Genomic DNA, 121,896 nt, shown 5'->3' with positions numbered 1-121,896 from the left:
ATGTTATGCCATAAATTAATACTTGATTAACTAACTGTATTTTTCTATGTACATTTCCGAAATGCAATTTCTGTAAAGCTGCTTTGAGACAATGTGTATTGTGAAAAGCGCTATACAAATAAATTTGAATTGAATTGAATTAGTGTAATAACTGCAGCATCTGAATCAAGACAAGCGTTCAATTCTAAAACTGATATTGAGAAAAAAAACTAAACAGCTTGCCAATTGTTATGCAAATACATGCATATATGTGGATATCTGCTCACATAAACATTACAACAGACAGACAGGATATAATTAAGACATGGAGGATCTTTATTGTTAAATTACATGAAGTGTGAAAGAAAATACTGAATTATTATCCAATCCAGATGATACTTAAATCTAGTACATATTCTTCAAGAGAAGCAAGAGCATGACAAGGCTTTACAATGACAGTGTCTTTCACTTTGCTTTGACCACAATATCAGCGAATCCGTGCACCTGAGTGAGCTGACGGCAGTCCATCGATGCCAGGAGCTTCTGAGAGCCGGAGACGGTGGGAACAAACTTCTCCATCAGTGTAACCGTCGCAAGCTTCTCCACATCACTGACAGACACAAAGACAATATCAACTCTCTGGAAGCTTTTCCCTCTTTAGATAACATATTTAATGAAGTACAATTTATGTTTTGAAGCATAGGCCTATCTACTGTGCATGAACACGTCACAGCTGAAATGAAACTGCTGTTAAACATTGAAAGTCTTACCCTTTCGGGATCTTTCTGGCGCTCTGCATTCCCATTCCCTTTATCTGGAACAAAACGTTCTTCAACACTTGTGACAGCGGGTTCTGGAACGTGATCTTGACCGTCAACTCTTTACCCACCACAGCGTCCCCTAGAGGCTGAAACAGTACAAACACAAACAGATGTAGATTATTTTTGTGATGAACTGAATTTGCCTGTAGTGTTTGTATTTAAGTAAAAGTAAAAAAAATCACAAAAAATGATGTGCATGTTACACGTCACAACTAGAGTCTCATTGGCGTACAGTGATAATGAGGTCTGGAGTGCGCAGTCTGAAGTTGAACTGTGTGGCCAGAATCTGTTTGGTCTGATTGACCCGTCCGGTGACCGTGAGCATCAGAGCGCCCTGATCCACCAGATGATTCATGTACTCCTTATACAGCAAAGTCCAGGGAATAGTCTTGGCTGAAGGGAGACAAGGGAACATGGCATTAATGACAATGATAAAACAACTGTGTGTAATTAAAATATTTATAAAATGCCTCATATATATATCCTCATATTCCTCCGATTCCATCCTACATCAAAAATGAGGAACAAACTGGGATTATAAAAGGCAGAAAATGTAGTGTAAATGTTAATAGGCCTATGCGTGTTCAACTGAAGAGCTTCCATGCAACGTTTTTGTGCTCATATTCCAGTAATTAATCAAGCATAATTGGTTAATGACTAACTGGTGTTGTGGGGGGTGGGGGTGGGGGCTGAACATTTATAAGGCAAACAATGCATTTTGGGCCATTATATTTTTGCGCTCTAAAAAATTAATGCAAATTTATGTTGTCATTAGCAGTTTTTAGGGGTTTTTGTTCCTCTAAAATTTCTCAATTGTCACCCAGAATGTTAATAGTTGGATTTGTTAAAAAACACTTAATGATGAGGCCTGATTTGCAGTCGGTGTTCAAATTCATCACAAAAAGGTTCAGTGGGGTTTAGTTCAGACCATATAAAGCTTACTTATGAATAGAATTTTAAATAGATATTTCTGTACATGAACAGCATCTTGATCACTCACTCTCTAGCGGTTTGAGGTCGACAGGAATCTGGTCCTTCTTCACGGTGGTTTTCAGCACTCCAGTGTAGTACATGACCAGCGCCTCATACAGCAGGCTGGCCGTGCGCTGCTTTGAGCTCTTGTTCTTCAGGACGATGGAGAGTTTGGCGTCTCCACCGATACGAGGTCCTTCCCCGTCCATGACTATCACAATGCTCACGTCGTTTTCGGTGGATGATGGGTACAGAATCGGCTTGGAGCCGAAGCGACTGGCTGTTTCCACAGCAATGCGTTCCTCCTCCGAACCTGAGAGACAGGAAGATAAGGGGAGAGAATGAGGAGTGTGAGTTGCTGCATTTTATTTAAGAGTTGGAGTATTAGCTTGGTTCCAAATACTAGAGGATTAAGGAAAATAGTTCAAAGCTGTGGTATGATGAGCACACTCGCGCATTTGAAACTATCAACCACAACATTCTTGTGAATAGACTGGAAATTATGTTGACATTAGTGGAGTTGCACTGGTATGGTTCAAATTCACAAGTTCAGTATGGAGTACCACAAGGCTCAGTACTAGGACCGTTGTTGTTCACCCTGTACATGCTACCCTTGAAGATTTCATTAGGAAGCATGGCATTAGTTTTCACTGTTACGCTAATGATACTCAGCTCTATATTTCTTTGCGCCCTGACGAAACATACCAATTCACAAAATTAACGGAATTCATACAAATTTGGATGACTTGTAATTTCCTGCTACTTAATTCAGAAAAAAACAGCAATAAAATGTTTTGGACAAAAAAACTCTTAATAAACTAGAACACTGTTTAGCACTTGATGGCTGCTCTGTCAAGTCTTTGTCGTCAGTTAGGAACCTGGGTGTGCTCTTTGATAACAATCTTTCCCTTGAAAGCCATATTTCTGGCATCTGTAAAAACACATTCTTCCATCTTAAAATATATATCTAAACTACGACATATGCTCTCAATTACAAATGCAGAAAAGTTAGTTCATGTGTTCATGACATCAAGGCAAGCTTATTCCAATGCTCTACTGGGTGGTTGCCCTGCACGCTTAATACACAAACTTCATCTGGTCCAAAATGCAGCCGCTAGAGTTCTTACTAGAACCAGGAAGTATGACCATATTAGCCCGGTTCTGTCAACACTGCTTTCGCTACCTATTAAACATGACATACATTTTAAAATCTTGCTAATTATTTACAAAGCACCAAATAGTTTAACTTCCCAGTACTTGAGCGAGCTCTCAATGCATTACAGTCCTTCACGTCTATTGCAATCTCTTTAACCTGGCATTAACATACCACATAATCAATTTCTATTAATCAAATCAGTTTAATGATGGTTAGGCTGCATATTAACTGAAACCGGGAACACTTCCTAAAACACCCAACATACTTGTTACATTGTAAGAAGAATGACATCTATGCTAATATTAGTCTGTCTGTCTTATCCCGAGGTTACTGTAGTCAGCCGGCAGATGGTGGACCTGCACCTAGACACAACCAAAGCACATCCCTGAATGTCAGCAGAGAACGTGTCTACTAGACAATCCCTGTGAAGATCCTCAGCAGAGACCACAAGAACCAGACAGGTCCTCCCTACAGACCCTATGGGCAGCTTCAGCTCCATACAAGCGTGATGAATCGATCTTCAAGTAAAAGGAACTGGGTGAATATTTGAAAGCAACCGATCCTGATCTGAACTCTGACTTGTGATGTTGCCTGAATCATAATGATACCATGCTTGTTCGTTGGCCAGATGAGGACAGGCCCCCTCGACTGAGCCTGGTTTCTCCCAAGGTTTTTTCTCCATTCTGTCACCTGATGGAGATTGGTTTCCTTGCCAATTCTGGCTTGCTTAGTTGGGGACACTAAATGTTCAACAATATTATTAATCTGAATGTACTGACAATGTTGTATGAGAACTAAACTGAGCTGGACGATTACATCATTTTTTGCAGAAATGCTTTTAGGATAAATTTAAATAATGTAATAATTGATGATCTTTTCAATGGAACTGAATTAACACTAAACTGACTTTAGCTAAACAACAGCCAAAATGCATAATTTCCCTTTTATCACTGTAAAGCGGCTTTGAAACATTCTGTATTGTGTAAAGCGTTATATAAATAAAGATGACTTGACTAGTGTGCTGCCAACATAGGGATCCAAGTGAACCTGATATGGGAATGCAACCAGTGACTGATTTGAACGCAGAACTGCATTTCTTACTAAGTACTTTTGTCTCGTTTTCCATTGCATATCTAAAAATCCTTAAATTAAGATATGTTTATTTGAGAAAGAATCTAGCTATAAGTCTAGTTTTCTGAAATAATATCAAAATTAAGTGAGTTTACGCTTGAAACAAGATCTGCCCGTGTGGTCAGAAAAATGATCTTGTTTTCACTTTTAATTAGGTATTTTTCTGACCCCACTGACAGATATTTTTCTTGTTTTAAGCATAAACTTACTTAATTAACTCAGATAATTTTTTAAGAAATCAAGACTTAACTAATTGTCCTTCTCCAGTAAACGTATCTAGATTTAATAATTGTTAGATGTTTGTACTGGAAAACAAGACAAAAATGCTGAGAAAGGAAATATTTTGTATGTAATTGTATTTTTTTTGTGTTTATTTTATTATGACTTATAATTTCAATCTTTTGTTATGCATTCTCATTTTAATTTGATATTTTTTATTGTTATTATAAAGTGAGTCTCATCTTCAATGCTGCTTGTCAATGTTTTTTGTATTGTAAAGCACTTTGAGCTGCATTGCTTGAATGAAAGGTGCTACTGTATACAAATTAAGATTATTATTATTACAGTAATTAAATATGCATAGTTATGCATGTGTATGAATATAAATATGCATGGAAATGGGTTATTATTTTAGAGTTTACTACTATTAAAGATGCATGATAATAATGAAACATGCGTCTATGATTCCTTAAAATGCTTTACAGGAAATAGATTGAGGTTTTGGACAAAGATGCATTAGTTTTGTTACCCTCTGGGTATTTGTAGAGGTGTGTGATGTCCATGCGCGCCTCCGATCCCACAGCTTTGGTACTGATGCGCTGGCCGATGGTGTTCTTCTCCACGCTGACCTGACTGAAACTTCCATCGGGTTTCTTCTGCCAGTAGATCCTGTCACTGTTCACCTGAGACACAGTGAAGCGAGTTCAGTAGATGTTTTGACTCAAATTGAATACAATGCTCAAAATGAGCAAATGAGGGTAAAAAAAGGCAAAGGCTTCACCTCGGCAAAGACGAACGGCGCGTCGAATTTCAGGCTGACTTGTCCGTTGCGGACGGCGGAGACGGGAGTGGGGCCGCAGCGGTACGAACCCTGGCTGGGCTCCTGAGGGGTCGCGTCCACCACCTGCCATCCACCGTAACCCATCGGCAGGTCCGGCCGGGTCATCCACGACTCGTTCCACACGTGGAAGTTCCTACACAGGAACAGAGTTTATTGGCAGTCGGCAATTTACACAAATAAAGTCGAATAAAATAGGCCATAAAATAAGTCAGTATTTGAAAGTTAAATGTGATGCATAAGAATATTTATCATCAGCCAACGGAGGTCAAACTAAATATTATATGAGCGGTTTTATTTTCTGGTTTGAATCTCATTGAATCATTATTAAAACTTTGGAGAACCCTAAATACAGTAAAAACCCTACATTTAATACACTAAATAAACAACGAAGTAAATGCACAAAAAATATTTAAAAAATAAATATTTTTAATTTACATTAAATGGAAACTCAGGTAAAGTTTCGTTCCCCATAAATCACAACTAGTTATTTTTAATTCTAAAGGGTTAAAGATTAAATCTAGGTTTTATATTAGATACTTGTTCATATAAATATAAATCTGTATTTCTTTGGGACACCTCTAAATACAGTTCAAAACCCCTGGTTTTATATTGATAAACACTAAATAAACGACAATATTAATCCAATATATATGAAATTGAACTTTTTCAATTGAATTTAAATTAAATCTTTTTTTTTTAAACTAAATTTGATTTTAAAAAGAAACTCAAGTAAACAAATAGCTATTTTTCATTCTATAGTTTATATATTAGATATAGGTTTTAGTAGATAATTGTTAATTTAAAATATCTATTATTTCTCACAATAATAATTTAAAAAAGCAATTTTTGCTTCTAATGTTTAACATAAAAGTCATGGGATGCAGAAATGTCTGATATTCATGGATATGTCAGTAATGATCACTTCTATATAAGAAAACCAAAAAAACATAACCTAAAAAATGTTTTTAAAAATGTACACACAGTAATTATAAAGTGACACTGATGAAATTAATGCCAATCATGAAAGGACCATGTGATATTGATTGATGGATGGTTGTTTTTATCGTACCAGACAGAATCAGTGGTCTTGTCTTTAATTATTTCCATCTTTTCATCAATGTAAATGTCAGTGGTCATTGAGAGATCCGTGTCGTGGGCTGAGCTGAAGTTGGTCACACACCGAGTCGGAATACCGAGACATCTCAACACTGAGAGAGAAACAGAAAGAGAAGCGCATTACAAACACATTTATACACTTTATGAAAGGAGAACAAGTTGCTGACACAATGGTGAAGTTCTCTTAAACTTTCCCAGGTTTTTTATATTTATAGCGCCCCCTTGAGGACTGACGGTTATCACAACAATCACGCGCTGGCCAATCATTCTCGTCTGATTTGCATACACATTAGCGTAGGTTTTGGCAGACTGCTTAATTACATTCAGTCTTTTAGAAGATGTTTTTATGCATTAATGCATTGCATATTATCAATGCAAATGATTTATGACACAAACACAACCGAGGTTATGCTCGTACCAGAGGTCGTGACTCCAGCGTAGACCCAGCACTGGCCGAACTTCACGGGTTTTCCTGCACTCTTGTAATACTGTTTCAGAATGTCCCCGCTCCCGGTCCAGGCGGTGGGAGAAGTCCCGCCTTCATAGCTGTCCGACCAATTACCCATCAGCACTCCTCGATCGTCATTAGAGTTCACCTGTCATAGAGAAGAGGAGGAAACCTTTTCAAAACAGGTGCTTTTTAGTTGTGGAATCGGACATCTTAAAGAGGTTTCTGAGAAACGCTGTTGAAAGTGGATCGGACCGAGCGCCACAACAAACTTCTAGCCAATCAGCAGTGAGGGGGGCGTGTCCTTTCATGACGGGGAGGTGCCAGTGCTTGATAGAGTGTTTGTGAATTTAGGGGCGGAGCTATCATGATAGGCCACGTTTGTTTTTGGTGATTTCAAATATTAACAATGTTTCTGTTTTTAAAAAAAAATGTATACTTATATTCAGCAAGGACATATTAAATTGATCAAAAGTGACAGTAAATACATTTATAATGTTAAAAAAGCTTCTATTTCAAATAAATGCTGTTCTTTTGAGCAGTCTATTCATCAAAGAATCCTGAAAAATAAAATGCATCACTGTATCCACAGAAATTTGATCAGTTTTCAACATTGATGATAATCATAAATGTTTCTTGATCATCAAATCATCATATTAGAATGATTTACAATACAATACAATACAATACAATACAATTTTATTTGTATAGCACATTTAAAAACAACTGACGTTGACCAAAGTGCTTAAAAAGCAATAAAAAAGGGTAGACAATACATGCACGAAACCAACAATTACACGTCAGAGAAAAGACGGACACATCAAGGTGCATTGAAAGCTAATGAAAAAAGGTGCGTTTTCAGAGAAGTTTTAAAAAGTGTCAGAGTTTGGGCAGATCTGATATTTGAGGGTAGGCTATTCCATAGCTTGGGTCCATAAACTGCGAAAGCACGATCACCCCTATTTTTTAATCTGGTCCTAGGGACAGAGAGTAAGTTTGAATCCCCCGATCTTAGGGATCTTGACTTATGATCTGGGTGAAGCAGTTCAGATAGGTACTGGGGAGCTAAATTCTGTAAAGATTTAAAAACAAAAAGCAAGACTTTAAAATCTATTCGAAATTTAATCGGTAGCCAGTGAAGCGAGATCAGAACCGGAGTAATACGTTCAAATTTACGATTTCCTTTGAGGAGGCGTGCAGCTGCATTTTGGACTAATTGGGGAACGCCGGACCCAAGTTTCATTTTGGATGAGCACTGAAGGATTTCTGAAGGATCATGTGACACTGAAGACTGGAGTAATGATGCTGAAAATTCAACTTTGATCACAGGAATAAATTACACTTTACTATATATTCACATAGAAAACAGTTATTCTAAATTGGAAAAATATTTTATAATTTTAACTGTATTTTCGATCAAATAAATCCAGCCTTGGTCAGAATAAAATACTTATTTCAAAAACATTAAAATAATGGTACCCACCCCGAAAGTTTTAACTATACTATATATTCATAAAATCACTGTAATATTTGTTTAAACCATAACTTGACTCAGTTGTTTAGACAGTTTATGAATGCATGATGTCCATGTCCTGTGAATGAGACTCACCAGAGCAGAAATCATCCTGGACACGATTATCGGATCTCTCCATTCGGTCATCGCGACCCGACCCCTCTCCATCAGGAACAGACACGCTTCCAGGACATCCTGCTCAAACTGACCAAACAATAACAACAGCAATAATGTCAGTAATAGTAATAATAATGTCAATAATAATGATAGCAATAGTAATATTAATAATAATAATGGAAATACTAATAATAATAATGTAAAGGAGAACTGGCCCTCCGACTGAGTCTGGTTTCAGACTGTGTGTGGAGTTAAACTGTGTGTGGAGTTAAACTGTGTGTGGAGTTAAACTGTGTGTGGAGTTTCTGTGTGTGGAGTTAAACTGTGTGTGGAGTTAAACTGTGTGTGGAGTTAAACTGTGTGTGGAGTTAAACTGTGTGTGGAGTTAAACTGTGTGTGGAGTTAAACTGTGTGTGGAGGTAAACTGTGTGTGGAGGTAAACTGTGTGTGGAGTTAAACTGTGTGTGGAGTTAAACTGTGTGTGGAGTTAAACTGTGTGTGGAGGTAAACTGTGTGTGGAGGTAAACTGTGTGTGGAGGTAAACTGTGTGTGGAGTTAAACTGTGTGTGGAGTTAAACTGTGTGTGGAGTTAAACTGTGTGTGGAGTTAAACTGTGTGTGGAGGTAAACTGTGTGTGGAGTTAAACTGTGTGTGGAGTTAAACTGTGTGTGGAGTTAAACTGTGTGTGGAGGTAAACTGTGTGTGGAGGTAAACTGTGTGTGGAGTTAAACTGTGTGTGGAGTTAAACTGTGTGTGGAGTTAAACTGTGTGTGGAGGTAAACTGTGTGTGGAGGTAAACTGTGTGTGGAGGTAAACTGTGTGTGGAGGTAAACTGTGTGTGGAGGTAAACTGTGTGTGGAGTTAAACTGTGTGTGGAGGTAAACTGTGTGTGGAGGTAAACTGTGTGTGGAGTTAAACTGTGTGTGGAGTTAAACTGTGTGTGGAGGTAAACTGTGTGTGGAGTTTCTGTGTGTGGAGTTAAACTGTGTGTGGAGTTAAACTGTGTGTGGAGTTAAACTGTGTGTGGAGGTAAACTGTGTGTGGAGGTAAACTGTGTGTGGAGTTAAACTGTGTGTGGAGTTAAACTGTGTGTGGAGGTAAACTGTGTGTGGAGTTAAACTGTGTGTGGAGGTAAACTGTGTGTGGAGTTAAACTGTGTGTGGAGTTAAACTGTGTGTGGAGGTAAACTGTGTGTGGAGTTAAACTGTGTGTGCAGTTAAACTGTGTGTGCAGTTAAACTGTGTGTGGAGGTAAACTGTGTGTGGAGGTAAACTGTGTGTGGAGTTAAACTGTGTGTGGAGGTAAACTGTGTGTGGAGTTAAACTGTGTGTGGAGGTAAACTGTGTGTGGAGGTAAACTGTGTGTGGAGTTAAACTGTGTGTGGAGGTAAACTGTGTGTGGAGTTAAACTGTGTGTGGAGTTAAACTGTGTGTGGAGTTAAACTGTGTGTGGAGTTAAACTGTGTGTGGAGGTAAACTGTGTGTGGAGTTAAACTGTGTGTGGAGTTAAACTGTGTGTGGAGGTAAACTGTGTGTGGAGGTAAACTGTGTGTGGAGTTAAACTGTGTGTGGGGTTAAACTGTGTGTGGAGGTAAACTGTGTGTGGAGTTAAACTGTGTGTGGAGGTAAACTGTGTGTGGAGTTAAACTGTGTGTGGAGTTAAACTGTGTGTGGAGTTAAACTGTGTGTGGAGGTAAACTGTGTGTGGAGGTAAACTGTGTGTGGAGGTAAACTGTGTGTGGAGTTAAACTGTGTGTGGAGGTAAACTGTGTGTGGAGTTAAACTGTGTGTGGAGGTAAACTGTGTGTGGAGTTAAGCTGTGTGTGGAGGTAAACTGTGTGTGGAGGTAAACTGTGTGTGGAGTTAAACTGTGTGTGGAGGTAAACTGTGTGTGGAGGTAAACTGTGTGTGGAGTTAAACTGTGTGTGGAGGTAAACTGTGTGTGGAGGTAAACTGTGTGTGGAGGTAAACTGTGTGTGGAGTTAAACTGTGTGTGGAGGTAAACTGTGTGTGGAGGTAAACTGTGTGTGGAGGTAAACTGTGTGTGGAGGTAAACTGTGTGTGGAGTTAAACTGTGTGTTGAGGTAAACTGTGTGTGGAGTTAAACTGTGTGTGGAGTTAAACTGTGTGTGGAGGTAAACTGTGTGTGGAGGTAAACTGTGTGTGGAGTTAAACTGTGTGTGGAGGTAAACTGTGTGTGGAGTTAAACTGTGTGTGGAGTTAAACTGTGTGTGGAGTTAAACTGTGTGTGGAGGTAAACTGTGTGTGGAGTTAAACTGTGTGTGGAGGTAAACTGTGTGTGGAGGTAAACTGTGTGTGGAGTTAAACTGTGTGTGGAGGTAAACTGTGTGTGGAGTTAAACTGTGTGTGGAGGTAAACTGTGTGTGGAGGTAAACTGTGTGTGGAGGTAAACTGTGTGTGGAGGTAAACTGTGTGTGGAGTTAAACTGTGTGTGGAGGTAAACTGTGTGTGGAGGTAAACTGTGTGTGGAGGTAAACTGTGTGTGGAGTTAAACTGTGTGTGGAGGTAAACTGTGTGTGGAGGTAAACTGTGTGTGGAGTTAAACTGTGTGTGGAGGTAAACTGTGTGTGGAGTTAAACTGTGTGTGGAGGTAAACTGTGTGTGGAGTTAAACTGTGTGTGGAGGTAAACTGTGTGTGGAGGTAAACTGTGTGTGGAGTTAAACTGTGTGTGGAGGTAAACTGTGTGTGGAGGTAAACTGTGTGTGGAGGTAAACTGTGTGTGGAGGTAAACTGTGTGTGGAGGTAAACTGTGTGTGGAGGTAAACTGTGTGTGGAGTTAAACTGTGTGTGGAGGTAAACTGTGTGTGGAGGTAAACTGTGTGTGGAGTTAAACTGTGTGTGGAGTTAAACTGTGTGTGGAGGTAAACTGTGTGTGGAGGTAAACTGTGTGTGGAGTTAAACTGTGTGTGGAGGTAAACTGTGTGTGGAGGTAAACTGTGTGTGGAGGTAAACTGTGTGTGGAGTTAAACTGTGTGTGGAGTTAAACTGTGTGTGGAGGTAAACTGTGTGTGGAGGTAAACTGTGTGTGGAGTTAAACTGTGTGTGGAGGTAAACTGTGTGTGGAGTTAAACTGTGTGTGGAGGTAAACTGTGTGTGGAGGTAAACTGTGTGTGGAGGTAAACTGTGTGTGGAGTTAAACTGTGTGTGGAGGTAAACTGTGTGTGGAGGTAAACTGTGTGTGGAGGTAAACTGTGTGTGGAGTTAAACTGTGTGTGGAGGTAAACTGTGTGTGGAGGTAAACTGTGTGTGGAGGTAAACTGTGTGTGGAGTTAAACTGTGTGTGGAGGTAAACTGTGTGTGGAGGTAAACTGTGTGTGGAGGTAAACTGTGTGTGGAGTTAAACTGTGTGTGGAGTTAAACTGTGTGTGGAGGTAAACTGTGTGTGGAGGTAAACTGTGTGTGGAGTTAAACTGTGTGTGGAGGTAAACTGTGTGTGGAGTTAAACTGTGTGTGGAGGTAAACTGTGTGTGGAGTTAAACTGTGTGTGGAGGTAAACTGTGTGTGGAGGTAAACTGTGTGTGGAGTTAAACTGCGTGTGGAGGTAAACTGCGTGTGGAGGTAAACTGCGTGTGGAGTAAACTGTGTGTGGAGTTAAACTGTGTGTGGAGTTAAACTGTGTGTGGAGTTAAACTGTGTATGGAGGTAAACTGTGTGTGGAGGTAAACTGTGTGTGGAGGTAAACTGTGTGTGGAGGTAAACTGTGTGTGGAGTAAACTGTGTGTGGAGTTAAACTGTGTGTGGAGTTAAACTGTGTGTGGAGTTAAACTGTGTATGGAGGTAAACTGTGTGTGGAGTTAAACTGTGTGTGGAGGTAAACTGTGTATGGAGGTAAACTGTGTGTGGAGTTAAACTGTGTGTGGAGGTAAACTGTGTGTGGAGGTAAACTGTGTGTGGAGGTAAACTGTGTGTGGAGTTAAACTGTGTGTGGAGGAAAACTGTGTGTGGAGGTAAACTGTGTGTGGAGTAAACTGTGTGTGGAGTTAAACTGTGTGTGGAGTTAAACTGTGTGTGGAGTTAAACTGTGTATGGAGGTAAACTGTGTGTGGAGTTAAACTGTGTGTGGAGGTAAACTGTGTGTGGAGGTAAACTGTGTATGGAGGTAAACTGTGTGTGGAGTTAAACTGTGTGTGGAGGTAAACTGTGTGTGGAGTTAAACTGTGTGTGGAGTTAAACTGTGTGTGGAGTTAAACTGTGTATGGAGGTAAACTGTGTGTGGAGTTAAACTGTGTGTGGAGGTAAACTGTGTGTGGAGTTAAACTGTGTGTGGAGTTAAACTGTGTGTGGAGTTAAACTGTGTGTGGAGGTAAACTGTGTGTGGAGTTAAACTGTGGAATAGTCTGAGGCTTGAACACAAACAATGTCAAAGCATTCATCCATTTAAAGCACTTTATAAACAGAAGGTCTTGTCAGAGTACAAGGAGGAAGGGGTATCATTGTGCGGTGTTGTATTTATGTATTTATAGGCTGTGTGATCTTACCTTGTTGATATTCTGATTGATTACCATTGTTAGTATCTCTATAATTGTATAGATGTATCTATGTATTCATAGGCTGTTATCTTACCTTGTAGGTATTCTGATTACCATTCTTGGTATTATTATAACTGTATATTCACACGCTGTGTATGTATTATGGTTACCACTGTTGATATAATTAAGGAAGCAGCTACCTTTGTTTTTCTTTTTTTCTTTTCCTTTTACCTGTAACTGACCGGGGTGTGTTTAAATAAGTCTGACTTCTGGCCACTCCGTTTCGAGCATTAGATGAATTTAAGTAATTAAAGTATGGCAAATTTAAATTGTCATACTGTTTAATCAGAAATGCTTCCTTATTGCCTTGTTATGTGTTATTATATTGCACCAAATAAAGAAAAATGCAAAAATAATAAAAATAATAATGTAAATAATAATTATATTATTAATAATAATAACATTGTAAATAATTAAAATAATAGCAATAAAAATGAAAATAATAATAATGTAAAAAGACTTTTTAAAAATGTTTAAAAAAAATAACAAGATAATCAAAGTAATAATAGTAAATAATAAAAAATAAATAAAAAATAATTATAATAATAATGTCAATACAAATAATAGCAATGGGAAAAAATTTAAATCACTTAAAAATATAATATTAATAATAGCAATATTACCACTACTACTACTAATAATAATAATAATAAATGTGGAACAATAAAAAAATATTAAAATATAATAATACTACTAATAATAATAATAATAAATGTGGAACAATAAAAAAATATTAAAATATAATAATACTACTACTAATAATAATAATAATAATAATAATAATAATAATAATATTAACAGCAGTAGTAATAGTAGTAATAATAATAACAGCAATAATAATAATACATGTCACTCTCTGTAATGGACTTGTGTGTTTTCACACCTGCGCATAATTCCATGTTCTGGCTCCAATTTGCTTCTCGGTTCCGTAATAAATTCTGCCCATGCTGTTGAGAACATACTCTTTTCTTTCCGCCTCGTTATCCAAGTACACGGGATCGTCTGAGGAAAGACAGATGTAGGTACAGTAGTGTTACTTCAGTGCTGTAAAAGAAGCCGGAGTGTGTGTGTTGGGCCCGTACCTTCACACCAGGGGTTGAAGAGCAGGACCAGGTCGTTCGGGGCGCAGGGGAACACCAGCTTCCTCCTATGAGAGAAGGACACCACGCTGATCATGTAGCGGCCGATGGAGGCGCTGGACAGGGTGTTCACCGACACACGCACACGCGTGTCCTTCTGCTCCACGATCTTCATCTCCCAGCCGTTGTCTTCCAGCTCGTCCACCAGCGGGACAGAGATGAGGATCCCAGTTGTGACCACAGAACCTGAGGAGGAGAAGTTACAGTTACAATAAAAGATTCTATTCAAATAGGATAAATGCTTCTTTTTTTTACTTTCTATTCAAAGAATCCCAAAAAAATAAAATGTGCAAAGATAAAAAAGTATCCAGTGAAAAAACTACTCTCAAGTAGTTACTAGATAATTCGGAACATATTTAGGCCTCTATGTATGTATATACACACACACACACACACATACATACATACATACATGCATGCATGCATACATACAGGTGAAACTTTGAAAATTACATACAGGTGAAAATTTGAATATCGTGCAAAAGTTCATGTGTTTCAGTAATTCAAATTAAAAAGCGAAACTAATACATTTAGTATATATAACTATAAACATATGCATGATTATACTTTTCAGAGGGCCGACATTTCTGTAATTAAAATCCTTTTTTTTAATTGATTTCATGTAATATTCAAATTTTCTGAGATTTTGAATTTGGGGTTTTCATAAGCTATAAGCCATAATCATCATAATTATAACAAATAAAGGTTTGGAATATCTCACTTTGCATGTAATGAGTCTCTATAATATATTAGTTATATATTACCTTCTAAGTTGAATTACTGAAATAAATGAACTGTTGCACGATATTTTTCGAGTTTCACCTGTACATGTTATTATTTAGATATTATTAATTTAAATGATTATTATTATAATAATAATTAGATATGCAACAAAAACAGAAGAGACAAGCATTTTTTCTGGCATCTGTAGCATGATCATTCCTTTGGTTTGTATAATAATAACTTCATACAACTACATTTGGATTTATTAAACAAGTATAAAACATAAAACAAAATAAAACATGAGTTTTGCATTCAAAGGCGTGTAAAGGGAAAGATTGACACAGAGAAGAAAGAGTTCAAACTCTTCACATGTGCTGATAACCGCTCCTGAACACCTGAACGCAAGATCTTCTTCTTCTGTTCTCCAACATGTGATCAAGTGTTTATTTCTGCAAGCGTTTAAACTGGTAAACGGTGTCTAATGCATTCCTTTTCAAGAGGAGTTCGCCCGCAACTGCGCCACACACACACACACACACACACACACACACACACACACACACACACACACACACACACACACTACTGCGGGATAGTGGGGGTTCAAAAGTGACAGTTAAGACATTTATAATGTTACAAAAGATTCTATTTCAAATAAATGCTGTTCTTTTAGAACTTTCTATTCATCAAAGAATCCTGGAAAATGAATGTATCGCGGTTTCCTCAAAAATATGAAGCAGCAGCACAACTGCTTTCAACATTGAAAATAATAATCATAAGTATCATGGATTAATAAAGAAGCAGCAGGATTGGATGACATCATAACTAGTCCTGGCCCGAAACCAAGCACTTCATGACTCACACCATCAGGATCCAGATTCAAGTGTGATGAATAGATTCATCCGTCAGCGGAATAAAGAGAAAGATAATTAAACTAACTGTCAGAATGTCTGGCCATCTTTCTCTCTTTGTTACACACTTATGTATCAAGCAATCCATGTTAACGCATCCGACTCCGGATGAAAACATGCTGTGGTTTCTGGTGTGTGTTTTATGAGTGACGGCTGAGTACACACAGACTTCACACACAAGAAACACAACGGCTTTAAATGCACAGCATTATCGGATTCTGACATCTAATATTTACTGACTCGGATTGAACTCGGATCAGATTCAGACTTTGATTGGGATTGTTCTTCTGATGCTGATTCTGGTTCTTCTGTTACTGGTTTTAAAGGTGTTTCTGACTCTAGGTGTGAGATAATTGTCGTTCAAGAACTCTTGTGATTCAATTATGCAAAGCCAGAAGTGCGTTCACTGAATGAGAATGAAATATTGCAGTAATGGAGAAAAAATGAACTTAAACTCAAAACAAACAGTGAGAGGGAATGCAGACAAGTCCGGGCGTGAGTCTGTTATGTGTGTGTGTGTGTGTGTGTGTGTGTGTGTGTGTGTGTGTGTGTGTGTGTGTGTGTGTGTGTGTGTGTGTGTGTGTGTGTGTGTGTGTGTGTGTGTGTGTGTGTGTGTGTGTGTGTTTAGCTTGTGTCAGATTAGGATAAACACAGATATTTAACGGGTGAAGTGAGATGGAACTGAAAATAATGACTGTTGTGAAACAGATTTATCCTTCCCTCACACTTTGTGACACATATCTAAATGGTAAATGGACTGCATTCATATAGCGCTTTCACAGACCCAATGGCCACCAAAGCGCTTTACATAATGCCTCTCATTCACCCATTCACTCACTCATTCATACACCGACGGCGGTGTCAGCCATGCAAGGCGCCATCAAGCTCGTCGGGAGCAGCTGGGGTTAGGTGTCTCACACACACACACACACACACACACAGCTGGGGTTCCCGGGGGTCTTGCTCATGGACACCTCGACACTTGGTCAAGTGGAACCGGGGATCGAAACACCAACCTTCTGGTTTGTAGAGAACCTAGATGAACCACTGAGCCACTGCCGCCCCAAGACACGCTTCTGATGGATCTAAGCCCTAACATTACACACACATTATTTTAAGCCCTAAAATTATACCTTTTTTTTTCCCAGAAAGCTTATTCTCTTTCATTTTGATAATACTTTTTTTTTACCTTTATAAATATTATAAATAATACAAACATTTCTCACATTCTTTCAACTTAAATTCAAAATAACTTACAATTTCATGCATAACCCTTTTAATTCAGCTCAAAATATCTTACATTGGGTGTATTCGCAGACCTTGTGTGAAAAAAGAATAATATAACATGATATTTCATGACTCTGGAAGGCCTTATAGCTCTATATGCAAATGAGCTGTTCCTCTGGGTCCATAAAGTCACTTCAGTCTGCATTCAGATGTAGACATTATAAAATGATTTTTTTGGTGAAGTTTTAGCATTTTGCATGAATTCGAAGTATTTTTAGGTTTTCTATGTGCATTCCGCGCATTCCATTCATTCCTAAGGAGCTCAAATTGACCCGCGAGGAAGGGATTTGCTACTTTTTTACATTTCAACCACAAATCATTTCTTTCTTTATTTGTGTATTGGTGGTTAAGTGCGTCAAACACTGAGGAACACTAAAGTGTGAGAATGCTCCTCAAACACTCACTCAGCTGCAGTTGCAGGTTGTCTGTTTTGCTGTTGAACGGTCTGGAGAGCTCGATCCACATCTGGAAGCTCTGTCCTCTGCGCACGATCAGGTTGTCGCTGAGGTAAGAGTCTGTGTGATGCTCGCGTCGGTTCGGCCCATCTCTGGACTTCAGGAGATCCACGGAGCGCACCGTCAGAAGCGTGTCTGAGGAACACAGAGGTTTAGATACAGTCAAATAACTGAAGTCTGAAATACTCCTCCTCATCCTCACCTAAAGCAGCCGGTCTAGCAGACGCAGACGCAGACGCAGACGATGCAGACGTTGCAGACGTTGGTGTGGTCGTAGGCACGTCTGCGACGGGACCGCTAGTAGTGGTGGGCACTGAGCTAGACATTTCTACGGGTTAGCTGAAAAATCAAGAGAAAACAAATACCTTAATATGTTAAATTCATTTTCATAAATAAATACACAAACAAACAAATAAATATATATTAAGACAATAAATATAAAGATATAATTTAATAAATACATAAACAAATAAAGAAATGCATTTATGAACAAATTTTAAAAAAAATCAATCAAATACATGCAATATAAATTAAAATTGTAATATATATATATCTCAAATAAAAGTTAAACAAAATATAAATAAATATGAACTAACATGGTAATAAATAAATAATTCCAATAAATAAAACATTAAATAAAATAAATACAATTCTAATGAATAAATAAATATTAAATGACATAACTTAATTCTAATAAATAAATGAAAGTCTAATAAATAAAATAAAAATATATTAAATAAATATAATAAAAATAAATAAATGTACTAAATTATTTCATATTGTTTAATTATTTATACACATGTATAAATGTATAAATAATTATGAAAACACATCGTTCTATTTAATTCCGGGTTTACATTATTTTGATCTTCAAATAGTTGTCACATAATAGACTAACAGAGGAAAATGTGGATGTACTAATGTCCAAATTGGTTTATCGAGATTTTAAAACTATTTTCTATGTCTGGCTTTCTGCGGTCGTCATGATGTGTTCTTTGTTAAGGATCTGAATGCCTTACAATAGAAATTAAACATTATTATTATTTTGATCCAAAGGCTTCTGCTTAAAAGCGGTTTAAGTTTAATTTAGTTGACAACATGAATATTTTGAGTCTTCATCACCATCTGCATGTGTGTGTGTGTGTGTGTGTGTGTGTGTGTGTGTGTGTGTGTGTGTGTGTGTGTGTGTGTGTGTGTGTGTGTGTGTGTGTGTGTGTGTGTGTGTGTGTGTGACGTCCAGAAGAAATGTAATTCCTGAAAATTTGTTAGAAAAGTTTGATTTAATAATAAAGCATTTCCAAAGTTCCTGTAATGTAATGAGCTTGTGGAAAAAACACTCCTGCATCTTTCATCAGTCCGTCATGTAATTATCCTCATTTTACTAATTAAACGTGTGGCTATTCATCTCTTTGGGATGTGAAACATCAGGTTTTCTGTGTGTGTGTGTGTGTGTGTGTGTGTGTGTGTGTGTGTGTGTGTGTGTGTGTGTGTGTGTGCCTGTGTGTGTGTGTGTGTGTGTGTGTGTGTGTGTGTGTGTGTGTGTGTGTGTGTGTGTGTGTGTGTGTGTGTGTGTGTGTGTGTGTGTGTGTGTGTGTGTGTGTGTGTGTGTGTGTGTGTGTGTGTGTGTGTGTGTGTGTGTGTGTGTGTGTGTGTTCAACTGTTCAATTACTAAAACAGATCAATATTTCTCCTAGTTTTCATTGAAATATCATGGCACTGTATATAGACCGACATATTTGTCGTCCTGTTTCTCTGTTAAATTCATGCAGGGATTAACGACGAGTTCTGTCATCAGTGACTATTTTAATAGTGCGATTATAAAATCATTATAGAGTTTATTGCTTGTCTGACAGCGTCACCTCCCACGTCAAGTCATTATCAAAGCTCTTCACAAAAGACTCGCAACAAAGACGCCACTTACACACACACTCACACACACTCACACCTGGATAACAACCCATTAAACATCATGACATCATCATCACGTCTAACATGTGCAAATACATGTTTTACAATATCTTTCATTCTTAAATCTCTCAAATTCATGCATATTTAAGTATAATGCATATATGAAAATATATAAATCAAAGATTAATTACAGGTGAAACTCGAAAAATTTGACTATCATGCAAAAGTTATAATTTTGATGATTATGGCTTATAGCTTATGAAAACCCCAAATTCAAAATCTCAGAAAATTAGAATATTACATGAAATCAAAAATTAAAAAAAGGATTTTAAATACAGAAATGTCGGTCCTCTGACAAGTATAATCATGCATATGTATATAGTTATATATAATAAATATATTAGTTTCACCTTTTAATCTTAATTACTGAAATACATGAACTTTTGCACGATATTCAAATTTTTCGAGTTTGACCTGTATATTTAGAATTATCCTGTTTTAAAGTTATAAAGCATGTTATAAAGACCCAAACAACTTTAAATGGCAACATGAATACATAATTTAATGCAATATTTTCAATTCTATCAAGCGTAACGTTTATCATCATAAAGTGTAGAAGTAATGTAGCAGTGTTACCTGTGTCTCTGACGGAGCGTCTGCGGTGTGTGTGTGTGTGTGTGTGTGTGTTGATGAACTCAGGGAAAGTTTGGCTCTTATTTAAACTCATCGCCACTCCTTCTTCTTCGTGACACTTACTGTCACACACAGCTGGAAATACAGGACATTTCTTCCTCCTCTTATTCAACGGGAAATATTCCAGAAAAATCAAATCATCGTGAATCACACATTTAGCAGCCCAAAATCTGTGAATCACCAAAGGCAATTCAAAACACATTCTCAATAAGTAAATATGATTCTAATAAATTAATCAAATTCAAATAAATAAAATATAATTTAATAAAATGAATAAACACATTAATCTAATAAATAAATAAAATTCAAATAAATAAAATGTAAAAAAAGTATTAAATAAAGTAAAATATAATTCAAATAAATAAAATATAAATAAATGCTAAATAATTTTAGTACAATTCAAATAAATAAATAAACATTAAATAAAATCAATAAACACATTATTCTAATAAATAAAATTCGAATTAAATTAAATTAAACAAATTAATCTAATAAATACAATTCAAATAAATGAAATGTAAAAAGTATTAAATAAAGTAAAATAAATATAATTATTATAAATAAAATATAAATGCTAAATAATTTTAGTACAATTCAAGTAAATAAATAAACATTAAATAAAATCAATAAACACATTATTCTAATAAATAAAATTCGGATTAAATTAAATTAATAAACGAATTAATCTAATAAATAAATAAAATTCAAATAAATGAAATGTAAAAAAGTATTAAATAAAGTAAAATAAATATAATTCTAATAAATAAAATATAAATGCTAAATCATTTTAGTACAATTCAAATAAATAAATAAACATTAAATAAAATCAATAAACACATTATTCTAATAAATCAAATTCGGATTAAATTAAATTAATAAACAAATTAATCTAATAAATAAATAAAATTCAAATAAATGAAATGTAAAAAAGTATTAAATAAAGTAAAATAAATATAATTCTAATAAATAAAATATAAATGCTAAATCATTTTAGTACAATTCAAATAAATAAATAAACATTAAATCAAATCAATAAACACATTATTCTAATAAATCAAATTCGGATTAAATTAAATTAATAAACAAATTAATCTAATAAATAAATAAAATTCAAATAAATGAAATGTAAAAAAGTATTAAATAAAGTAAAATAAATATAATTCTAATAAATAAAATATAAATGCTAAACCATTTTAGTACAATTCAAGTAAATAAATAAACATTAAATAAAATCAATAAACACATTATTCTAATAAATAAAATTCAAATAAATAAAACATAAATACATGTGGAATTGATTTTATCAAATAAAATGTAATAAAGATTAATCAATACATGCATTGAACATGCATTCGATTTAGATCTCGAGTCATCAAATACACACTTCACACACACTAACACAGCAAACTTTGGACATACTTGCTTCAAATTTGTTTAAAAACTGGGGCACGTTCACCAACAATCTGCAGTTTATGTTGAACAAATACATCATCCGCATAGTTCAATCTTTTTCACGTTTTGAGTGAAAAGTTACCGAACAAAACGACAAAAATTGTGTTGTAGCAAAACACAAAAAACACGAGGTGTGTCCCATTCCACATCCTCCTGCATTCTTCATCGTCCTGCAGAAAACACACGTCCTGCAAACATATCATCCTGCAAACACACGACACACTGAACGTCAAGTGTGCGGATAATGTGCTCGTTCAACCCAAACAACAAATCTCGCTGCATGTTTTGAAACATTTACACTTTATGTGCAAATGAAGAGGTTTTCTCGTATATCTATAGTGAGCATATCTAAACTTTTAAAGCTTCACACCTTGATAACTCATGCACACATATATTAAATAAACATGTTTCCATAAAGCCCTCTTATGTTTTCCATACTGTGACAGAAAAGGGAGAAACAGGTTTGAGTGTTCGAGAGAGAGAGAGAGAGAGAGAGAGTGAAAGGGAGGGAGAGAGGGATGAGATTAGATGAAGAAGGTGTGTGTCCTGTAATTTTCAGAAGAGTGTCATTATAGTCATCGGTTTGGAATAATAAGTGAGTGAAGGGTGCGTCAGTTACACACACTTTATTACACACTTTTGTCTGGTTCACTAATAACACCAGTTCCACCAAAGATGTTCCACCTTCTTCTGGATCGCAAATATTCGGCTTCAATTGATTGTTATTGTAAAAAAGAGCAAAAGTTTCTCCAGAATTATTAAATGCAAAATAAGATTCAAGAGTGAAACTCAAGTAAATATGAAGGACTTTTAGAAACTTTAGATCAAAACATGCTAAAACATCAAGAAATGTATTTAATAAATGGATTTATAATACATTCAATAAAAGTGTATGCTAAGTAAATACAAGTAGAATAACAATAAATTATTATAGACTCATATTTATATATATATATTCTAATAATAAATACATTTATAATCAATTTAAAAAAATGTATAAAGCACTTTTCATTTACATTTAATAATTGTCTGTTCAATAAATAAAAGTATAATAATAATAATAAAAATAACTATACTTATAATAAAAATACATTTATAATTAATTAAAATGTAAACATTTTATTTAATTAAAATTAAATTAATTTATAAAGCACTTTTCATTTTACATTTAATAAGTGTCTGCAAAATAAATACAAGTCTATTCAAATTATTATTATTATTTTTAATATAGTAGTAGTCGTATAGATTCGTAATAAATAAATACATTCATAATAAATTTTACTAAATGAACAAAAATATTATTTTATTATTTGAAAACTAAATAAATAGTTTACATTTAATAAAAGTGTCTGCTAAATAAATACAAGTATTATAATAATAATAAATTACTATATACTTATAATAATTAAAAAAAATTATAAAAAATATACAACTAAATACATTTATAATTAAATTAAAAATGTATTCATAAAGCACTTTTCATTTATAAAGCACAATACATTTAATAAGTGTTTGTTAAATAAATACAAGTATAATAATAATAATAAATTACTATATACTTATAATAATAAAAAAATAATAATAAATTAAAATGTAAAAAAAAAAAGAAAAAAAGTCTCAGATGAAATTAACCCTGTTTATGTCTGATGATTAAAAATAAAACCTGATGTTTTACATCCCAAAAGGTTTAATAGCCATTTAATTAGTAAAATGAGGATAATTACATGACGGACTGATGAAAGATGCAGGAGTGTTTTTTCCACAAGCTCTGAGTCAATACAGGAACTTTGGAAACGCTTTATTATTAAATCAAACTTCCTTGAATCAGGAATTACATTTCTTCTGGACGTCACACACACACACACACACACATGTCCGACCCTGCAGAATGATTCACGCCTCATCAACGGATTCAACTAGAAATTAAACTGAAGTCAGAAACGTGTCATGCAATTAAAGACGTCTCTTATTTTGAAGGAAAGATTCTATATGGAATCTTCAAGAGTTCCGTCAGGCGCTTCAGAACCTTTCAGGGGTTCCATCATTTTATGGATTTAGTTTTAATTCATTCATTTTGTTGGAATTCATTTTTTATTTTAATTAAATTATATGAATTAAAAAGCTTGTAAACAAAATTCATCACTAGAAAAATAAAGTTAAACATGAAAGCATGATGCAATCATTCAAGACATTTCCCCTTCTATAGAACATTTTTGGCATAAAGAACATCCGAATTCTATATAGAACCATTTTCTTTTTATGGAAGCTTATTTCCACCACAGAATAAGAAAATTAATTAAAAAAAATTATAAAACAATTAATAGTTGTGGTATTAACTGCAACTTTTTAATCACACAATTCTGATTTTGAACTTTTATCTCGCCATTCAGACTGTTTTTCTCGAAATCTTTTAATATAAATGAACAGTCTGGAGAAAAAGAGAAGACAGAATTCAGTTTTTAGGATATCATTTTGACATTTCGTGATCAGACAGACCCATTCATCCACCAAATATGCATGAGAATTCAGAGGAATGGAAGTCAGAGGTTAGACATAAGCCAATAATTGTGAGGAATTAAGTAAAAAAAAAAAACAGAAAAGGTCAAAATTGTGAAATAGAATTGTGTATTAAAATGTTGCAATTAACCTTTTCCTTTTCTCATTCAGTGCTGAAATGGGCTTTCATAGTTTTCACCTGCTGCTACTGTATGAGCAATAAAAACACACACACACACCTGATAACTGTAAATGATATTGGGTTTGGCTATTATGTTGCACAATTTATGTAAATTCTTCAATTGCAAAGAAGAGTAAAACCTTTTATTTCATCAGAGTGTGACAGATAATAAGTGGCATTTCCTCTTTCATCATCCTCACAGAATCAGATTGTCGGTGAAGTGTGTGTGTGTGTGTGTGTGTGTGTGTGTGTGTGTGTGTGTGTGTGTGTGTGTGTGTGTGTGTGTGTGTGTGTGTGTGTGTGTGTGTGTGTGTGTGTGTGTGTGTGTTGGGTGCTTTTATCAGACTCACACACACGACACACAGGTGTTTCAGACAGTAAAGCAAAGATGAGAAACGCTTGTGTTGAGATAAATAATAAATGAATCAAAGATGGCTTTTAAAGGAACGGGCCACCGTTATTTGAAATGGGCTTATTCCCCGTCTCCCCTAAATTACAATAGGTGGACAAACGCATTTTTGTCTCAGCGCATGCATTGTCTTAGTCTGGCAGCGCCGACGCTAGCTTAGCTTAGCATAATGAATGGAATCCTTTGTTGCCGGATAGCATGTCATGAGTAAAAGTGATAAAAAAAACAAAAAAACAACTTAATTGCTTCTTGTGGCCTCTGCGTATTCACAACGGGTACAAACAGCAGTGCAGATTAAGACCAGGCGATTTCCTAGGCAGAGATTGACTCTATATGGGGGGAGCACCCTCACAATTTCAGCCCCTCTTGTATTTTCTATTTTTATCAATGATTTAGGTCATGGAATAGATTCAGCTAAATTACATTTCTATGCAGATGATACAATTATTTATACAAGAGCATCTTCTTTAAATCAAGCCTTAAAGCAACTACAGAACGCTTTTCAAGTGCAGACTCACTGTCACAGTTAAAACTGGTTTTAAACTCAAAAAAGACAAAATACATGATCTTTAGTCGTGGACGCTCTAACGTAACTGATATGTCAATTACAACTTCAAATGGAATACTTCTAGAAAGAGTTAGTTCTTATAAATACTTAGATATGGATGGATGAAAGATTAGAATTTGACGTACTTGACAGTTTGTTGAAGAAGCTTAGACCAAAATTGGGTTTCTTCTATCGTTTAAAAAATCATTTTTCATATGAGGCCCGAAAGAAAATAGTAGCGAGTGCATTTTTATCTATAATTGATTACGGTGATCTGTTATATATATGCATGCAGACACATCTCTACTCAGAAAATCAGATTCTGTGCATCTTTACGCTTTGTTTCTGGTGCAGAGTCATCATTGCATTTTATATGATTCTTTAGCTTGCTTATCTTTACATCAAAGGAGAACGATACATATGTACTTATTTATTGCAAAAGCTCTTTTAGGTAAATTACCCTCTTATATATCAAATCTTTTAATTTATTACAAAAATAGTTATCGCACAGGTCTGGTTCTCATATTCGGCTAAAAGAATCTGGTAAATGTGCTTTTTCTTGTTATGCTCCTTGGTCTGGAATGAATTGCAAAATGCACTTAATCTAGATACAGCTCCAACGCTGAGCTCTTTTAAACGTCTCTTGCACAATGTTTTAAAGGACAATTGTAATTGTTTTTCTTGATTTGCTACTATATATTTAGTTCTTGAATGTGTAAATTGTGGTATTGTTCATTTTGTGATTCTCTTGTGTTGTGCTGCCGTCTTCACCAGGTCTCTGGAAGAACAGATAGTAATATCTCAATGTGATTCTACTGGTTAAATAAAGGAAATAATAATAATAATAATAATAAAACAAATTGTGTTTGCTTTTTCTTTCAGTAATGTCATTCAAAAATATATCATTACAAATATTTCAATGCAGTTACAATTGTATTTCAGTCAACAGAAAGTGAGATGCTGAAAACATTAAAACACATGAGTAAATGGCTTTTTATTACGATGATTATGACGGACGGACGGACGGACGGACGGACAGACAGACAGACAGACAGACAGACAGATAAATAGATAGAGACATAGATAGCTAGACACAGACAGACAGACAGACAGATAAATAGATAGAGACATAGATAGCTAGACACAGACAGACAGACAGACAGACAGACAGACAGACAGACAGACAGACAGACAGACAGACAGACAGACAGACAGACAGACAGACAGACAGACAGACAGACAGACAGACAGACAGACAGACAGACAGACAGACAGACAGACAGACAGACAGACAGACAGACAGACAGACAGATAGATAGATAGATAGATAGATAGATAGATAGATAGATAGATAGATAGATAGATAGATAGATAGATAGATAGATAGATAGATAGATAGATAGATAGATAGATAGATAGATAGATAGATAGATAGTAGGGGTGGAGCCGAACCCGAATACGGTATTCGGAAAGGCACAAATAACGTGTGCCTTGTAAAGACAGACACAGACAGACACAGACAGATAGATAGATCACTTGTCATAATGTCTGAAGTGTTGAACAAAAAGACAAAAAATAAATATTTTCTCAATTGAAATACAATAGTCTTAACTTTAGTTTGCATTTTCTTCCAGTAATGCCACTCAAAAATATATCAGTAAAAAAATGTCAATACAATTAGAAATCGACTTTTTTTTTTACCCAGTATTTGTGTTTAATGCTTATTTATTCGAGCATCAAACTCTGTAGAAAGTGTAAAATTGCTTAAATTTAAATCAAGTGGAACAATCTCTAAAAATAAGTCAGAACTTCTGACTCAGTTTTTCATCTCAGTTTGTTTAAAGCGACTGATGAAGTCTGAGATTCTCTGCTCTAGAACTGAAGCTCAGTCCTAAAATCTCCTCGTTTGAGAAGACTAATGAAGCTGGAGGTTTTCTGAGGAGAATCGGCCCTCAGGGGCCCGTGTGAGGCCTTGGCCCTCATCAGGACCGCAGCTGGAGCTTCATGTCCACCAGAGGGCAGCGTTTACCAGACAGAGGACAGACACAGTACAGCAGGATACAAGCTTCAAAAATAACCGAAATTCATCATATACAGTATATAGAGTAGACAAAGGCTGTGTCTATATATTGACTGAAATATCAAATATCTGTTAAGACTGATAATAAATATAAATATTGGCCAAAATGTAAAATATTTGCCAATACCAATAATCTTTTTTTTCTTTTTTAAATTGCCCAAAATATAAAATATCTGCGATACTGATTAAATAAATATTGTCAAAATAACAAACTCAGAACACCAAGAAATAAGTTGCAGAATTGCAAGTCAGAATTGTGTGATATAAAGTCCCAATTACCTTTCATATGTTTTAATCCCATGGCAGAAACAGGCTTCTAGTGTTTAACTGTGTATGTGCAAAAAAAAACAAATGCATGATGGGATATTTCATCTCAGACTGTAACCACAGGCGTAACTATTGGTAAGCAGGGTACGCGGTTGCTTACGGGCCCGGACCAATCAGGGGCCCGCGTGACTGGAAGATATTGATTGACAGCGGGGGCCCCCTATCGCATTTTACTACTTTTAGTCTGATTGCATTTTAATTTATCATGAATTTATTTGAATAAATAATGAAAACAACATGTTACTGAATACATGTGTGAAACGAACAATGATGGATTTTGGTGTAATTGGTGTCGAATTGGGACTGGGGGAATCCCCAGTGAACATGCATATTCTTATAGCCCGGAAAATGCAGCTATAATTTAAGTGAGCATCTTTTTTTTAATGTATTAGGACCCAGGCGTATGTGTGTGTGTGTGGTCATAGCAGTGAGTAACAATGTGTTATGGTGCGCCGTCACCAGCAGTGTTTTTTCATGTGTTTTGATGCGCATTGTTTCTCGTTAGTTTTTGTGGTGCGCGTATAGGCTACTCCTGATTTTGTCAGTCATCTCATCTCTTATATGTTGCGTCTCTATGATCCTATCCTGTCCTGTTCATGGTAGCCTACTCGACATTGCGTCATCACCATAGTGCGGGGCCCCGCCTTGATAATCCTGCATAAGGGCCCGCTGTTGGCTCATTACGCCACTGATTGTAACGCACTCAACTTGAGAGTGAATACTGCAGTAATAAGCTTCATGTAAACCAGATTTCTGAGAGGAATCCCTTTATCAAATCTGGAAAAGACACACAGCTAATGCTGATTCAGAGGAACGACGTCTCAGATACGAGAGAGAAAAGTGTGTGTTCACATCAACATACACAGACGGTCATTTACATGAACTCCTAAAAACACTCAGACAGTCTGAAAACACAGCGCCACATGCTTTTAATTCACTGTATTGATTCAACTTGATTCAAGGAGATAGGGAACACTGGGAAAAAATGTTTATAGTCATATGACTGCTTATCAGCTGAGAGAGGAAGAACATTCTCCTTCTAGAAAGCTTCTGATTGGACAGGAATCTGTGTAGGGCAGGATGATGTCATTGGTATTTTCTGTTATTTTCCAGCAGCAGCATAACATTATTAATAGAAAGAGTAAAAAAGCTTTTTTGGATACATGACTCTCATGTGATTGGAGATCGTTTAAAATAATAATAATAATAATAATAATAGTATTATTCAGATTTTCCAGGTGTAAAACTATTTTAAAAAGGAAAAAAATACTTGTATAGTATCGACATCAGAACAAAATATGGATGTTAGATGATAACCTATATCTTAAAACAGGCGGAAAATACCCCACAACATGTAAAATATCTGTAAATAAATAAATAAATAAATATTGTAAATCATTGTAAATTTTCAAAAATAATTTTAATCTGCCACTAATAAAATACATTTAAATAAATACATAAAAAATATTGGACAAAATATCAAATGTCTGTACATTAATTAATTAATTAATTAATTATTGCAAAAAATAGCAAATATCTGCCCCTACAAATGGAAATAAATATAAATTAATAAATATTGCCAAAAAACATGAAATATACAGAATAAAATAAATATAAAAAATAAATAAATCTTGCCTGAAATATGAAATATCTGCCAATATGATTTTAAAATTTCCCAAAATATAAAATGTCTGCCAATACTGATTAAAATAAATAAATAATGTAAATAAATAAATAAATAAAAATAAATAATTAATACTCAAAACATGAAATATACAGATAAAAAAAATGAATTTTGCCTGATATAGGAAATATCTGCTAATACAATTAAAAAAAATTAAATAAAAATAAAAATCACCAACATGGAGATTATAATGCAACATCCCTGATACATTTGATGTTTGCAGCAGAAAATGATGAGCAGAAATAATAAGAGCTTTTTCTAATCTTAATCTCATCTAAACACATCTGACAAATGCATTTCTTTACATGTAACACATGCATGTACACTCGACACCAGAACAAACAGACAGACCACGCACTTAGAAACGTCTCTAGACAAATTTATTACATATTTTCAACAATAAACACATTTGATTTCACTTGAAGAGCTTGAGGTGTGTATGAGTGACGTCTGAACACTGTAAACACATGTGCTGTTCAACAACCTGGAGTCATCACACACACACACACACACACACACACACATGCTGAACAGTCATTTACAGCTGGAGAACACACTCAACACGAGCTTGTGTCTCAGTGAATCTAACAGTGATCGAGTGTGTGTGTGTGTGTGTGTGTGTGTGTGTGTGTGTGTGTGTGTGTGTGTGTGTGTGTGTGTGTGTGTGTGTGTGTGTGTGTGTTTGTGTGTTTGTGTGTGTGTGTGTGTGGCCTGTTCACACAGTGGAGTATCAGTGAGGTTCTTCAGGTCAGTGAAACCAGTCCAGAAAAAGAAAAACACACTACAACAACTTACACACACGCCTGCTATGGCACAATGATGCACTCAAAATAACATTTCAGCCTAAATTTAAGATATGGAACTAATAAACTTATTAGTCAGTCATAAAACAGGTCAGATTTCTGTAATCGTACTGCATTTTAAATGCACAAATAATTCAAATGTTGGCTTTTTTATTATAAAAATGTAATCATTTGAAATATGCATTAGAATTGCACATCAAATTTCCATTCATTTCGATTTTGGATTACACAGTTTTAACAAACTAATAAATTTAATGTGATGTAAATGTGTCAGGCGTACACTGTAAATAAAAGCTCAGATTTCTATAATAGTACTAATAAACTGAAACTTTTTAACTAAAAAAAATTACAGGTTTGTGTTGCTTCCAACCAATTTGAATAAAAGCGTTTTGAAAATATGACTATTTAAATAAAATCAAGTAAATGCAAATATTTAAACTATTCCGTGAATTATTTTTTTTTTGAGTGCAGAAAACTGACCAGTTTAATTTATGTATGACTGACAAAAATGCATCACATTAAGTATAATAGTTTTTGTTAAAGAGGCTATACGTAAGAATGTTCATGTTTTAATCGCTTTAATTGGCAATGTAAAATAACAGCTTATAACGAAACTTAAAAAACGAAACCTTCGCTGAATTCCCATGTTGTCTACGAAAGCTTGTAGACTGATGTTTATATGAAGGACTCGGGTCGTTTTTCCCGGGAAAATCAGAAGCACGTGTGTTTTACGCTCCCGAGAGTCTCTCATCCGTTCAGTGACACACGAAACTAATGCTTATACAATGTTCAGGATAAGAGTAGTTCTGTGCTGTAATGTCCATGTGTCGTGATGAGAAAACAGATTCAGACTATAGTCTCACATTGTCAGATCTATATAGTTTATAGTCTATAATATACTTTATAATCAAATTATCATAACAGTGTGATTTCACTGAGCGACAGTGAAAAATCCACATCACATGATCAGATGTTTCTGAAATGCTGCTTTCTCAACACTGTTTATTTTGTTATTATGCAACATTTTTACTTCTAAGAGGAGAATATTATAGCATTGAATCACGTTCAGTGTGTTGTACGTTCAGTGTGTTGCGCGTTCAGTGTGTTGCGCGTTCAGTGTGTTGTGCGTTCAGTGTGTTGTACGTTCAGTGTGTTGTACGTTCAGTGTGTAGTACGTTCAGTGTGTTGTGCGTTCAGTGTGTTGTACGTTCAGTGTGTTGTGCGTTCAGTGTGTTGTGCGTTCAGTGTGTTGTGCGTTCAGTGTGTTGTGCGTTCAGTGTGTTGTGCGTTCAGTGTGTTGTACGTTCAGTGTGTTGTGCGTTCAGTGTGTTGTACGTTCAGTGTGTTGTACGTTCAGTGTGTAGTAGGTTCAGTGTGTTGTGCGTTCAGTGTGTTGTACGTTCAGTGTGTTGTACGTTCAGTGTGTTGTGCGTTCAGTGTGTTGTACGTTCAGTGTGTTGTAATTTCAGTGTGTAGTACGTTCAGTGTGTTGTACGTTCAGTGTGTTGTACGGTCAGTGTGTTGTACGTTCAGTGTGTTGCACGTTCAGTGTGTAGTACGTTCAGTGTGTTGTGCGTTCAGTGTGTTGTGCGTTCAGTGTGTTGTGCGTTCAGTGTGTTGTGCGTTCAGTGTGTTGTGCGTTCAGTGTGTTGTACGTTCAGTGTGTTGTACGTTCAGTGTGTTGTGCGTTCAGTGTGTTGTAATTTCAGTGTGTAGTACGTTCAGTGTGTTGTACGTTCAGTGTGTTGTACGGTCAGTGTGTTGTACGTTCAGTGTGTTGCACGTTCAGTGTGTTGTACGTTCAGTGTGTAGTACGTTCAGTGTGTTGTGCGTTCAGTGTGTTGTGCGTTCAGTGTGTTGTGCGTTCAGTGTGTTGTGCGTTCAGTGTGTTGTGCGTTCAGTGTGTTGTGCGTTCAGTGTGTTGTACGTTCAGTGTGTTGTGCGTTCAGTGTGTTGTGCGTTCAGTGTGTTGTACGTTCAGTGTGTAGTACGTTCAGTGTGTTGTGCGTTCAGTGTGTTGTGCGTTCAGTGTGTTGTGCGTTCAGTGTGTTGTACGATCAGTGTGTTGTGCGTTCAGTGTGTTGTGCGTTCAGTGTGTTGTGCGTTCAGTGTGTTGTACGTTCAGTGTGTTGTACGTTCAGTGTGTTGTGCGTTCAGTGTGTTGTGCGTTCAGTGTGTTGTGCGTTCAGTGTGTTGTACGTTCAGTGTGTTGTACGTTCAGTGTGTTGTGCGTTCAGTGTGTTGTGCGTTCAGTGTGTTGTACGTTCAGTGTGTTGTGCGTTCAGTGTGTTGTACGTTCAGTGTGTTGTACGTTCAGTCTGTAGTACGTTCAGTGTGTTGTACGTTCAGTGTGTTGTACGTTCAGTGTGTTGCACGTTCAGTGTGTTGTACGTTCAGTGTGTTGCACGCTCAGTGTGTTGCACGTTCAGTGTGTTGTACGTTCAGTGTGTTGCACGCTCAGTGTGTTGTACGTTCAGTGTGTTGTACGTTCAGTGTGTTGTACGTTCAGTGTGTTGTACGTTCAGTGTGTTGTACGTTCAGTGTGTTGTACGTTCAGTGTGTAGTACGTTCAGTGTGTTGTGCGTTCAGTGTGTTGCGCGTTCAGTGTGTTGCACGTTCAGTATGTTGCACGTTCAGTGTGTTGCACGTTCAGTGTGTTGTACGTTCAGTGTGTTGCACGCTCAGTGTGTTGCACGTTCAGTGTGTTGCACGCTCAGTGTGTTGCACGTTCAGTGTGTTGCACGCTCAGTGTGTTGTACGTTCAGTGTGTTGTACGTTCAGTGTGTTGCACGTTCAGTGTGTTGCACGTTCAGTGTGTTGCACGTTCAGTGTGTTGTACGATCAGTGTGTTGTACGATCAGTGTGTTGTGCGTTCAGTGTGTTGTGCGTTCAGTGTGTTGTACGTTCAGTGTGTTGTACGTTCAGTGTGTTGTGCGTTCAGTGTGTTGTGCGTTCAGTGTGTTGTGCGTTCAGTGTGTTGTGCGTTCAGTGTGTTGTACGTTCAGTGTGTTGTACGTTCAGTGTGTTGTGCGTTCAGTGTGTTGTACGTTCAGTGTGTAGTACGTTCAGTGTGTTGTACGTTCAGTGTGTTGTACGTTCAGTGTGTTGCACGTTCAGTGTGTTGTACGTTCAGTGTGTTGTACGATCAGTGTGTTGTACGTTCAGTGTGTTGTACGTTCAGTGTGTTGTGCGTTCAGTGTGTTGTGCGTTCAGTGTGTTGTGCGTTCAGTGTGTTGTGCGTTCAGTGTGTTGTGCGTTCAGTGTGTTGTACGTTCAGTGTGTTGTACGTTCAGCGTGTTGTGCGTTCAGTGTGTTGTACGTTCAGTGTGTTGTACGTTCAGTGTGTTGTGCGTTCAGTGTGTTGTGCGTTCAGTGTGTTGTACGTTCAGTGTGTTGTGCGTTCAGTGTGTTGTACGTTCAGTGTGTTGTGCGTTCAGTGTGTTGTGCGTTCAGTGTGTTGTACGTTCAGTGTGTTGTGCGTTCAGTGTGTTGTGCGAGCGACACGTTTCTGCTGCAGTTCCGCTAACGGCCACCGGTGTCGCTAATAGCGAGAGTTTCTGAATTCTACATATAACCTCTTTAAAACTGAGTAATTTTTGGAACATTATATGCAGTATAAATACATAAATTTAGGCCTCCATATCTGAGTGTAGAAGTGTTTGAGAACGTTAGGTATTTGTGCTGATGTTTACCACTATAAACTACAGTCTAACACACAAGAAAGCACTCTTTGGTTTTGTGAATGAATCCCTTTTTTGATTTTTTCTTTATTTTCTAAATTATTTAATGGCCCTTACGTCACATAATACTTTTCCAGTAACACTTTACAATAAGGTTCATTAGTTAACTACCCTAGTGGACATGAATTAAGAATGAACAATACTTCTACAGCATTTATTAATCTTAGTTAATATTAATTTAAACGTACTAATGCGTTATTAAAATGAAAGGTTGTATTATTTAACATTAGTTAATGCACTGTGAACTAACATGAACAGCTGGATTTTTATTAACTAACATTAACAAAGATTAATAAATACTGTAACAAATGCATTGCTCATTGTTAGTAATTGCATACATGTTAAATAATGAGCCTTATTGTAAAGTGTTAGCACTTTTCCAAGCACTGGTTTCCTGTGTAAAGCCAGTAGATTGAGTGTGTGTTGACGCAGACGGCGAGAGAAACACATATATTTGATGGTGTGTGTGTGTGTGTGTGTGTGTGTGTGTGTGTGTGTGTGTGTGTGTGTGTGTGTGTGTGTGTGTGTGTGTGTGTGTGTGTGTGTGTGTTTCACAGCAGATGTAAAGTAGGATGAGTCGTCCTGCGCTGACGACATTTGCACAAGTTCTTCTGAGCTCACAAACCAAGAACATGATCAACAAGGAAACATGGTGAAGTGTGTGTGTGTGTGTGTGTGTGTGTGTGTGTGTGCGCGTGTGTGTGTGTGTGTGTGTGTCTGTGTGTGTGTGTTTGCTACATCTTTAGGTGATCAGGCGCTCAGAGTGTGTGTGTGTGTGTGTGTGTGTGTGTGTGTGTGTGTGTGTGTGTGTGTGTGTGTGTGTGTGTGTGTGTGTGTGTGTGTGTGTGTGTGTGTTTGCTACATCTTTAGGTGGTCAGGCGCTCAGTGTGTGTGTGTGTGTGTGTGTGTGTGTGTGTGTGTGTGTGTGTGTGTGTGTGTGTGTGTGTGGTTTATGTGAGCCCGATCTCTTCTAGGACGCTGCGGGGAGTCTCTGCTTCCTGTGGGAGGAACATCAACACTTTCCCTGATCACACACTCACTGATAAACCAGCAAAATCACACAACACATGCAAACACCGACACACCAAATATACTCCAACAAACTACACGCATCCAAATACTGGCTTTTTCATAATAAAGAAATATTTCAAATATAATTCAAATGTATGAATACATTTCAAATATTATCTTGTAGTTGGTTTTGTAAATATTTTAAAAACTAAGATTTGAATTATTTAGTGTTTTTGGTAAATATTTGTTTTTATAACAAAAACAGTCAATATTTGAATTTTTAGTGTTTGTTTGATAAATATTTGTTTTATAACAAAAAGTTAACATTTGAATATTTACAGTTTGTTTGGGAAAAACTCGTTTTATAACAAAAACAGTCAACTTTTGTATTTGTGTTTTGTAAATATTTGGGATTTTATAACAAAACAAAGTCAACATTTGAACATTTAGAGTTTATTTTTGTTATAAAACACAAATATTTACCAAAATAAAGTCATATTTGTAATATTTAGTGTTTGTTTGGTAAATATTTGTGTTTTAACAAAAACAACCAACACTAAATATTCAAATGTAGACTATTTGTTATAAAAATATATATATACACTGAACAAATATTTACTGAACAAACACTAAATATTCAAATGTTGGCTTTGTTCTGAAATATGATGAGCAACTTTTTGAAGAGAATCTGGATTTACTTTGATTTTAAAATCTCAGATTTTTAACTTTTTATATTCTCCAATAAGTTTTTCTTTCGTGCATGTCTGAATGTATTGAACAACTATCGATAATTTACTCAAAAACAACCATTTTATTTTCAGGAACACAGCCAACAGAGATTATTAAATGTAAAACTTTTGAAAGGCAAAGCCCCTTTCAGAAGATATAACACTGACATCACACACACAGACACGAAGTTTGTGTTTTATGGGTTTTGTTCGCTGGCCAAGAGGTGTCATCCGAGAACAACTTTTGCCCATGCAAACATCCTGATGTAAACTTCTAGTATGAAATATCAGTCTTAATGATGTGAAAACTATGTGCTGAATATACATTTTGCAATTATTTGAAAGACTTTGCGCTGGCGTGTTGTTGGGTGCCACTCAGGTTTGTATTATATATTATGAAGCACGTGGAGATGAGCTGAGCTAAATTTATCCTCTGAGATCTGAAAATAATCAGCATGTGGGCTGCCGTGACTCACTGATGACACAAATACATTTACAACACACTGAGGCAAACACACACACACACACACAAGAACAATCTCAACTTACTTTGGCATCCTGAACATCAGTGGGCCAAAAAAGAGGAGAACATCAGGGTTTAAAAAGTGCATCAATTCATTCAGCCTGTTTTTTGCAATCTTAAAAGTTTCCAAAAAGGTTTTGAAAGTTTTGTGCCACACCAAAACCTTTTTAGAAAGAACTGGTATAATATCAATACATCAACTACTGTAGTAAACATTAATCAACCTACACGACAAAGACGCTTCAAAGGTGGAGCAAGTTGATGAAAGATTAAAAATATGTCCTTGAAATAACATGGACTGTGAAAAAGTATTACAGATAGTGTTGATTTTTAAAGGTGACCATTGAAGTTTACTTTTAATGAAGTGGTTTTATTCTTTTAGTCCTGTAGGATAGACAAGTCATTCTAGCATTTTCTAATTCAAAATTAACCACTGATTACATATATTTACACCCTTTGGAATTAAAAAAAATATATATATATATATAACATCTCTAAATCATGACATTAAATTATACCAACAAAACGTTTAGAAATTGTGTGAATTTAAATAAAAAAATATTATTTAGCATCACTGAATCTGAATCTCACTGGAATTTTGCAATGCACACTGAAAAGAAATTTAAATCCTAAAATTGGCTATGCAAAATATAATTTCTTTTTTTCGTGTGGAATATTATCTGGACACCAATAAAACCAACAAAACCAAAGTTTATGGGTTAATCAGGTAGAAATAAATTTTTCGAATTATTGGAGCATGTTTTACAAGAAAATACTATTTAGGGTTTTTTTAATTCACATTTAATTCAATGTTACACTTTTCTCATTTCTCTGTAATTGTTGTGAAATTTACAATCAATTTCAGTGTGAAAAGTGTTTGTATGGCAAATTGTATGGCAAGTTTGTATGGCAAATAAGTTAAAATAAAGTTATTTTAACTTAAAAACTTCAGTTCAGTTGCTGCCTTACATTTTTTAAGTACAGGTGAAACTCGAAAAATTAGAATATCGTACAACAGTTCATGTATTTCAGTAATTCAAATTAAAAGGTTAAACTAATACATTTAGTATATATAACTATAAGCATGATTATGCTTTTCAGAGGTCCGACATTTCTGTATTTAAAATTCTTTTTTTTTATTTTTTTTATTGATTTCATGTAATATTCAAATTATCTGAGATTTTCAATTTGGGGATTTCATAAGCTATAAGCCATAATCATCAAAATTATAACTTTTGCACGATATTCTAATTTTTCAAGTTTCACCTGTATAATCAAATTAGCTGTGCAAGTCATTTCAATTTTTATAAGTTAATGTAAAAACATGTTGCCACGACTTATCGATCAAGCATTTTTTACAGTGTAACAATTGCATGTTACCACGTTTTACAGTGTAAATTCTACACATTAAATATAAAACTTATTTGCAGAAACCCTTTTGTTCTCAAGGCAAGCTGTATTAATGTAGTTCATCAGATTGACTGAGTGTGAGTTTATCCCAGAGGATCTTTAACGTCCGCTTCTCTCCAGGAGTCTTCAATCATTCATGATTTCTGAGCTGAAAGATTCCCGTCGGGATTAAAACCCAATTATCCCTCAACCCTGCGGTGACGATCCAGGAGTTTTGTCACAGTGTCTGGTTTGTGTTCCCTGGGTTTTCACTAAAGGTTTCTTTCCCTGATCGTCACCCTTATCATGAACTGCATTTCCCATAACCCTTTGCCTGAACTCATCACTGATCATTGCACACAGCTGTTCCCACTCGCATTGTTTGCACCTGTCTATTTATACCCTGTCTGTGTTAGTTCATGTTACGGAGTCATTATTGTATGTCACTCGTCTACGCTAAGGTCTGGTTTCAAGTCTGTTCTCGTTTTTGTTCTTGCTTGTTTTGTTTATTTGTTCTCTGACTGATTAAATGGTTTTCGACACTGGCATGGATGACTACGATTCTGATTATTTGGACTGTGACTCTTGCATGGATGATGATTATTTGGATTGCCCTGATTACCATGTTGCTGCGTTTGGATCCACCCATTTCTCCGCTAGCGATCGTGACAAGTTTACACTGACGGCCAACAAGAACACAGATCAACTTATATCACATCACACCTTTCCGAAAACACAACATCAAATCAAAATGGACTATTTGCTTTTGTAAATTCATGTTATCGTTCATCAAACCTGCTCCACTTTTGAAATGACTTTCTGAGTCTGGTCGTACAGTTACCGGATCATTTTAACTCACAGAAAAACAGATATTTAGGGCACGTTTACACAACAACTATTTACTAAAAAAGTTTTTCGTTTGCAGTTGACAATGTTGCCAGAAGATCCCCATTCACACGGATCTGAGAAAATGATTAAAATCGCTGTATTCTGCTGCCAGGCCAGTAGATGGCGATGTCGCTCTGTAAAGAAACACCGTGTTTCCATTACCCTTCAAATTGCGCAAATTGAAATCGCGAATCGAAAATTTGCCCAATGGAAACACGTCTTTTAACACATTTATCGCAAAAGTTCTTATGTTCGCATGAGGTGGTTTATCAGGCAATTCGAAAAATAAATATTTCGCAAAACTGCATTGGAAACTGCACATTTACATTCACCTGACGTAGATGACGCGGTGTGTTGGGACTGAATACGATACAGAGTTCTTTATTCAATTCATATAAGACAAAAGAATTACAGGAATACTGGATTCTAAACCTCAAAGAAATGCCACAATCAAGACCTCGAAGCAGAAATGAGTGAGAAACACCCAGAAACTCCTCATATGAGCCGCTCACCACACTTCTCCTTCCATTAATAATAATGTCTAGTGCAGCGGCTGCGATATACATAAACCTACCAACATCCGTCGCCGTGATTTTTGGAATGACTTATCGCGAAAGGAAATAAAATACGTTTTAGTCGCATAACATCGGTTCATTTCGACTTCATTTCGCAATAGATTTTTTGTCGGCATTTAGAAAAAAACGCACAAGTTTAGTGTTGGGGAAAGTTACTTTAAAAGTAAATGCATAATGTTACTCCCTAAAAATGTAGCATTGCGTTACTTAGTTACTTTTTCATGGAAAGTACTACATTAATTATATTTGCGTTACTTTTTCTCATCTGGGCTGGGCTTGTTTGTTTTTTAATAACTAAAAAGTTGATTCAGTTTCTGGCAAATGGAAAGGCCCTTTCACACCATAAGTTACTGAATAAGCCTCGGGCTGAAGGAAATGCATGTTTACGTCTGTACAGTAGAGGGCGCCGCTCAAACAAGAAAGTTCAGCGCTCTTCAACAATAAAAACAAAAAATTAAACACAAATGTGACGTTTATCTAAAGGTATTTTGGTTAGTATGGCTGAATTGGATCATCGAAGGTGACATTGGTTAATAAAGTGAGATTAAATACATAAAGTATATTTGTGTTATTTAACATTTAGTCAGTGAAGTTTTGCACTTCACTGTTTTTATCCATTTTCAGGAATCCTGAATCTGTTGTGCAAGTGAGATTAGTAAATGCATGTTCACATTTAGACTAGAACATATTATATTCACACACAACTTACGATTCCTCTCAACATGAGGCATAGCTGTCAACCCTCCCGTTTTTCCGGGTTTCTCACGTATTTTAGCTCTTTTCCCGCTGTCTTCCCGTTTTAGTATTTTCCCGTAAAATATCCCGTATTTTTACTCTCTGACTGTGTGAGACGTACAAGCTCGGGCAGATTCGGCTTGAAGTCGTTCATCCTCGGATGCGGCGCCGTGCGCGCTGTTACAAAGAAAAGCCGTGCACACAGCAAAGCGAAATGGGGTCTTGCGGGTCTTGCGCACCCAACACATCATTTTTGCCGCGCTCGTGCAGACGCGTCGAGTATAAACCATGCTATAAACAAAGCTTGACCCTAACCTAAGCCTCCGAACTTCCGAAGCACCACTAACTTCGCATCTGTTTCCCTCGTAAGCTGATATTAGTAGTTAAACATTCTCTATGATAAAACATTTTTTGTAAAAAATATTTTAATAAAACGGTTTTGGCGGTTATAGAGTTCTAATTACGGTGTTCAACTATAACCGTCGGTCTCACGGTTACGGTCACACCCCTAACACACACACACACACACACACACAGACACACTCCTTCTCTCTCTACCTCTCTCTCTCTCTCTCTCTCTCTCTCACACACACACACACACACACTCTCTTTCTCTCTCTCTCTCATATATTCACACACACGTCTCTCTCTCACACTATATGTAGGCCTATGTAGTTATAAACTCTTTAGACTGTTAATGATTAGTGCTTTTTTTAAATAAGTTTGTGGGTAAGAATCGTGTAAAAGAATCCCTTATTTTGGGGATGGATTCCGGGAAATCTCCCTTATTTTCAATGTTCAATGTTGACAGCTATGCATGAGGACAGGAGAGCTGTCAGTCAATACATGAGAAAAGTAACTGTTACTTGTTCGAAAAAGTAACTCAGATATTTTCCAGTAAATTTTTAAGTAATGTGCTACTTTACTAGTTATTGGAAAACAGTTATCTGATTACGTAACTCGAATGAGGCCTAGCTGTAACCCCAACACTGCATGTACATGATGTCACCGTTTTCACAAATTCACGCATCATCTGAGACGATAACTGTATCATTTTCAAAAACTTGCACTTTGAATCGTGTTTTCAAAGGTTGTTATTTCAGGCCTCCAAACGCTGCTGTTGTGTGAATGAACGGCCAAAACGCATAAAATGGGTGAAATACAAATCATGTCCACGTCATATTTCATCCAATATCAAAAAAAATAAATTAATAATAATTATATATACATATATATTGCATAAAAGAAAATGCCGTCAAGATTCCTTTGCATAATGTAATGAGACTTTTTTTTCATATTACACTAATATCAACTAATATTAAATATCAAGGTTTCAATATCAGTATCAAGTTTATCAAATATGCATTGTACATAAAAGAAAATGGCATTAAGATTATTTTGCATAATATTATTTGTGTGTGTATGTGTGTGAGTATATATATATATATATAGATATATATAGATATAGATATATAGATATAATGTAAAGAAAATGTGGGTACTAAATGTTTAATTGTTATAAAAATAACCATGCAATGCACAATGAAAAGAAATTTAAATCCTAAAATAGGCTATGCAAAATATACTTTTTTTTTTTCGTGTGAAATATTATCTGGACAGATTTCATGTGCTCTACAATCCAAACTTAAGCTATAAACAAGCACACACTTCTTGAAATTCTCACATTTCATTTGTTTATTTCTACGGCGTTACATGAATTTACATCCACTCATATTCTCAGCGATTCAAAACACTCGTGAAAGAAACTGTACCTCCAAACATGAATCTGGTTACAAATCTAACTCTATAAACAACAAAACACATTCATTGTATCGAACACTGAAGTGCAAAAGTGTTTGTAGGAGTAAAACTATATATAGTGTATATATAAAACTATAATATAGTGACAGCAGAAATACAGCGGTTCAGTCACGCTTCGAAATATATAAACATCACAGAACTTCACTTTTCTTTATTTTTTGTAATTGCATAGAAATATCAGCATCTCCACCAAATTGCATATTTTTGCTCAATAAAACGGAGGGTTTATTTTCTCCATATTACTCACTATTACAGATTGTATGAGCCATAAAAGCCTGATGTATCAAATATGAAACTCAAAATAAAACAAACTTTTCCTTTCAGATTATTTAAAAAAAAAACATTTTTCTTAAAGCTTCAATAAACTTTCCCAAAATATTAGACTTTGACTATTTAATGTTAGGCTTTACAGGGTTAATAAATGACACTAATCTTATTATTTAATGCAGACATTCAAACATTTCTGTATGTTATACAAGCGTCCACATATTCTGAGTGTGAGTGTGTGTGTGTGTGTGTGTGTGAGTGTGTGTGCACATTAAAAATAACTGATAATTTGATATGACTTCTAAAAACCTATACCAAAATGTATTTAAAATACATTTATTTAATACAAAGTGCAGTACAAATACATTAACATATTTACTGGCATATCGCTCGAGACTTACTGATATGAATATTATAATTCAACTTTACGAGGAGTACTTATTTATTACACAATGCACATTTCTTAATATCAAGCTTAAAATGTGTTTGATATCACTATTATTCAGGATAGTATGAGCACTGTATAACATTCATCTTTAAATGCAAGATATTTAAAGTGTTCCTGAAGTTTACTTGCAATAGTTCCACTATTTAGTTGAACTTCAGCACTATTTATGGATAACTAAAGTGCATTAAATACAAAATAAGTTGTTCCAATTTAGCGGACTAAGTATATTAATTTAGTATACTAAAAATACAATTGCAGGATATTTAAATTAAGTACATAAATATTTAAATGTATTAGTATATTTAGCATAAAATAAATGTATTTTAATACATTTTAGTATATTTATTTTTCACTAGGGTTTTTACTAAATAAATCACGAAAGAAACTAAAGTTGCCACAAACTCACAATTTATAAATTACAACATTTACCAAGCGTAAACTTACAGCTGTTATTCTGATGATCGGTTTGCCTAAAACACACTGCAAAAAAAGGATGTTCTTCCTCAGTGTTTTTGTATTTTTTTCTGAGAAAAATAAATCAAAATTAAGTGAGTTTATGCATAACATAAAAAAAGGTCGGTGGGGTCAGGAAAATACATTGAATTTAAAGGGATTTAAAATTTATAATATAATATAATATAATATAATATAATATAATATAATAAGGAATACACAATTTAACGCCACCATATCGGTATCAGCCGATATACGTTCATTTATAATCTTATCGTTATCGGCCTCATAAAAGAATTTGGCCGATATATTAAAGCCGATAAATATTGTATTATTTCCATCAGCTGAGACACTTCAGATACACACTGTTCAACATTGTGTTTGAATTGATTTAAATATTATTTGAATCACTTTAAAAAAGAAAAATACAGTAAGGTAGAACAAGTCTGTCATATCGGCTACATAAAATTATCTTGAGAACATTATAATTGTGTGTTTGGGACATGGATTTTAATGGTGAGACTTTTTTTGTAATCAGGCTCTGAAAAATGATATAAAAACTTGGATTTAGATTTATCGGCCAATATATCGGTTATTGGCTTTCAAATATAAAGAATTATCGGTATCGGCCAAAATGTCCATATCGTTACATCCCAATCTAATAGAATAAAAGTAATGTAATAATATTTTCTGTCCCATTATTTGCAGATTTTTTTCCTTATGTTAAGCATAAACTTTTTTTTTCTGAAAACAAGACATAAATTATTAAATAATTTAGCTTCTCAAGTAAATGCATCTTGATTTAAAAATGTTTAGATATTTGTGCTGGAAAATGGAAAACAAGACAAAAATACTGAGGAAGAAGATAATTTTTTGCAGTGTAGCAATCATTAAAGCAAAATTAATTTTCCTAAAACATCTTAAAATATCCTTACATGGTATTTAAAACAGCTTTAAATATCACTAACCCGTTTTCTACAACTCTATTTAAGTCTATGTTACTCACTTTTGCTTTCAATTGTAAAACAAGTTGAAGACACCAATTAAAAATAGGATTTTTGCTCTGAAACAAAGACTGGAAAATCCATATGATTACACAGATGGACTCTTGTGAATTTCTCACTGTATTTTAAATGTCCATTGGGAGTGAAGAACCGGTGAAGTCCACCAATAACAGTTATTCAGGTATTTAAGCTGGACGAAGTTTGATTTCCTGAAGCTACATGAACGAGTGTCGCCTGAACAAGATACAGGAATAAAATCAATTCAGATAAAGGACCAGCATAAAGTAAAACACACAATGAAACATTTGACACTATCTGACAAAATCCACTATCTCCAGTGAAACTGGGTCCAAGATGCAGCTCTCTGATTGGACGGTGATGAGACAGAGGCGGAGTCAGGCGTGCAGTGGGAGTGGCTCAGCATGCAGCAGCCAATCAGTACACAGGCACGTTAAAGTACTCATGTCGGGGCTGAAGGAGAGACACACACACACACACACACACACACTGAAAATGGTGCAGACAAACACAACTGTGAAAGATGCAGACAGACACGTGCAGGACGACATGCAGTGAACACATTAAACTCAAGTGTGTTTACGTGCACAGTCTCACATTTTAAAAGATTTATTCAATTCTTATGTTTTTATACATTCATTTGATTTCCACTGTTTTTGTATTTAAAAAACAGTTGAAGCTAAACGGACAGATGTTTGTGCATTACCTCGCTTTCATTTTGCATGTAAACTCCCAGCGCAGCATTCAGTCATCTTATACTTATACCTCGACAGTATGAGCAGATTTTCAATAGTAATCAGCATTTTACTGTACATGTAAATGCACTCAATACACACTCTGCTCAGACTTTATACAACAGGATTATTTATTAATTAATCCAGTCAAGAGATTAAAATAAATGCAATTAATCTCAAGATCTTTTCTGCAGCAGATGTAATTATTATGAAGTTTTGAATGCAATATACTCTATTGTTTCAAAGTTTGCGGTCAGTAGGATATTTTAAAAGAAAATTAATACTTTTATTCAGCAAGGATGCATTAGAAATTGGACAAAAGTGACAGTTAAGAAATTAATAATGTTACTAAAGATTCTATTTCAAATAAATCCTGTTCTTTTGGACTTTCTATTCATCAAAGAATCCTGAATTAAAATGCATCACTGTCATAAATGTTTCTTGATCATCAAATCATCATATTATACTGATTTCTGAGTATCATGAGCTATATCATATTTTATATATATATATATTTAAGTATCCTATATATTAAGTATAAATAAATTATATATATATATATATATATATATATATAATTTATTTATACTTAATATATAGGATACTTAAATATAAAAAATATATATATATATATATATATATATAAATCACACACAAAATAGGTCCTTTTATATATATATATGAAGTATTAAATATTATTAATATAACATCTGAATATATAATAGTCCTGAAACCAGACCAGTTGAGAACTGCAGCTGTAAAGTACAGCATTGGTTTTCTATTAACGATGACATAAACCATAAACTCTGTGAGAAAGAGGACAATGAGAAACACGCAAACACAATGACTGAACTGCATTACACACACACACATATAAACACAAACAGCTCATGATGTGTGTGATAAACTGGTCATCTAGAGGCAGGACACAGACAGCAGAGACACGACTCTACGACTGCAGGAGAGCCACACCTGAAGCGTTCGCATCGAGCCGTCTAACTCTGGAAGAGAACGGAGGACTCGCAGGGCATGCTCGGACTCAGAACACCTGCAGGACATTCACACACACACACACACGGGATTTACAGCCAACTCAGCATCCAATCGATCCACAGACACACACATGAGCTGAATCCGAGATCGCCCCCTAAACCCTCATTCACTATTCCCTACGCAAGTCCCCTAATACTGTTCACTTGAAGGAGTGAATGAAAACGAGTGAGTGAATTCGGACAGCCGTTGAGCGTACATCGGTTGTACACTCGTTATTGCAGTGCATTGTGGGATTGAGTGAGTGCACTCGATAACGTCCATGTTTCGGACACCACTACAAATGCTGTCCCTTCAAATAACGCCCTATTTGAGGCTATAGGGGGCGCTTTCAGACACAGACAAGGACAGTCCTGTCTCACAGCGAAGTACACACAGTAAAACGTGATCAGTTGACTTAACTTAAAATAATTGAGGAAACCTGTTGCCTTAAAATTAAGTTAAGTAAATAAACTTCATGCTTAATCGAAAAAATTAAGTAATGTGGAATTGTCAAGTGAACTTAATTTTTTCAATTAAGCATTATGTTTATTTACTGAATGATAGTAAGTTATGTGAACATGACAATTCCACATTACTTAATTTTTTCTATTACGTAAATATAAGTTTATTTACTTAAAATTAAGGCAACAGGTTTTCTAATTTTTAAGTTTTCAATCAAGCATTACATTTATTTACATAATAATTGTAAGTTATGTGAACCTGACAATTCCACCTTACTTAATAATTTTATTTAGTCAATAATTTTAAGGCAACGGGTTTCCTCAATTTTTCTAAGTAAATAAAATTATTAAGTAAGGTTGAATTGTCAGGTTCACATAACTTAATTACTAATTAAATAAACGTAATGCTTAATTGAAAAAATTAAGGCAATGTGTTTCCTAAAATTTTCTAAGTAAATAAAATTATTAAGTAAGCCGGAATTGTCAGGTTCACATAACTTAAAATTATTAAGTAAATAAACATAATGATTAATTGAAAAAATTAAGTAATGTGAACCTGACTTAATTTTCTTGAGTTTATTTACTTAGAAAAATTGAGAAAAACCGTTGCCTTAATTTTTTCAATTAAACATTACGTTTATTTACTTAAAATTATTAAGTTATGTGAACCTGACAATTCCACCTTACTTAAAATTATTAAGTAAATAAAATTAAGTATTAATAAAATGATTAAGGCAACGGGTTTCCTCATTTTTACAGTGCTCCCACAGGTTTCTCATCAAACACTGATGTAACGGAGCTTAAGTCTCGATTTCAGCGTCTCTGTCCTCTAATTAAGTCGGAGCCGCTGGGCTTTGAGCTCGAGTCTGTGTGGGATTTCTTCTGTTCTTTCAGGAATGTTCCGGATTGACTTTCCCAGGTTTCATTAGCTAAGCTGACGGAGAACCGTGTGCTTTTAATTAAAAACACCTCAGCAAACAGAGGCAGGCGTATGTCACACAAAATTAAACCCATTTAATACCAATGAGAATGTAAAGAATGGTAATCAGATTATTAAAACTGACTAATATGAAATCAGTCTGGGAGAATAATATAGCCTTCCACAAAAACATGTGTTCATTTTCAACAAAAACTATGAGGAAAAATGTTTGTCAGCAAGCTTTTTTTTCCATGACAGACGACAATAAGGTCATTAAACGATAACTGTGATTATATGAACATGAAAAATCAGTGACGAAAACTTGACTAAACATAAACAGGACAAGGTTGACTAAGTACGATAAAAACAAATAAAAAAAAGACATGGGACAAAGACTAAATTAAAAAATAGCTGATAAAATTAACAATATCCTATCCAGGACACATTTCACCTGAATAAAATAAGAGAAAACATTTAGCAAATAAAATATATATATATATATATATATATATATATATATATATATATATATATATATATATATATATATATACACCAATGATATATAAACACACATATATATTTTTCCCTTCCGAAATTTTATAGTATTATACCTGATAAAAGTAACTCCAGAACATTCCTGAAAGAAGAAATATTGTATAATTGAGAAAAATATATATTTTTACAAAAATGAATTAAATGCATGTGTGTAGATCTCTCTGTAGCCTATATACTCCACACACACACACACGTACAAAAATGCTTAATTTTTAATCTTAATAGAATTTGCTCAACTAATAAACTAAATTCAATAGAATTTTAAGAACATTAGCAAAAGACAGAGAGAGAGAGAGAGAGAGAGAGAGAGAGAGAGAGAGAGAGAGAGAGAGAGAGAGAGAGAGAGAGAGAGAGAGAGAGAGAGAGAGAGAGAGAGAGAGAGAGAGAGAGAGAGAGAGAGAGAGAGAGAGAGAGAGAGAGAGAGAGACACAAACCCATCGCCGCATAATGTGATTTATTCTGATGCAGTGGGATATTTATGCAGTGGCGAAGCCCCAAAATGGAAAGGGACACACTCATTACTCATTCCACAGACACACACACACACACACACATCTTTATGCAGGCACAATTTACGGAGAGCATTAAAATGCAGTTAAAGCATTAGTTATCATCCAGTGCGAGTTAGTTCCCATCAGGCATCATCATGTCAGAGACCGACACACACATTCAGCGTCTGATCGTGGAGACGGGGTGTGTGTCTTTAAACGCAACACATTCATATTACATGCATGCATTCATAGAATGTGTTCAGTCGTTTGCTGAATATGCCATTATGATAATTAAATGCAAACCGATGACTGAAGACATGACAGGAATTACTATTACTGGCCCTTTAAGACTGATCCTGCAACACAATCTGTGTATTATTCATTTGATACAGAATGCCAGATTAGGATTCACTTTCAAATCTCTCCTTTATAAGTAAAAGATGCAGTTTGTTTGGCTTCATATACTGCCGAGTTTGTTATAACTAGTACGCTAATAATCCATTCTGAATTATTTCATGCATCATAATCTGCAACGGTAAACTAAATAAGGTTGCATGCTTAAGCTTATTTTTAATTCTTACATAATTAATTTTTCTGGATGCTGTTTTGCTCGAACTTAAGACTGATTATCCTTTCGCTAGAAATCTTGTGACCACATTTTGACCAGGTCAAAGGTCAAGAGTTAAGAAGTTTAAACCCGTCATGTCACCACGTCTCCTCCAATCAGAGCGAGCGAGAGCTTCATCATGCCCAATCAGCAATCGGCTCAGGCAAAGCACACCATTTACCAATCGGCTGACAGGGTGGGCGGGGCTCCGGGCCCTATAAGATCTCCTCATTGGCCAAACCTCCCCAGTCTTCAGTCTGGCTCTACGGACAGAAACACCAGCCAATCAAACAGCCCCGTTCTGCGAAATCACGCCAAATCCGTTTCACATGAGGCCAGGAACTCCAGGAATTGGGTTAAGATTGTGAATGAGAATCTGTTTAACCTCAGACTGAAGGTAAAATTGGTGGTTCAGAGACACGACACAGTCAACATGATGTAAGTTACATTAAATCTGATCATCATGATTGTGTTTATGCAACTGGCCAGAGAAATGAACATCGAGTGAAGAAACAAAACACGATCTATGGCTAATTTATAGTATCATGGGAAAATGTGATTTCTAGGCTGATTTTCATGCTCTTTTAACCACAAACATCTCTTAAAACTGCCCAACAACTGACTATTTAACTAGCCTGCAGAACTTACCCACAAATATAAATATGCCACATCATGAGTTTTTTGGTGTAAGGTAATATTTTTGATGCAATAGCTTATTAATTCACACATATTTGTAAATAATAACATTTTAGAGAAAAAAAAAGGGATTTTACAGAAATCCATGGGTTAAAACGCTATATAAATTTAACACGGATATAAAAAGTACTAAAATAGTTGTTTATCACCATTATTTGGCAATTGGACTAGTTTAATGTTTGGAAATCCAGGCCATACAGATGATTTTTCATAAAACTGTGCTAAATGTATGAACAATAGTCAAAATCTGCAGAAACGGAGCAGCAGCTCAAACTCATTAAACCAAACCAGATTCATTAAACATCAAACACATATCTGACCTCAAATCAGCAGATAAAGCACAAGCCCCAGGCGAGACTACGGCAGCCCCAGAGGCTCAAACCGCATGCTCTCGCTGATAATGCTTTTATTTCATATATTACTTATGCATATTCGTTTATTTCTTACATAAATATGCAAATTGGCATGGTTAATTGAACCAATACATCGATAAAGATGCAAAGCTAGTAGAAATGTCTCGGCGCTGCAGCGTGTTCGTGCTCAGCCGGTGAACTGCACATTTAGGTCATGTCTTGCTGCTAAAGCGTGGACAGCAAGTCTTTGTTCTCTTTTTGTCTGCCTGTAATTTGGCCCTCGGGACAAAGTCTGTCGTGGCGGCAGTCAGAGATGATAAACCACAGCTCTGCTCGGTAACTCGATGCTGATTGAACATTTCTATTTCATCTAGTGCCTAAATCAAACCTTAAAGTGGGAAAAATCATCCAATCACATCATTCATACATTCATTCATTCATAAACTCTTTTTACTGGGAGATAACGAGAAGAAATTCTTGGGTAAGACTTTTCTGACAATATACAGGAAACTAAACTGCGCAGTTTTATTAGTAACTAACTGGGTCAATCTCACAAAACCTGTATTCAACAACAAAAATCAAAAGAAAGAAAGAAAGAAAATAGCATTTTACATAAAGAAAATGAGGAAACCAGAAACATCGCGATGGGAAAAAAAACTTTAATGGTCAATGCAAAAAAAAGGCTTAGTATTTACTTAAAATAAGTAATGAAAATATAATGAAAACTTTTCATTCTCTTTCTTTTGAGTTTGGGATGCAATGTGTAGAAATGCGGATATCTATAAATTTAGTATGGAAAGGAAATGTATTGGTCAAAATGCTATTCACATTCACATTGTTTTTAAAAAGTTTGAAGAAATCATTTGTAAATCTTTTTTCCCATAGATTTTGGAGAGGAATGCAGAATTTCTTTTTTTCTTTTTTTTTTTACAAAATTACAATTTTTGAATGTGACAATCAATTTCCTTATTTCGTATTCTTTTTCTTTTGATTTTAGGTTTAAATGTGACCCATTTTTTTAGTGAGATTCACTCATTTAAACTATAGTAACTAAATTTCTCTAATCTTTTTATTCAGGAAAAACTCTGCATGTCATCAACTTCCTGTATCCAGAAGTTCATGGCATGTAGAATACAGTCCCGCTCCACTGGGATCAGATTAATAACTACAGCTACAGGGAGACTGAAAACTACAGACGCTAATCAATGATCCATAAATCATACCTGGAAGCAGACGGATCTGAAAATCTAGATTCTGTAAATCAAAACAGTTGGGTCGGGCGAAAGGAGGAAGAATACAGAAAGCAAGAGAGAGAAGAGAGACATTAAACTCGTGAAGCAAGTTCAAATGAATCTACAGCCAGGCTGGCATCAGCACACCTGAATTAAAGCGTGTGTGTTGAAGTGTGTCATTTCTGCTACAAACACAATGAATCCAATGCAGTTATCTCTGTTATATCTACAATCTTGTCTCATGTTTTGCTTTTAAAAGGACAGTTCATCCAAACATGAAAATTAGCCCATGATTTACTCACCCTGAAGTCATCCAAGGTGTATATGACTCTTCTTTCAGACGAATACCATCAGAGTTATATTAAAAAATGTCCTGACTCTTTCAAGCTTTATAATGACAGTGAATGGCTGTTTCTGTTTCTGAAGTCCATAAAAGAGCATCTGTCCATCATAAAAGTGCATCTATCCATCATAAGTGCATCTGTCCATCATAAAAGTGCATCCGTCCATCATAAGTGCATCCGTCCATCATAAAAGTGCATCCGTCCATCATAAAAGTGCATCTATCCATCATAAAAGTGCATCTATCCATCATAAAAGTGCATCTATCCATCATAAAAGTGCATCTATCCATCATAAAAGTGCATCTATCCATCATAAAAGCGTATCTATCCATCATAAAAGTGCATCTATCCATCATAAGTGCATCTGTCCATCATAAAAGTGCATCCGTCCATCATAAGTGCATCCGTCCATCATAAAAGTGCATCCGTCCATCATAAAAGTGCATCTATCCATCATAAAAGTGCATCTATCCATCATAAAAGTGCATCTATCCATCATAAAAGTGCATCTATCCATCATAAAAGTGCATCTATCCATCATAAAAGTGCATCCGTCCATCATAAAAGTGCATCTATCCATCATAAAAGTGCATCTATCCATCATAAAAGTGCATCTATCCATCATAAAAGTGCATCCGTCCATCATAAAAGTGCATCCGTCCTAGTGGTGGGGGAAAAAATCGATTCTGGTCAGTATCGCGATATTTTGCGCACGCAATTATATCGATCCAGTAGCGCAAAGTATTGCGATATTTAATTATAAAATTATCTGTTTTACTTTCCGGTTTTCTCAGAGTTTACTCTGATCATTTACATTTGCGTATTACATCCACAAGGTGGCGCTTGTTGCGGTGCTTTGTTGTCGTACATTCGACAGCAAATTCAAATGAAAATGGCTTCAGTATTACGGTTGTACACGACGCTCCGCATCTTTCAAATCGAAAGTGTGGGTAAATAACATAAACCTGAGAATAATCATAAAACCGATACTCTATTATGTCTGCTTTATGTTACTCTATTGTATTTAAATAATTTTAAGTTATGTGCTGGGAGCTCAGTGAGTTTTGTTTGTTTCATATTAAATATTACCTGCTCGGTCTTGTCTGTCAGCGCGTTGTCATTGTCCTCTATTTTTCACTGCTTGAGAACATGGGTTGAAATCGCCCTCTAAACCCTCATTCACTAAGTTAGGCCTATTCCCTAAGTTAACGTTAGTCCACTAATACTGTTCACTTGAAGGAGTGAATGAAAACGAGTAAGCGACAGGCGTTGAGCGTACATAAGCTGTACATTCGTTAATGCAATGCAATGTGGGATAGAGACGCGATCTGACACGCGTCCCATTTTACTACGTTTATTTAAATAATTCAAGATTGCTCTTATGAGAACACTCGACAAAACTGACATTTTGGCATAATTTGTGCGTGTTATGGTTTGTTCAAGCCCGAAAGAGAACTTGATACTGACGCGCGTCTTTTCTGTGGGTCGTGTGTGTGTGTGTGTGTAATACAGGCAGGATTTAACGGATATTGCGTAATTGCGTTAAACATTTTAACGCTTTAAACTTTTTTTTTGTTTTTGTTGCGGTGCCGCGGTGGGCAAGTGATGAAACCACTGTTGCAATGTGTCCCGAATGTTCAAGAACAAGTTTTTCAGTTTTTGCACTTCAGTTAATGTGTAGAAGATAATGTTTACAGAATTAAATGTGACATTTAAAGTGAGGTGAGCGGTCTTATTTTCCAAATTTTTTGTAATGCCTTTGAATAATATGGAGGACGTGAATCGCAATATCGCAGAATCGAATCGCAATACTTGCTGTATCGCAATATATTGAGAATCGCAATAATATTGAATTGTGGCCCAAATATCACAATACTATCGAATCGTCACATTTTTGCCAATTCCCACCCCTAATCCGTCCATCATAAAAGTGCATCCGTCCATCATAAAAGTGCATCCGTCCATCATAAAAGTGCATCTGTCCATCATAAAAGTGCATCCGTCCATCATAAAAGTGCATCCGTCCATCATAAAAGTGCATCCGTCCATCATAAAAGTGCATCTGTCCATCATAAAAGTGCATCTGTCCATCATAAAAGTGCATCCGTCCATCATAAAAGTGCATCTGTCCATCATAAAAGTGCATCCGTCCATCATAGCATCTATCCATCATAAAAGTGCATCTGTCCATCATAAAAGTGCATCCGTCCATCATAAAAGTGCATCTGTCCATCATAAAAGTGCATCTGTCCATCATAAAAGTGCATCTGTCCATCATAAAAGTGCATCCGTCCATCATAGCATCTATCCATCATAAAAGTGCATCTGTCCATCATAAAAGTGCATCTGTCCATCATAAAAGTGCATCTGTCCATCATAAAAGTGCATCCGTCCATCATAGCATCTATCCATCATAAAAGTGCATCTATCCATCATAAAAGTGCATCTGTCCATCATAAAAGTGCATCTGTCCATCATAAAAGTGCATCTATCCATCATAAAAGTGCATCTATCCATCATAAAAGTGCATCTGTCCATCATAAAAGTGCATCTATCCATCATAAAAGTGCATCTATCCATCATAAAAGTGCATCTATATATCATAAAAGTGCATCTATCCATCATAAAAGAGCATCTATCCATCATAAAAGTGCATCTGTCCATCATAAAAGTGCATCTGTCCATCATAAAAGTGCATCTGTCCATCATAAAAGTGCATCTGTCCATCATAAGTGCATCTGTCCATCATAAAAGTGCATCTATCCATCATAAAAGTGCATCTATCCATCATAAAAGTGCATCTGTCCATCATAAAAGTGCATCTATCCATCATAAAAGTGCATCTGTCCATCATAAAAGTGCATCTATCCATCATAAAAGTGCATCTATCCATCATAAAAGTGCATCTATATATCATAAAAGTGCATCTATCCATCATAAAAGAGCATCTATCCATCATAAAAGTGCATCTGTCCATCATAAAAGTGCATCTGTCCATCATAAAAGTGCATCTGTCCATCATAAAAGTGCATCTATCCATCATAAAAGTGCATCTATCCATCATAAAAGTGCATCTGTCCATCATAAAAGTGCATCTGTCCATCATAAAAGTGCATCTGTCCATCATAAAAGTGCATCTATCCATCATAAAAGTGCATCTATCCATCATAAAAGTGCATCTGTCCATCATAAAAGTGCATCTATCCATCATAAAAGTGCATCTGTCCATCATAAAAGAGCATCTATCCATCATAAAAGTACATCTGTCCATCATAAAAGTGCATCTATCCATCATAAAAGAGCATCTATCCATCATAAAAGAGCATCTATCCATCATAAAAGTGCATCTGTCCATCATAAAAGTGCATCTATCCATCATTAAAGTGCATCTGTCCATCATAAAAGTGCATCTGTCCATCATAAGTGCATCTGTCCATCATAAAAGTGCATCTGTCCATCATAAAATGGATAGACTTTTCTTATAGACTTCAAAACCGAAACGGCCATTCACTGCCATTATAAAGGTCAGAGAGTCAGGAAATGTTTTAATATAACTCTGATCGCATTCGTCTGAAAGAAGAGTGTCATATACACCGAGGATGACTTCAGGGTGAGTAAATCATGGGCTAATTTTCATTTTTGGTGAACTATCCCTTTAATGGTCTATTTATTAAAGCATTCTATCTCTTTAACCAGAACTATTGCTCTAATCACGACCGGAAGCAAAAAAAGCATTAATTCTTCTACAGCTCAAATGAAATGATACTAAACCATCAGTAGGTGGCGACAGATCAATGTCTTAACGAGTGAGTCATTGAATCATTCAGTCAAACGATTAGTTCAAAAATGAGGATCCTTAAATTTTTAACATGTTCTTATCCAGCTGTTGGATCGTAGCCAAAGGATTCTGGATGGTTGCGTTCATAGCAGCTCGCTATGCTGTACATGTGTCCTGAATGTTTTTTGTGTGTTGCTATAGTATGTGGTTGCTATAATGTTCTGGGCTGCGTTTCCCAAAAGCATCATGAGCCAAGTTGATGGTAGAGCCAATAGGTGACAATGGTTCAAAAATCTACTTAGGCTTACGATGCTTTTGGGAAACGCAGCCCTGGAGAGTTGCCAGGGTGTTGTGATGCGGTTCTGAGAAGTTGTTAGAGTGCTCTGACAGTGGTTACAGTTGCATTGCTATGCAGTTGAGTATTTTTAGTGTGTGTGTGTGTGTGTGTATATAATGTTCTGGAAGAACACCAAGCTGTTGCTAAGTGGTTGCCAATGGGTTCTGAGTGTTTTTGGTGTGCTGATCTAATGTTATGGATGGTTGCCAAGGAGTTGCTAAGTGGTTGGTGTTTTGAGTATTTTTTTATGTTTTAATGTGATTTGAGTGCGTGTGTTGCTACAGTATGTGGTTGCTGTAATGCTCTGAATGGTTGCCAGGGTGTTGCTATGCGGTTCTGAGGCAACTGTTAGTGGTTACTTTGACATTGCTGTGCAGTTGCCATAGTATTCTGAGTTCTTTTTAGTGGGTTGCTATAATGTTCTGTATGGTTGCCAAGGTGTTTTTATTGTGTTGCTACAGTATGTGGTTGCTATAATATTTTGAATGGTTGCCAGGGTGTTGCTATGCGGTTCTGAGGCAACTGTTAGTGGTTACTGTGACATTGCTGTGCAGTTGCCAAAGTATTCTGAGTTCTTTTTAGTGTGTTGCTATAATGTTCTGGATGGTTGCCAAGGTGTTTTTATTGTGTTGCTACAGTATGTGGTTGCTATAATATTTTGAATGGTTGCCAGGGTGTTGCTATGCAGTTCTGATGAAGTTGTTAGAGTGCTCTGAATGGTTACTGTGACGTTGCTATGATGATGCCAAGGAGTTCTGAGTGTTCTAATGCGTTGCAATAATGTCCTGGGTGGTTTCCAAGGTGTTGCTAAGTAGTTGCCAAGGTGTTTGAGTGTTTTTAGTGTGTTGCTACAGTATGTGGTTGCTATAATGCTCTGGGTGTTTCCTATGGTGTTGCTAGGGTTCTTTAGCCTAGAAATCTAGACGCACCCTAGCGGCAGCAACAAATATTTTGCAGCCAAGTGTGGTCCAGCAACTCTCTGTTGGCATTCGAGCTGGAAAAAACAAACTCTGGTCAGGCCAATCACATCGTGTATAGAGTTGGTGGGCGGGCTTAACATAATGACGGCAGAGTTGTGACGGTTCCACCGCATGATTTCCATAGGTCATTTGAATTCACTGCTACTTGAAAACAAAGATGATGCTGCTTGCGAACAGCGTTTTTTTCGAATCGGAAGATGTGTTGGGAGTTTTGACGACCGGATACGGCAAAAGTTTAATATTGGCCCGTCAACTAACGTTAGCTCCGCTGGTGGAAAAACGCATGGGACTCACTCAGCCACAGCCGTTCGTTGCTCTGGTTGGTTGTAGCGCTGTCCTATTGCGTGCAAAGTGAATTTGAAAGACAACCGTTTATCCCGCCCCTCGGATTGAGGTATGCCAATTGTGAGTTCCCAGACCTAACATCTTGATAGGTCTGGCTTGCCAGGCTAAGGGTTCTTCAGATTAGACTTGCACATAAAAAAAAATGGATATGAGAAAGCATTTCAATATCAAACCAGATACACTTCAGCTATAATCTGAAAGTCCAGCATCAGGACATCCTGCAGATCTGTGCTTCTGTACGCTAGAGCAAGACTCCATGAAGATGAAGAGATTGTGTGTGAAAGCTCAGTTCCTCTACACTGTAACGAACAAAGGAGTGTTTTGTTCTGCAAGCGCCGGGGAAGCTGGGTAATACACACATGAGAGCCGTCACTGTGAACCTGTAGCTCCTGAGGGATTTCTACATTTCAATTCAAAAGTCGGAGCGAGAGAGAGGCAGTGCGAAGGTCAAAAACACTATGCAATACGCAAACGATCCTGTTGCTGTGCCGTGGCGGTAATAATCCTCAGTATTCAAGGGGGGCAAGGGACCCATTAAACCAGATGTGGTGGTATTTTATGGTAACCAGGGTTTGAAATTAACTTTTTCACTCACCGGCCAATTTTGGCTACTACATTTTTAAGGGCGTTTTCACACCTGAAAATCCACATCAAGGTCCGAACCAAAGTTCATGTTTTGATACATTTTATACATTCGTTAAGTTTTGGTTTGGTTTCACATTGCAATTATGCAAGCGCACTAAAGAACTTTACGTGACATACGTGGCATATCATCTATGTGGGCTGCATCTCGACATTGATTGGTTTCTAAACGTCAGCGTGTTGTCAATTCGGCGGGTAACTTTGACAAGAATGACGCATATCGTTGTCTATGTAAGGGATAATCCACGGTTAGCCATGCATTAAAGGATTTTAATGCACGACGTAGAGGCGAAGAAGAGTAGAGGTGGTTGCCTCTACGTCGTGCATTAAAATCCTTTAATGCATGGCTAGCCGTGGATTATCCCACTTATACCACGGTTATTTGCCAAGTTAAAAATAAGTTAAAGCTGTAACTGATGTTTACAGATTTTTTAACAGATGTGTAAAAATGACGGTTATTTTCTTAAGTTAGTTCTAGCACGCTGTCCGCTTTAAATAAAGTAGAGCCATCGGATTGCTTTTATTTGAATGAATTATCACATTTATTTAAATTCATTATTAAATTAAATATTAAAAGAGAGAGGCGAAGAACTGAAAGAGTCCCCACGGTGCTTAAGCATATAGCTAACTTAATGATTATTTAATGGATTTATTAAAATTATTTATGAATGACAGGCAACACTGACAGTGACAAGGCAATCTTTATTTGAACTAATCATGTCATTTATTTAAATGAATTATGTTGAGTGTGAAATAAAACCGGTGTCTCTAACCACGATTACTATATAGAGACACATTACATTTATTGAAATGCATTGAATTAAATGAAAACAAAAAAAATCAAACTTTTACTCATCATTATACTAATTGATGTTAAACTACACATCTCCATTTATCGTGAAGTTAGACATGGAAAAGGGTAGGGTTATTTCAGTTTTAGGCTTGGAGGTGAAATTATGTTTGGCTTTGCTTGTTGAGGTTCTAGATCTCAGTATGTCACTCCATGCCGTCCTCTCTGACAAAGATGGGGCCCAATATGACCGCAAACTGGCCTCGCATCGGTGGCCTGTCACTGACATGATCTGGCGACTTTCTAGTCCTGCATCAGAGAGTCGTCCAACGGCAGTGCAACGCAAACTATGGTTTGTGTACATTTGTGAGATACCTTCCATCTGAACAACAAGAATTTAAAGTATACAATTTAGATTTGGAAAATAATATAAACACAGTTTAAATTTATGGGCGAAAACGAAATATCTATTACCAAACTCTTCACAAATACTTTTTAGCATATTGCCAAGGTAGTTGAGCCCCATCGGCTCCCTGGTGAACCACATTTCGGCGCTCTCGAGTTTGCACAGAGGGATGCGTCTCGGATGCAAATATAACGCTACGGCATTTTCTGGACACTTTGACAGATATTTTTTAAAGCTCTCCACGGGACAAAGTGGGTCGCCGGGGCTCGCAAAACATAAATCCTCGTAAATTTTCCCTATCCGATGCGTTGGGATCCTTGTGGTTTTTTGTCTCTGGGTTATGCGCCAGGGTCAGGTACTCTTTCCCATTCTCGTCTTGCCGAAGAACGAAAGAGTCTTTTGGTTTTGGTTACGGTTTCCTTCTCTTCCCCTCCGTGCAAAACACAGCTGTATGTCAAACCAAACTTTTCTTACAAGTCCTGTGGGTGTGAAAGGGGAGAGTGCAGGTGCATTTCTAATTTTCTCTAAGTCAGACTCAGTAATACGCGAATGATGAACGCTGGTGTCCTTTCCATTTTTCCTGTAGCGCTTTAAAACTGATTTAAAGATGCTTGACTTGAAGTCTTTATCACGTATAATGTTGTATTTTGTAATGTGACGGTTTATACCTGCTCTGAGACACATCAAACTTGCAACACTGTATTGAGTCCAGCGGTAGACTGAACAGAGGCATAAAACTCCCACAATGTCTCATTTAAAAGAGAAGCAGAGTAGGTCTCGAAATCACAGTTTTTCTATCTTTGGCGCAAAAAGTCACTGAAAGTGTTAACTGCCCATTTAGTTGTCTTTTTCGTATTGACCTCATCTTTGTCGTCTTCGATCTTATCTAGCTCTGTCTGTGTTAATTCTTTGTGCCGCTATTTGTCATTCAACGTCTTCTCCAAGTCTTCTATTTCGTCGTGTGCCTGGGCCCATTTCTCAAAATTGCCATATTCAACATACAAATTAAACGATATGCAAAAATCATCCATTTAGCCTACCTAACTAAATGTTTTCATTTGTGTCTCTCAATCTGTTTGCAAGTGTAACTGTGTTACTATGGTTACCAATGATTATAGTAGCGGATTCATTTCGAACTGTAATCAAACTGACTGGAACTACCTGTGCATTAAACAGTTTTGCTGCACACCTTCCAGCCAATCAGAATCGAGTATTTAAACAGCCCATGGTATAAACTAGGGGTGGAGCCGAACCCGAATACGGTATTCGGAAAGGCAAAAATAACGTGTTTTTTACGAATACTTATTTCGAACAAATACTTTAGAAAATATTTGTATTCGGGAACAAGAAAAACTTTATATCAAAAAGCTGCGTTTCCTCACGAGACCGCAGTGCGCGAGTGAGTGAGTGACGTTCAGGAAGAGGTGACTGACACAGGCTGCTCCACACAGCAACAGAGAGGGCTCGGCTGAGCGAAAAAACACTTAACTGCATTACTATTTTTGTTGAATAGATTTTTGTACCTCAACTGGGTTCCGGAGGCAGTTTATAACTTTCGGGAAGTGGAGTTTGATCGGGAGATTATTTCATTACGCTGCATTATTGACGTCTGCAGCCGGGTGCTCTCATTTTCGCTCTGTTTACGTAGCTCTGTTAGCTCCGTAATTATTTGTTTTTATTACATGGCTTGGTTGAATTCTAATGTAGAATGCGGTCTGTTATTTCCATGGTTATTTCTTAATAACAGACCGCTGCTAAGTATAACACACCGTTGCCACGAAAAACAGAGCGTTGCCATGGATTCTAAACGTAGAGACGGAACGGACTTTTTTTTTTTAGCGGAAGCAATACAATAGTTTTTAAATCAATAAACTCCTTTTTAAATCAATATTTTGAGTCAAATTATTGATTTATTTGGTAGGTAGCCATGTAGTAAGCGGGATAATGTATAGCGAGGTGGTTGTTATAGCGAATACAAACCCTTCAAGCTGATTCAAGACCCCCCCGCTTCGCGTCAGGCTCATAATCAACCGCCTCGCTATTCATTATCCCTTACTTATTCTGTCTGTTCAGCGTCCTCCAACAAGGACGGGTGGTGGTGGGATTCATAATGTTCACAATGGTATTTTATTAGTTGTTGGCTTAACCATGGATGAGGTAATGGCTGTTATGTTATTTTCTTTTCAATGACGTTCCTTGGTAGGCTACATGTTCATTGCTGGATTTATATAATTAAAGAATACTTACACTATAACGTAAATTAGAAGTGTAACGCAAAAAAACTAGATTTTTACGCCTATTTTGGATTTTACTCGAATACAAATACAAATACTTTTTCCCCCTCAACAAATACAAATACAGATACAAATACCGGCTGCTTTGCACACCCCTAGTATAAACCGTTATTATTACGGCCTTACTACCTGCAGCACCAGCTACACTCGAGGCTAGTTCAAATTCGCCAAATGAACGTCCTCGTTGTGCGAACATTTATTTGTCGCCGGCAGGAAATGAGGAAAAGACTGCATGCAATCCTGCGAGAACCACCAGAACTTCCTGTAAATGGTCTGAAAGTCCAAACCAAACAGAAAATGCTTTCACACTAGAAACGAACCTAAACCTTTGTTCAGTTTGATCTGAGACTTCCTCTTTTCGTTTGGTCTGTTTGGACCGGAGTCCCGGGGAGGTTTCACACATAACAAGGTAGATGTGAAAGGGCCCAAAGTTACCGGTCACCGTGATTTTACAAAGTAAGACATGTTCCTGGATCAACATATTTAGTTGATCCTGGAACATAATTCCTGTCCCAAAATTTAGTCCTTACCCTATCCCTACCCCTAAACCGAACCCTACCCATAACGTTTCCCTAAAATCAGAGGGAAATGACAGGTGAATAACACTGATGTTGAAGCATCTTACCTCACCTTACCTAACTTGTCTCTCAATTCTGATTGGTTGATCTGAAAGTTGTTCCAGGATCAACAAAGATGTTGATCCAGGAACATGTGGTACTTGGTGAAATCACGTTCACCCTAAGTTACCGGCCATTCAGAACTTCTACTAGCCAAAAAAAAGAAAAGAAACAAGAAGAAGAATGTCACAGCTTAATAAAATTTGGATTTCATACATTAATTTCTTATTCAAACAAAATGCTGCCATCTCCTCATCCTTTTCACCAAGAATGTGTTTTAGGTGGATGGATCAATACAGTACAAAAAACATCACAAAATGTAGGACGTTGAAAAAAAAATCCTGTCTTTTCTGTTAACCAAATGCTTTATAATCTTCGCTATTGTATCATTGCAAATGATTATGCTGCGTTTAATACATCATGATGACTCACGAGTTGAGTATTTGCGCTAATTCTGCGCAGATTTAGTTTACATGAACTTCCCTAGCAAAGTGAGGTATATAATATACGAGTTATATATAATAAGTAACACACCACTTGCTAGTGATTTGACTTGATTTTTACGCTCAATCGGGGGGTTTTCAGTTCAAACCCTGATGGGAGCTACATATAAACATCTCAACACACCAATTCTGTTTAACTACCCCGCTCAGCAACATTTCGGAGACGCTTCCAGCGCCAGTTCTTGCCCCTCACCTCCTGCAGGAGATCCGCCTGCTCGATGGCTTTCAGGACGTTCTTCTTCGACGTCTCCTGAGCTTCGCCTCCCAGGAGGAACTCGTCCAAGATAAAATACGCCTTCTCGAAGTTAAAGATGATATCCAGCTCACAGACCTGAGTTTGGGAGGAATAATCACTGTAATTGGGTTCTTTTGGGTTTTTTTGGGAAGCAACAAGTCACGACAATTTTGACTTACACTGCCGAAGTATTTGTCGAGCAGCTCGACGTAGCGGTGGATGATCTCCAGCGTGATCAGCTCGTTGTCCTGGTCCTCAATGGCACAGCAGAAATACAGACTGGCGTATCTGCAACATGAACAACATCGGTTTTAGTTTTAGCTTTAGTCACCAATTAGGGCTGCATGATACTGGGGAAAAAAATGATATTTTGTTTTTCTGCTGATATGAAAACAATTTCACCAGATAACTTGAATAGCTCTATTTGGAAAGAATGAATCATTGTAGAATGATTGATGTGATTTTGTAAGAAAGTGGATCTGCATAAAAACGAATACAATATGCTTGTAAAAAGTGCTTTATGTTTTTCAGGTAAGTCTAACAATATTCAGGTACAGAAATTGAAAAATGAAACGTAAAATAACACTGCATAGTCTTTACTGTATAAAATAAGTATAATTAATCTTTATTAAAGCTACAAAAGTGATTTTCTCTTTGTGTTTTGTTGTTTGATTAACATTAATGACACAGTAGCAGGAATATTAGGCTGCTGTCACTTTAAGACCGAATGCACGGATCCAATATAATAACACACATCAATTTTCTTTCTCAATTGTTTGCATTCACGTAAGCCATTAGCGACCGTATTGATGACGATACTCACAGAGACAGGCATTTTGACGTACATTTGCGTGTATTTTTTCGTTAAAGCACAAATAGATACAGAAGTGCTCTTCTGTGCGCACAGAACATGAGGTCTGAATTGACTTCTCTTTCATGTCTTCTTGCACTCAACTGGTTTAAAATCGCTTGAATGTTTATATTGACAGGACCTAAAACATGTGCAAGTGATAAATTTCGCTCTAGCATGGTTAAAGTTAGCAATAAATCCGTGAATCATGTGCGTTTGAACCATGGTGACTGTACATACCAATACTTGACATTGCCCATCCTGCGATGTGATTACGGTAAATGGACTGCATTTATATAGCGCTTTCACAGACCCAATGGCCACCAAAGCGCTATACATATTGCCTCTCATCCACCCCTTCACTCACTCATTCATACGCGCCATCCAGCTTGTCGGGAGCAGCTGGGGTTAGGTGTCTCACACACACACACAGCTGGGGTTAGGTGTCACACACACACACAGCTGGGGTTAGGTGTCTTGCTCATGGACACCTCGACACTTGGTCAGGTGGAACAGGGGATCGAACCAACAACCTTCTGGTTTGTAGACAACCTAGATGAACCACCAAGCCACTGCCACCTAAACAATACATCACTTGGATCAATTAGCGACTGGCAATATAACGCAATATAACAGGGAAAACACAATGGAACTGCTGTGCAGAATGTCAAAAAAGATGTATAGCGCATTGATTATATAGGAGCAAAATTATTTGACGAAGCACAACCAAGCAAAGGCTCCTCAGAAGACACTGCTTTCAGACTGACTTCTCAATCTTCTAGGACAAATTAAAGTGAGCTTTAGACCAGTGCTAATTTTGTTTATATATAATTAGTTAATTTTCGTCAACATTTTTTCACTGACAAAAACAAGACTATAACTATGAATACCAGCTATGAATGACAAAAACTAATTCACAAAAACACAGTTGATTATTTCTAGAGAAGTAAACATAAAAAGTTGGGAGAATATTGGATCTGTGCATTCGGTCTTAAAGTGACAGCACTCTAATAAACCTGTTGCTGTCCGTCATTAACGTTAATCTAACAAAATAACTAACAGCTTTAATAAGGATTTCATTTATACAAATAAATGTCTGCTTAAAATAATGAAGAATGTTGTACGCAATTTGTTATAAAGACTGCATTTATCATTAATTAAAAACACAACCATGTACTAGTTTCTTTATGAGAATTGGCATTATTTAATTTTAAGATGAATAAAGATGTTATGTCACAGCAGTAAAGCATGTTCAAACCTTAATATCATTCATATTAACAAGCTAATACAGATGTTTTCTCCAAGTATATATAATAAACTTGGACATTTTAGAAAAATGCTAAATTGACGTATTACAATTAAACTAAACCCATTAGATTTTAGTCAACTAAACTAAAATCTTGTGATATTTAGTCAACTAAAACAATTCAGAAGACTAAAATATGACAATCTAAAATGGCATTTTAGTCAAAAGACTATAAATAAAACTAACATAAAATTAGCTTTCAAAATTAACACCGCTTTAGACAAAACCAAGCAAACATTTACATGTGTTAAAAAAGGGATTTGACAGTCTACTACTTTCTTTTGCTCCATAAAACTGCATGCTAGTAAACAGAGTATGTGTGCGTTTCAATAATAATAAATCTTTCTTTCAGCCGACACTTCATTTATCTTCATTCTCTACGGCTGGTAGAGCTGCTGAGCGAGTGTTTTAATGTGATAATGTACCGCTGTCATCAGCAGACGGGACTGCTCATTCACTTCATCTTCTGGACAACCACTGTGTGTGTGTGTGTGTGTGTGTGTGTGTGTGTGTGTGTGTGTGTGTGTGTGTGTGTGTGTGTGTGTGTGTGTGTGTGACGCAGAGAGAATGATGATGAATTCACATCTTCCACATACAACTTTTCTTCAAAATGCTGTTATGAATATGCATATCTAACATCGGGTTCACTTGCTAGTAGCTTTCAGGATTGTAGCCTAGTGTAAAATAATGGGGCAAATAAAAATAAGAAAATTTCAAATGAGAGAACAAGTAATAAAACACAATAAAAAATATGAAGTGAATATAATGAAATAAAAAATGTAAAAAAAACTTCAAATAGGTTAATAAAAAAAATGTAAACGGAGTAAAGTAGTAATAAAATGTAAACAAAATATGAGTAGACAATTAATAAAATACAATCACTCATTTCATTTTTTTTGTAAGTAAATAAACTAATATGCAAATGGGGTGACTAAAATAAAAAGCAAAAACATGAATTGAGTAAATTAAATATTCAAATCATGTGAACAATTAAATAAATCCAAATAGGCTGACTAAGTAAAATACAAAATATGCAAATGGAGTATGTAAAATAAAATAAAACATATTTAAATGAAGCGAACAAGTAATAAAACAAAATAAATATGCAAATGGAGACAAGTAATGGTTAAAGAAGTTTTTTTTGAAAAGTTTTGCATCCAGATGACGAAGAAAAACGCTGCATTCTGCTGCCATGTTGGCGATGTCATATTGTAAAGAAAAACCCTGCGAACACATAATACGCATGCGCTTTACCTCACAGTTTACGCAAATTTGTGTTTCTGTAGTTCACACAGAGACCATAACTGTATCATTTTCAAAAATGTACACTTTGAAACCGGTTTGCAGGCCCTCGAAACCTCATTGTAAATGAATGGCCAAAATGCATTAAGTTTTCTGTTTTTAGTTGAAGTACCACAAACATTTTTAAAAGATTCGAAGCCTCAAATCTCATGAATGTGTCAAAACCAGTGTACAACTAGTTATTGGGAAGCACCGATATGAACATTTTGGCCCATATGATAATTCTTGATATTTGAAAGCCGATAACCGATATATTGGCCGATAAATCTAAATCCAAATGTTTATATACTTTTTTTAGAGCCTGATTACCAGAACAAAAATCTGACCATTAAAAGCCATGTCTCAAACACACAATTATGATGTTCTCATTATAATTTTATGTAGCCGATATGACAGACTTGCACTGCGCATGTTGCACTTTACTGTATTTTCCTTGGGATTCCAATCATATGTCAAGCAATTCAAAACCATAATGGTGAACAATGTGCATCTGAAGTGTCTCAGATGAAGAGATTAATACATTATTTATCGGCTTTAATTTATTGGACAAATGTTCTTATCAGGCCGATAGCATAAAAAATGAACATATATCGGCGACCATATCGGTATTGGCCGATATGTCATGCATATCTATCTAGTTATTCCTCAAATCATCATTGTAACCTGCAAACACAACTTTGTTTCCACACAAACTAATATAAAAACGTGTGTACTGAATTAAAATTAAAAAACAGCCAATCAGGAAGGGACATGTCATTTTACGAGTGCATGTTTCATTTTGATATATAGAACAACATGCAGAATAAACCTGTACTGGCGTTTCATATACACACACACACAGTTTGAATGAGATCTGCACAGAGACAGATAGTCAGGCTGTTGAGAGCGGGCGGTTGGGGTCAGAGGTCAAGGGTCAGGGGTCAGAGCTGTGAGAGAATGAATCTGGAACCGAACCAAAGCCCGATCACACTGAGCAGAAGCAGAGGAACTGATGTAGACACGAGGTCACGTTCATTATTACAGCTCATCCGGCTAGACCTCGTTCTGTCATCAGAATCAGCCTCAGTTCAGTGTGTTTTACTGCCATTACAAAGAACTGCATCTGATTAGCCAATAGCACAACTGCGTTTAGCTAGGCTGCAAACTGGCAAAATAATGGGTAATATACAATAAAAAAGCTCATTAATATTTAAATAAAACATATACAAATGGTGAGAATAAAAAATAAATTAAAAATTTGCACATAGAATGAAGTAATGTAATAAAAAAAGCAAAAGTAGTGAATGTAATCGCATGAAATACAATAAAAACCTGCAAATCAGGTGAACAAGTAACAAAAACTTTTACATCAAGTAAAAAATCGAATTAAAAAATACAAAGAGTGAACAAGTAATACAATTAAATCAAATAAAAAAAGATGCAAAACAAGTGAACAAGTAACAAAAAGAAAATAACTTTAAATTTTAAGTTAAAAAATAAAATAAAAATATGCAAATTGAGTGAATAAAATAGTATTAAATAGACAAAATGAGTTAAAGTAATAAAATAACAAATGTTCAAATGATAAGCAAAGAAATTAAATTATATAAAATATGCAAATGCAGTAAATAGAATGAGAAAATAATAAAAATATGCAAATGACTTGCTTAAGTAATAAAATATGCAAATAGAATGTTTAAGTAATAAAATATGCAAATGGTAAAGAGCAAGTAAAAAAATTATATGTAAAAATAAAAAAAATGTAAAAGTAGTGAATGTAGAGAAAAAATGCAAGTAATAAAATAACAAATATGCACATGGGTTGAATGAATTCAAATACAATACAAATATATGCAACTTGAGTGCAGTAGTAACAAAAAAATAAGATTTTACATTAAAAAAAATATATATTTATGCATTTTGCAGATGTTTTCTCTCTAAAGCAACTTAAATTGTATTCCAGGTTTACTTTTCATCTGGGAACTGAACACATGACCTTTCCATCGCTAGCAAAATATTAAATAAAAATCTTTTTTATGGAATGATTCAGCATTTGTAAATCGTTTATGTGTTTATCTGTATATATAGAGACGACCTTCAATGTAAAAACCATTCCCTCTAAAAATGCAATGTGCTTTCTTTAAGGAAACAGCCTTTGGGTTTGTGTTGATCTGTATTCATTACACACTAAAAAACGATGGGTTATTTTTTTAACCCAACCGTTGGTGTATGCATGTTGGGTCATTATATTGGGTTATTTAAAATGTGTTGGGTTATTTGGCTATGCCGTTGGGTTATTTTTAGTTATAACCTAACTGTTGGGTTAAAAACGTTCGCGCTTCGATGGTTCAAATATTAACGGACCAGTCAGTGACAAGACAGTCAACGGACATCAGCGGCAGCCTGATTGTGAAAGGTAAGTTATAATTTTATAACATGAAATAATGTGTACTGAAACGTTAAATATATCTGAGAACTGTTTTTTTATGTTATCGTTCACTTTTGTCATTTTTTTATTTATTCTCTAGATCAGATCGATTGTTGTTAGCTATCCCAGTTTTCTCGCTAGCATTAATAACGTCATTAAAACATTAGCTGAAAGATTATCGAAACCGTTTAGAAATGTATTACCTAACGTTAATTAAAAAAATACCTGGTGAAATGTATTCCGATAAACTAAAGTAGGTAAGTTAACGTTAATCAGTATTTACGCTGCACGGACCATTTAGCAGCTCGGACCGGCACATAGCGCAGCAAAGCTCACACCTCAATCCATGACGGACACCACACAAATGCTGTGAGATTCAGTGAGAAACGTTTGTTTCACTGAATTCTCTGTTATAAAAGTATAAAAAATAAAATAAAATAAAAAACAGACGAAAGCGCCGCTGCTGTAAAGCAATCTGCTCTTTCCACGGATTTTCGTATCAACGCCACACCACTCAAACATGCATAGCTATAACAGACGTTTGTGGGGTCAGGTCAGATAACCATCATGTTTGTATAGGTAAGTTAGGTCAGTTTACCATCAGAATGAGTTTGAAACTGATGTTTCAAGGTAAACGTACATACAGCTGCTTTAATATTGTAATCCATGTTGTATTAAATGTATTACAGGAGTAAGTTAATGGAATAGCATCTAATTATAGTATATGTATTAAATATTTTGTACTAAACGTGTTTATACTTATGTTTTAGATAAATGGATTCATTTGAGCTATTGATTCATATTCATTCAGAATAATTTTTAAGAATGAATTGAATGGAATGTTTTAGTTCATGCATTCTCCTTTTACAGGATATACGAGAAATACTCAACAGTAGGATCAACAGTAATAACATCCTTACGAGACAGGCACCTAAGCCTCAAGGAGCGACGTCAGGTGGTGCGGTTATTGGTTTCTCATTTGATGGAAAGTTTTGGGGAAACGTGAGTACAAGTAAAATAACTTGACTAATACATTTAAATAAATAAACTAGCCTATTTAAATGATTGTTTATTTGCGAAACCCATCAGCTGAGATCAGAAAGGAGATGGCTTTGGCACTAACTGCCCAGTTTCCTTGCCTGAAGAACAACGAGGGCCATGGATTTGTAAGTTGTGCTGATTCTGATTAGAAGATAATCGAGAGCTGATAAAGAGGATCAGTCCCCACTTTTTTTCATAAGAGGGATTTATTTATTTCTTTGCTGCAGGAGTCATGGTATACACCAGGGGCCGTATTCACAAAGAATTTTATTTTACCACTAGGAGTACTCCTAAATCCCATTAAAATATTTTAGCTAGGAGTTTTCTCTTAAAAGTTATTCACAACGCCTTTCAGACCTACTCTTAGTAAGGAAAAATGACAACTCCTAAACTAAGAGTGAGTCTTTGTTGCTATGGATGACGTCAATTCTCATGCACGAGTTTCCTCGCAATGATCACGGTGATTGGTTGTTAGATGACAGGGCCATCATGCGGAACATAACACAGACGCAACAAATCATGGAATTACGACATCTAAATATGTCTGTGTCCTACACAAAATAATAATAGTAATGTCATCGAAATGCATATATAATGACATGTTTGTGCAGGCCCCAGTGAAGTGTAATTCTAAAAAGGCAGAAAGAGAGAGAAAAGTGGTGAATTCAATTAAATTAAATTAAGGTAGCCTAATACCCTAATGAAACCGCCACTTGCCTAATAATGAAAAACGACACTTGCATTAACACTTGCTTGGTTAATTGACATCCTATTAGTATAGAAGCTTGTTTCCGCCACTGAATAAAAATAAATTAAAATAATTGCGACTTTTTATCTCACAATTGCGAGATATGAAGTCAGAATTGTGAGAAATAAAGTCGCAGTTGTGAGATAAAAAGTCGCAATTAGCTTTTTTATTTTTCATTCTGTGGCGGAAACAAGCTTCCATAGCCTAAATAGACTACTTAAAGCAAGTAAATGTTGCTCCTATTGAAGTAATGTAATAGTTGAATGACGGTGGATTATGAACTCGCCAAAACGAAAAAGAAAGCCCAACTGGACGCAGGATCAGCTACTGCTGCTGGCCCAGTTGGTGCTGAAAAAATAAAAAAATAAAAATAAAAGGGAAATTCGACACTGGGATATCAAGTAAAACTACGCGTGAGACATAGGAGAAGATTTGTTTGCAGATCAATGCAGCATTCCCGCTTGTGTCGCAGACGACTGCGAGAGGCGGTGGTATGCGTTACAATCCTTTGTGAATAGGTCTTAGTGAGTTAGGAGTCCTCTCGACTTCTTTTAAGCTGTCCCAGACTTAGGTGCTACTTTTAGGGCTAAAATGCTTCGTGAATTACTCTTAGTGAAAAACATTAGGAGTCCTAAAGTTATGAGTGACACGCCCATTATTTTTAGGAGTTGCTCCTAAATTCGCCAGTTAGGAGCTACTTTTAGCCTTAAAATTCTTTGTGAATACGGCCCCAGGTCGTTATCGTCGCCCTGCAACAGGTAACCTGGAAGAAAGACTACACAATGTGAGGAAACGTCTTAGAGCCCCACACAGTCAGAGACAGCACAGCCATCACAGAATTCCTCTTCCCGACCAAGTTTTCCACTGCCAGGTTAGAACTAGGGATGTGTCATGATTGTCCGAAACAAGTGCATTTTTAAAGGGCCAAGTGAGTGAGATTTTTACTTGCAATTGGACAAGTTGCCAGTACAGGGCTCAACAATAAGGACTGTTCGATGATGCTGAGGACAGTTGATTCATTCATGTTACTATTTCATATAAATCCAAAGAGTCATGCTTAAAGAAGATGGCCATCTTTAAATATCTGCAAAGACCAGAGCATTAAAATTACATAAATGTAGGCCTATATTCCATGTACAGTCTCTCAGTTTGTTTGCTTCTATTTTAGAACACTTGATGATTATCTAATAAAATCCTCAAAACTGAAGCAATGCTCTTATAGCTACAAGTGCTTGAATGGGATGGATTACTCAAATAAGCAAATTCAGTCATTTACATCCTACATTTTAGCTTCCTAAATGACTTGCCTATATGTTTACAACAACTTCCAACATGGTTGTGACAATCATAAACAAGGGCCAGAACTGTTTTTAAGGTTAGTAAATGATGGCAAGGTTGTTTTTTTATTTTAATTAATTAATTTAATTGGTGTGTGCCTAAAAAGCTGATAATTTGAATCGGTTTTTAATCAGAGAGAGAAAACATTTGCAGTGCTAAGGGTTCCCCAGAACCAGGTTTGGGAATCACTACCCCTTTTCCACCAAAGCGTTTTGAGAGCCGGTTCGGAGCCGGTGCCTGCGCGCGAACCAGTTCTTTGTGTTTCGACAGCCAAAGAACCGGTTCTCGGCCAGGAAAACTGGTTCCAAAGCGGCACCAACTCTTTGCTGGACTAGAACCAGAGAACCGTTCTTTTACCACGTCATGCTTACGTCGGGGGCTGGGGGCGGGTTTAGATGTGTCCTAAACATCTTTTCTGACCGCAAAGCCAGGAGAAACATTTGCAGAAACACGATGTAGTCCGCCATTGTAATTGCTTTGCTTGAAGTTGGCGCAAGCGTTTCTAGCTTTTTTTAAAAAAAATTTATTGAAAACATTATGTAAGCAAAGAAGAAAACAGTCACAAAATAGAACACATAAACGGAGAGAAAAAAAAGACAAGACAGGTGTACATAACTAATCAGAAAATATTACATATCAAAGGAAAAGATTAAAAGACTTACATATTTCAATTGTTTTTAAAGCCTTCTTGGTTCACGAGTTAGAGATAATCCCAAAGTAATGTTGTACTTGCAAGCGTTTCTAGCTGAGACGTAAAGCGACGTACACAGTGACGTAACGACGTCGTTCGCTGGGCGCTCTAGAAGTGGAAAAACAAACAGGTTCTGAGGAGGTTCGCAAGTTGAACCAACTCCGAACCAACTTTGAACCAGTACCAGTTCCGAACCCGTTCTTTTTTGGTGGAAAAGGGGTAAAGATAGTTAATTATCACTCAAGTTTTTTCCAGATGTTTTCCCTAATTTTAGTGTGTTTTATCTGCTGTAGAGTCTGAGTCATCTTTGACTGAACTTCACACAATGATTGAGTGGCTAAAGAACAACAGAAGCCCCCACAGCCAAGTCGAGGAGTTAATGAAACGTACAGCACCTCATCGTGCAGCGTGGATTCGATCCTCTGATACAAAAACTGTTGAGGAAATAAACAGAGAATATCCCAGACTTAACGATTTTCCTGGAATGGTGAGTATAATTATTTGCATTTTAGGGAATTTATTGAAGGGTTGACTTGGCCTGTAGTAGAAATCCTACATTATTTAGAAAAGTAAAATGCTTCATTCTATTGTTACTTGTAATCTTGCACAAAAAAAATTTCAATTTAATGTTTTTATTTAGATATCACAGGACTTTGGAGTTTTATTCCCTGACAATGCAGACCACCTTTATGAGTTTTGGGCTCCTGTCTTCACTGACCGGATTTTACTTTTTGCAAGAAAAGAACCCAAGGCTGCTGATGTCCTTCTAGAAAGTCTGGAAACATTGTCAAATGGTAGGACATCCTATTAAAATCACATAAAGTATACAATTTCTAGTCTCTGCACAGGTAGTTTCAGATCTGTTGACCAAATTATAGTTTCATATCACTTATATGAAATTTCCAAAATTACTTTTAGTATCTAAATATCTATGTTGAGCACACTCTTTCTGGCATGTTATTGAATAAATAAAGGTACATTTCTTCTGGAATACTGTAATTATTTAAACAAGAAAAAAGTAGGGTGACACTTGATTTGATCCACTGGTTTTTTGAAAACTGTAAACATTCTTTCTGTAAACTTGTCGTTCAAGATGTTCGTGGTTAGGTTGCCTTTAAAACCCTTCCTGAGGTTCTGCCGTCATCGCCATACCGCACAGATGGGAAAATGGTCCGTCCAACTTATGCTGAAATGAAGCACAGCTTCATTGACATTAAACCAGTAAGTAAAAGCAACACTGCAACATCAGCTGTTGACTGGCTTTATATATATATATATATATATTATTTGAGGTTCATTTATTGTTCATATAAAATTTTGCACAAAAATGTAATGTTTTGGATAAAAGCGTCTGCTAAATGATTAAATGTAATGTATTCACAAAACAAATTATTACTCTGTTTTGCCTTATTTCCAAAACAATCTGCAGTTAAATGTTCTGAACAAACATAATCCTCTGATGATCCAAAACGCCATTAAAAATAAATAAATCATCCACTCATTTCTAATGCTGGAATCAATCAGTAAGATGTGCAGAAACACAGAAATGCTGTTTATTATGGACATGTAAATAAATATATTGTATCCATAGAATGTTCTTCACTATATATGCCAACTAAAGTATATTTATCTTTTAAGGTTGGAACTAATATGGTGCATTACCTAATTAGTGAGACAAGCCAGGATCCAAACATCTTGGTGCTTGGGGACAAAGAGAACTCCTCCCAAGTTTTCATCATTTTCAACGGGGAGGCAATTGAAAAGGAGACCATACTTCAAGCAGTGGATGTGTGCTTCAAAATATTCTACATCTATGACATTAACTACCCAAAGCCTTCTGCTCCCATTTGGGAGTTTTTACAGCATGCTGTCTATAATATTCCTGAAGGAGTTCCTTCGATACATTGCCACCTCCATAAAAGCTTTGTTTTCAATGTTACTGATCATCAGTAGGTTCAGTAGCCAAACACCATATTAAGGTGTTTATAACACAATGTGTACAGTATGACCTTTTTTAATAAGCATATTTATTTTTTATTGTACTAAATTTGTGTACTGTATGTACAGATGGATTTTGAATTTGTACTGCATTTACAGTTTTCTGTGTGTTTAGGCACATCTATACAGTATAGCCTTTTTAATAAGTGTTTATTTACATTTATTGTGGCACATCTCTTCATGTTTTTAATTTATTTACTGTATGTGCACGCATGTTTTAAATTTGATGTGTATATTTTAATATTTGCAACTCATAATTGTTTGTTCTATTTATTATACACGTATATATTTGCATTCTAGGTTAACTAATATTTATTACATTATTAATTTAATACTTGAAACATGTTAAAACATATTTATTGTGTTTATACTCCAATAAAAAAAATTTATTTAAAAAATTGTATTTTATTTATTAAAAATAAATATTTAACTCAACTGTTGGTTTAATTTAACCCAACTGGTATTTAACCCAATGCATTGGGTTAAAATAACCCACAGTTGGGAAGGTGCTATACCACCCCATAGTTGGGTTATTCGTTGGGTTATTTTTAAGTGAGTATAACTAGATTTATGGAACAATAATAGAAAGAAAGAGTACGGTATATGTCCTCCTGTGGATCATGTGTGATAGTGAACAGAAATGAAAATGAGGACACTGTAATAAAGACACAGCGAGGAATACACCAAACGTGTGGCCGCATATTTTAAATTCACACATGCTTCTGAATACAAATAACACACAGATGCTCTCATTTCAGAAACACCATAAAACACAATATCAACATCATACGCCGATAAATCAACAGTGCAAAGTTCATATTTGTACTCCTCTTGTTTTCAGAAGCTGAAACACTCATACACACACAATCCAGTGCAAACACACGCAAAATAATGTGATGAAACACCAAGTATTAAAGGTGACCTATAATCCAAAATTAATTATTATATTATTTTATCACGGTGTGACCACAACCACCACGTTGTGATAAAAATGCATCCACTCCACTTGTTATTTTCCCTATTAATCTGAAACAGTGTCTCAAAATGAGCTGTTCAAGAATGTTCTCCAATGTGACCTCACATTTACTTAGGCTCCACCCACAACTGCTGACAGACTCCACCTTATTAGCATAGCTCCGCCTCCGCCCCTCAGTGAGCTCTACACAGTCTGTCATGTTTATCTCCTCGCCACAGCGTTTAACAGCGGCATTCAAATAAGAAATGTATTCTTATTAAAGCTGCTAAAGTTATTCGGTCAAGAGAAGCGAGTGATTTTCTTTTGTTGTTTGATTCATACATATATAGCAGTAAATACTGTATATTACGCTGCTGTCACTTTAATACACAAATCTAATATACTCATGCGGTTTCATATAGTTATAACCGACTGTATTTGACAACAGATGTTTTAGTGTTTGTCAGAGTATTTGAGGCATGGGCTGTAAAGGCTCCGCCCTCTTCCGGAAAAGGGGCGGAGCAGCAGCTCATTTGCATTTAAAGATACATGCATGAAAACAGCGTGTCTTTCCTTCCACTTAAAAATGCATTTACAACTGGTATAATAAATGATCTGTGGGGTATTTTGAGCTGAAACTTCAGACACATTCTAGGGGACACTTAAACCTGCAGCTCCCCATCAACCAATCAGAACACCCCAGATCACATCGAACGCGTTTTTTGCGGTGAGAGGCGCCTTTTTTGAATTGTTTTCCAATGGCAGTGAGCGTTCTGCACGCGGTTTATGCACCCCGGGCGAATAAAAAAAAAAAAAATAGCTAAAAAAAAAGCAACTTTAAAGCGTTTTTATCCGCTGTCCAATCGAATGAGTGGAGAGGCGGGCCTTCCGTTGTAGTGACGAAAGCGACGGTTGCTTTGAGCGTCCAGAGACTGCAATGATGAGGATAAACTTGTGGTTCTCTCGCGGGTTACCAGGAGCTTAACAACTTCACCAACCGTAACTACCACAATGTTAACAGAAAGTAACGTTTACTTGAAACTAAAAGTGGTTACCTAGCAACACGAAAAATGTGAACGTGGCCAAAAAAAGGCAGTGTTTTCGAACCTGAAAAACACGTTCGGTGTGATCGGAGCCTATTGCATGTAGTGGGAAGTTTTACATGGGAAGAGAGTCACATTTTCTATAGGAAAGGCAAAAATCTAGCAGTATCTCTGTTATTCTGGTGATTACAATGACATTATGATATCAATATCAAACACTGCAGTGCCGGTACAGGTGGGATGTTTGGGAGTCTATTTCCCTGAGAGAGAGTGTGTGTGTGTGTGTGTGTGTGTGTGTGTGTGTGTGTGTGTGTGTGTGTGTGTGTGTGTGTGTGTGTGTGTGTGTGTGTGTGTGTGTGTGTGTAAGTTCTCAGGTCAATGTCTATGTACCCCCCCATTTCCGCTGCCATGGAAACACCCTCATCTCAAGGAACGATGGCTTTCATCATGCGGAGAACATGTGATAGTGTGCAGGACAGTTTAACTCAAACTACATGAAGAACTGCGTTCCAGAGACGGGAAATATCAGATTCATAAACTAATTACATCCTCGTTCATTATTGTGTGCCTGTAAACAAGTTCTGTGTGTGTGCATATTTGAATAACTTGTCATCACAATTCTCTTTACTTACTTTCTTGAAACATGTTCCTTCTCTTACTGTGAACATTTCACCTGTGCATGTACTTCCAAAAAAAAAAAAAATCCATGTTTTTTCATTGCATATAAAATTTTACTCTGAACATAAAAAATGGGCTTAAAAAAAGCTACTTCATGTTGACTTTCTTACTGAAAACACTAAAAGCTAATGTCATCATGAGCAAATCCCACCAATCACGTGACAGAACTTGAACTACAGCAAAACGTGAGCTAATATTTAAAGACATTCAGGAAGAGTTTTTCCCACAGGATGGTTAAATCAGTAGCCAAGACGTTTCTTCATTAACCTCTTTCAAAGTAGTTGACACACACACACACACACACACACACACACACACACACACGTTCGTACTTCACTAGCCAGGGTGATTGTCTTTAACTAAAACCATCAAAAAATGAAAACTTTGTTACTTGAAATAAAATAAACATTTAAGACTTTACAACAAGTTCCCACTAGTTAACATTAATCCATTAACTAAAATTAACTAACAATGAGCAATACTTTTGTTATTCATCTTTGTTAAAATGAGTTAATAAATACAGAACATTGTAAGTTCATGTCAGTTCAGGGCCACTAATATAATATCAACAGATTTTAATAATGTATTAGTAAAAGTTAAATTGACCAATAATTAAGATTAACCAAAGCTTTAGAAGTTTTTTTCATTGTTACTTAATATTAACGAATGCAGATAACTAATGTTAACAAATGGAGCCTTATTGTAGAGTTACCCTAAACATTAACTGGAATAAAATAAAATGCACAAAAGTAAATTTATTTTAGAACAGCTAGAAACATCTCATTTTCATTTAGTTTAAGTTGGCGTACTAAAATGAATAAAATAGTGCAGTCAAATTGATTAATCGCATGTCTTTTATTTACAAAAAAAAGTTTGTAAATAAGTCTGTGTGCATCTCGTATATATATATATATTTACAAACTTTTATATTACATGCGATTAATCACTTTGACAGCACTAAAATAAAAATAAAAATACAAATATAAAAAATAATACAAACTATAGACCTATTTAACAAAAACAAATAAAATTTACAAAAATACAAAATTAGAAAAACTTTCACTAAAAATAACATTTAAAACATTCAAAATATTTAAAAAAAAATCATAATAGGTACAGAAGATACCCATTATATTACTGGTTGAAATATTTCTCAAATAAATGTTTCAAACCGTAATAGTCTGAACAGTCACATGACCTGTTTATTATGCTGCACGTTTGATAAATTATGCTGTACGTTTCGGCGATTGGCGTCTAGTTGATTATTATTTGGCAATGTTTCTGAATCTACTTTATGTCTACAAAAACTACTTTAACTTTATTTGGCCCAACGGTAATGGAAGGTGAATTCGAATGCAGTGAATCATGGGAAAAAATGCTTTGAAAAAGATTACTTACGGTCGACTGATTAAACGGGTCGTGTTTTCATCAGATAAAGTATAAAACGATGCAGTTCACAGCAAGCGATGAGCTCCACTGACCTTTTATACACGATCTTCAGGTCTCTCCACTCCAGGAAGCTGCACATCTTGGGCTTGCGGGCCAGAACCGTCTGCACCAGCTCTCGGGTGATCTTCTTCTTCTCCTTATCGGACAGAGGAACGTACCATTTCTGCAGACGCAGCTTCCCCTGTCTGCTGAACAACAGCATGAACTGCATCTGAGATGGAGAAAGAGATCAGAAGTACAGGAGACCAAACCTATTCAGTCAGATGGTAAATAAGAGCATAAAACTGTAATTTAAATAATAAGCCACTCAGGATTGGCACAGAATCATGCAAATTAAAGGGACATTTCACCCAAAATTTTAAATTCTGTAATTAATAACTAGGGATGTGAATCTTTTGGCATCTCATGATTCGATTCAAGTACATTCTTGATGTCAGGATTCAATTAAAAATCGATTCTCGATTTTGAATCAAATTTCGATTTGATGCATAGATTTGATTGTAGCTTACTGTTTTGTGTTACTTTTCATATTTGACTGCGGTAGATAGTTTAATAGGTGTAGATGGGGAACATTTTTATTTAAAAGAGTTCATCGTAACCCTTGGAGTTTATTTCATTTTTCTTCCCAATATTCAACCCAATATTATAAAACAAATGCCCTTTAAGCTGACTGCAATCGTAACACACACGACTGTCAGTCTTCTATAATGAACAAATGTAGGCCTGAGACTAAGAGAAAAACTACTAAGTACATAAATAAAATTCCTTGATACAAAAAATAACACTTTTGCAAATATAAAACTGGTAAATAAAATGAAAATAATCAAACTACTAAGTTTCTCTGGTAAAGTACCCTAGTTTTATTTAACTCGTCTACAGAAAAAAACTACAGAAACTGAATAATAAAAATAATAAAACACTATATAGTCTTCACCATATGAATTAAATATAAATTGATCAATAATAAAGATACAAAAAAGTGATTCAGTCAAAAGCAGTGTGATTTTTTTAAATGAACATTAATGACACAATGGTTTATTAGGCTGCTGCCCCTTTAAGAAGAAATGCACAGATCTAATGTACTGTTACACATCCGATTTTCTCCCAGCTGTTTAAGTTGTCTTTACGAAAAGCATGTAAAGACATTATTAAAGTAATCCATGTGACTCCAGTGCTTTGTTAGTGAAAAAACAAATACTTTAACAATTTATTTACAAAATGTATCTCTAACACGCATTCACGTGAACACAGTTGCGTAGCTGGCAAAGGGACAGAAAGCTCTCCGATTTCATTAAAGATCTTCATTTGTGTTCCAAAGATGAACAAATGTCTCGCGGGTTTGAAACGTCATGAGGGCGAGAAATTAATGACAACATTTAATTTTTAGATGAACTATCCTTTTAATATAACATTAAATCAATTACAACAATAAACTCAATGCATCTATTCTGCATATAAAAAACGCGTAAAAAAGGCACATATATAAAGATATATATTTTTCACATTTTACTATTAATATAATAGCATACATTACTATTGTTGTTGTTGTTATTATTATTATATTGTAAAGAATGCACACATGCGGATAATATAATGATTTTATCATTATAACCAAACTCCTTGATCGGCAGTGTTACTGTGCCAGTTCATTTGCACAGACAGAGATATAAATTAATTTAAAGACCAAATGCACATAACTTGTGCGTTCTACAGATTTGATTGGAAAGCTAATTAACGCATATGCCTTAACTAATAAGCATGTGATCTCCAATGCGCAGCTGGTGTTTACACTTTGAGTCACGCGAGGCGTTTACAACCTTTTTCAGAAGGGAAATGATCAAATAACACACGACATACCTTTGTGAAGAGGTCCGTTAGTAAATGAGGGATGAATTCACATGAGTTCTGGATTCACAGTGATTCGCGTCAGTCTCAGCTCGAGGCTTGTATACAATAGATGCGAAACCGCGTCAGCTGACTGCTCGCTTCTCATTGGACGGAGGCTTCACTTGGGGCGTTTTCATTGGTGAGAAAAAGACCGTTATTCCCGCCCAGTCAGGAGCGCAGGCATTTGATTGGTTGATTCGTGCGCCAGTCAACGCTAGAGCCACACCTCCACTCAGTGTTGTTGGAAGGGTGATTGTCATACGGTTTAAAATGTGGTCCGGTTTTTAAAAGGGAATGAACGTCAGAGGATCACTTTTAGTGTCAGATTTAAAAGCGTTTTTTCAGCCTGTACCTGGTAAAAAAAAAAAAAAAACATTCAGTCTATTAAAGCGTAATTGCTTTTTGTCATTCACATGTCGTTTTATTGGCACTTAGATGACACATTATAGGCTCTCAGTTGAGAATGATAATGCACTTAAACACAAAATGTAGGCGACTCTATTAATGTATAATTTTGTGCATTCCTCTATAGGCCTACTGTAAATGTCGTGTCTTTATAATATGTAGGTAGCCTATAATCAACTGTTGTCATTGTATTGCTGTGTGAAACATGTAACCAAGGCTTCAATTTGATCAGATTAGAGGCAAAAGGCCAATTACACAAACGTGTTCATTTGCGGATCCTAACATCTCTACTTTTTTACTGTTATTTTATCTGAAAGGTTGTCAGGGCAAGAGTATTTTTCATTAAAAATATATTTAAAAATAAAATATGAAATAAAAGCACACTTGGCAATAAAGCTCTTTCTGATATGTCAGGGTGAGGCAAGTCACATATGATGCGTTTCAATATTATTAAAGTATGCAAATTATAATTGATTTACAAATTGCCTGTTGGCCTAAGCGGTCTGGACATGAACAGGAGTACAGGACTCTTATCCTTTAGGCTAATGCAAGTTAATCATTTAAATCACCGAACAGTGTTTATATGACGTCATCAGTGATGTTACAGCGCCACCAAGTGACGATTGTCGCCATGAACCTTTTTACAGATTTTTCTTTCTATTGCCATAATGCAATTAGAAAAAAAAAAAATGTGAAAGCAAAAACAACAAGGGCTCAAATACATGTGAAAATTAATATCCTTCATTCTAAATAAACACTAAAACTGGCTTTGTAAGAAAAGGTTGGAAGCATTGTGTACTTCTAATTTTACTATGCTACCTGTTGCTTGGCATTTAAAATATTTTGTAATGAATGGCACTAACTTATTTTTATTCTATACATGCCTACAGGCTACATTTCAATTTTGCTCTGTTCTGAATACCATGAATTTAAAGTATTTGGATTGGGAGTTCTCATTTAGGTTTCAACTATTTTACATAATTTCTGAATATAATAAGATGCAACTTTTCCTCTCTCAAAGCAAAGTGGACCTCGTGCAACTTTAGTGAAAGTGAAAGTGACACGTGATGGCCAAGTATGGTAACCCATACTTGGAATTTGACCTCTGCATTTAACCCATCCAAGTAAGTGCACACACATTAGGAGCAGAATAGTGAGTAGTGAACACACACTGCAAACTTAGGTTAGGTGCCTTGCTCAAGGACACCTCAGTCATATTCCTGCCGGTACTGGAATTGAACCAGCAACCTTTGGGTCACCAGTCCAACTCTGCTACCATTAGGCCATGACTGCCCCAACTTTATGTAAAATACTGTAGCCTAAATGGAATAAAAATTGTGCTGAATTATAAATGTAAAAAAAATGGATAGGCTATACAACATGGACCGTTTGCACCAATAAAACAGTTCTTTATTCCCACCAAGGAGTCATTATGGCTGTTATAAATATGAGGGTCCCTGGCTCCAAAAAGTTTGAAAAGCCCTGCATTAAGGAACCTCAAAGTAAAAGAGAAATGTAACGGCACAAAATGTCAGTGTAAAGACAAAGGTTTTTAAAAACGAAGCCTCTTTATTAATTTAGAAGTCTAAAAGTGCATCACTGATCTCCAGCGGTCACTCAGACGGTTTGCCCCGGTGCGCGTGCACGGCGGTGTGTATCTCTCGCTGCGTGATCACGCGCCTCCGGTTGAACTTGGAGAGGCGCGCGGCCTCGGTGCCCACCTGCGCGTGCACATCTGCCCGGCGTCCCATCAGAGAGATGGCGTCACTCACGTCAACAGACAGCTCCTAAAAAATAAAATAACTAAACAACTATGGAAAAATATTGAACTATTTATTAAAGATAATATCCTGCAAGAAATAACAGTAACCTTTAAAGACATTATCTTTGGATACTTTGAGTCTGACCCCAATAAAAAAAAAAGCCTGCTTTGTTATTAATTTATTTTATTGGTAAATTCTACATTCATAAATGTAAATTCACCAATAACAAACCAATTTGATTGTTTTTTTGAAAGAATTTAAAATATACCTTAACACTATTTCATCCTCAGTAAATAAGAAAGCTATTAAAACTATTTTAAATTGTAATGTCTTTAATTTGTGTACACTAATTGATATATAAGATGTCTTACCCTCATGATTATTTTTTTTCCTTCTTCATTCCTCAGTTTTATTTGTCTTAGCTATGCACTGATAGTTTGTATGTTCAGATGACATTGTACATATTATTGTATTTTGTATTGTCATTTTTGTAATTCTGATTCAAAATTGTATAGCATGTTTGTCATCTCTGTATTGTTTGCAAGCATAATAATAAAAAATAATAATAAATAAAATAAAAATAATGTCACTTTAAAATTCTCAAAAAAACAAAAACTTTAGGCTGTGTTGCATGAATTATTCAAATAATAAAAAAGCAACATCAAAAGATACGTTAATTTGGTAGCATGAATTAAGAATGAACAATAGGCTACTTCAGCATTTATTCATCTTAGTTAATTTCAACATTTACTAACGTCATTAAAATCAAATGTTGCATTTAACATTAGTTCATGCAGTGTGAACTAACATGAACAGCTGTATTTTTATTAACTAGCATTAACAAAGAATACTGTAAGAAATGCATTGCTCATTGTTAGTTCGTGTTAGGAAATACATTAGTTAAAGTTAAGTAATGAACCTTATTGTAAAGTTTTATCGTTAATTTTATGACGGATTTTTTTTTTTGTTACACACCTTCTCAATCTTGTAGATGTAGGCAGAATATTTCTTGATGCTCTGTTTGCGTGTCCTGCCTGTTTTAATGGACTTCTGGAAGGATTTCAAACTCCTGTCAGATGATGTTTTCATGATTGATGCTCTGATGCTGCTCAAGCGCTTTCACAGAACCGGAAGTGACGCTATTGATCGCCGGAACAATTTATTGCGTCTCTGCTCGTCTCAGCACAGGTGAAACATTTCAGTCCTAATAAATCTTCTTTCCCTAATTAAGACATTCAATCAAATGCCATTGCGTTAGTAGCCTATAAATTAATATATTAAGGTTGATTCAGTCATTAAATACATTAAATAATATTTTTGACGAATAAAACCAGTTAATGTAGATTTTTTTAAAGTTACAGTTTATTTAGAGTGTGCGAGGTTTGGGAATTAATTTGATATACAACTATAAAAGGCTAAATTATTATTCATAGTTGCTCTTTTCCCCTTCGATTCATGTTAGATTAATTAGCTGTGCAATTGGATGTGCATTTGATAAATAAACTTGTGATGTTTCTATATGGACTCATTGTTTCATTGTTCTGATCGTGTGAAGACAAACACACAGTTTAAGAGACTTAGGCCCAGTTTCACAGATAAGGTTTAGATTAAGCCAGGATTAAGCCTTAGTTCAATTGGGATATTTAAGTAGCTTTAATAACTGTGCCTTAGAAAAAAAAAATGACACTGACATATTTTAAGATGTGCTTTCGGTTAAAACAAATCAAAAAACATTTTACTCCGGGAATAGTTCAAGCCTTGTGAAAAACTGGGAGACTGTTTGATGTCAAGAGAAACTCGAGACAAATGGATATACTTCAATGAAACCACTGAGAACTCAATGAAGTGTGAGCATTGAATCTTCCTCCGGGATAGAGAGAGAGAATCCGTCACACACAGATCAGGACTATTATTGGATGTATGGATTACAGTAATCCAGAGCACACTAAACCCTGCTGCTCATGTAGTGCTCACTACACAGATCTGATCATCAAGATGGACACCAGGATCCTCACTGTGTTTCTGCTGCTGGTCATTCAAGGTTTGTGTGAGTGAGTGTGTGTGCGTGTGTGTTCATACCAGACTCAACAAAAATTAAGAACATTGTGCTAACGTTCCCATTAAGTTCTGAAATTATATTTCTGAATGTTCCTGAATGTCCAGTTTTTTAAATGTTTTTTCTTGGTTGTGTGAACGATAAGGGAACGTTCTATTTTAACATTCTTCAAACATTATGGAATGTTACTTTTAAATGTTCTCTGAACATTCTAAAACAAGAAGTAACATTTAAAAAATGTTACAACTACCAATTTTTTTTTTTTAACATTCCATTGACGATAAATAATGTTAAATAATAAAAAAAAATTATGTTTGGTGCAATTTTTTTAGAACATTATTAAAGGCCAGAACGTTTGTTAATAACATTCAGATAACCTTCACAGAAGTTGTGAGATAATTCCCCGTTAGCTTCACGGTCTGCGTGTTTGTGTCCCACTAAGTCTCTGTTTCCTGGAACTTGACTGTTATGTATTTGGACTATAGCAGATTTTGGATCATTAGAACACAATCACCAAGCGTTTACCTGTGGATGAAGATATAAAAAACTAGTTTGAATGAAGGAAATAAAAGTTTGCAGAATGATTAATTTATGGGGAATGAAATTTGAGCACTTTACCTTACTGATTTTGATCCTTCAAAAAAAAGATGGATGGATGGATGGATGGATGGATGGATGGATGGATGGACGGATAGATAGATGGATGGATGGATGGATAGACGGACGGATGGATGGATGGACGGACGGATGGATAGACGGATGGATGGATAGACGGACGGACGGACGGATAGATAGACGGACGGATGGATGGATGGACGGACGGATAGACGGACAGATGGATGGATAGATATATTTCTTCAATAATGACCTGTATCTCTGATCTCTCACAGCTTTCATTGGCATTAACACACAAGGGGTGAGTATATATGTGTGTGTGTGTGTGTGTGTGTGTGTGTGTGTGTGTGTGTGTGTGTGTGTGTGTGTGTGTGTGTGTGTGTGTACATGTGATAGTGTGTGACTCCTGCATGTGCACATGTGTGTGTCAGGAGTTAGAGATGCCATGGCCTTATGAGGAAGAGGAGGAGGAGAGTGTGAAGGAAGTGACGGAGAACCAGACGCCGACGGCCTGCAACTGTGACTGTCAGGATCGAGTTCCACCCACCGGGACTCCAGCAACCTGGACCTCCGTCATCAGCACCACACCGGACACACACACCGGCCCGTACCAGGAATGCATGCCGGGTCAGTCGCCGCACATCTCTTCAAGTACATCCCTGGTCGAAAGTTACACACCCCTTGCAGAATCTGCTAAATGTTATTTATTTATTTTTTATTTATTAATTATTGGAAAATTCCTGTGATTATTTTTTTTAGTACTGTCCTGAATAAGATATTTTACACAAAATGTGTTTACCTATAGTCCACAAGACAAAAAAAATAGTTGAATTTATAAAAATGGCCCTGTGCAAAAGTTTACATCCCCTTAATTCTTAATACTGTGATACCTGGATGATCCACGGCTGTTTGTGTGTTTTGTGATGGTTGTTCTTGAGTCTCTTGTTTGTCCTGATCAGTTAAACTTCAGGAAAATCCTCCAGGTCCCAAAAATTTATCGGTTTTCCAGCATCTTTTGTATATTTGAACCCTTTGACTATGATTTTGAGATCCATCTTTTCACAAGAAGGACGACTGAAGGACTCGTCCGCGAGTATTATCAACAGGATGAAGATGTGTGCATTTTTCATATTTTTGTTTAAATATAATTTTTCTTCATTTAGTACTGACCTTCGAAAGCAACAAAAGATACTTACATGTTTCTCAGAAGACAAAATTAGTACAATATCTTCAAATTAAAAAGTTTTCACCCCCTGAAATGTTTTTTTCTGGAGCATCAGTGAATGTTTCAACCTTTAGTAACACCTGTGTTTGAGTCCCTCAGTCATCCTCCGTGTGAAAAGATGGATCTGAAAATCATAGTCACTCCTGGAAAGGGTTCAAATATACAAAAGATGTTAGAAAACTGATGAATTTTTGGGACCTGGAGGATTTTCCTGAAGTTTAACTGATCAGGACAAACAAGAGACTCAAGAACAACCATCACAAAACACACAAACAGTCATGGAGAACGACAAACAGTATTAAGAATCAAGGGTTTTGACCACTACTACAGGACACATTTATAAAATTACATTCCATGCAAATACATAATTGCACATACAAATATGCATGCATTTTCAACATCTGACATTATATCAGATACAGCCGTCATAGATCAATAGATCATAGATGAGCAAGTTAGTTAATGTTAAATGTTTACATCTGTTTATATCTGTCTGTACAACACCTCCAGTTTATTGACATAGATATTTGAAGGAAACTCTATTTCCCTCTTGAGTCCTGAGGAGAACAGTTCGTATAAGCAAGCTCAAGAGCTCAGTTTCCATCCACCTATTTTTATGCACATTTTAGGATATCACATAAAATAATGCTGGATGGAAATGCCAAGATGCATATAAATTCTCTCTATCCTTTTTTTATTAACAAGACATAGTTGCATATACAAAACGAATGGACAAATGACACATACACACAAGTACACATAGAGGGGAGAAAAATATAATATAAATATATAGATGTATAGATAGTGTATATAGGTACAGTAATAATTTTAATGAATAGGTTATTCCAGTGTGATATAACATTATTTGATTTTTTTTCTTTTGTGAAAAAAGAATTATAGATATAAACTCACTGAGTGATTAATAGAGATCTTAGACAATTTGTAACAATCATAATAATAATAATAATAGTAATAATATTAGTGGCAAGAGTAGTAGTAGCAGCAGCAGTAATAATAGTAATATTAACAACACTACAACTGACAATAACATTCATAATAACAATAATAATAATAATAATAATATAACCTCAGTTTTATGCGACTTTAAACCAGTTCGTAAAATAGTTCTAGTTCGTTAAATTAAAAAATAATTAAAACATTTATGAGCTCGATTGAGTTGGATCCATTTTTTATCCGATCAGAAAACGTGCATAAACTACGACGGAAACACATTTTCCCAATAAATTCATTTATGGGAATCTTAAAAATAATTGGACTTACAATGGGACGCCATAACTGGAGAAACCAAGGGACTAACTTCAGAAGTGCACACTAAAGGCCATTGCACACTGAGTGTGAGTCCGAAAATTTCGGATGTGAATTTCAGACTCCGTGTGCAATGGCCTAAACGGATACAGGGCACGAAGCCAAGAGGCTTTAGAGCGAGTACATGAGTAACGATCATCCGTGATGCTTCAGCTGAAACTGATGACACATGAACCTCTGAACTCAGTTTGACAGAGTAGCGAACATTACAATCAAAATATTAAAAGACAAGCAATAATAAAACTAGAGGGACGGCCTGCAGGAGACGACGAGAGACAAGCTGACCATCAGAAACATCATCAGAACAGAAAGCAGTGGCTTTGAGAGAGTAGAGAGTGCCAGCGGATAATCTCATGACTAATGAATGTGATGCCCAGATTACCGGGCCTGAAATAGTCCTGCGCCCTCACAAACTGCTGGAGTGCCAACCAACGGGATCCTGATCTTCATTCACTGTGCGTTCACACCGCCGCCGGCGAGAGCGTCAAAGTGGCCGGAAGTCATTCATTAGGCTTGTTTGAGATGAGCAAAATCTGCGCAGAACCGATCACCGGTGATCAGCGCGTAATGCATGCCGGTTAGAAATGTGTCCGAGTGCGGTCCGCCTTGCTCTGATGTCATGCTGACGTGTGTCAGAAAGCTCTCGCGAGCGCAAGGCGCACGTGTCGGATTCTGCAGTCGCGCGCAGTTGCTCTCCACCGACTGCGCTGATCAAAAGCATGATGGGAAACGAGTTGCTGACGACACAGCTTAATGATGATTGGTTTAACCCCTTCAGACCTGAATTATGTTACCAGTTTCTGAAAAATATAAAAGTACATTTTCCCAGCTCTTGATGCTTCTATAAATGAGACCAAATACAAAAATTACAAATTTCAATACTATTTAATTGCAAAAAAAATTGTCCATCTCAATGGACGTCAGGTCAAAACAGTAGTACTTCAAAAAAAGTTACCAACATGACATAAAATTATAAACATAACAATTGTTGGCCTATACTTTAAGCTTATAACATATTACCTTTTTTAACTTTAATTTAACATTTCAACTTTAATTTTGAGGTTTTTGTTTGACAGATTTCACATTGTTTGTAACAAACTAAATAAACCTAGGAACCTAGAGTCATTTCCTGTGTGCATCTCTGAAACAATTTCTCTGTGACACAAAGCAGTAGTGCACCTTGCACTTATCACAGAAGATGTGTGTTTTCCCAGAACAACCTTCCAATTTGCATCTTGTTGCTTCTTTTTTTGTATCATAATTTGGCAGGTGGTCAACCATATCTTTTTGGACTTCAAGAACTGGCCGCCATTCCCTTGCCCCTCTCTTTTGTCCAGCTTCATCATGTGGAGTTTGAGAGGTACTGGCTTCGTTAGAATTGCTTGGCCTCCCTCGTTTTTTTTAACCCTGTGGCTTCCCAGAACACACAAGCACTTCGGCCACATTCATTTTGAATTCAAGGAGATCCATGAATTTCTGTGGCTGAGTTCTTTTGTATTCATTGTCCCTGCGATACTCAAGCCAGCTATTCACTACAGCAACATCAAAAGCATGAGTAATCATGCGCAGTGGCCATTTGCGGGACTTGATATCAATCCTGTAAAGGCTGATTAGCTGATCAAGCTTGTCCACCCCTCCCATGCCCCCGTTGTATTTCTTCACAACCTCTGGACGCTTGACCTTCTCAAACTGCCTCTCTTTCTTATCTCACCTCTCAACTTCATCTTCATCTCCAACACCAACAAAGTTGGAGGCCAGTACAACAGAGCGGTTATCAAATCACTTCACTAGAACAACTTTTCCATCCCTACTTCTAACTTCATCATGGTTTCCCCGCGTTTTCTTAGACATTTCCTTGTCTGTCTTCAGTGGCGGATTTGCAAAGCGGCAAAGCCTTGCTGTTCCAGCAGCATGGATTTTCTTTTCTGCAAGAACTTCAAGGACATTGTAGGTGGTGAAATAGTTGTCAAAAAAGAGCTTGTGGTTGGGAGCCTGGATTCTCTGGCACAGGTGGAAGACAACAGAAGCTCCATGCCCTAGAACCTTTTTACTTTGCTCAGAAAGCTCTGTTGTGGCACCTTGATAGATGAGGAAATCATAAGCAAGCCCACTTTTGCCACAGAGGAAATACATCTTCACTCCCCATGGTGAAGGTTTCCCTTTGATATACTGGAGCACAGAGAGTTTTCCTCTGAAAGGCACAATCTGCTCATCAATACAGAGATCTTCCTCCAGTTGTAGCTGCAGACAGCGTTTCCTTATGGACTCATAGATTGGTCTGACCTTGAAGAAAACATCAGTGTCTCCAGGAGCCCTCTTATGGTTGTTCACAACATGCAGGTTGGAGCGGAGTTGAAAAAAACGATCTCGAGACATGGTTTCCTTGAAAATTCCAATATTGATACTGGAGGACCAGTACATTCTCACTCTTGGAAGACGAAGAACTCCCATTGCCATATGTAGCCCGACAAGGACTTCAATCTCAGAAGCTGAGGCATGTTTATACCCCCTGACTCCATTTTGTTCTGCATATATGTTGGTCATTGTGCTCATCAGCTCAAACATCTGACTTGGAACATACTGCTTGAAGTAGGCGTGTGGTGTTAGTGGCTCAGGGGGGTCAGTGGTGGGACTTTCCCAGGTTGTTTCTACTGGGGTAAAGCGGGTGTGACGACGCCACTGAATATCACTCTTTTGTGTGATGTTTGTAAAAGGATCATCACCAAGTACTGGTTCTACATCTCCCTCATGCTCATAATCTTCTCTGTCTTCTTGATTCTGACTTTCCTCTGCCTCAATCTCAATTTCTTCCCCTACTACTGGTATTGGCTCATCTCTGTCCTCCCCTGAAATTATTACCAAAAACTGTCCCTTACAAACAACTTCATCATACAAATTTTATATTGTAATTTATTTTTACAGGACATAAATGACACTGTATATCCAATAAAACAATATTCAATACATTTAGGGTCATTTAATTGTGTGAAAAGTCTTAACTAACTAACTATCCCTAATTTTCATTCTACACTTACCAATTTTTGGAGATCTAGCATCATCTGCATTTCCATCTCCATCTTCCTCATCACTCCACATACAGTCAACATCTGAGATATTTCCATCAGCTATGTGTTCAAGCACGTCAAGAACTGTATATTCTGCATATTAAATAGTTAAAAAATGTATTAGTACTGTGATATAGATTTCTTTTTATATAAGACATTTCAATTAGCATTACTGGAAATGTGATTTCAGTAACAGGCTTTCGAACCCACTGTCCATTCTAATGGACAGACACATTTGAAAAAATCCTGATTTAAAACTTGCAATTCTACAAATGATTTTTAACTTTAATTAATAAGTTCAATCCTTCTATTTTACAGACAAACTATGAAATACTGGCAAACATATACACATATTTGAATAAAACCATAGAAAATGTTGCTTACTTCTGTGTTTGGAGTGAAGTGCTGCCATGCTTCTCTTCAATGTAGTGTGTTTTTTTTAAATTACCACATGCAGAGCTTTACTGCCATTTGATTGGATGACAAGCGTCCAATCTCATGGACTGCAGGCTTTAAATGTGAAATGCTCAAGAAGTGAAAAAAAAGGGCTGACATGTGATGTCCATTGTAATGGACGCAGGGTCTGAATGAGTTAAACAACCGTGATGTATTGTTCTCTTTTAAAACGTTTGATTTTAAAACTCGGATATCTTGTTTTATGTGTAGGCTATGTGTAGGCTGTTATGTGTGAATATTCCCAAACTCTCGGACAGTGCGATCTCTATGGGTTATGCAATGTCATTTTATTATATATATAAAAAACACATAGCCTATGTCTGTATTAAAGATAAAATAATTGATAAACACTTATTTGGAATGGAATTAAATAACAAGTAGCCTACTTTGGGTGTCTTGCTCATTATATTTATTTTCATATAAAAGCAACAGAACTTAAATTACATCCAGTTTATTAGCAACACTGGGCACGGGCGTGAATCCCGGGAATCCCGCGATATCCATCACTGATCTCGCAGGTGTCAGATCCACTGCGAGAAGCGAGAACTGTCCGGCTTGCCTGCGCTTTTCTCACTCCTCCTCTCACTGCAGCCGCCTACTCTCGCCTTCATTCAAGGCGAGGCAAGGCGCATCTCAAACAAGCCTATTTTCAATGAGAGCCGGCGGCGAGCTCCGGCGAGAGCGTCGCGGCGCGTCTTGTACGGTGAGAGCGGCGAGGAGAGTTGAAGTCCACTGTTTCCAACTATTTTCAAAGGAAAGTAGCTAACGCCTTCCCTAAAAGTCGCTAAATGTCGCTAGATTACGTCATGTTAATTAGCATATCCATGACGTCATCGCATCGTACTTGCGTTCTGCCTGCCTAATGTGTTTTCTCTCTAAACTCATGCTCACATTCTGTATTTTAATATAATATAATATAATATAATATAGCCGAATGTCCAATAAAGCTGTTCTCATTACCTATATTATTTTTGTCAGACAATAGAATAAGTAGCTATGATGAGGCTAGTGAGTGACTCAATTTTTTATTGTGTAAAATTATCTGAATTGAGAGAGTTCGGGAACTGGGTGAAAGCTCTGTGATAGTGAGTAGCCTATTACAAGTAATAAGCATAAGAAAAGAAAGAAAATTAAAATTGTCAAACAAAACTCTTTTAAAAAATAAAACAAAAGAGAAGCCGATAGACAAGTCCTTTTTTTCTTTTTTCTCTTTTCTTTTTTTAAATTTTTTTATTTATTGAACATTAATTTACAGGACTGGCGCACGCTCAACACATGAATGTGCTGCTGCTCGACTCACGGTACTGATCCACTTTTGCGACACGACTGAAGCGTGGTGTCGCACGCCTCTCCACATTTGTAAGTTGATGGGCGTTCCTCAAGTTTACCGTTATGGGCGTGGTTTTGACCCAGCGGCCAGTCTAGAACAAAGGCCCCTCGAGAGACTACTTCTATTGGATAGACGCGTCGCGTTTGACGGATTCATTTGCATAAAGATGGGCATCGGCCAGCTTTTTGACGCGCAGCATTTTTCCCAAATGAAGCGCCGCCTTCCCGGGTTGCTTTGCGGGCGCTTTAAAGTTGCGTGACGTCACCCATAGGAATAAAGCGGAGTGCGGCGCGACTGAAGTGTCGCACGGACAAGTGGATCAGTACCGTCTGCCATTCACTGAACAAGGTAGACGCAGCAAGCTGCGTTCACACTACACGCGACCAAGCGACACGATACCATTCATTTTCAATTCTGAGCGGGCGACTTCCGGCGACACGCGCGGGCACGACCGTTGGCTACTGGATGGGGCGTGTCTGGCGACGCAACAAAGTTGAGATCAGTTTAACTTTATGCAAATTAAGAGCGACTTTCGGAAGCGACAACCAATAGGAGCAGAGCGCGCATGATCCTTCTCCACATCATTGGATGTCATTCATAAAGGCAACCAGTAGTGGGAACGCCCACTAGCGACCTCATCACCAGCCACTGGCGACATGCAGCGACAAAGTCGCTTGTAGTGTTAACAGGGCTGTAGAGTGACGGCAGGGAGAAAGTAAGACCTCGCGCTCGCAGGACAGGACTGGCAACATCTGGAGGTTACTGAGGTTTGTCTAAAAAGTCGCTAGATTTGTCGCTAGTCGCTTTTTTAAAAAAATGTCGCTAAAGGGGTCTGAAAAGTCGCTAATAAATAGCGACAAAGGCGCTAAAGCCCCGTTCACACCGCCAGCGACACGCAGCAACAAAGCGACATAATCCCATTAATTTCAATGTAAAGCTGCCGACACGAGCGACATTGACCGTTGGCGACAGAATGTGGGCGTGTCAAGCGACAAGAGACAAGCGACAAAAGTTGAGAAATTTCATCTTTATGCAAATGTGAAGTCGATTTTCGCGTGCGACAACCAATAGGAAAGAAGTCTTTCAGTGGAGCTCACGTCACCGTCTCGAGTGCAGGCAAGACAGAAGAGTTCGAGGACGATTTCAGTCGTTTATATTATTTGACTGTAACCACATATATGTATATAATAAAATTGATGCATGGAAAAATAGCTGTCGACAGTCTCAGTGAGTTTAATTCATACATTTATAGTTCGAGTAGTGTAGTTTTATGATGCAAGTTTAGCACTGTTGCTGTTCGTTTTACAGATTCCCCTGCATTATGTCTATTAGGGACAAGAAAATCGATTATGTGTCAAATTCGAATGACGTTTTAGTAATTTATGACAGTATGAGTGAGTTTAATATGTTGATTGATCGATCGTTAATCTAGTAAATTAATTTAATCCACTGAACACTGTTAATAAAAAACACTCTCCCAACAGCATATACTGTTTCTTTTGAGCCTAATTCATAGTCACATTAAAATTGTATAGTTGTATATATCACTTGTGATGGTATTTTGTATAGAAATGGCCAGATGTGCAGTCTACCAATAACATTAGAGCGACAGCACTACGAACGCCCACAAGCGACTTCACAGTACAGAGCCGAGTGTCATACAGCGACAAAGTCGCTGGCGGTGTGAACGGGGCTTAAGTTGGCAACACTGTAAGTCAGGTCAACTTTATGGTAATAAGCAATGACGCGGTCCGGCGGCAACCGGCGGCAACCAATTGGAATATAGAAGTGCTCCGTTTGAGAGGAGTCCAGAGAACGCAGTCCTGTAAACTTTGGTTCCGACCACATTAGTTCCCAAGCAAAATTGAGGAGGTTGATCATTTGAATTTGATAAGAAGGCACGCAACACTATTTATAGGCAATATTTTCGCGCTAGAACGCTTGTTTTTCAGCGGGAATGCAAATTATAATGGCACTTAACCATGAGCACAAAAGCCACACCACACAAATGGCTTTCATTTTGTTTATTTCATTAGCAAACATGTCACTATAATTGTTATGTTTTTTCCATCGATCAATTTTCTGCAAAAATAACGATCGACATGCTTGTTTGCTTTGTGGCCCCGTTAAATACAGTTGTAAAAAAGACCACGCGTTCGATCTACGTCAGAGCATCAGAGCGTCCACAAATCTTTCCACGGCGTCGCTGGCAGGGCGGCGAGAGCGAAATTTGCCGCTCTCGCTGGCGGCTGTGTGAACGTACAGTCAGGCTGGAGGACACTCAGACTACTAGAACTATAGATGAGTGGAGTTTGATGTTGGCTTGACAAAGCCAGGTCTGAAAGCTTAAAATAACTTTGAACAGCATGAAGGTTTTACTCAGAGAAAGCAAAAAAAAAAAAAAATGACTAGCGTGTTTTAGTAATTTATTAGCAATCCCATATTGTACAACTTTCTAAAGTTTTATTTTAGGTTTTATGTCCTTAAGATTATATATTTGCGGTATAAGTACCAAAACCATCTCAATATATATTTTTTACAGCTGCTTTCTCAGGAGCTCTGCCAAGAACAGGTCGATTTTGGCCTGTTGTTTTCTGAGTGACCCACCATTGGTGATTGAGTAGTTCTGACATCACAAATATACAGAAGTCACAACGGCTCGTGAAAAGACACAGCTACTTTATCCAGGCTGTGTGCATTTGTTTTGAAACTTATATGGTACTTTCATAACCCCTAGACCTCAGTTATCATGAAAAAAGCCAGGAAATTTCAGGTTTGGCAATATGGGACCTTTAATCCAAAAACCATTGAAAAATCCTATCAGGTTTTTTGTCGTTGGACCAAAACCCAAACCTCAGTTTGACTTCCAGGAACAGGTGGATGGAGCTTGTGGAATATAAATCACATTCAGCATGATGTTCTCGAGATTTCTGGCACGTTTTGAGGATGATTTACTCCTCTTTTCCTCAGAGTGTCCCTACCACACACCGCTGGGATTCGAGGCGGGATCGGTGAAGGCGGATCAGCTCACCTGCTCAAACCAGGACCAGTACATTGGCTGGTTCTCCTCCTGGACCCCGAATAAAGCCAGACTCAACAGTCAGGGGTTTGGGTGAGTGTCTCAGAAAAACCGAATTCCCTTGCACTTTATTTTACAGTACGTGGACTTACAGTACCTAAGAAAGCACTGTTGATATAAGGTAACTACATGGGTTAAGGTTAGGATACTCCGGCAATAACAAAACAGGCGAATCTCACTCATCCAAAATCTCAGAAATAACCAGTAGCGAGTGTATGGAGTGTGTTTATTACATGCGAGAAAATAAATGATCTGAGAGAGAAAAGAAAAAGTTTGAGAGAAAAAGTTATCACACTGATAGCAAAAAAGCATTTCATGAGAGAAAAAACAATATTTGAGTGAAAGTTTTCATACCAATAGCAAAAAAATAATAATATTTAAGACTAAAAAAAGTTTTGAGAGAAAAGATTTTTCTCATAGAACATAATTTTTTTTTTATTATTATTTCTGAGATAAAAAATCTCTCTCAAAATACTTCAAATATATATATTTTCTGCTATCAGTGTGAAAACATTTTCTCAGAAAAAAAAAAAGTGTTTATCTCAAAACGCTTTTCTTTGCTCTCAATGCAATTTCTTGCTCTCGTGTCAGGATTTTGCTTTCGCTGTGAAAATTGTGTCATGGGCGGGGCCACGTTCCTATTGGCCAGTCGGGTGAGCATCGTCTTGTCTTGGGAGTCGAACTGAATCGTTACCATAGAGATCATTACACCATTGTTCGGTAAACCAATCAGTACACCAATGTAGAAACAAGCTCACTACTCACTAAATAAGGAGTGAAACTATCTAAATCAAAACATTCATTTGATTTAAAAATAGTATAAACCAGGTGAGTTTGCAAGTTTACCTAGCATGATGGCTAATTAGCAATTAGCTTTAGTTGCGATTAGCTGGCTAATAATATAATACACATTCATTCATGAATATGAGTGCTATTTTTTAAATAGCGGCCCCTAAGTTAATAACCAATGATCTTTACAAAAAAGGTGAATCAATCAAAACTAACTTTAGCTGGACAATAACTTTATTCTAGAACTGCTGTAAAGCCAAAACAATCTCTGTTACTGTCATTTCCTATTATCACTGTAAAGTTGCTTTGAAACAGTCTGTATTGTTAAAAGCGCTGTATATGAAGGTGACTTGACTCTAGCAGGTAAAGTGTGTGTCCTCTCGGTCTCAGCTGTGCCTGGCTGTCTAAAGCCCAGGACGCGAGTCAGTGGCTTCAGATCGACCTGCAGGACACTCAGGTGGTGTCCGGGATCATGACTCAGGGCCGCTGTGATGCGGACGAGTGGACCACCAAATACAGCCTCCAGTACCGGACCCACCAACACCTCAACTGGGTCTACTACAAAGACCAGACCGGGAACAACAGGGTAAAGCCTGAATACAGCCGTACAGTTAGAGAGATTCTTCTTAAAACTCACAGAGAAGCTTACAGACTCACCTCTGTAACGGTCAAGCTTTAATATCTATCTATCTATCTATCTATCTATCTATCTATCTATCTATCTATCTATCTATCTATCTGTCTATCTATCTATATATCATCTACCTATCTATATATCTATCTTTCTATCATCTATCTATCCATCTATCTATCTATCTATCTATCTATCTATCTATCTATCTATCTATCTATCTATCTATCTATCTATTCAACTGTTTATCTATCTGTCTATCCATCTATCTATCTATCCATCCATCTATCTATTATCTATCTATCATCTATCTATTCATCCGGTTATCTATCTATCATCTATCTACCATCTATCTATCTATTTATTCATCCGTCTATCTATCTATTATCTATCTATCTATTCATCCATCTATCTATATCTATCTATCTATCCATCTATCTATCTATCTATCATCCATCTATCTATCATCTATCTATTCATCCATCTATCTATCTATCATCTATCTATTCATCCGTCTATCTATCTATCTATCTATCTATCTATCTATCTATCTATCTATCTATCTATCTATCTATCTATCATCCGTCTATCTATCATCTACCTATATCTATCCATCTATCTTTATATCTATCCATCTATCTATCTATCCATCCGTCTATCTATCTATCAATCATCTATCTATCCATCTACCTATCTATCTTATATATCTTTCTGTCTATCTATCCATCCATCCGTCCGTCTATCTCTCTATCTATCTATTTCTCTCCATTTATCTATCCTTCCATCCATCCATCCGTCTGTCTATCTATCCATCCGTCCGTCTATCTATCCGTCCGTCCGTCTGTCTATCTATCTATCTATCTATCCTTCCATCCCTCCATCTCTCCATCTATCTATCTATCTATCTACCTATATCACTCCATCCATCTATCCTTCTGTCATCTATCTATCTTTCTCTCTATCCATCTGACAATGCTTAGTATGACAAACATCTGCAAGGTTGTTGTTCAGTTTAATAGTCTTGTTCTCTGCGTGTGTTACTCCGTCAGGTGTTCTACGGGAACACGGACCGGTCCTCCACGGTCCAGAACCTGCTGCGCCCGCCCATCGTGACCCGGTTCCTGCGGATCCTTCCTCTGGGATGGCACACACGCATCGCCATCCGCCTGGAGCTGCTCATGTGCATGAACAAGTGTGTGTGATTGAGGAGTCACAGTGGCGGCTGCTGGCTTTAATAGAGGAGGCACACTCAAAGTTTAGCGCTCGGATTGTTTAAGTACTTTCAAATGGCTTTTTGATCACTTATATATACCTGAATATTCATAGAAAACGACACAGACATCAACACTGCAAAAAATGCTTTTCTTACTTAGTTTTTTTGTCTTGTTTCCAGTCCAAAATATCTAAAAATTCTTAAATCAAGATGCATTTACTAGATGAGTAAAATGACTTAAGATATCATGTCCTGTTTTCAGGGGGAATTAATCAAAATTAAGTGAGTTGATGCATAAAAAAATCTAAATTATCTGCCAATGGGGTGAGAAGGTACAAGATTATTTTCCTTACCCCATTGACAGATAATTTTGCTTTTTTTTAAGCATCAACTCACATAATTTTGATTAATTTCCCCAGAAAACAAGACTTAATATCTTATGTCATTTAGTACTTTAGTAAATGTATCTTGATTTAAGAAATGTTTGATATTTGGACTGCAAACTAGACAAAAATACTATGTAAGAAAAGCATTTTTTGCAGTGAAAACAATATAAATATAAGTTCCCTCACCTAGTCCCATCCTATCATCACTTGCAGTAAATAAATCCCTCCTCCTGTCCTTTTAAATGTCCGTGTTAAACGCACGTCCGGTCGTTTAGTTGCTGCTTTATTTTTGATTTGTACCTGTTGTTTAAATGGTAGTTTAGTAAATTTATTTGCGATCAAATATTAAATATCTCTACTCTCCGATGATGTACTCTCCTACATCAGCAGTAGCGGTTCAAACTAATGTCACGTAATTTACGCCCCGTCGATGATTGGCTGATATACCAGCCATGTGACTTTTCTCAACACTCCTAATCGCTGAAAGTGAAATACTCAATGGTGATTAAATCATTAATTTTTTTTTTTTTTTTTACTAATGGAGGCACAAGTCTCCAACTATGGATTTGCTTCCCCTTCCCTTTCTCTATTCCTTCGCGTTTCGCAGATTCGGCACATTCTGGTTACACTTACAGAGGTGAAATTACAAACAAGAAATACATATTCCCTCTTGGCTCTCAACGAAGGCGGTCGCATTTTCTCTCCCTCCCCTTACCTCTCCTGCTTTGCTTCTCTCGTCAAGTCTTCTGCCTTGTACTTGAGAGACTCTCGCTACACTGCTCTCCAAAACCAAGAAATTATGGATTTGATCAACTGGTCTCTCAACGCAAATGACACCATCTTCTCGACGAGAAGCTTGGGTTTGGGGGAACCTGACTGCCCTGCCGGGACGTTCGCAGCTGGCTACACGATGGACGCGTGGGAGAGGTGGCGGGTTGTGTGTCTGGTGGCTCTTTCCGTGGAGGACATTGAAGATATCTACCTATTCGGCACCATGATAACAGGTCTTCTGCTGATTGGATTAGGCATTGCCCTGGTTTATCGAGGAACTAAGCAGACGGTGACAGCTGTCAAAAGCCCCGCAAGGCTGCCCGTGATGATTGAAGCGGTGGGCAGAGCTGTCAGCACTCAGACTGGGTCTATGAACCACAATATGGATAACATCATGGAGAAACTCACAGCTTTGCAAAGGCAAATGGATCGTTTCAGAGACCAAAACGGACCAGGAGAATAGCCTGTATAAATTGAATGCGGCTACTCGCCCGAAGACCAAACAATCCCAATCTTATCTGTTTCGGCACCCCCCTACCAGCACTGGCCTTGGCCAAGGCCGCTGCTGGAACAACAACTCTCCCGGAAGAGCACTGCAGTGAGCCGCTCTTGCGTTCCTTCCCCGACTCCTCAGACACCTGCTGATTGTTGACTCTGCCTGGGACATGATCAAGGTTGTCTCCATGGCAACTTGCTGTGTATCGCTATGACAATCCTGCGGACTGAGGCTCCTAGATTATGGTGCTGGCTTAGCGACTCTCTCCAGGCCTACACACACATGAACTTACACATACACAGATATGCACCTAACCCACACCCCATCCCACGCCTTCACCGTTTCGTACCCCCAGTCTGACAGGCGGGTCTGTGACCAGCGCCATAATGGCTGCAGGACCGGATGCTGCTTGCCTGGGCTGGACTACCTCCATCCCCCACTCCCAACCGTGTTGCAATGTCTTGTTTGTAGAGTGTACTGTTTATGTGCTAATGTTGCTGAGGTGTTTTTTCCTGTTCCCAGACTGTTCTCCTTACAGGAGCATAGTCTGGGGGTCGCCTTTTTTTTCTCCTCACCTCTCCTCATGTCATGCTGTATTTTTCTCAAGTTGGCGCTGATTATAGAAGCCTTATTAACAGTAACCCCTTATTACCAAAGCAAATTCCTTGTATGTGCACAACACTACTTGGCAATAAAATTGATTCTGATTCTGATATTCTGAGACATTAAATTTTGTGTAGGCTGTGCCTCCCCTGACGAGCCGCCACTGACTCCAACAGCTTTATGTACCACAATACTGAATTCAAACACACTGGAAACTGGTCTCAGATCAGTAGGTAAAGATTACTTTATAACCATACCTCCTGTATGTACAAAATTAAACAAATAACCACTTTTGACTTGTTGTGGCCGAAATTCATTATCAAACCATCATCACTGCGTAAGAGACACTCTGAAACCAAACTGTCTTTTGAAAGTATTTATTCTTGCAAGAAGGACTCAGTCGCCACACAGAAGTTACGCTGTGGCATGAGTGTTGGGAAAGTTCACTTTCTACATGAACTAGTTCAAAGTTCAGTTCACACATTTTAAAATGAACTAGTTCAGTTCATAGTTCATACTTTAAAATTTTGAACTAGTTCATAGTTCTTTTTTTCCATATGTTGCTGCGAGCTATTATTTTTCAAAATGATTGCCATAGCCCATATACAGGTGAAACTCGAAAAATTAGAATATCGTGCAAAAGTTATAATTTTGATGATTATGGTTTACAGCTTATGAAAACCCCAAATTCAAAATCTCAGAAAAATAGAATGGGCCTCGAGTCAGTTAGCGTAGTGTGATTGCGTAGAGCTACGTCACACGTAGGCTCACTATTGGCCGACGCTGGTCATGTGTGTGATGCGTGTGACGTACAACAACAGAAGCGCTGCGCTGTTACACTAGTGAACTGACTCGAGGCCAGTGTTGGGGGAACTTATTACAAGTAACTTGAGTTACGTAATCAGATTACTTTTTCAAGTAACTAGTAAAGTAACGCATTACTTTTTCAATTTACATCAAAATATCTGAGTTACTTTTTCAAATAAGTAACGCTAGTTACTTTTTCACATTTATTGACTGACAGCTCTCCTGTCCCCATGTTGAGAGAAATAAAGTGAGGTGTTGTGTGCATTTGCATTGAACATGCATTTACTCATCTCACTTGCACAAAAACATTCAGTATTCCTCAAAATGAATAAAAACAGTCAAATGCAATCTCAGAATTTTGTGCAAAAGTTTTATAATTAACTATGTTAAATTACACAAATATACTTTATGTATTTAATCTCACTTTATTAACCAATGTCTTTGCTGCTGACCTACAATGATCTAATTCAACCATACTAATAAGCAAAAATGACTTTAGATTAGGTTTAGAAATAAGAGTGTTGAACTTCCTTCTCCTGTATCCTATTGTTATTTAATCAAGAACAGCAGCAGCTGAAAGGTTTGTTTGAGCGGCGCCCTCTACTGTACAGTAGTAAATATGCATTTCCTTCAGCCTTAGGCTTCTTCATTTAACTTTTGATGTGAAAGGGCCTTAACAATTGGCAAAAATAGATTGTTTTAGCTGTTATTAAAAAACAAACAAACAAACAAGCCCATGCAGGTGAGAAAAAGTAACGCAAAAGTAATGTAACGCATTACTTTCCATAAAAAGTAACTAAGTAACGTACTTAGTTACTTTTTTGGGGAGTAACGCAATATTGTATTGCATTACTTTTAAAAGTAACTTTCTCCAACACTGCTCGAGGCCCACAGAGAGGGAAATTAATAGTTGAAATAAAGTCGTTATTTTTGTTTTTTTGCACACAAAAAGTATTCTCGTCGTTTGATAAACTTAAGATTGAGCCACTGTAGTCACTTGGATTATTTTAAATGTCTTTAATAACTGTTCGGGGAACAAGTGTCAATCCCTGAAGAAGCCTATGGAGGAGTGATCCAGCTCTCAGATTTCATCAAAAATATCTTAATTCGTGTCCCGGAGATGAATGAAGGTCTTACAGGGTTGAACAACATGAGGGAGAGTAATTACTGACAGAATTTACATTTTTGGGTGAACTAACCCTTTAAGGCCTGTTTACGGTGTGTTTTATCCAGGTTTTTGCTCTATAGAAATCTGGCACCCTATTGAACGAAATTAAACTGAGAGAGCATGGCGTTCACAGACACCAGAATGAACGAGTTCACAGTAACGGTCATCAGGCAGTAATACAGTACGTTCAGTTAATGTTCGCCCAAAATATGAACGAGTTCATGAACAACACTGGTGGCATGAGTGAGATAACACCAGGAAGGGCTGAGCGATCTTCATACCAATCTCTCCAAGGTCTTCACCGAAGCAGAGCTCCTTTCTTCCACATTCCTTAGAGAAAGAGACCACGGCTGCTAGCCTTGATTTATTACTCACTAGCACAAGAGTACTAAATGACCCTGTACTAAATGACCTCTGACCTCAGAAAGCAGATGCTCCCACTCAGCCTTTCCCGAGATGTCTCGGTTCTGCATTTCAGATGTATGAACATACATACATTTTCTCCTCCCATACATACATTTTCTGTTCCCATCTCCCTCTACAAATTTGAAAAACATGTTTGCAATCACTGATCAGTGAATATAAAAATTTCGCTACAGACTTAAAGGTGCATTGTGTAATATTTCTGAGGATCTATTGACAGAAATGCAATATAAGATCCATAACTATGTTTTCAGTGGTGTATAAAGACCTTGCATAATGAACCGTTATGTTTTTATTACCTTAGAATGAGCAGTTTCTCTCTACACACACCGCGGGTCTCCTTACATTGAAATGCGCCGACATGTTTCTACAGTGGCCCTAAACGGACAAACGCGTTTCATACTACGTTGCTCTTCGTGCAAGGAAGCAAGCTTAGTTCAGCGAATAAAACACTGACACAATGATGAACAAGTAACAATAATATTCACAATAACAGTTTTACTAAATAATTAAGTAAACATAATTTCTTAATTTATCCTTGTAAAGAAACCTCATTGCTGAACTGGTACTCTCTGCTGTCTCATCACTTCTGACATCACTTCCTGACGGCCACCGTAACTTTTGTTGGTTGCAATTCGTAACTTCACCACTAGATGCCGCTAAAAATCACACAGTGCACCTTTAAAAGAGCCAGACTGAGATATTCTTATCAACGACTTACTGATCTGAAACTCAGCAAAGTTGTCAAAAAAGAATAGTCTTTTTATTTGTCTTTCTGTAATGACAACTGAATAAATTTCAAATTAATTCCTTAAATGAGTCAGTGTTTATCACAGACGTAAACATTAAAGATTTGCACAACTACTGGGCTTCTTCAAAACTGAAGGAACGAACAGACGAAGCCTGTAAGCAGCTGTTTCTCACTCAACACAACTCGCCTGTAGTCGAAGAAACACCTAAAAATGATTGATAACTGTGTAATTGATTGACCTCTTGACCTTCCCCCGCCCCGGTGCCCTAGCGACGACCTTGGGTAGGAAATGACCTATGACCATTGACTAATTGGCTAATGTCTATGACCTTGTGAGTATAAGGTGTCCATTGATTCATTTCTGAACTTTGACACGTTACACTGGAAGTCATGAGGGTTATTTCTGAGCTCTGACATCAGGTTGTGTCTGTGTGTCACAAGCAGCTATATTTCTATATCTAGATTTCACACTAAAAGTAGAAAAAAAATCTGTTAATTAAGAGAATATAAATAAAATGATAATATCTTTCAGTTTAAAAAATAAACACTTTTATAAATTTACTGAAACAATTATTTTAGTTTTAGATCATCTTACATGTTCAGAGAGTTCAGAAGAAGCTCCTGACACACTGATGTCCATACAACATGAGTGGATTCACAAAAATGCAATAAAATACAAAAGATCCCAGAGTGTTTCTCTCTCACACCAGCGCTTGACAGTGTGTGTTCAGAGACGTGTGTGTGTGTGTGTGTATGCGATGTGCCATTGTGAATGTTTTGCTAGTGCTACATTTATTTCAAAGTATAATCTTAAAAGTTTAAATTAAATCTTTTAAAAATAAAAGATTGTTAAATTAAATATTTAAAGTCTTAATAAAAACAAATATTCTACATCGATGGTCTGTGGTAAAACTTGATTTTTATTTATTTATCAGGGGTGTGTAAAATAATTAGACATTTAAAGTGTCACAAGTCATCTCACACACGTGAAATGTTCAATATATCCTTAAGTTGTATTACCACATATCTTCAGAAAGAGAGAGAGAGCAGAAATGAAGAGATTGATAAACTGAAGCCTCAGACTGCTCTGACTCCTGATCGCCAGCGTATCTTCAGAGAAACATGTTCTTGATAATAATGTAATCTTCAGGATATAGTGACAGACCCTGTGCATCATCTCACACATGTAATGTTAGTCCTGTCATGATTCTGCCTTCGTGTCCTTGATTTTCCCTAGTCGTGAGGCAGGAATCATGCGCATGGCCAATTGTTTGGGCCATGTGCTTGTTGTCTCGTTTTCTGTTATGGTATGTGGGGAGATGAACCCAATCGCAGACAGTATGCAATTAACACGGTTTCATTCAGACAAAATAGGGAAAACAAAACCCACGATGGGGCAAAACAAGGCTGGTGGGCAAAAACAAAAACTAACAACACTAGACTAAGACTTGACAGATAACTAGACAAATAACTAACAACAGCAACAAGATCAGGATTTTACAAGACAGAGTTCTTCACAAGCTACTCACGGGAAGGTCTACACACAGGAATTGTATCACAGGATACACACACTGAGAATCACAATGAACCGGCACAAGACAGCAAACACAAGGGGATTAAATAGGCGAACACTAATGACGAGGGCAGGTGAAGCCGACTAGACTAATGACAAGACACGGATAACAAGGGGGCGGGGTGACGTAACGAGACAACAAGCACATGGCCCAAACAATTGGCCATGCGCTTGCACACAAAACATGATTCTGTCATGATCCTGCCTCACGACTAGGGAAAATCAAGGACACTAAGGCAGAATCATGACAAGTCCGCTAACCAGAGCCAAAGTTTTGTTCATACTAAATTTTATTTCAAAGCTTAATTGTAAAAAGTTTAAATATGACATTTTAAAATGAAAATATTGTTTAGATTAAATATTTAAAGTTTTAATACATTCGTATCTTCTATTTATCTTTTAGAAGACTACTGTAATGATTTTGTTTAACGGTGACTTAAAGTATAATTTTCATTAAACAACGTCTGTTCAAAAACTTTAGATTGTTGAAAATTTTAAAGAAAAAAATGTACTTAGTCGTCTTTAATCTCATTTATATGAAAACATTCAATCAGCATTTTTGTCCATGTTTCAATTTTTATGCGCGGCTTTCCATAGCCATAATGATTTTTGTACTGTAACTGCATATCCCATCCCGTACACGTCCATCACAGAAAACTGCATTTTTACAGTTGCTAAAAAATCTAATAAATAAATTAATATAATTTCTAAGCTGTTTTGCGCACGCACGCGCGCGCCCGCACGCACACACACACACACACACACAGTTGGTTCCATAAAATTAACTAATCTCTATTTTTAAATTAAATTATTCAAAATCCTTACATTCAAATGCAAATTGTGAAAAATGTAGATTCTGTAATTATCTTTAAATAGTTTAGACTAGTAACATGCAGATGTAAGTTTATTGTATAAACAATTGGTTTGTCTAATCCAAACCGTCTGTGAGTAACAGAGCCAAATGCAAAAAGTGTTGCAACTGTCGCCGGTCTCCCCAAAGCGTTCATGCATTGAGTCTGAAACACAGAAACATCAGAGATGGCAGAGAGAAGAGACTCGCGTCCAGTTTTCAGACATTATTCCTTTAAAAAACAAAAACCTTCTGAGGTTTCACAGCTGAAACACAGACTGAGGAGACAGAACTCGCATCAGACTGAACGGCAGATCAAATCATCATCTGATGTCTGAGCTTTATGATGTAAACTACGACTCTCGGCTGGACAATCAATCATGTAAAAGATTCTTTACTGTTGATTCTCAGAGGAGATTCACAATGGGTCGCCAGTTATTGACTGCAATACATGTGGAAGAGGGATTTCGCCATTTGTTATTTGTATGTGTCCTCGGGGAGAGACGAACTCCAGCATCGCCCATCACACACACACACACACACACACACACACACACACGGGTCTCGGTTAAAAGCTGCAGAAGCCAGAACACACACTCAACACTGGACCTCTGAGCTTTCAGCAGTTTCTCCGCGATTATCCTCAGCGCTCAAGATGGAAGGCAATTTTAACGGTAAGTACAATTTAAAAGTACTGTCTCTTTAGATAACACGGTTTGTGCAGGTTTTATGAAAGACCTTTTTAAGACCAAGTAAAGGAAACCTACGGAATAAATTAAAGGGAACTCAATACATCACGTTCTCTAATGTACATGTCAAACACAATAATAAACACTATTAGCAACACTTCAGTCTTGCAAAGTACAACTTATAACACTCTAAAAAAAATGCTGGGTTGTTTCAACCCATGTTTGGACAAACCCAACCGCTGGGTTTAAAATGTAATTTAAAAAAATTAAACCAACGGTTGGGTTTGTGCATATTTGAATTTGATATTTAATGGAAGCTTGTTTCTGCCACGAAATAAAACAATTTAAAAGATTATTGCGACTTTTTCATCTCACATTTCTGAGTTGTTTCCCTCACAGCGAGTTATAAAGTTGTAGAGTAAGAATAGGACGTTTATTGAGTCAGAATTGAGTGATATTTAACTGTTTTCTCGAAGGTTTGAGTTTATATCACGCAATTCTGACTCTAACTAGCAAATAGCCTATGACTTAACTCGCGATTATGACCATTTTTTTTCTCCGTGTGAGTTATAAAGTCCAATTCTAAGAGACTGTTTTTTCTTATCTCAGAATAGTGAGTTTATATCACTCAATTCAGAAAAAAAAAACTCAGAATTAAGATGTTGCAATTACCTTTTGCATTTTTTTATTCTGTGGCGCAAACAAGCTTCCATAACTGTAATTCATTTTTGGAAATAAAAATGTGTCTAAAGATTCTTAAATCAAGATGCATCTACTGCAGATACAAAATGACATGAATATGAAGTGTAAAAGATTCTTCACTGCTGAATTGAGCTTCACAATGGGTCGTGAGTTAAAACACCTCGAGAGAACATCTAAAGTTTTATTCTTACCAATGCCAGTCTGATGCTCCTGTGGAATGATTGATGTTCTGGTGAGAATAAACTTTAGATGTTTCCTCGAGGTGTTTTACTGGCGACCCATTGTGAAGCTCCTCTGAGAATCAACAGTAAAGAATCTTTTACATGATTGATTGTCCAGCCGAGAGTCGTAGTTTACATCATAAAGATGATGATTTGATCAGTCTGTATTTCAGCTGTAAAACCTCAGAAACAGTCTCTGAATATGACAGAGGTTTTTGTTTTTATAAGCTTAATACACTGAAGGAATAATGTCTGAAAACTGGGCGCGAGTCTCTTCTCTCTGCCATCTCTGATGTTTCTCTAATTCAGACTCAATGCATGAAAACTTTCACTTACTGGATCCTTGGACTAAAAACTTTCAGAGTTTAGCGGCTTTTAAAGATCAGATTGCAAACAGATATATTGAATATCAAGTTCTTGCAAACCATACGACATTTAGGCTATTGCCATGACTTTATGAATTTCAGACTTTCTGCACCTGTGGAAGGGTGAATTAAGACATTCTTAAGGAACCCTGAAAAATAAACAGTGTTTGGTGTAATTAGGCTACTTAACTAATTTAATTACCCTATAGTAATGTATTTATTTATTCCCTTGAAAAAGAAAAGGGAATATGTTTAGTTTTCTTAATTTAACAGTTACTCCTGATGTAGGCTAAGTGCGTTATATCGCTATAGAATAATTAGGCTAGGCTAAAGCTAGTGGATTTAACGTCTAATGCTAAAATGTATGTTTTAACGTGGCGCTCTTCCTTTTATTCAGTTCAAGAATAATTCATGCAAGTCAACTGTATGTTGTTTATTTGATTTAATTAAAAGTAATATTTACGGCGGCCCTTGTATTGTTCAATTGCTTGCGATTTAGATGCCTAAATAGTAACGCGTACTTTTTAGAGAGAGAGTATTTACACTTTTCAAGATGTTACAACTAATTAATTACTTTTTAGAGTAACTTACCCAACACTGAAAAGCTTTTACCAAATGTTTAAATTTTTAACATGCGTAAAAACATTCAGTCGAAGGAGCAGAACGCCTTGCTTAGACAGTGTCAATCTGTACATTTCTGCCATTATTTAGGGTAGACTGTGTACAGTTGAGACACCTTAAATAACTTGCGTACGCAGCAAGCACAAGTTGTGATTTTTGCTGTGCACATGTGTATTAGTGTCCTCTTTGATCATGGGAAATTTTAACAACGTAAACATATCCAATCCGAAGATATCACTTCACCATGCACACTCCACAATATATAGCTTATTATCCTTATCTGACTGTTACACGTAACTGGTATCATCACTAACGTTATTCTGTGCCCTAAAAACTGGCATATTTCATGGTATTGTGTCATGCAAGATCACTGCAAAATCTAGAGAAATGTGTGAGGTGGCCAGCGGGGTAAGTTGAGCCACGTGTATCTGTACCCCCGATAGATTTCTATTAGGAAACACACTGTTTAGTTGTTCAGTGTTATGATAACTGGTTTAACGTCGTATTTAGTTCAGTCGTATTTATCAAGCATAGGACGCAAATGAAAATAAAATTTGATATGTGTGATATTTAAACTGTGTATTATTAATAAATATATATTAAATATATTGTTCCCGTTTTATATATTTTAACCAGTGCTAAATAATTTAAATGGATGAATAAATAAACATGTTGACCAATTGTTTTTTTTTCTTTATTTGTCTTTATTGATTATATTTGCAATGCACATTTAGTTTCCTTTACATCATTAAAAATGGGTGTTTCGACTGTACCTCATGAGACAAAGTTGAGAAAAAAGCACCTTATTTTTATAAGCTAATTGTGGAAAATATAAACTACTTATGGGTATTATTGATTGATAATATCTTATACAAGCTAATGAAATATCATGTGGCATGTCATTTAGAAATTGACTTCTTATCTATTTTTGTGTGAAAAATCAAAACACAAAAAGTGTCTCAACTGTACTCAGTCTACCCGAAGTTGTAAATAAATATTTTTTTCTGAATACATTTTTTTTTGTTTTTATCTTTTTATTTGTAGTGACTGTGCCGTTGATTAACGGAGATGATCGCAGTAAATAGAACTAACTTCTGTAATGCACTCATATTGATTAGCCTATATGCTAAATTACCATGTTTTTCTAGTTGTGCAGCCTGGTTTTATGAATCCGACTAAAGAAGACCCGGAAGACGGGAAAACTGCGAAGACTGCGAGGACAATCGATAGTGATGAAGCTGATGAACCGATGAGGAAGAGGGGAAGCGATAGTGATAGAGCTGATGAACCGATGAGGAAGAGGAGAAGCGAAAGTGATGAAGCTGATGAACCGATGAGGAAGAGGGGAAGCGATAGTGATGAAGCTGATGAACCGATGAGGAAGAGGGGAAGCGATAGTGATGAAGCTGATGAACCGATGAGGAAGAGGGGAAGCGATAGTGATAGAGCTGATGAACCGATGAGGAAGAGGGGAAGCGATAGTGATAGAGCTGATGAACCGATGAGGAAGAGGGGAAGCGATAGTGATAGAGCTGATGAACCGATGAGGAAGAGGGGAAGCGATAGTGATAGAGCTGATGAACCGATGAGGAAGAGGGGAAGCGATAGTGATGAAGCTGATGAACCGATGAGGAAGAGGGGAAGCGATAGTGATAGAGCTGATGAACCGATGAGGAAGAGGACAATCGATAGTGATGAAGCTGATGAACCGATGAGGAAGAGGAGAAGCGAAAGTGATGAAGCTGATGAACCGATGAGGAAGAGGGGAAGCGATAGTGATGAAGCTGATGAACCGATGAGGAAGAGGAGAAGCGATAGTGATGAAGCTGATGAACCGATGAGGAAGAGGGGAAGCGATAGTGATAGAGCTGATGAACCGATGAGGAAGAGGAGAAGCGATAGTGATGAAGCTGATGAACCGATGAGGAAGAGGAGAAGCGATAGTGATGAAGCTGATGAACCGATGAGGAAGAGGGGAAGCGATAGTGATGAAGCTGATGAACCGATGAGGAAGAGGAGAAGCGATAGTGATGAAGCTGATGAACCGATGAGGAAGAGGAGAAGCCAGAGTGATGAAGCTGATGAACCGATGAGGAAGAGGAGAAGCGATAGTGATAGAGCTGATGAACCGATGAGGAAGAGGGGAAGCGATAGTGATGAAGCTGATGAACCGATGAGGAAGAGGAGAAGCGATAGTGATGAAGCTGATGAACCGATGAGGAAGAGGGGAAGCGATAGTGATAGAGCTGATGAACCGATGAGGAAGAGGAGAAGCGATAGTGATGAAGCTGATGAACCGATGAGGAAGAGGGGAAGCGATAGTGATAGAGCTGATGAACCGATGAGGAAGAGGGGAAGCGATAGTGATAGAGCTGATGAGCCGATGAGGAAGAGGGGAAGTGATAGTGATGAAGCTGATGAACCGATGAGGAAGAGGGGAAGCGATAGTGATAGAGCTGATGAACCGATGAGGAAGAGGAGAAGCGATAGTGATGAAGCTGATGAACCGATGAGGAAGAGGGGAAGCGATAGTGATGAAGCTGATGAACCGATGAGGAAGAGGGGAAGCGATAGTGATAGAGCTGATGAGCCGATGAGGAAGAGGGGAAGTGATAGTGATGAAGCTGATGAACCGATGAGGAAGAGGGGAAGCGATAGTGATAGAGCTGATGAACCGATGAGGAAGAGGGGAAGCGATAGTGATAGAGCTGATGAGCCGATGAGGAAGAGGGGAAGTGATAGTGATGAAGCTGATGAACCGATGAGGAAGAGGGTAAGCGATAGTGATGAAGCTGATGAACCGATGAGGAAGAGGGGAAGCGATAGTGATGAAGCTGATGAACCGATGAGGAAGAGGGGAAGCGATAGTGATGAAGCTGATGAACCGATGAGGAAGAGGGGAAGTGGGAGTCACACCGATGCTTCAGTGAAGACTCCAGAAGAAGACACAACCGACGGTAAGATTATTATACCTCATCAAGCCTTTTATTACGATTTCTCAGTAGCACTTCATTGCAGTACACGAGATCCAGGGGACGGAGTTAGATCCAGATCTAAGGGGTGGAGATGGGTAGGATTAGGTATATGATAGGACGTATATGTAAGATGGGAGGAGTTGGATCTGGATCTAACTCCTCCCCCTGGATTTCATGTTCTGCAGTAAGGACCGCTTAACCTGAAAAACGCATAACGGTTAAATGTAGGCTAGTAGCTATTAAAAGATGAAATTCTGTACACAACTTATTAATGGGTGTTTCTGCAACTACGGGCACTTTTGACTATCCCAATTTAAAAAAAAAATCTACCTCTATGAATTTGAATTTTAACCATCACATTCTGTAATACATATAACAATTTACACAAAATAGAATGTAGTCGTTTAGATTTTAATCTGGAACATGTTTATTTTTTGTTTTTCGGGTCATCTTCTTAAAAAGTTTCCTTACCGCAACGTTACAATAACGTTAATTTTATACATTTTTCTTTAGTAATTTCTATAAACAAGTTAATATATTTAAATAGCTCTTTCAAATTTTATGCAGATTTGTAAATGCAAAAAAATATATATACAAAATAGGGAATTTCATGTTTTTTTCTATGCCATGTAAAACATTTACAGTAACCTTAAATGTCAATTGTTTCCATACACACAAAAGATAACATCTAACTTTTTATGACAAATGTTGCAATTTCAATGTGTTAATCATCTCAGTTTAAGTGTAAAAATATTTTTTTGCAAATGAAAATGAGCAGTGCTGCGGTAATGACATCTTGTGTCGGTAAGGACACAATGTTAAACTCCCATGTTAAAAAATGGCATTTATATATATATACACACACTAATACCACTGTAAAATGTATCTGCTGATCTTATTAATAAAATTAAGTGATTAAAACTTTTTTGAATAAGTTCGTTAACCTTACTGAGTTTAACTAAGTAACGGCAACTTATTATCACGGAAAGTTATTAAACTTAATAGAATCAATTATCCTCTTCTTAATAATGAGTATTGTGAAATTTTCGAATGGACATGCGCAGTTCTACATGTAGGCGGAGTCAATTCCCAATGGATTCTGATGGGAGAAGCACATGGAAAGGTGAGTTGGTACTTGTTTGTCAGTTTTTTTTATTTCTGAATTGCCTAATATACATTAATCGATTGTGAAGTAATCAGATTAAATAACTTAATGTTACATGGTGATATTGGATGTGATGTTATTTTATTGAAATTTGTGTATTATGCTAATCGAAATTAGCAGTCTAGCATTTGCAAATCACTGATATTTGGCTGCATGTATTCAGTAAAGAAACATTTTTTGATGTTTTTGATGTTTTTATTGTGTGTAAAATTTAGACTGAGGAAATATTTTACAGATTACTCTACTGATCATTTATATTTGGATGTTAAGATGTGTTGAACAAGGCTATCACATTTTATATTATTTCTTTTTTTTAAGATTTCTTTACATTAAAATGTTTAAACACTACACAGTGATACGAAATTAAAGCTGCAGAGCTTGTTTTGTGGAATGAGACATGTATATTAATATTATTTTCTTATTTTGCAGTATTTGTTTTATGGAATGAGATATACAATGAAAGTGTGAGTATTGTGGGGGTTTTTTGTGTGGCAGTGTCGCTTAAAATATAGAAGCTGCACCAGAACTAGTCCAATTGCCTTTACACAAACTGTTTGAGTTCATTCAAGTTATTTAATACATTAAAGATGAATTTAACAAGAAATCATTCCCAACATGTTGATGCAAACCAAACAATTATCCCTTTAACACATTAACCATAAGCCCAATGTATATTTAACTTTTTTTTCTCTCTCACAGATCAATGCAGAGTGTAATCGCATCGCAATCAAAAGCCTCAAGCTAGAAAACTTCTCAGCGCTTGATCAATATGCTGCTCGAAATAACAAAAGTCTTTGGCTTTCTGCGTTTTTTGTGCAAAGTGGTATATGGTAAGCTTGTCAATGCTTCTTTCTTAAACAAAATTCTGGTACTGTTTTAGCTCAGTTTTTTATATGTCATTCTATGTTGTAACATATTTATCAGAGTGCTGACGTCACTGTATTCTTTTGTCACTAGATATTTGAGCTAATTTAATATTACATTTTAAACTTTTTTTCAGAGCACTGTCATCACTGCTATGTGAGCAGTTCTTCAAGGCCTTCCTCTCATTCTTGGAAAAAAAAACTGTTTTTTTTTTCAATCAAATGTTACCAGGTAACTTTCTCTGTATATTTCATAAAAAACTTTGATTCCCCACACATACATTACATATAGGCATTCAATATGCTTTATTCAACTCTTTTATCTTGGATCACACATGCAAACTCTGCATTTGTTTCATTCATTTTCTTTTTTTAATCCAACATTTTGTTGAATGCAAGGTCTTAATTATTATACTGTTATTTTAATTTTTTTGTCTGTTTCAGACAATACTTAAACAACCATAATTCATCTCTGCTAGTTGTACGTTGACCTGATACTTTGTTATATGGGTTTTCATTTGTAATTTGTTCATTTGTAATGCGACCAGAATTTTAATATTGCTGTTCCTGTTTTTATTAGGACTGTGATTGACACACCCATGACTTCAATCAGGATTCTGACGTGACAAGGGAAGACAGCCAGGATTCTCCCTTCACAAGCACTATCTGGAGTCTTCTTGTTTGTTTGTTTGTTTATTTAAAAGTTTGTTTATTTATTCTTGCACAGCGTTATTCTAGACGGAGCCGTAGTCATGGATGATCTTGAGACTTTCCAGGTGCCATGTGCCTAATTTGTAGGCTGATTTAAGTTTTTCTTTCCCTTGGACACAAATCTTTAAAACCAAAACTACATTCACTTAAAAACCTTCTGTTGATGTAAGCGAAGGCTGTTTGAGATTGTGTTAAAGGTATAGTTCACCTAAAAAATGTAAATTCTGTCATCAGTTTGTCACTCTTATGTTAACCCATAAGACTTTGGTTAGTCTTTGAAACACACATTTAGATATTTTTAAAGAAAACAAGAGAGGTTTCTGACCCTCCATTAAAAGCCCAGGTAACCAAAACTTAAAAGATCCAAGAAGGTCATTAATATGCTAAAATCAAATGGATTCATTTTACAATGATTTTTATAACCTTTTTGGATATTTTAAGTTTTGTTTACCTGGACTTTCAACAGAGAGACAGAAATCACCTAGATTTCATTAAAAAATATCTTAATTTGTGTTTCAAAGTCTAACCAAAGTTTTATGGGTTTGGAACATCATGAGGACGAGTAAATGATGAAAGAATTTACATTTTTGGGGTTAGTTGAAAATTCTGTCAGTAATTACTCACCCCCATGTTGTTCCAACCCCGTAAGACTTTGGTCTATATTTTTTATTAAATCTGAAAGCTTTCTCACTCCTTCATATAGGCTTCTATGTTATTGAAACTTGCCGGCCCAGAAAGTTAGTAAAGACAATGTTTAAAATAGTCCAAGTGACAGAAATGCTGCGCTTCGAGTGACTACAGTGGCTCAATCTTAAGATTGAGCCACTGTAGTCACTTGGACTATTTTAAGGATGTCTTTAATAACTTTTAGGGGAACAAGTGTTAATCCCTTAAAAGCCTATGGAGGAGTGATCCAGCTCTCAGATTTCATCAAAAATATCTTAATTCGTGTCCCGAAGATGAACGAAGGTCTTACGGGGTTGAACAACATGAGGGAGAGTAAATACTTACAGAATTTAAATTTTTTGGTGAATTATCCCTTTAAATATGTTTTTCTAAGTGTCAAAATTAAGCAAACATTGATTTTCACAGGGTCAGCTATTCAGTTTCTTGTCAAAAGATTGTCAGTATTCTTTGTTTATTCATCAGTCATGATTTGTTGTAATGCATATTGTTACATTAATAAAAAAATGTTTCGAATGTACTTGGTGCCAGAATGGAATTGTTTGGTATTGTAATGCCTGATGATAATTTATGTGTAATAAATAATGTTTTGCCTAAGATCTGCTGTTGCTTGTTTGCTTAACACATTTTTTTTTAGTTCAGCTTACTTGAAAATGTTAAGGCAATTGGTTTCCTAAGATTTTCCTAGTAATGTGAACACTAATAATAAGTTAACACAACTAATGATTTGGAGTTAACAGTACTTGACCAACAAGTTTTCTTTACTAAATTAATTAAGTTTTGCCAACAAAGTAATTCTGAGTAGTCTATACTAAGTAAGGAGTACATCTAAAGTAAATTGTCAAGTACATCACACTCATTTTTTATAGTAACTTAAACTCAAGAGTAAGTTTACTATACTAAACAAGGATTTGTTAATACAACACGCAATACCTATTCCACTGTACTTAGTTTTTTAAGTGCAATCGGTTTGCATGCTTTTTTCAAGTAAGGTTAACTAATCGGATTTTACTTCAGTACTAAAAATATACTGAATATTTTTTAATTTAATATACAGTAAACCTTGGAATTTGTCTCTACCGCAACACAAGGTCTTTACCGCAACACCTAAATTTGCTGCGGTAAAGACATGTTGCGGAAATGAAATTTTTGCTAATATTTTAGCTAATTGGCAGCTAGCAAGGCCTACCACATTAGTTTTGACTCTTAGCATCTTAATATACATGAATTCAACAGTAATATACATTTATTTTTTAAAATGTAGTTCAAAATACACAATTATTAAGCTGAATGGTAAGGACGCACAATAAATACTTGAGCAGAAAAGATGATGTTTACCTTATTTTTTTGGTATCTTGTGAGTGAGGTAGTGTCAGTCTGTCAGCAATGTGCTCAAGTGATAATTTCTGTTTCCATAGAAACTAGACTTGTTTGTATTCGATAATATTTCATAATAAAAGCTTTTTTTTCATTGTTGCGGTAAGGACTCAAAAGTGTGTGACAGGCACATTTAGTTAAACAAATCATAAAAATTATCAGTAAATAATACAAAGAATTGTAAGATGCTGTAAATGAATCTGTATATATAAACATTTCCATTTGAAATAATGTCAAAGGGTAATTAAATTAGCTTATTTTATGTATTTCAACATTGAGACCACAGGTCTGGGACATTAACAAAAATGGTGTTTTGAGCTATAAATGCTTCATAATATTATATTTAATCACATTAATCAGTAATTATATTTTTTGTCAAGGTGTGTAATGGCACTGTGAATATATTTATGAAACATCAAATGACAAATTTTAACATAAATCAAAAATTTCACTGCTGGGACTTAAAAGTGCCCGTAGTTGCAGAAACACCCTAATATTACTATATAGCCTACAGAAAAGCAAGCAATGATGTTGACATGTGAATTAACACATGGTTTGTTTTAAAGTATATTAAAAACACCACATAGACACATAATCAACATTAAAAACTTGTTGTTACCGGACTGGTTACCTATGACCTTGAGTTCTGCTAACTCTTCTTCTTCACAGACCGGTGTGCTGAGAGTGTGTGTGAAGCGTCGTCTTCATCTGGGATCAGCGATGGAGTCGAGGAGTGTGTGAGAGACACAACAGCAGGAGAATCTCAGTCTGAGGATCACATGATCGATCAGGAATGGGAACGGCTTCGTGAAGTCATTAGAAGAGTGGACGAAATTAGAAGAGCGCACAAAATGCCTTCGCGTGGCGATATGTCGATGTCTGAAGAAACACGAGTAATCTGGCATCAGTATTTGATGGACATCAGGAAAATAAACAGCCCATTCTCATCCCTAGGCGTCATGAAACTGACGCCTTGGGAATCATTTTGACCATGCTTCAATATTCGACGCTTTAGGCACCCTTTAGCGTCAGTTACATGACGCGATCCTAGGGCGTCATCTTACTGACGCTTTACCTTTAACGTCAGTTAGATGACGCTATCTAATCCTAACCCTACCCCAGACCTAAACCTACCCGCGTCATCTAACTGACGCTTAGGTAAAGCGTCAGTAAGATGACGCCCTAGGATCGCGTCAGCTAACTGACGCTAAAGGGTGCCTAAAGCGTCGAATATTGAAGCATGGTCAAAATTGTCATTTTAGTGACGCCTTGGGGTGAGAATGCGTTGAAATAAAAGGTATTCAGATGCACCAGTATAATGATGATGAGGAAGCTTTTATTCACCCTTTTAGTTTTTAGTTGCGTAATAGACTACAGAACAATTCTATGCAAAACTAGTGGATTTTAACGTCTAATGCTAAAATATATGTTTTAATGTGACCTTCCTTTTGGTCAGTTCAAGAATAATTCATGCAACTGTATATTGTTTATTTAATAGAATTAGAAATAGAATTAATAGAATACAATTATCCTTGTATTGTTGAATTTCTTAAGATTTAGAAAGTAATTAGTAACGTGTTGCTTTTTAGAGAGAGTATTTACACAGTTCAAGATGTATTAGTAACTATAGTAATGAATTACTTTTTGTAGACAAAAACTTAAACAACACTGAATATAAAGTGTTTACCAAATGTTAAAAAATTTTAACAGCCTCAAGAAACGGTCGATGGATGGACCAGAACGGAGTCTTTCAATTATGTAAGACCGTGTCTGCACATTTTCTGACATTTATATGCTTAAATTTTGAATTATTAAATGAATGTGTCATATTTTTCATTTATAATGAATGCGCCGTTGATTAATGCAGACAGAGCCGATGGTAAATATGATCTTCTGTTATAGACACTCATATTGCTAAATCTAAATTGTCCTAAATGTAACTATTGTCATCTTTTTCTAGCTTTGCAGCCAGCAGGAGAAGGAGAAGGAAAAGCAGGAGAAGGAAAAGCAGGCGAAGGAAAAGCTAGTAATTAAATTACTTTTTAGAGTAACTTACCCAACACTGAAAAGCTTTTACCAAATGTTTAAATTTTTAACATGCGTAAAAACATTCAGTCGAAGGAGCAGAACGTCTTGCTTAGACAGTGTCAATCTGTACATTTCTGCCATTATTTAGGGTAGACTGTGTACAGTTGAGACACCTTAAATAACTTGCGCACGCAGCAAGCACAAGTTGTGATTTTTGCTGTGCACATGTGTATTAGTGTCCTCTTTGATCATGGGAAATTTTATCAACGTAAACATATCCAATCCGAAGATATCACTTCACCATGCACACTCCACAATATATAGCTTATTATCCTTATCTGACTGTTATACGTAACTGGTATCATCAGTAACGTTATTCTGTGCCCTAAAAACTGGCATATTTCATGTTATTGTGTCATGCAAGATCATTGCAAAATCTAGAGAATTGTGCGAGGTGGCCAGCGGGGTAAGTTGAGCCACGTGTATCTGTACCCCCGATAGATTTCTAGGAAACACACTGTTTAGTTGTTCAGTGTTATGATAACAGGTTTAACGTCGTATTTAGTTCAGTTGAGACATGTGTAATGTACTGACTAAGTCCTAAACGAAGTCTAGTACTGGTTGCTAATACAGCGGATTAAGTTTAGACGTGTGCCCGTGTGTCCTCACTTGTATCAAACATAGACTTCTGTAATGTTACTATTCTCTAGCAAGGGGGTGGTGATGGCGCAGTGGATAAGACATATGCCTTTGGTGTGAGAGACCCGGGTACAAATCCACTGTGAGACACCAATGTGTCTATGTAATATTTGCTCAGCTTTGATACTTGGCCATCCTGTGACCTTCTCCATGTATCAGAATCAATTTTATTGCCTAGTAGTGTTGTGCACATACAAGGAATTTGCTTTGGTAATAAGGGGTTACTGAGGCTGCTATAATCAGCGCCAACTTGAGAAAAATACAGCATGACATGAGGAGAGGTGAGGAGAAAAAAAAGGCGACCCCCCGACTATGCTCCTGTAAGGAGAACAGTCTGGGAACAGGAAAAAACACATCAGCAACATTAGCACATAAACAGTACACTCTACAAACAAGACATTGCAACACGGTTGGGAGTGGGGGATGGAGGTAGTCCAGCCCAGGCAAGCAGCATCCGGTCCTGCAGCCGTTATGGCGCTGGTCACAGACCCGCCTGTCAGACTGGGGGTACGAAGCGGCGAAGGCGTGGGATGGGGTGTGGGGCAGGTGCATATCTGTGTATGTGTAAGTTCATGTGTGTGTAGGCCTGGAGAGAGTCGCTAAGCCAGCACCATAATCTAGGAGCCTCAGTCCGCAGGATTGTCATAGCGATACACAGTGAGTTGCCATGGAGACAACCTTGATCATGTCCCAGGCAGAGTCAACAATCAGCAGGTGTCTGAGGAGTCGGGGCAGGAACGCAAGAGCGGCTCACTGCAGTGCTCTTCCGGGAGAGTTGTTGTTCCAGCAGCGGCCTTGGCCAAGGCCAGTGCTGGTAGGGGGGTGCCGAAACAGATAAGATTGGGATTGTTTGGTCTTGGGGCGAGTAGCCGCATTCAATTTATACAGGCTATTCTCCTGGTCCATTTTGGTCTCTGAAACGATCCATTTGCCTTTGCAAAGCCATGAGCTTCTCCATGATGTTATCCATATTGTGGTTCATAGACCCAGTCTGAGTGCTGACAGCTCTCAGACTGGAAAAAAAATGTAGGCTTCTGTTATCTGTTAACTCATTTCCAAAGTAACTCATTTCCCAATTTTTTGGCAACAGTGAATCCTTTATCTGCAGTCATATGAAGGCAGCTGCACACAATATCCCTTGGCTGCCCCCTAGTAATTTGCTCAAGATAATACAAACAGTCTCCTTTCTTTGCCTCCACGCAGTGTTCAAACGCCTTCATAAAAGTATTGAACCTTAGAGGATCTCCATCATAAAATGGAATTTCTCAGCGCAGCAGCAGTTGTAAAGTTTGCATTTTAACAAGGAGAGCTGTTATGTCATTCTGTTGTTGCAGCAAATTATAGAGACCTGGGGCCTCATTTATAAAACTGTGCGTAGAATCCTTACTAAAAGTGTACTTGCGCCCAAAAGCCAAAAATGGCGTACGCAAACCGCAAACAAAAATTGAGACTTATAAAACCGTGCGTACGCCAGAATCTGCGCTGAATTCACTTTATAAATCCCAGTCATCGTAACATTGTGCGCACATGCGTCTCCACCCCGAAATAACCATATATGGAGCATACAACGCCTAGTTTTACTATGCATATCCTCATCTGCATATCATTTGCATATGATTATTCATCCACGTGATAACATGTTTAACGGTTCCAGACATTACGAAAATATGAAAAAACGGATGTCATTAGTAAAAATTATTTAATAGCCTATCCTTGCCTTGTTTTTCAATAAATCAAATAGTGTAAAATACATCTCAGAGAAAGTTTCTTCTTTTCCACTGGCCAAATAGTATTTTCAATTGATTTATATTTTTCATAGAAAAAGATAGTTCTGTGCAAATAATGCACAACAAGGTCTATTTTCTCAGACAATCTGCTATTATCATGATAAGCAATTCATCTCTGTAGTTAAAACATTAAAAAACAGCATGCCAGAGGAAAAGTGTTCAAAAGCATTGAATCCACAACAAATATTTATATTTATTGAATATAAAAATGTTGTAACTTCTCAGTAATGATTTCATGTAGTTTAAGTGTTTAACGCCATTAATGAGAATGGCTTATTTAATCTAAATGTTTATATCAGAAGTAAAACATAGTTTAAGTCATTATTTTATTTATTTAAACTGTATTGTTAACATGCACTGTAGGCCTATTTATGATTAGGACGTATAATGAAAGTACGGTTTTAGAAAGGCTGCATCAGTTCCACTAAACGGCCCAACGCGCTCGCTGGCGCGGACATTTAAGAAGACATGGATGTTTGCTTCATGTGATAGGCTTGATGATTGAAATTATGATTGTATTATCTTTCTGTATATGTATCATTTTCTTTAGATTTTCTGTCTAAAAGTGACCAAAAAGATATTTAACTCCAGCGCACCATCGGTGTCGCCAAACTGCTCCATCTCCAAAACGTTCGTACGCATGGGTCAGAGTTTGCGTGCCTGTGCGCAAATTTTCCCGTAAAGTTTGTTTCTATAAATCACAACTTATGCGTCGGAAGTAGCGTACGCATCTTTCAGGGCCTTTTTTGTGCGTATGCAACGGTTATAAATGAGGCCCCTGTTGTCTGATGTTGGCCTTGCAGGGGTTGAAACACTTGTTGGCCTAGAGTGGGTTGAAAGTTTTGAATGACACTTGGCTTTGGCAAGATAGCTGACTTGGCTAATGGTGAAACATTGCTTTGTAGTGGTAGAGATGCGTGTCGCTGTGAGGGCAGAGGCACAAATACTGAGGCCTGTGGATTGAGGGAGGTGGGCGGGAGCCTAGATCTAGCCTAATATAGGAAGCCATTCTATCAGATTGCCTTAAATGGACGCTACTACCAACTTGTAGCGCTGCTAGCTTAGCAGAAGTGGCAGCTATCTCAGTGTCCAGCTCAAGCTGCTCCTTCTTTCTCCTCAAAATGAGCTCCTGCTCCTCCAATGCATGCTTATTCTTTAAGGTAGCAGCTCTAGCCAGGAGCGCAGCCTGGTCCGCCCTCGCCCTGTGTCTGGCTGAAGAAGTGAAGGATCTGCTACTAGAGGATCCGCTACTTGAGCCACGGTGCCTTGACTGCATGATTGATATGCTGTCTTGAGGTTGAATCTGATCCTCCTCTTCCTCATCCTTTCCACCACCATCAATCTCATTTCCATTTTCAGCCATCAACAGTTTGATTTTCAATTTGAACCGGCAAATCATCATGATCATCATCCACTTTTGTAACTGAACAAGCTTTAGTGTCATACAACCATTGATTTGTACCCATTAAAAACATTTTAGCTTGGTACCATATTTCATGTTTGTTTGCTTCATCAGCCACGCCCAGCAGAGCTTCCAGAGCCTCGCCACGTCTCAGCAGAGCTTCCAGAGCCTCGCCACGTCTCAGCAGAGCTTCCAGAGCCTCGCCACGTCTCAGCAGAGCT

General features: G+C 36.7%; 2 protein-coding genes, 1 long non-coding RNA gene and 1 pseudogene across 12 annotated transcripts; 2 read left to right on the top strand and 2 right to left on the bottom strand.

The window, feature by feature from the left end:
* Window positions 1-294: 294 nt before the first annotated feature.
* Window positions 295-79,675, bottom strand: LOC143725515 (AP-1 complex subunit sigma-2). 9 transcript variants are annotated; one of them, XM_077217978.1, is made up of 17 exons: window positions 79,576-79,675; window positions 77,751-77,929; window positions 62,092-62,200; window positions 61,871-62,008; window positions 17,581-17,717; window positions 17,328-17,513; window positions 13,946-14,188; window positions 13,747-13,865; window positions 8,293-8,400; window positions 6,654-6,831; window positions 6,189-6,327; window positions 5,060-5,252; window positions 4,808-4,961; window positions 1,801-2,085; window positions 1,033-1,193; window positions 750-886; window positions 295-589 (listed from the first exon to the last, which is right to left on the bottom strand). In XM_077217978.1, the coding sequence occupies exons 5-17, from the start codon at window positions 17,702-17,704 to the stop codon at window positions 445-447; spliced, it is 2,172 nt and encodes a 723-aa protein (XP_077074093.1). In that variant the 5' UTR covers window positions 17,705-17,717; window positions 61,871-62,008; window positions 62,092-62,200; window positions 77,751-77,929; window positions 79,576-79,675; the 3' UTR covers window positions 295-444. The 9 variants fall into 9 exon arrangements, with proteins under 9 accessions (XP_077074093.1, XP_077074092.1, XP_077074100.1 ...); XM_077217977.1 differs by lacking the exons at window positions 61,871-62,008; window positions 62,092-62,200; window positions 77,751-77,929; window positions 79,576-79,675 and adding an exon at window positions 19,923-20,033; XM_077217979.1 differs by lacking the exons at window positions 295-589; window positions 750-886; window positions 1,033-1,193; ... (8 more) ...; window positions 17,328-17,513; window positions 17,581-17,717 and adding exons at window positions 42,737-44,011; window positions 45,265-45,340; window positions 50,633-50,663.
* LOC143726037 (uncharacterized) lies at window positions 68,124-73,623 on the top strand (annotated as a pseudogene). The gene is made up of 9 exons (XR_013198376.1): window positions 68,124-68,146; window positions 68,648-68,779; window positions 68,859-68,943; window positions 69,046-69,058; window positions 70,295-70,437; window positions 71,889-72,082; window positions 72,236-72,389; window positions 72,689-72,816; window positions 73,234-73,623. The product of XR_013198376.1 is annotated as an uncharacterized LOC143726037 (transcript).
* Window positions 79,676-81,559: 1,884 nt separating the features above from the next.
* LOC143726079 (uncharacterized) lies at window positions 81,560-83,038 on the bottom strand. The gene is made up of 2 exons (XR_013198379.1): window positions 82,749-83,038; window positions 81,560-81,797 (listed from the first exon to the last, which is right to left on the bottom strand). It is a non-coding gene; the product is annotated as an uncharacterized LOC143726079 (long non-coding RNA).
* Window positions 83,039-83,484: 446 nt separating this feature from the next.
* rs1b (retinoschisin 1b) lies at window positions 83,485-100,110 on the top strand. Its single transcript, XM_077218023.1, has 6 exons — window positions 83,485-83,814; window positions 84,720-84,745; window positions 84,876-85,071; window positions 94,817-94,958; window positions 96,105-96,300; window positions 97,395-100,110. Exons 1-6 carry the CDS (start codon window positions 83,694-83,696, stop codon window positions 97,545-97,547), a joined length of 834 nt encoding a protein of 277 aa, XP_077074138.1. The 5' UTR covers window positions 83,485-83,693; the 3' UTR covers window positions 97,548-100,110.
* The last annotated feature ends 21,786 nt before the right edge of the window (window positions 100,111-121,896 follow it).

This window comes from Siphateles boraxobius, unplaced genomic scaffold (assembly GCF_051911475.1).
Source record: "Siphateles boraxobius isolate OS27281-9 unplaced genomic scaffold, OSU_SipBor_1 77, whole genome shotgun sequence".
Classification (NCBI taxonomy): domain Eukaryota; kingdom Metazoa; phylum Chordata; class Actinopteri; order Cypriniformes; family Leuciscidae; genus Siphateles; species Siphateles boraxobius.
The sequence above is the reverse complement of the archived record's forward strand: the minus strand, read 5'-3'. Positions and strand labels throughout refer to the sequence as shown.

Bases quoted from the DNA above. Each gene is read 5' to 3' on its own strand.
- LOC143725515 (XM_077217978.1), bottom strand. From the start codon at position 17,704: ATGTCTAGCTCAGTGCCCACCACTACTAGCGGTCCCGTCGCAGACGTG. The intron at 5,253-6,188 runs GTACGATAAAAA...GTTCCTGTGTAG, and splicing joins AAGACCACTGATTCTGTCTG to GAACTTCCACGTGTGGAACG. The intron at 590-749 runs GTAAGACTTTCA...TGTGTCTGTCAG, and splicing joins GCCAGAAAGATCCCGAAAGG to TGATGTGGAGAAGCTTGCGA.
- rs1b (XM_077218023.1), top strand. From the start codon at position 83,694: ATGGATTACAGTAATCCAGAGCACACTAAACCCTGCTGCTCATGTAGT. The intron at 84,746-84,875 runs GTGAGTATATAT...TGTGTGTGTCAG, and splicing joins TTGGCATTAACACACAAGGG to GAGTTAGAGATGCCATGGCC. The intron at 85,072-94,816 runs GTCAGTCGCCGC...TCTTTTCCTCAG, and splicing joins GTACCAGGAATGCATGCCGG to AGTGTCCCTACCACACACCG.